General features: G+C 47.7%; 7 protein-coding genes, 1 long non-coding RNA gene and 2 pseudogenes across 18 annotated transcripts in view; 4 read left to right on the forward strand and 6 right to left on the reverse strand.

The window, feature by feature from the left end:
- Positions 1-13721: 13721 nt before the first annotated feature.
- NRGN (neurogranin) lies at positions 13722-20629 on the forward strand. 2 transcript variants are annotated; one of them, XM_033098503.1, is made up of 5 exons: positions 13722-13738; positions 14140-14331; positions 18936-19162; positions 19383-19400; positions 19823-20629. In XM_033098503.1, the coding sequence occupies exons 2-3, from the start codon at positions 14317-14319 to the stop codon at positions 19155-19157; spliced, it is 237 nt and encodes a 78-aa protein (XP_032954394.1). In that variant the 5' UTR covers positions 13722-13738; positions 14140-14316; the 3' UTR covers positions 19158-19162; positions 19383-19400; positions 19823-20629. The 2 variants fall into 2 exon arrangements, with proteins under 2 accessions (XP_032954394.1, XP_032954395.1); XM_033098504.1 differs by lacking the exon at positions 19383-19400.
- Positions 20630-20857: 228 nt separating this feature from the next.
- Positions 20858-26306, reverse strand: VSIG2 (V-set and immunoglobulin domain containing 2). Its single transcript, XM_033098434.1, has 7 exons — positions 25327-26306; positions 24801-24964; positions 24034-24241; positions 23064-23222; positions 21998-22117; positions 21741-21885; positions 20858-21067 (listed from the first exon to the last, which is right to left on the reverse strand). The coding sequence occupies exons 1-7, from the start codon at positions 25385-25387 to the stop codon at positions 20935-20937; spliced, it is 990 nt and encodes a 329-aa protein (XP_032954325.1). The 5' UTR covers positions 25388-26306; the 3' UTR covers positions 20858-20934.
- Positions 26307-26551: 245 nt separating this feature from the next.
- LOC117017847 (endothelial cell-selective adhesion molecule) lies at positions 26552-34910 on the reverse strand. Its single transcript, XM_033098432.1, has 7 exons — positions 34682-34910; positions 30972-31159; positions 29663-29864; positions 29312-29467; positions 27925-28056; positions 27541-27667; positions 26552-27309 (listed from the first exon to the last, which is right to left on the reverse strand). The coding sequence occupies exons 1-7, from the start codon at positions 34749-34751 to the stop codon at positions 26985-26987; spliced, it is 1200 nt and encodes a 399-aa protein (XP_032954323.1). The 5' UTR covers positions 34752-34910; the 3' UTR covers positions 26552-26984.
- A 4292-nt stretch (positions 34911-39202) lies between these two features.
- On the reverse strand, positions 39203-68694 carry MSANTD2 (Myb/SANT DNA binding domain containing 2). Of its 9 annotated transcripts, none has more exons than XM_033098018.1 (4): positions 67949-68694; positions 45912-46011; positions 44291-44351; positions 39203-40734 (listed from the first exon to the last, which is right to left on the reverse strand). In XM_033098018.1, exons 1-4 carry the CDS (start codon positions 68669-68671, stop codon positions 39882-39884), a joined length of 1737 nt encoding a protein of 578 aa, XP_032953909.1. In that variant the 5' UTR covers positions 68672-68694; the 3' UTR covers positions 39203-39881. The 9 variants fall into 9 exon arrangements, with proteins under 9 accessions (XP_032953909.1, XP_032953908.1, XP_032953911.1 ...); XM_033098017.1 differs by having other exon boundaries at positions 45912-46167; XM_033098020.1 differs by lacking the exon at positions 67949-68694 and adding an exon at positions 49988-50077.
- Positions 59972-61729, forward strand: LOC117017608 (endothelial cell-selective adhesion molecule-like). The gene is made up of 2 exons (XM_033098026.1): positions 59972-61261; positions 61459-61729. Exons 1-2 carry the CDS (start codon positions 61120-61122, stop codon positions 61707-61709), a joined length of 393 nt encoding a protein of 130 aa, XP_032953917.1. The 5' UTR covers positions 59972-61119; the 3' UTR covers positions 61710-61729.
- Positions 68695-75100: 6406 nt separating the features above from the next.
- LOC117017344 (40S ribosomal protein SA-like) lies at positions 75101-81222 on the forward strand (annotated as a pseudogene).
- Positions 81223-93846: 12624 nt separating this feature from the next.
- LOC117017345 (adenylate kinase 4, mitochondrial-like) lies at positions 93847-94522 on the reverse strand (annotated as a pseudogene).
- Positions 94523-111532: 17010 nt separating this feature from the next.
- Positions 111533-126794, forward strand: ROBO3 (roundabout guidance receptor 3). Its single transcript, XM_033097225.1, has 28 exons — positions 111533-111880; positions 114771-115097; positions 115311-115468; positions 115930-116050; positions 116150-116288; positions 116569-116696; positions 116974-117098; positions 118301-118472; positions 118790-118995; positions 119214-119295; positions 119586-119751; positions 119963-120129; positions 120655-120776; positions 120973-121198; positions 121411-121532; positions 121767-121938; positions 122058-122243; positions 122963-122986; positions 123066-123108; positions 123324-123463; positions 123775-123960; positions 124079-124217; positions 124382-124594; positions 124812-124963; positions 125097-125207; positions 125407-125568; positions 126066-126250; positions 126553-126794. Exons 1-28 carry the CDS (start codon positions 111721-111723, stop codon positions 126562-126564), a joined length of 4146 nt encoding a protein of 1381 aa, XP_032953116.1. The 5' UTR covers positions 111533-111720; the 3' UTR covers positions 126565-126794.
- On the reverse strand, positions 117757-119247 carry LOC117017245 (uncharacterized). Its single transcript, XR_004422050.1, has 3 exons — positions 119170-119247; positions 118277-118453; positions 117757-117806 (listed from the first exon to the last, which is right to left on the reverse strand). It is a non-coding gene; the product is annotated as an uncharacterized LOC117017245 (long non-coding RNA).
- A 1488-nt stretch (positions 126795-128282) lies between the features above and the next one.
- Positions 128283-139961, reverse strand: part of ROBO4 (roundabout guidance receptor 4) — a 13892-nt gene continuing 2213 nt past the window's right edge. Inside the window, exons 4-18 of one of the 2 annotated variants that reach the window (XM_033097642.1) lie at positions 139827-139947; positions 139411-139538; positions 139076-139304; positions 138719-138831; positions 138137-138305; positions 137791-137976; positions 137621-137663; positions 135356-135492; positions 134974-135237; positions 131494-131601; positions 131163-131298; positions 130770-131015; positions 130278-130636; positions 129089-129295; positions 128283-128969 (exon numbers count right to left, since the gene is read on the reverse strand). In XM_033097642.1, the coding sequence (XP_032953533.1) occupies positions 128947-128969; positions 129089-129295; positions 130278-130636; positions 130770-131015; positions 131163-131298; positions 131494-131601; positions 134974-135237; positions 135356-135492; positions 137621-137663; positions 137791-137976; positions 138137-138305; positions 138719-138831; positions 139076-139304; positions 139411-139538; positions 139827-139947 (2469 nt within the window). In that variant the 3' untranslated portion in view covers positions 128283-128946. The remainder of the gene's footprint in view (positions 128970-129088; positions 129296-130277; positions 130637-130769; positions 131016-131162; positions 131299-131493; positions 131602-134973; positions 135238-135355; positions 135493-137620; positions 137664-137790; positions 137977-138136; positions 138306-138718; positions 138832-139075; positions 139305-139410; positions 139539-139826; positions 139948-139961) is intronic. The other variant, XM_033097643.1, reaches the window with a different exon arrangement.

Genomic DNA, 139961 nt, shown 5'->3' on the forward strand with positions numbered 1-139961 from the left:
CAGAACTGCAAGAAGTTTCCTGAGGCCGGGGTGGGGGTGGGGGGGAGTATGAGGGAGAGAAATCAGCAATGGTTTGTGAAGAGGATTAGAAGTCCACCGTGGGATGGTCCCTCCAATGATATGAAACACCTCGTGCACAGTTACAAAGACCTCAGAAAAATGGATTGAATTGAATTTACCACCAGGTCCTTAACCAGTGGAACCTCACGCTGGCTCAGTTCACCTCTCTTGATACCCACACCGCAGACCCAGCCCCATTTGTATCTTTCCTTTAGAAGTAAAAATGCCTTCCCTCTCCTCAGCTACTGATTCCAGGCTGTGGGGAGCAAAGTGCTGCCAGGAAGAAGGTAATAATAAGTGTAATATAAACAAAGCCATTCCTAGACACACACCACAGAGCCCCCTGTACAGCCACATTCCTCAGTGGAACAGGCGCCCATTTATTTAGCCTCCTTTCAAACAGCCACCCTTGTCAGAGGCGAAGCCTGCCAACCTCGCATGGGTGGACCAGACTCTGAGGACCAGGTGTGACCTCAGGAGTGGCTGCTGGGACTCGGGACAAAGCAGGCACTTGGATGCTCAGCCTTTGTCTTCAGTCAGCTTTGTCTGCGCAGTGAGCAAGGAAACCTAGAGAGATGGTAACTTCTCCCCTCTGGATGAGAGATTCTGGACCTTTAGTGAGACAGAGACTGTGGCAGAAATTCCTAGTTGTCTGCCATTCTCTCCTTTTCTCATGAACAGAAACACTGGTTTTATGTGGAGCTGCAACATGGTCAGTGAAGAGCCCATAATGCCCTCTCTTGCAGGTGGGTGTGGACCAGCTCTGACAGAAATTCACAACTCTCCCCAAACTGCTGTTCAAATGCACACACGCAGTTTTGCAATTTCCAGGGTTTCATGAGCACCCAAACTAATGCATACACCCCGGGTTAAGAAACCTGCTTTAGAATGTATAGTGCCAGGCGGGTGCCCGACTTCTGGGGCAGGGGGCACTTGGTAAGATATGTAAACGTCTAACCCCTGTGCTGTACACCTGAGACTAATATAATATTGAATCTCAACTGTAACTGAAAAATGAAAAAAAAAAAAGAACCTTGCCTTAGAGATGTATGGAGAGGCAGCTCTACCCCAACTTCTTAGATCATTCTGGTTAAGGGGGGGAGAGACTAGGACTGAGTCGTGACCGTCCTCTGTGGCCTGCCAAGCCCTCTTCTTCCCTTTGGAATTCCAGCACCAAGCCCTCCCTTGCCTCATTCCTCAAACGGTTCTGAAGAGGGCTGTCCATCTCCCTTTACCTCCTCTCTCCTTCCCCATCCCCAGCTATTTACCCTGGGCTGCCAATCCCACTCCAAAGTCACTTTATACCAGGAAGAAAATTAACATTTGTGTTGGGACAGAAAGTGACACTGCTCAGCTCTCACTGTCATTCTGCTCTTAATTAATATTTAACTTCAGAGAGACTGTGTAGCAGACGGAAGTGGCTGATGGGAGCACACAGCCTGGGCTGGCTCTCCTTTTCAGCACTGCCTCACTCACTTCCAGATCCTCTCCCTGTACCTTAAGGCTCTGAAGGACTCGGCAGGCCCACGGGAAATGAGGATGAGTGGCAGGGGACACCCCTGAGAACCCTCTATTGTACTTTATGAATTGGATCCCTTGGATCTCTTGTCTAGAGAACCCTTCTGCCACAAAATGAGAGCAGCTGGAGACCAGAACCTGGTTCCCAGTGCCCAGAGCTAGACTCAGGCCCGGCCTGCTAGGAAGGATGAAGAGACAGGCGAGGGGGGAAGAAAAGTAATGCAAATGTGCCCCTCAACAGATTATATTTAATGCACTATTTTTAGTTGCCTTCAATCCCTCGGGGCTGTCAGGGCGGTTGCAGCCCCACTCCCCCGGGAGAGGAAATGACAGGCATTATTACCCAGCCCAGAACACTGGTGCAGCGCGTGGTGGGTGGGGGAGGTGCTGACTTGCCAGCTCCAAAATTTGGAAACAACTTCCAATGGAAAATTGGGAAGATCAGGCTACGTACAGGAGGCCCACAGGACCCCCTCCTCCCTTCCCAGCCAGCCTGCCAGACCGTCCGTCCCCAAATACATGTCCACTGGCTCAGACCAGGAGTGTGGGAGTCTCCTCAGTCCCCAAGCATCTTGAAAAGTAGGTTATACAACACGCCTCATTGCCAAGTTCTTCCTTCTCTCTAATCTTAGCCCTGCCTTCGGTCTAAGCCCATTTCCCCTTGCTTGTCACCATCCTCCAGCAGGAGAGCCCTACTTTGTCTCAAGAAAATGATTCTGCTTCCTCCGGGTCGTCTCTTCTCCAGCCTGAGTCATTTCAGTTATTTTAACCTCTGTACACATGTCATGTTGTTAGCTCGTCTCCTTGTCACTCCTCGAACCCTGCTCTAAATATATCCCCAAGTTCCTCCTTGGAAGCCGAACAGACACTGGACCTTCTCCAGCTGAGCATCAATTTGAATGGAAGAACTTATCACATACTGTCTTGAAGAGGTTTGCTAGTTGTCCTGGTTATCTCGCCTCTCCACAAGACCAAACTCTCCTTACACGTCACGTCCTCTACTTCCGTGACCTCCCTCACGTCCTCTACACCCAGCTAAGTGGAAGACCTACAAAGACATGGCACACACATCTTCATTGTGTTTAAGTTTAAATGAGATGCATATATGAAATTTTTCAGCAAGGCAGTTATCAATTACTTTGTAAATTATACAGTGGTGTCTAAGTGGTAGCTTTCATGGTGGTGCAGGCCAGACCTCTCAACACTCTATGGCTTAGAATGCTCTAAACCATAGCGTTCTATTCTAGTCATTCATTTGGTAACGATTTACTGAGTGCCGACTATATGGCAGGCACTATGCTAGAGGCCGAGATGTCACAATAAAAGACCAAATCCTGGTTCTATAGGTGTTCATAGCCCAGTGAGGAAGAGGGCATGTAAACAATTCCTGGGCAGTATGGTAACTGCTAAAAAGGGGCCAGGAGAATGTGGCCGAGGAGGGGATTGACCACAACTCCTTACTGCCTGTTTCCACTTATTTGGCCTTGATGTGGACACGTGTAGGACTGCCAGCATCCTGTCTTAGGCTTGACCCAGTCCACGTTGTCCTGGAGTATTTGTCAGTAAGTTTTGCACATACCCAAGAAGGGCCATGCAGAACCCTCGGGATATGGATACATATTGAGAGAGAGAGACAGTCACTTTTTCTTTGATAGTTTTGGGCCTGTCTGCAGCCTTCTCACCAGTCTGAGGGTCAATCTACACAGAGAGACTCTGGGGGAAGCACTGCTGAAAGATGGAAAAGGAAACAGACCTGACAGCACCGCTCTAAGCCCTTGTGTCCAACCCAGTTTAGTAGCCCAAGAAATCCTGGTTTTGCTTGTTAGTAACTCTAGTAGAAAACAGAACCTTGAAAAGAGTCCTCAATCCCAAGAATGCCTTTCCTGAAGGGGAACAGCGGCGTAGAAGGTGGTGGCCTAATGTGCAAACTTAGAATAATTTGTCTGAATAGAGCTCCATGACTCTAAGATACATAGATTGAGGACAAATTCTAGGCAGGGAGAGATGGCCAGATCATAGAGTAGCTGTGGAGTGAAATCCCAGCTCTGCTGCCTACCAGCTGTGTGACCTTGTTCAAGTTCCTTAACCTCTCTGTTTCCCCACATGTTCCTTGTCCATAAAGCATGGATAATAGTATTTGCTTCATTGGACTAGTGTGAGCATTATATGACATAAAGTACTGAGATGGGCATACATTAGTTAGTCAGCCCAGTCGGGAACAATCCCCTTTCTTTTGTGGAACCGCTCTTCCCTCACACTAACCAAATGGTTCTGGAGGGCACAGCCAATCACATAATCCAGCTGCCCACATGGTTGTGCCACAGGCTGGGTCAATTATAATCCTTCATCCTCATAGCCACAGGGATTGATTGGCGCGGGGATGGGTATGTGGCCCAGGTCTGGTTTATCAGAGACCTCGCCTGGGAATTTTGAAGTTATTATTAATGAATTTGGGACTGAAGAATGATATTTCCTCTTTGGTCCCAAGGGTATAATGATTTAAGTTCAGAGCTGCCTGCGGCCACATTTCCCATATTATGGAGATGACTGCATTATGCAGAAGGAAGCAGAGACAAGCAATAAAAAGGGGAAGAGAGTCTTGATACGATTTTGTATTACTGGATCTGGTTGTTCCTGAAACCCCACCTCTGCCCTTGCACCTCTACCCTTGCAGTGAATTGTGCTGACACTGATGGAAGTTGGGTTTCTATTCCTTACAACCAAAAGAGTCTTTTTTTTAATTGGGGAATATTGGGAAACAGTGTGTTTCTCCACAGCCCGTCAGCTCCAAGTAGTTGTCCTTCAGTCTAGTTGTGGAGGGCACAGCTCAGCTCCAAGTCCAGTCACTGTTCTCGATCTTTAGTTGCAGGGGGCACAGGCCACCATCCATGTGGGAATTGAACCCGCAACCTCATTAAGAGTTTGCGCTCTAACCAACTGAGCCATCCAGCCACCCCTCCGGAAGCTCAGCGGCAGTTTGTTGTCTTCAATCTAGTTATGGAGGGCGCGTCTCACTGGCCCATGTGGGAATCAAACTGGCAACCCTGTTGTTCAGAGCTCGTGCTCTAACCAACTGAGCCAGCCGGCTGCCCCACAACCAAGAGAGTCTTGGTCAGTATGTCATATAGTGTAAAGCAGATTGGACATAATAAATGTTTGGCACAGAAAGTGCCCCCAGGAAAATGGTTTAGATCTCCCAGATTATGAAATCTCTTCTTTGATTTAAATTCAGAAGTCCTTGTATATATGTACTGGTTTACAATAATGATAATGGATAATAATAAGTGTCCTCCCAGTGTCCCAGAGGTTTCTGTATATGGGTACAAGCCATTCCTAAGTTGTGGTTAAAAGCAATGCCCATTAGAAAGGAGACAAGCCTATTTTAGCCAAAGAACTGGCAGCGAATTTTTGTCCTGAGGATATCCAACCCTTCAGAATATCAGCACTACTAGATGGGTAACTCACGTGCTGCCTGAGGAGCCATGTGCTGAAAGAGCGCTAAAGACTCTACAAACAAGAGATTCTGGATGGAGATCCGCTCTGCCTTGAATCTCTCTCCTTCCAATGCTCACTTAGGAGGGTTTTATTTTGATTGAAAGAGGTGGGAAGATTCTTCATTGGGTGGTCTGATGTGGTTAATCCCAGTTCCCTTAAATAAGTTCAGGTGTTAATGATTTCTGCCTATAGAGCTAAACCAGTGGTCTGTTGGGTGGACGAAGACCAGCCTGTCACTGCCATTTAAAAGGAATTGAGGTTCCACCACTTACAATTTTTTAAAAACCAGTAGAGATCAGCCATCTGGCTAGAGATAAAATGCCCAAATCCACCCAGTCCTCATCTATCTCTGAGTTCTCATCTCTGTCATAAGGAATTTTCCTTAATCGTCAGTAAGTCTAATTATAGCAAGCCCACACACCAGACATGGGACAAGTGGGAGAGGGTGATGTGACTGAAATGCTGAGAGAGACCAGGGGACAAAGGATTTGAGCGTGACTGCAGGAACTATAAATGGTCACTTAAAATCCTCCAATGGTTCCTTCAATTAAGCAGAGCCAGTCTAGAACAACCAATTGGGAAGGCAAGCTTCACAAGATCGCATAAACTCGTGTCCGAATTATCAACTCTTCCAACTTAAAATTCTCAGGGTCTGTCAACAAAGAATCCAGGAAAATCACCTGCACATGCAGTCCCCATGTCGTCAAAATGATAGGTACATTCGTCTGACGCACTCGAATACTTCTTGTATCATGATGGCTTGTCAGGAATTCATTCTTGTAGAAAGCCTGAATGATAACGGCTTACATATGCAAGTTGTTTCCCTCATGCTTTTAGCATTTGACTTCTTGCTTCATGTCAAAAGATAGCTGATGCAGCTCTAGACTTCAGGTCTGTATTCAAGTCAGAAAGAAGGTACACTGGTGGTGCCATCCACGTCTGCTTCCTCCTATCCGGAAAGCAAAAGCTTGCCCAGGAGATTTCTCAACAGAAATCTACTTATATCTCATTGACCACACCTGGGTCTCGTGACCAGCCCTAACTGTCATAAAAGCTAAGAAAGGGGACACAGGCTTAGACTGATTATAAAGCATTGTCAGGTACAAACTCATGACGGCCCCAACAAAATTACCATTCTGTTAGCAAGCAACAAGGGGTGGAGGCATGGATATTGGCTGGGTAACTAACAGTGTCTGCCATGATGGTTCTACATATCCTCACATAGTATCCCAAATGTAGGACTTTCCTGTTGTTTGAACTGACATACGTTCAGCAAATCATAAAGTAGCGCAGCTCAACCATGCTGGTCTCAGTAGAATAGAAAGCACTCTCTCTTCTTTAAGGACAAAGCTTTATATTCTTTCACTTCTGAAGAACATGTACTCCACAGAATTGTATCTACTGTACAGATCTTTGACTCTGTCTCCCAGGTATATGTGAACATAGATCACCTGTCAAAAGACTATTTAAATACCTTAAGGCTTCGGGGTTAAAAGGACAGACTGGTTTTACCTAGCATGCCTTCTCTCTAAGCAGCAGGAACATTTCCATTTACAGTCCAATCCAAAAACAGCTCATGTTCCAGCACTCCCAGCCCTCACGGCACTCCAACACACAATCCCACGGCAGGCAAAGCAGAAATAACAAGTATATCAACCTAAATAACTATCAGTACTTACCTAGTAGACTTAAATGCTCCACCCAAAAGACAGAATAACAAAAGCTTGTAGTTATTAACTCTTGACTTTCCAGTGCTTCAGTCTGACTAAAAGGGAAAAAAAAAAAAAAAAAAATAAGCATTACTCCCAAGATCAGAGTCAGAGTGAATCTGTGTAGAACTACTCAAAGACCTTTGACCAAATGACCAAATTCTGCGTCATGATCTAGACCCAAGGTTGTGTTACATGTCTTCCATGTTGAGTGGTGCCCTTAAGGAAGCTTCCTCTTGCAGGTGGCCTGTCACTCAGGCCCTACAATGGCTGAGTTCTAATATCTGTTCACCTATATCTTGGCCATATTGGATGATAGACTGCTGGAACAATTCTGTCAATATTTCCTTCCTTTGGCAGTCCAAAGGTAAGAGACCTTTCCATACCAATACTCACTGTCCTCACAGAAGCTCATATGAAAATTCCGTAGAAGACAATGGTTGGTAACACCATCTCCGGCCACGTGGCCAATCTTTATTGGTTTAAAGAAAGTGACAGATGTTAGGCTCTTGATTCCTTATAAATGGCAGTGGCAGGCTGGTCTTCATCCACCCAACAGGCTACTGGTTTGACCTGGTCGGCAGAAGTCATTAACACATAAACCTCAAGAGCATTGGGGTCAAATATGTCAGACCACCCCAATGAAAGAAACTTACCACTTTTTAAAATAAAAATAAAACCCTTCAAGATTATCAATGGAAAGAAATACACCAAGAGGGATGGAGCACCAACACCACAACCTTGACTTGGTCCCTGAAAGCCAGCTTCCTGTGGAGATACCTCACTTAGGGATGCTGCCACCAAGTTGGCTGTTCCACGTTGGGCTCTCTGGTCTAAGACTGAGTACAAAACCCTTCCTTAAATGTCCCCTTGCATAGCTGAGACAAAGTTGAAATGCTTAACTAAGATGAAGGAAATAATAAAACGGAAATAGAAACATTAAACTAGATAAAATCGTTTACAGGCATGGCTCCTTGCCAGGCTATCAGATCCTGTCATGTTCCCTCGTGCTGCTCTCACGAAGCAGGGCCACTTCGTGTGTCTATAAACATGTAAGTACTTGACTATACATCTCAGCTTTTCAGAGTTAAAGCACTGAGACCAGATACACACATTGCTTGCCTCCCTCAGGCCTACTTACTGAATTCTTGTGGGGCTTCTGGCAGAATCATAGCCCACTGCAAACTGGACCAAACCTGACCACAGAAATATGAACTTTTCTTTACCCCTTGCTCCCTGATGAGAATATTATTTATTCACCCCCTTATTCAGTCATCATTCAAAAAATATTTGTTGAGTATCTGCTATGTCCCAGACATTGTGGTGAGGCTACGGTGGTTAAAAAAAAATCTTTTATTTGCTCTAATCTCTTTCCTTTTGGAGCTGTCAGTCTAATGAACATATGCTTTAAAAATAAGTATTAAAGAGTCCTTATATTTCAGAGACACATTCTTAAATATGAATGAAATGATAATGGGGAGAATCATTAGGAATATAGATTAAATAAATTTGGTGATGAACTGAGAATTATTGAATGTGGATACAGTGGAGTTCAATATACTACTTTACTTAGTTTTGCATGTGTTTAAATTTTTCTAAAATAAAACAAAAGGTTGAAAAAGTATGAATACATGGCAATAATTGCTAGGTGCCAAATGAATGTCAGCCATGGCCAATGGTCCAGATCCAAACCACCTCCTCACGCTCTCAGATTCGTGTCAACCTGGAGGAGTGTGGCGGTAAGCTACTGACCACATACACACACTCCCAGAGACGCTCATCCTGGATGATTTCAAGATGGTCTCCATCTCCTGGGTAAGAGATTACCCCCTTCTGCCCTGAGGTACACGATGGCGGGGAGAATGGCCTGAACTTCATTGGACACACATTGCTGGTGGAACCAGAAATTTCTTTTATCTGACTATCTAGTTCAACCACAAAAGGAGAAAGGATCTACAGAATAAGATAAGAATTATACCTAGTGTAAGTCTTTTTATTACAACAAGCATTTGTCCGGACCAAAATTGAGGTCGTTATTAGGTTTGTGCTAGAATTTATTATGAAAATATTAACAAAATGGTTGTTACCCTGTTATAAAAATGATTGTGTCGGTCCAGTGTTCACAGGTGGGATGTGCAGGCACAGTACCTACACACATTACTTGGCCATCACTAGCTTTTATTCAGAGACAACGGTGGGGAAGCAAACTGACGAAAAGGAAGTGAAGTGGTATAGAACAAGTAGGTGTTTGGGGCAACATAAGAACAACTGTCAAACCACCTCCATGACTTTGGACTACACTGAGACACAGAGCAAAAGGGGGTGGAGGTGGACACCGGACACCTAGCATACCAGTAGGAGCGAGGGGTAGGGGTATATGTTAGAGCTCCAAGGAACAGCAGGGCTGTGGAGCAAGCGTGAGCACCCATTTAGTGTATACGTGAAGGTCCTGGCAGTCTGCAAAGTCACCATAGATAAAGTCAGGGCGCTGAGTTTTAGACTTAAAACACCTTGTGAGGGGAAGGATATTGGGATTGCTGTCCTCAGAGCCTTTCGGAACTGGGGTAGCATAAGCTCACAGTGACACTACATGCCGTGCCTGGCTCACCACTTGTGCCCTTGTTTCAAACACCCTTCTGCCCATCCCCAACCCCGTTCCACTTCTCCAAGTCCTATTCTTCCTCCAAACCATCTTCAACCAGGAAGCCTCCCTTGATCAACCAAATTCTAGTCATTTCTCCCACACCTCACCTCCCATAACGTTTACTGTCTGCGTCATTCATTTGGATCTATCATTTATTACTGTAGGAGATATAAATATATTTCATACATATATACATAGATATATATTTATACAGATATATGTATATATGCACGCATATACATATATACATCTATCATCAGATTATAAGATCGAAGAGGGAAGAGACTATGTCTGATTTGTAACCGCTGTAACCCAGTCCATCTAGCCCAGCACAAGTGCTGAGAGTAGTACACAGCCATTTAGAGGTGAAAACACACAAAATTCAAAGTCAGAACTCTGGCATTTTAGCCCTAGTCTTCACTAGAAGTCTAATACTGGACAAATCACAAGTCCCTTAACTTCTCTAGGCTTCTTTCCTCCTCAGGAAAGAGGTTAAAAATAGTACTAACCCTATGTTAAGTGAAATAAGTCAGATAGAAAAAGACAAACATCATACGATTTTTAAAGAACAAGATAAAGGAACAAACAAAACAGAAACAGACTCATAAATACAGAGAGCACACTGATGGTTGCCAGATGGGAGGAGGGGGTTGGGGGCTGGGTGAAAAAGGTGAAGGCATTAAGAAGTATAGATTGATAGTTGCAAAACAGTCACGGGGATGTAAAGTACAGCATAGGGAAAATAGTCAATGATATCGTAATAATTGTGTATGGTGCCAGGTGGGTACTGGACTTATTGGGAAGATCACTTTGCAAATTATATAAATGTCTATCTATTACGCTGTACACCTGAAACTAATATAAAATAATATTCAATATCAACTGTAATTGAAAACTAACAAAATAAAAATACTAATACCCCCCTCACACACTTCTCAAGAGCACCAAATTAAATCATGGATGTGGAAGCACTTTGTAAAGCCCTAGGTATTCAGATTCAGGATAATGTCATTATTCTGCTCTCAGTTTTAATCTGGACCTTTCCATTTAATGGCTGTGTAGCCTTGGGCAAGTTACTAACACCTAGAAGCTCGCGCTTTCTCACCTGTAAAATAGGCGACATGATGTCAGCTCACTGTGTTGTTGTGAGTTAGACGAAATCACTTGCACAGCACAGGGCGCCCCGTACTCACTCAGAAGTGTTGGTTCCTTCCCCTGTCTTACCAAACACATTGTATTAAGCCTTCATATTGTATCCCTAGCAGCACCCTGCACACACAGAAGTTCAGAAATATTTACTCTTCGGGATAATACCGCTAATGATAACGGTGCTGATGATGATTAATAAGGGCTATTATTGAAGATGAATTATTAGTTGCCTAATGTCCAGCAAACCTGATTTTACATTTGAATGCATCCATTGAGCTGTGTGATTCTCCCCCTCTCCTTATGACATGAGGGTGAGAGTAGGAGGCCTCCAGTCTGGCAGAGGCCCCTTTAAAAATGTGCCCAGGCTCCTCCTCTGCCAACCAAGTTGCTAAAAATACTACTACAGCAAAAGCTGAAATATTTGCACAGAAAAATGAATTTCCTGATCCCCCCCACCCCTTCCACGCAGATGGGTAAAATCCTGACCTAAAAAGCCCCCAGATCAGCTCCACCAAAGGCACAGGACTTTTCTGATCATGGAGTCCCTCTGTGGGCTCGAGCTGGGATACTGTTTTCAGAACATGCCCATTCCGAGGAGGGCAAGCACAAACATCGGCAAATAGTTTGCCGTGTGCTATGCCTTTTCTCTCTGCTTACTAGGACCAACTCTCTCCAAATCCCTTCCATCTGTCCCAAGAAGGGTCTGCATGGGACCCCAGAAGCTTTTCACTAATCCATTTTTTTATCCTCTCTTTTGCCTAACCACCAGCTCCTCTCTGGGCAGGGGTTTCTAGTCAGTGCCCCTCCTGCTCTGTGCTCCCTACTGGATGGCCCGTCCAGCCACATGCCCGCTCTCTCTCTCTGACCTGGCCCTTCCGCAGCTTATCTGCCTTCCAGGCCTGTAGTCTTTTCCTTTAGTAGCTATGGGGGCCAAGAGTTTTTGAGATTCCAAGAGTCAAGGAGGACAATGACAGGCCCAAGCCCAGCTGGTTAACAGGTAATATTCCAAAAGCTGACTTTGGTACCCAGGCCCTAGGCCAAACAGTCCTCTGTGGGGAATGACATCTGGCATTGCTCTGTCAAGGTCCAGAGCCTCATAGAGTGAAGCAGCCTGCTCCTCAAAGCAGCCAGAAGCAGGCATTCTGTGCAGCCCACTGTCCCTTTTCCTAGCTCATCCATTCCAGAATCCAAGGCTCAGAGTTCCACCCAGCCCATCCTGCTGACACTCCCTGGCCACCTGGTCCAGAAGAGGAACCCCTTACCCGGGGCACATATGTGCCCTTGATGTGTGGCGGAGGAGCGGACCACTTCTGCAGACATCTTTGGATGTCCTTGTGCGGCAATGCGCCCACTGTATTGTCTCTGTGGATGTGTGTGTTTCTGTGCCTCTGGGTCTATGCGTGTGTGTCATTTAAATGAGATCGTACGTGTTGTTGCTCCTACCTCCTAATATTTGAGTTTACGAGTGTCTGTCTTCTCATTCTGGTCTCTGCCTTCCTCTCTATACACCTTTTCCTCACCTCGGAGTCTGCCCATCCCCCAGGGCAAGCTCTGTGGCCAGTTCTGCGTAGGCGCCTCAAGTGGGCTGTTGCTGAAATGTCTGTTTTGCGGATAGAACTGACAGTTGCCCTACCTGTTCTCCCAGAGGCCCGCCAGTGTTTAGACACCCTCGCCCCACACAAAGGTGTCTTTTAGGAAGAGGGAAGGGCTGTGCTGCCTGTGTGGGAGTTTGTGGGGAAGCGCGTAGTAAGATATTCCCCCACCCACCCACCCTTCAGCTCTGACCAGCAGGAAGAGGGCCCAGAGACAGCGCAGGCTGTAGAGGGATGTTGCCTAGCAACTTGGGAGACTTTACTGCAAACTCACTAAATCCCGAATTCCTCGGCTCTAATTTGGGAAGAGAAAAGCTCAGAGTCCAGGCCTGATATCCACTCTGCCCCCAATGTCCTCCCTTTTTTCCCTCTCCTCTGGATTCTGGGGTTGAAGTCCAATGGGAACTGGCAGAACTTAAGGGCCCAGATGTGCACATCATTTAGGCAAGGGCCTGAGTTCCCCGGATATCCTGCCAGTTGGTGGAGGTGGGGAATGGAGGATGTGCCAGAGGCAGATGGGGGAACAGATTTTCAGTTACAAGGTGGGTGGGTCCCAAACATGCTGGGAGAGACACCCCTACACCCCAAGCCCTGGAATCCCAGCCAGCATCCAGCTCAGTTTGGGGGCCCAAGCTGGCTAATCCTGTCCCCATCATGAGTGAATTTACCACCACTGGAATTTACCTCCCACTCGTTGTCCCTTTGGCAAGCAAAGACCATGGTGCAAATGGTCAGGTAGAAAGGAAGCTGTGGGTTCACTGCAGTGCTGTTTCAGGATCCCTGTCCCAACCAGAGCCCCAGGGTATGTTCCCCTCCTTGCTCTGCCTCAGTCAACAGACCTGAGTAGCAGCCATCCTTTCTTCCTTCCCTCCTGTGAGACCTGAGCTGGGAAAGTCTCTCTAGTTTTCTCAGAAATGGCCCATCCCATCCACTTACTATGCAACACTACCAGCTCTGGAACCTTGACAGGTTGGGGGAGGCTGGAGACCACAAAAGTGACAGCTGCTCCTCTTAGACGCTCCTCCCATGTCTCCCCTTCCCAGCCTGTCACCAAGCCCACATCCTTCCTTCACCATGGACCCAAAGAACAATGAGTTCAGATGCTTTCCTATACTGAGGTTTAGAGTATTCTTCTCCCCAGGAGCAGGGTTGCCGGTGGCTAGTTTTTGTCTTATTCTGAAGCAGTGGATCAAGAGCTTAGGGAGGGTCAAGTATGGGGAGTGGGAGGGAAGGGTGTTTTTACCAAGTCACTGTCCACATAGAAACACATGCAAAATGGGCGTTGTGCACACATGACTTTGTCTGTTTGGAGCAGGTCATACAGATAGATAATAGATATGTAATGTGACATTTCTGGTAGGTTGATTGCTCTCGTGAGCGCACGCGTTTGTCTGCATTTATCTGCACAGAGTGTAGGTCTGTGTAGTTATTTTTGCAGGTTGTGTCTGTAGTGTCTGCATGTTGAAGTGGACTTTTCAGTGAGCCTGGGAAATTATATACGGGAGCTTTTGTGTTTGTGTGCCCAGCACCGGGTTATGTACCAACAGCATCTTCCATTCCACAGCAGAGTGGTAACGGGCCTTTTTAACCGCATGTTTTGGGGGCGTTTCTTTGAGGTCTCGGGGTTGGGGGGGAGAGGGGGAGCTAAAGGAGCCCTATTCAGGACTTTGGCCAGGTTATGGAGTATGGGGAGGTGGTGAGGGTGCGCGGTTTTCTGTATATGGGTGGCAGGGTGTTGTGCCCAGATGTCAGTGTTTGTGCCCGGGATGTCGGGGGTTTCCATCTGCCAGGCAGTCTGCCGCCTCAGCAGCAAGGGGCTGGGTTTGGGAGGACGCGTGTGTAGGAGTGGATGGAAGTGTGCGGGCGGAGGGGTTGGGGCAGGAGCAGGAGCGCGGCGAAGAGGGCGTGGTCATCCTCCAGTCTCCCCGCCCACCCTGCCCGAGGTGGCTCCTGATTGGCTTCGCGACCGCAGGGCTCAGGTTACATTCGCGAGCGGAGCCGAGCGCGGGAGAGCTGACCCCAGAGCGCTGCGGAGGGCTCGGCGCGGGTCCGCGGGCGCCGGTCAGCCGCGGAGTTCCCAACCCGGCACCACAGAGACCCAGCCCCGCCCTGCGCCAGCTCCGCCCAGCCGAGGACCCTCCACACCAGCATGGACTGCTGCACCGTAAGTTAGAGTGCCTGGGGGACGGGCAACCAGCTTGGTCTGGGGCAAGGGCTCCTGAGAACCCCCTGGAGGGTGAGGGAGGGAAGTGGGTGCAGAGACCTAGGAGCTGAGACGTGGTGGTAGGTCGTGAAAGGGGCCCGCCTGACTTGGAAGCTCTGGGAAAATGCATCCTAACTCGCGGGGGCGTCTGGGCGCCCATCCGCCAGGCAGTCTGGGTTGGACTGGGAGCTCCGCAGGGCTCTGCAACACGGAATGGTTAGAGGAAAAGAGGAACTTCCCCTAGAGAGACGCTGGAAACCGGCTCCTTTCTCCTGGCTTTCGGCCCCCACCCCATTTCTCATTCCTCTGCCGCCGCCGTCGCTGGGCAGACTGCTCGCTCCTCCGGACCCTCGTGCCCTGTATGGCTCAGGTGGGATAGTCAGTTCATATTGGTTAGCTTCGTAGTGATGATGGGCAGCAAAGAGCCTAGTCAGTGTGGTTCTGGGGAGGAGCTGGCTCGGCCCCCAACGCCTTCTAGCCCTGGATGGGGCTGGGTGACCGACCGCGAGAGAGCCCTGCTGGCGAGGGAAGGAAGTGTCTGCAATTTGCCAGCGCCCACGGAGACCGGGATGCGCAAGTGCCTAACGCCAAAGTAGGTTGCTGTTAAGGCGCCTGGCTCACCAAAGGAGTACAGTGATCATACATATACAAAATTTATTTTTTTAATTATTGATTTTTAGCCCCTACATATGGAGGAAGGCTACTACAAAGTCCGTGCATTATCAGCCATTCAGTCAACCCAGCTAATGGTAGAAGAGCTTATGACTTTGCCTGGTCCCCACCCTCCACCCAATGGCTTACAAAAGAAAACAAAAAGTGAGATTTGGGAGGAAAGGATAGCCCAGATTATAAGAGATGAGACTTCCTTATGTCTGAGTACCAAGAGGCAGAAAGAACTTACGGGCAAATCGTTGTGGTTATTATTATGATTTTAACTCATTAATATCAGTAATAGTCAATTTGTGAATGCTAACCAGGTACCTAACACTTTATATTTAATTATCACAATGGTCCTGTGAGGTAGATATTATTTTCTCCATTTTACAGATGTGCAAACTGAGGTTTAGAAAGATGAAATGATTTGTCCAAGGAGGCACAGCTTCTAAGTGTGGAGGCAAAATTCGAACATAGCCTTATCTGATTCAAACACTTTACCGCTAAATATTTACTATTTTTCCTTATTATAAAGGTAATATGCTCATAATAAAAAATGTAAAAACTAAAGATAAGTATAAACAAGACACATGTTAATCACCTACAATCCTACCCCCTGGAGAAAATCCTGATAAGATATATTTCCAGTCTTTTCCTGTTTGTTATTCTCCAGGAAGCCATTTTTTATTGTGATAGGAGCAATGGGCTTTTCATGGAGGTTCTTGGGCTTCACCGAAGAAGGGCTCCATTATTTTATAAAGTAGAGAAAATAAGTGGATAGAAGGTTCTGCATATGTATGGGGGGGTCATATTGCTGGGATGGTAAGAATGATGGGGAAAGGAAGGCAGAAGGAATGGTCAGTGGAAAGAGGTGAGAGCGCTAAGATTCCAGGAGGCCAGGAAAGGAATGGAATTTGTCTCCGATGGTTACCTGCAGGAGTTAATTAGGGTAGAATGTTGGGTCCCTGCCTGTAGGCCCTGGTCCGCCCTGACCATGCCTTGAGTGCCTAGGAAGCCAAACTGAGTGATTGGTGGGCATGGTTGGAATGAGTGTCTCCTAAAAAAAGGAGAATCTTTCCGTTTTTTACAAAAAATACAGAAGAGGCAAATACACAATTATCCCAGTGGCCCAGAGCCCTGGGAGACTTCCTCCAGTGTATTCTGTACATAGGAGCCTTACCCTTTTAAGCCCTGTCCTAGGTCGTCAGGGCTAAAGGGCTGAACAAGAGACAGCACCATTGTCAGACTGCACAGGGGGGCAAGAAGAGATAGAAAGGGTAATGGGGCAGAAGGTTGGGGTGAAGCTGGAACTGAGCATGTTTCTACCCCACCCCCTTCTGTGGAGGGCTGCGCTCAGTGCTGGAAGGGAGCTGGAACTTGTGGGGAAAACAGTGCATCTGGGAGACCAGAGGCAGGTCCCTTTTCATCGTTAATTCTGGGCTCTCCTTTCTGACCATCTGACCTGTTGTTTGGGAAACACCTAGTTCTGCCTTATTTCCTTTTTTCACCTTGGTAAGGAGGCTCCAACAGAAATGAGAAGAAGAAAACAGATCAGCTTTTTTTTAAAGAGACAGCTGTTGATGCAAATGTACCAGTTGCTGATTTACATAGCCATATATATATATATGACTTTTCTGCATCCACTTAATATGAAAGGCAAAGAAACATTGGCGGGGGTGGATCCCACTCCTTTCTTTTGCTTAGTCTAGTTGACTTGGTCCAGCTGAACTCATAGAAGTAATTATCTGCCCTGAGGCAGTGGTTAACAGCACAGGCTTCTGAATCCCACCACTATTTGTCAGTTCTGTGACCTTGGGTAAGTTACAAAATGACTGAGGCTGTTTCTTGACCTCTAAAATGGGGATTAAATGGGGTAATGTGTACAAAGTGCTTAGCACAGGGCCCAGCATATAACAAGCAGTAGGCAAGGATAATTCTTAAAGCTTTTAGGATTGGGGAGCTAAAGGAGACTATTCATCTAGGTCAAGTTCTAGTTGCAGCTGAAGAAACTGAGACCCTCAGAGGTGAAGTGATGTGCCCATTTGGGACCAGAAGCCATGGCTCCTGTTTTGCCCACCAGTGCACTTTCCTTTTCCATGCCCACCAGTCCCCCAGAAGCTCTTCAGTTCATTCGGAGCTCTCAGGCACACACCATCCAATCTTGGTTTTGGAAAGCAGTAGCCCAGGCACCATGACCCTTTCTGAATTCCTTTTACTCTTCCTCCAGTTCTGCCTGTGGACAAGCCACCTAGCAGCTCTGCCTGAGAATTCAGCTGGAGGGAGAGGGAGCCAACTCTATGGGAGGAGCAGTGTGTTGGGGGTGGCTTTGCCTGTTGTTCCAGGTTTCCATTCTAGATCCAGCTGGGGTGGGTGGTGACAGCAGAGCTGTCTTCGCGTGGTCGGGAAAGAAACCCCTTCCTCCACTCAACCTGCACAGCTGCGGGCTGAGGAGAGGTGGGTCAGGAATGGTTTCTTTGATCATCATCTTCTTTTGAGGAGAAGCTTCACTGTTCCCTGAGAATGTCCCAAGAAAGGCTTGAGCTCTGAGAATCAAGGAACCAAAAAGCGTTGTTTTGGTTTATAGGTAGGGAATAAGATGTCAGGGAGAGAGCTCTACACCAAGGAAGGACAAAAAGTGTTCTGGGCCCTCCCTAATCACATTGGTCTCTTCGTAGCTCCTTTTACCTGCATTTAACTTAATTGTGGGCATCTTGAGCACATACTGAAGAACTCCGAAACCCAGGAAATGAAGACAGCCTTGGGAAGCACAATGAGGGAAGGCATTTGTAAACTTGTATTTAGGCATCTGGGGTTTACACCTGTGCTCCTGGGGCAGAACCTGGTTGGGGTAGTGATCCTGAAGCCCCACTCATACCCATCCCACTTCTGTGAACTGGATGGGGAGATGAGTAGAACTAAATGACTACGTGAGACCTTGGTCATCTCATGCCCAGGAAGCAAAACACAGTAAAAGCAGTGGAAGTCTTCAGACCAAAAAATGAGAGCAAATTCCTAGAAGCCAGGGGGTCAGACCAAAGGAGAAATGTCCGTCTGACTACATAGTAACCATCCGCATCCCAGCCCACGTTAACGCTGTGAGCAACACCAGCAGCGTTGGGGACGTGGGGGGTGCTGAGGTCCTCTCCAAGCCAGAGCCCTGCCTCTGAAATCAGTACCATCAGTTCCCTGCCCCTTTCTACTCTCAGCTGGGGCAGGCTGTGAGAGACACAGAAACCTGGGGCATGGGGATGGGTCCATTATTACTAGGTTGAAACATGAAATTGTTTTTACATAACCACTTTTGGCCTATGAAACAACTATTTCACATCAAATTATTATTGTTCAAAAGAATTGTAGTAATAGCTACCATTTATTGAACAACTAGATTGTGCCAGAAACTTTATGCATATCATGTTTATTCTTCTCCACAATCCACAGAGGTAGATATTATCCTGATTTCAGAATGGGCCCTTCTGAGCTGCAGGTACCTCTGAGGATGGGGAAGAGGCAGCCACGTCCAGGAGCTCCGCCTGTTCACTTTGCTCCTCCAAACGCCCCTCCCGTCAGCTCTGCTGCTCCGTCAACCCAACTAATGGCGATGGGCCCTTGTCTCACTCAGGGCTGTCTGGCTGCCTTGCATGGCTTTCTTGGATCCCATCCCAGCATGCACTTCTCTTTCCTGAGTTGGGAATGCAACTGTGTCCACTTGAACTTGAACCTTCCTTTTTGCCTGCCCCTCCCCAGGAAGGACACAGACACCAGCACACCCACCATGCCTTAGCCCTTTTCCACGCCCTCTCTGCAATTCCCACTCGCGTCGCCCTCGTCTCAACCCCCAAGGCTCTACTCGAACCCCACTCTCGCGGGGTCTTGGCCCAGCCACCCCACAGGTATCCCTGCCCCACCCCCAGGAGAGCGCCTGCTCCAAGCCGGACGACGACATTCTAGACATTCCGCTAGACGATCCTGGTGCCAACGCTGCCGCTGCCAAAATCCAGGCGAGTTTCCGGGGCCACATGGCGCGGAAGAAGATCAAGAGTGGAGAGCGCGGCCGGAAGGGCCCGGGCCCCGGAGGGCCGGGCGGAGCTGGGGGCGCCAGGGGAGGCGCGGGCGGCGGCCCCAGCGGTGACTAGGCCAGGTGAGCGGGTCCTTTCCCAGTCCCGGGACCCGCTGAGAGCGCCTGCTCCTCCTCGGAAGGAGCAAGGAAGACAGGGCGGGCTCGGTGTGGAGAGGGGTGTGGGGAGCTTAGGTTGGGGTACCGTAAATCCTAGACGGGAGGTGATGGGGGAGCTGAGGGCGATGTAGACCCGAAAGCTCACCTGTTTCTCCACCCTCCCTTCTGCACCTCCGGATCGAAGAATTGAGCATTTTTTAAGGTAATGAATTCGATCCCGAAGCGGCGGGGTGGGAACCCTGAGTGGGAGAAAAGGACCCAGTCCCCACCTCCTTACCTCTGCACGCCATCACCCCTCCCAACCGGGGAAAAAGCACCCTGCGCCTGCGGGGTTTCTGATACACCAAGACGCCAGAGGCGGGCTACGACGGGGACACAAATGGACCAACACAGATACGCAGTCACCCCGTTTGGCTTCACCAGCCTGGCGGCGGGGAGGGTGTTCCAAGAGCACTACGGCACACACACGAACCGGCTGCGGCTCGGTTCAGCTCAGTGGCTCGGGGTGGGAGGGGCTCAGGGTTCCTGGGGACCCCCCCAGCGCTCAGGCCAGGGTATCTCGGTCCAGGAAGGGGGAGAGGAAGTACCGGAGAGGGCAGGTGCTCAGACCTTCTCTGTCCTCAGTTCCGGAGGAGAGATGGATGCCGCGTCCCCTTCGCAGTGACGAGACTTCCCTGCCGTGTTTGTGACCCTCTCCTTCCCACCAACCTGCCAGCTTCAGGAGCCTCCCTGCGTCCCCAGAGACCCTGTACCAAGCAAGCTCCGTCGTGGAGTCTCTAAGTCCGTGCCCTTTCAGTTAGTTTTCCATTCTAGTCCTGGATAGCCCTTCCTCCCCACCCTAGCTCCAAACCTTGCGCTCCCCAATCGTCATTCTTTGCTGCTCGACCCTTTCCCCGCACCAGCATGCAGCTCTGCCACCGCAGCCTTGCGCTCCCCTGCGCGCACCGCGGAGGGCGCCATAGCCTCTGCGTTACCGGAGGACAATCACTTAAAACCACCACCACCAAGTCCTTTCGTTCCAAGCGCAGCTAAAGGGGGCGCCCTTTGTCTTCGTGCTGTTCCCCCTCCCGCCCAGCCCCAGAACTTTGGATCTGGAGCGAGGAGGGGAAAAGGATTTGTATGGTGTCGGATACCCCTGGCTCGGATGGGAAGGAAAGTTTCTACTTCACACACTACCCCAAGCCTGCCTGTAATCCGCCCTGCCCTCTCCCGAGCGTACCGCGCGTGTCACCCTCCCCAGCTCTCTTGTTATGCAAACGCCGAGCGCCCGGGAGGCTCGGTGGGAGGAGTCTGCCGTGGCCCCGCCCCTGCCCTGCCGGCCCCATCCTGCCGGGCTCTTGGGGCTGTGGCCGGAAGGTTTTTTAATCTCCGTTTGTGCATGTGACCGTGCTGGGTTGGAATGTGAACAATAAAGAGGAATGTCCAAGTGTTCCAGTGGTGCCAGAGGGGAGGGTGTTTGGGCGCACAGGGCCAGCGCTGAAACTTGAATAAGTCTCCTTTAACCGAACCAAAATGTAGAAGGGTAGGCGGAGAGGAGGGACCTCGGTTAAAACCCACCCTTTGGGGCCAACCAAGACAGCATCACCTCAGGGACTTGAAACCCATTCCTTCCCTTACTGGTAATACTCCTTGGGCCACCTAGAGGAATTTGCTATACCGGCCGAAAGAAGAGGAAGGCAATATGGTACCCAACGGCTTTAATTGTTGATATTCTCCCTTAGGGATCAGGCGGGAAGTTAGACAACCATAGGCAGCTTGGCCTTGGTGGTCGACACAGTGCTGGCAGAGGGGGGCCTCTCCAGGAGCCCACTGCTGGAATCAGCCCTCACAGGGATTTGCTCAGAAAGTCCAGGAGCCATGGCATCCTCCCTGACAGATACAAGCGCATTCTTAGTGAAGACTGCAGGCATCCTTCAGAGGACCCCCTCACCCAACCCAGGGACCTTTTACACTTTACCATGCCTGAGACTCATTTGAGGAACTTGGGTTGAAATGAAGATCCAAGCCCCGTCATCTCCACACACACACACACACATTCTACTTCAGGATGGGTAGGTAGTGGCCTGAATCTCAATGTTAAGCTCCCTGTGATTTTTGTCCAGATAATCAGCAGAGCACACTTGGAGAAACATTACTCTGGTCCTTATTCTGGAGCCCACAAATAATAGCTAAAGAGAGTGGCAAAGGCAGCTTTTGCCTCTCCTTGCTGCCCCACACAGAAGAACTAAACTCAGCTGAGTGCCCAGGACAAATCCAATTGCTGGCGTCCACGTCCTGTTGCTGTACAAGAAAAGGCCTTAAATACTGAAAAGTGGAAATTCAGTAGGAGGGTGAGGGCAGTTTGTGAGCCAACCGCTCCACCTGTACACTGTTCACACACACAATGGGCTACACTGCCACCCTCACCACCAAATCCCAGGGCTGAGCAGCGCTCCTTACCCCAAACACCCCAAAGATGTCAGAGTTTTGAGGACTGACATCACCTCCCCTTACCCCAAGCCCTTTCCTCCCTCTCCGTACCACCCCCCAGCCTCCTGCTCACCGAAGGTCACTACCCCCGTATGTCTCCGTAGGCCTCTTCCTCCTGTCTTTCTGGAACCTTATTAGGCAGAAGGCAGCGATGGACAGGAACAGCACGCCCAGGAGCGCCCCAATCACAGCCCCGGCCACTCGGCCTTTGGAAGGGTCTAAGGATACACAGGATCCTCAGAACTGCAGATCCTCCTTGGCCCCTCAGACAATTTCATGCAGCCTCCACACCCCAGACCTGCCAGCAGGGCCTCTGCCCAGCATCCCTACCAGTCACAGAGAGAGTCAGCTCACAGGATGCACTGCCCATCTGGTTGGTAGCCACACAGCGGTAGGTGCCCGAAGAGGCCAGGGAGAGATTGCTGAGAATGAGCTGGCCAGACACCTCATCTTAAGGGTAAAGAGGAAGTGTTCCATCACTCATTTGACTCACAGTGAGCACCTACTCTGACGAAAGCATGTTTCATTTCATCCTTACAACCATCCTGTCAGGAAGGGACTAACCTCATTTTATTAGTGGGAAAACTGGCTCAGATAAGAAAAGTAATTGTCTGGAGTGACCCAGAGAGGAAGTGCCAAAGCCACAGCAATTTCTGTGCTCTTTCTACCCTACACAGCTGCCTTTTCAGCGGAGGGGGACACTGCCCGCACCTGTGCACACAGTTCAGAAACTGGCAATGGAATTGGAGTGGGGTGCTTACTGGCTGATGTCAGGTTTCTGGTTGGGGTGAAGGCTTCATTGCTAGAAACTATCCTCTGGGGTGGTTCTAAGCTGACCAAGTGCTTTTCTAGGTTGCTTGCCTTCCCTTTGAAGACAGAGCACACATCAGGAAGTGATCTGTGGGCTCTCTGGCTTGACAATGGGGTGGGCTGGGGTTGGGGCTGGGGGGAGAGACAGGGCACTGGAGCCAGCACAATGGGGCTGAGAAGCCAAGCCAGTTGTACGGTTCCTCCAGAGAAACTGGCAGAAGGATCCAAGATAGTCTGTACTACTCTGCCTCAGTTTCCCCTTCAGGAAATTAGGAAATGATTCATGACCCTTAAGAAATCCCCCCCAAAACAGACAAATGGGAATCATAGAATGCCCCTGCTTTCCACTCTCTTCCAGGATATCAGGAGTACATTTAGCTTGAGAAATGTTCCCAGGACCACGCAGTCACAGACTGTTCAGGAAGACAGACAGGAGGGACCAATGCAGGAACCAAGGAAGGAGGGAGAAGGTACAGCGTCTGTCTCATACCCCCAGTCATGGAGCTGGTACTGTGGAGTGTGGGGTTTAGAGACCAGATTTACCCAGGTCCTCAGTCCCCTTTTCCGTGATGCTCTTAGCCCTTACCTTGCATCATGCTGCCAGCAGAAGGTGTAGGAGAAGATCCAAGGCGGGCCCAGTTGTACACTGGCCTGGGGGCTCCTTCGGAAGAGCTACACCTCAGTGCAGCAGAGCCCCCTACAGAGATTTGACCAGTCTGACTGCACAAGGGGCTACTGGGGGGCACTGCAAAAATCACAGAAAGACCCTTAGCACTGTTCTAACCCCATATCCATTAAGTGCTATAGATTTCCTGCTTCAATACGCCTACCAAATAGTGGTCCACTTCTGTTCACATACCACTGCATCCCCAGGAAATGATTTCCACTACTGGAAATTCTGATTGTTAGAAAAATCTTCCTCATGTTGAGCCACAATCTGTGTTAATATAATATCCACCCATTGGTCCCAATTCCTGCCCTCTGGGTCCACAAAGAAAAATGAAAAACCTCTCCTCCACAAGACAGCCCTTCAGATATTTGAATGCAGCTCTCATACACCAACTCCTAAGTCTTCTCTTTTCCATCTAAACATCCTCAGCCTATTTAATAGTGTTTCTCGGTTTGCTCATCTCTGAGCAGGTTCTAGTGTGGGGTGAGATGAAAGCTCTGAACACAGAGCTGATGCTTAGTTGTAGGAGCTCTTGCTCCTTTAATGGCTCCTCCCCTTCTCTGCCACAGACCTGGGGAGGGACAGAATCTGAGCTACAAATGGGAGGTTCCTCCAAAGGAGGAATATGTTGGGGATATGACTCAGCCCCTGTATATGGGACCTTTGTTACTAGGGACTGAAGGAGGAGCACTCTTTGGGAGGGTGAAGCAGGAGTATGACCATCTGGATTAGAAGACTTTGGGCAGGAGGTACTTTCCCTTGGGGTCCCCAGTGCAGTTGTGTGCTTGGGCCGGAAATCAGGGTGTGGGGGGATTTAGCAGGACCAGTGCAATTGTACAGGGTATGTGCGTGGGTGGGTGGCTGGTGGGTCCCCAGCCTGCCTTACCCAGCACAGTAAGGTTGATTAGCCCCAACCCATTGGTGTAGAAATCTGGTGGGTTGTTAACATGGCAGAGGTAGGTTCCAGTATCCGAGGGGCGGACATCAGTCAGTTTCAGGGTGGCCACCCCTGCTGTGGGGGGATTCTGAAGCAGGCTGGCCCGCTTTGCCATAGAACCAGTTGGATACAGATGTCCACTGGTGAAGTACAGGATCTGGGGAAAAGCAGAAGACACGCATCCACATCTTTTCCTGCCTGGCATCAACTCTACAGTCCTTTCTCAAAAGGGCCCCTTCCTTGCACCAGGCAGGGAAGCTGATCCTCTGTAGCCAGAACCGTGGTCTGTCTCTAAATACCATTCCTTCCCAGGTGCTAAATGAACTAGATTCATTGCTTTCAGCTAAGCGTGGCTCTCAATTTGGAAATAATAATAATCATGGAAGGGGCAGCGTTTTATCCTCCTTTCACTCACAACAGCTGAGCATCAATGGGATTATTAACCAAAGCCGGGAATGCACTAACACAGGGGAGTTGCACATGGGAGAGGAAGGTGGGTATACAGGGCCATACACATGATCTGGGGTGCCGCAGACTGCGGGCCTAAGATCTAGAAAGAGTCCACTTATTTGTTCATCCAAGGATACTGATCCCCCTACGCACTCTCCGGTTCCTGTGCCCTCTTTTTGGGTGGGCCCCCTGTTCCTGCCTCTCCAGGCCAGCCTGGCCACAGGCTGGAGGCGGGGCCCCCTCCCCCGCCCCCACTCTCAGCTCACAGGATGGGACTCAGAGATGGGCTTCCCAGGCTGCACAAAGCTCCACTCCAGGACGAAGGTGTCTGTCACCGACGTGCTGTAGCTGCAGGTCAGCTCCGCAGTCTTGCCCACTGGCGTACTCAGGGGCTCGGCAGGCACGTGCACCTCCACGGCTGGTCCCGGGTCTGGGGTTGCACAGGCAAGGGCGCTCAGAGGGCCGGCCAGGACCCGAGCCCCAAATTCCCTCCGTCTGGCGCCTGGCCCATCTGGTTCCCACAAGGAGACTGGGGGCACCCTCCCCCCAACGCCACCCTTCTCGAAACCTGAGGTTCCGGGAGGGAGGAGCCCACGTCGTGGTCAGGTTTTGTGGGTGAAAGGACCAGACTGGGCAGGTATGAGGGTGTGTTTGTTGGGGAGAGGAAAACAATGGTCCTGCGGTGGTTCCACTCTCCGACCGGCTTGCGCGCCCTGTCCTCGCCCTACCGGCCCTGGACGCCCCGTCCCCGGCCTCGAGCAGTCCCCACTGCGGCCCGAGCCCCCTCCTCACCAGTCATGCAGATCAATCCCAGCAGCGCCCCGCACAGCAAAGGCCGCAGGAGTCGGGCCATGGCCGCGGCCTGCCGTCTGTGGTCTGGTATCCCGGTCAGGAAAGAGAAGGTGGCGCCCACAGGGCTGCCTCCTCGTGCTGGGCAGGAGCGAGACTGGCTATCGCAGAGCAAACAAGGAGAGAGGCCGGCTCCCACGGGGTAAGGAAACGCCTCTCCCTCCTCCAAGCCCCGTTCTGGAACCACTCTAGCCCTACTCCCTTTTTCCGTCCTCCTCCCCTCAATTTCTGAAGCTGTCAGGCCCTGGGCAAAGGGCTGGGCTGGACTGGAGCACCTGAAGGGAAGGGGTCAGAGCTGCAGCTCCGTACAGGAAGTTCCTGGAGGAAGAGGTGGAAGAGGTAGGCGTTTGGACAACTTGAGAGCTGGCAGACGACATCACCACTTTGAGGCTGAAGACCCTTTCTGACCCCTTCAGAGATTCTTGTTCCTTCCACGCCCCTCCTCTTCTCTCTCAAATCCCTTTTCTGGCACTTTTATCACCACTGGCTGAGGTAGGAGTCTCCATGGAAACTACAGCTTCCTCCCCACTCCCAGCTCCACTCCCCTTTATGGGCAGAGAAACTGAGACTTGGAGGAACCCCCCCACCCCTTGGTAGGAAAGGGCAGGGCAGCGTTGGGGCAGAGACCTACACCAGATCCTACACTGAGCTCTCCTGCAGTACAGGGGGATCGCTGCTGGCTGGGCAAAATGTGTTTGTTAAGCCTTCGGTGGTCTGGGAGAGCCCCAGTCAGGTTCCTTTCCCCAGCCCTTGAAGAGGAAGCAGATTTAGCACGCCCACAGCAAACTGCAAGCATTCAGGCTCCAGCAGAAAGGGCACCAATTTCATCCTCTTGGGGCTTGGAGTGGGTTAGAGTATCCCCAGCTTCCAGCTCTCTGTGCCTCTCCCAGGCCATCTGACAGCAAATAACCCTTTTAAAGTTCTAGAAGAGCTCTCCTGAGCCAGTAAGGTGAGACTGTGTGAAGAAGCTGTCCTGGGTATACAGCCCAGGTAGGGGTCCTCTTTTGCATCATCTTTAACTCCTCTGGGGAATTCCGAGTTTGAAAAGATGATTTGATTATTACTTTCCATACAAACACAACGTATCTTTATTAAAATTTGTAAAATAAAAACAAAACAAAACACAACATTTCAAGTTAGTTTAACAAGTGTCTTCCCTATCCCCTGCCCCAACAAAACCCAACCAAGCCAGCAGGACAGGTTATATTAATGCAGGGAGCTGGAGAGGGAGGGAAAGATGGCTTTAGACAGGGATAGGGTACAGGTCAGGGGGCCTGGAGGATTCATTGACTGGCAGACCCCATGGGAGGGAGTGGGGCTAGCCAATCTCAGCAGCATTCCTCTGCAGTTTTAGGGAAGCCCCTGGAGGGGATGGAGACTCTTTCTAATTCCGGGTCCATTTCCTCTTCTTCTACTTCCTGGAACTTTGGGTCTTAACTGAGACTCAGTTTACCCATAGTAAAGAAGGGTGGGGGCAGAGGACTGGAGATCTGGAAGGTAGCCACCCTCCCAGACTCAGGCCTCAGTGCTAGGGTGACCCCTGTAGTGATCCCTATAGGAAGGAGAGAAACCAGGTGGCTCTGCCAAAAATGTCTGGACCATCACACCAGAGACCCAGCATGATTCTGGGTGGGCACCATTACAGGGATAGCACCCATACGGCTCAGAGCAGAGGAAGAGATTCCACCAGGGCTGGGGGATATTGGCTGAGAGGGGGGTCCATCTGTCCAGGGAAGCCTTGGTGAGGATCCAGCCCGACTGGTGAGGCTGGGTGTGGGGGTCGATGCATACGTATTACCAGGCTTAGGAGGGCCTTGGGGTGGCCTGAGGGCTCGTGCGGAGGTCACAGAGGAAAGGGTCCCATTCTTGGAGAGTGTGTCTGAGCCCTTGGGCCAGAGCAGGGTCCGGGGAGCGGTGGCATCCTCCCTAGTCACCAAATAAGTAATGAAGTCAGAAACTGTAAAGGGGAAAGTTTCTACATGCCTTGTCTTACTCTCCCTTCCCCCCACTTCAACTCTCCTCTCCCTTAAAATCTGCCCATAGGAAAGATGTTTCAGCCACTGCCCACTCTTCCATGCGATGGGAGCTGCCTAAATTCCCAGCTTTTGTAAGGAGAGCTAGGAGAGCTGAGTCTGGGCAGAGACCAGGGACACTTACTTGATATTGTTGGCAGGCTCCTCTACGGCCTTGCCGCGGTGTTGGTACAAAAGGACCAGTCCAGCCAACAGCCCCAATCCAATCAGGGTGCCCATAACAGCTCCTGCAACCACCGAAGCCCCAGGCCCTAGAAAAACCTTGGTGTCAGAAAACACCCAGCTGTTCCTCACCCCTCTTCAATCCCACTAGCCCACCGCCACCATACATGCTTTCTCTTTTTCCCTATTAAGAAGAGGTGGCTGTCAAGCAGAAAATGGTCACTGACCAAACATTTGTACAAACATTAGAGCAGGACAAGCTCCTTGCCCTGTTACAATGAGAGGCCTCGTCCTCTCTTGCAACCCCACCCCCACCACTGACCAACCTTCTCCTAACCACACTTACCAATTGACCTTGCGCTCACTTCCAGGGTCAGATTGCACTGGGCACTGCCCACCTCATTGTGGGCCTTGCAGATATAGACTCCAGACATGGAAGTGGAAAGGTTTTTGAGGCTTAAAGACCCACGGATGGCATCTGTGGACACAATTTAGCCATCAGGCCAGGGATCCTCTTTCCCATTAAAAAAAAAAAAAAATCCTGCCCCTCCTCTAGAATATCCTCTTTGACTCTCTGGGAGACTCAGCCTGATGAAGGAAAAGTGTGACAGACAGCACACTGGGTTCTTCTCCCAGTTGCAGAACTGCTAGCCCAAGACTGCTCACTATTTCCACTGCTTAGCGTCCCCAACTGATTGGGAAGAGAGGCTGAAGAAGCGATGCCCAGAAAAACCAAAACATGATTTTTACTTTTACTTCTGAAAGGCAGAGTAATGTGAGAGAAAGAACAGTAGGAATGAGAAAACCTGGGTTCTAGAATAGGCCGTGTGACTAAGCAAGTTACTTGCTATCCCTGGGTCCCAATTTCTTCATCTGTGAAATGGAGTAATAGGTATGACCTGCTAGATAGTGTTGAAAGGATTATATGAAATAATCATTATAACAGTTAAAGTTAATTGGCTACTTAGTATACACCAAAGACTATGTTCTTTACATGTACTAATTTAGGAAAGTTTCACAACAAATCTATGAGGTAAGGACTATGTAAAAAAAACCCAAAAAACTTTTATTATAAAAGTGGTCAAATGAAAAGTAGAAAGAGGGACCAAATGAAAATCCATATATCCACCACCTCGACTTAACAATTGCTCACATCTAGCTACACTTATTTCATTTCCCTTTCTCTTTTTTTCTGGGATATTTTAAAATAAATGCTTAACCATGAATCTGCAAAAAAATGAGGACACTGCCCCACATAACCACAATACCATTGCCATACCTGATAAACTAATAATTCTCTAAAAGCATCTAATACTCCAAACTAAAAATGTCCATCAATTCTCTCATTAAAATTGAAAAAGAAATGTTCCAATTGCCCCCAAATGACTTTTATAGCTGGTGTGTTCAAATCAGTGTTCCTGATATCCCGGTTTTACAAATGAGGAGATGGAGGCACCAAGTCACACAGCTAGTGAGCAGTGAGCTGGAATTTGAATGCAGATTGCCCAGCTCCAGAGCCCCCTTTAGCAATATAGTTATACAGCACCGTGAAAGCACCCAACATGTGGGTGCAGCTGGCAGGCTCTTTCTCCACGTCCCCACACCCTCCCCCACCCCCTCCTTTTCCTCCCTGGTACCTTTCAGCATTGCCTTCCCTTTTCACCCCAGTCCCTGGTACCTCTCATCGTCCCAGACCCCAGCTACAGTCTCAGCTGTCTCCGGAAGTCCCTCACCTAAAACTGGTGCAAAGAAAACCTGGGCAGATGGGGGTGGCCGCTCCCACTGGTACTGAGCAGCGGGCTTACTCCTCGGGGACTGGCAGCTCAGGGTCACGTTGGTCCCCACATGGGGCGCTCCCAGTAGGTGGCAGGATGGAGGAGCTGGTGGCACTGGGGGAGGGGACACTGGTTAAAAACTCACACCCAAGAGACCAACAGACACACACACACCCCCAACTCCCACACATATACCCTGTCACTGCATTTGCCCCTCCTCCAACCTTCACACTCAGCCATTTGGGGGAGAGACCTGCCCGACCTCCCCTGGGGGTGGGAGGTGTTGGAAAGTGTGTGCTTCTCACTTACCCAGTACATTGAGTTCTAAAGTTTTGCTGCTATAGCCCCTGCTCAAGCCTTGACTGTCTTGCACATTCACAGAACAGCTGTAGGACCCGGAGTCTTTCTCCTGGAGGCCCTGCAGCCGCAGGGACACATTCCGGGAGGGCATGGAGTAGACCAGGGATACTCTGGGTTGGCTTGACACTGTTCCACCGATGTACGACAACACCTGGTGTGGGCATAACGCCTCCCCATTATTACATGCATGCACTGTGCCCGCAGGCTCAGCCAGTCCCTATGCCTTCTAACCTGTACCAGCTCCCAATTCAACCCTATCTCCTTAGCCACCCTCTTACCACACCCCGGGTCTTCTTCACCAGAACAGTTCTTGATCCCCTATACATTGTCTCTTCATCTTCCCCTTGTGGTGTTTAGAAAGGGGGTATAATAGGTGAGGGTAATGTAAATAGGGGTTATGCATGAAAAGAAACTTAGATTGCAGGGGTAGATCCAAGATTTAAAAAAGATCTTTTATCTTCTTTTTCTTGAAGATGCTCCCTCCCTGCCCCAAATGAGTAAGTCCAGGCTCTATGAAACCTGGATTTACCCCTGCTGTCTTAAGTCTATTTGGTAACTAGGGGGTATGTCTGAAATAAAGTCTACTTAGACTTTATTTCAGACATACCCCCTAGTTACCAAATGACCTCTTGAACACTTTCTAGGGCTTCGAAGGAGCCATGCAAGTAAGGGGCTCTGCAAATGAAGTGTCCTTGACCTCTGGGTGTCTCTGGCTTTACGTGTAATGTGAAGAAGGATTACGTGTAATGTGAAGAAGGAGGCTAGATGGGAGATGTGGGAGGAATCTGCCCCTTGCCTCTCAAGGTGGGTACAAGGGGCAGTGGGACAGATAATCATTTGGGAAGGGGCCTGTGGCAGTGTCCAAAGCAGAGAATGAAAACTTGAAGATACTCAACTTTTAAAACTTGTGCGATACACTAATCCTTCCCACCTCAACCTCCAATCATGGATTACCCACCAACCCCTACAGCAAAATAAAATGCCTCTTCACTTTTTAGTGTTTTGTGTGCGGGATTTATAGGGGGAAATTGGGGAAAAGAATTCTTTTGGGACGCCTTCAAGATCGGAACAAAACTGAACTGGTGAGGAGGGCTCTGCTTTTCCCTGAAAACTCCTTCCTGCCCCGCATTCCCGAGCCGACCCCCCACCCTTCTCCCTTTCCTTTCCTCCCCCCCCACCCCACGTTGCCAGCTGTCAAATGTTCCCTCCGCCCCCACCTGGCGCTGATACTCTGGGCTAAGACGCTTTCCTCCCTCACCTGGTTCAGTTCCTTCCTTTCCTGTTTCAAGAACCACTGCACGGTGAGCACCTCCCATGGCTGGGCCGAAGACACCTCCCCTCGAAGGGTGTACCACGCCGGGAGTACCACTTCCGCTCCCTCCACCGCCTGCAGCCTGGTGAGGCCCGCGGGCACATGCAGCTCAGGCTGCGCGCGCGCAGCGGTCGCTGGGGACGAGAGCGAAGCGGCGTGAGCGCGGACCTGCCCACCCCGCGGAGGACAGGGTCAGGAAGTCCCGCCGACGGAAAGGACGACCGCGCGGGTCCGGCCCACGGAGGCTCGAAGACCGACCCGCAACCCTAATTTAAGTGCGCGCTTTCTTGTCAGCGCTTATTCTCCCCTTTACAGACCCTCAGGCCATGGGTTTGTAAAGGGGAGAGGGACACATTTCTGTGTATTTATTTGTATCCAGAGCCGCAGATTTCGGAGCACCAAGAAGAAGGGGCAGATTTCCAGCAAGAAGGAGAAGACAACCAAGACCAAGGGCAGGCTTAATCCTTTTGATGTAAATTCTGCGTAGTCCACTTGCTCCCCTAATTTACCCGGGCGGGAGCCAAGGATGCAGGGAGTGGCGACGCTGGTCAAGATTTGTGTTCCTCGCCCCTCTGTTCTCCATCAGAGGGAGGGGCGGGCGGGGTTGAGAGGCCGCCGGTTACCCTGTAACCCGCCGCCGCTGCTTCAGAACCGCCCAGAGCCGAGAGACTGGAGCCGCCCAGCGACCGCTGTGCTCTGGACTCCCGCTTACCCCCGACGCGTGTGCTCCCTAGCAAAGATGAGAGTTGGGACCCAGCAAGCTCCGACGGGCCCTTTTGAGGTGCAGGCGATCTGGGAGGGTCCTCTGAGGTCGCAGGGAATCATGGCAGAGCTGGGATACGAATGAAGGTCCCCAACAATCAAGTACAAAGATGTGTCTGCGCGTGTCCTTTGTCCAGGAGGTGGACTGGGTTGTTGGTTTCAAGGAGGGGACTATCCACCACTGTTTGCACCGTGATATCTAGGCACACTCACTTTTAGCCCTTCGGGGAGGCAATGGAGTACCTGAGTCCTAAGCCATATGGGGTAATAACCTCGGGCTTGTATCCGGCCGGGCCTGAGGACACTGGCCGCCCTAGGCCTCGGCCTCGCTCTTGGGCCTTGGCACTCTGCAGCGTCACCTCCGCCTGGTGACCAGGCGGCCAATGCACTGGCAGAATCCGCAGACAGACAAGGCTCTCTGCCCTCCTGGAGCCCGGCTGAAGGCCTCTGAGGCCAGGATCCGACCAGTCAGGATGACAGCCACCCCCATCCTTTCCCGCTGCGTGTCTTTATAGAACCCTTACCCCTATTCCTAGCCTTAGGAGCAACCCCCTTCCTATTTCCTGGCGGATCCCTGAGGGTCAGGCAGGAAACTTGTGCCCAGCGATAAGCTACAAGACAATGACGGGGGAAGGGGGGCACAGGGCCGGAGGCCCGACGGGCGGAAATAACCTAAGCCTCAAGGAGTCCGACGCCTCCGGGGACCCCACCCCCACCCCACTTGGAAAGGCCGAGGCCCGGAGGCCCGCGCGCGAACGATTCTCCCGGCCTTTCGGCCGTGCTCTCGGAGGCCAGGCAGTTGCTAAACGAAACCCGCAGTAGGTGCCCTCAGCGACCTACTCCAGGTCCCCATGTATAATTTCACTGTGCAAAAGGTAGGAGGGTGGTTAAGATAGTAGTAATGGATACACTTCAGGGCAAATGCTCCCTGTCCTACCCCCCAGTCAGAAACCAGGAGCTGAAGTGGCTGGAGGCTTCCGCCCTCGGTCCTGGGTGTCCGCTGGAGCAGAAGCCGCCAACTCTTGGTTTCTTTCGCTCCCAGGGTCCACAGTGGGTGCCATCGGGAGAGAAGGGGGTAGTTGGGTCTAGGCAAAGGAGACAAGAGCAGTCCAAGAAAGGGACCCTCTGGCCCACTCCACAGAGTGAGGAAGCAGGCAAGGGCAGAAAGAGAACGAACACGGGCTTGCTCCCCAGGGCTACTATTTTTAGTCTCCCTCTTTCTCTGAGAAACTCCCCCCGCAGGCTTCTCACGCCCCAGGGGCAGCAGCGCTGAGCCACTGAGGATCGCGGAACGTAAGGGCCTCTCCGACAGCCCTGGCGGGCAGAGCCCGTGCCTGCCCCAGTGCCGTGGTCCCGAGCGTCATTTAACCCTCGTGTGGCCAGGAGAGCTCGACGTTGAGCCTGGGCGGTCAGTATTAAAACTGAAGCTGAGTTAGGAAAAAGGAGGGGTTACAGGAGAGCTGCAGACGATGCCTAGGCGGCCAACTCGCATTTTTCTCCCTTGCTTGGGAGACCCCCAACAGGAAGGAGGACGGGAGAATCAGGGGACAGAATACAGAAGGGAAAGAGATGCTGAGGTTGACGTTGGAGGGGGGAGGGGTATTGAGAAGTTGAGGATCCTGGAGCAGGTTCACCAAGCCTACAGGGGCAGGGAACTGTCCAGGCTTTGGTGCAGCTAGTGAGCTGTTCTTGAACCCCACTATGTCGGGGGACTCTAATACTTTATGCCCCAATACCCTTGCAGCACAGACCGGGCCAAAGGGGACACGTTGAGAGTAAGGCGCTCCCATCTCTGTCCTCATCACTATGGCTTAATTTCATTCTACATTTTTCTAAACCTTACTTACCCTGGCGACTTCCAATCTAGAGCAATGAGTTCAAGTTGACCTCATCTAAGCCACCCTTCACCCCACTTGGGATCCTTGAAGAGGGATGGTAAGAAAGCCTGGGAGGTGGCAGTAGAACCGGCTTAGTTCCTGCTGGGTTCTTTTCTCCCCAGATCTCGAATTGGGCCACCCCCTGGGAGCTCTTGGGTGCTCCTGGGAGCTCCTGGGTGCACCCAGTTCCTGGGTCCTCCTGGAAGGCTGCAACACTCCTCAAGCACTTGCTCCAAGGAGGTGCCCTTCCTGACTTTCTGAGGCCCTCATCTCTATTTCCTTTGTCCCTTTGGCTCTGGGAACCAAGGAGGGTGGTGGACCTCTGGGGGGGGTCACAATCTGCTCCTCTAGGCATTCAAAGGCCCCTCCCCCCATTTCCTGTGTCCTAAATGATCTCAAGGTCGTGCTTTTGGGGCCCCTCCCTTGATTCCCAGGGCAGGAAGCAGGAGGAGGGGGCAAGAGGGAGGATGCCGGCTGGGGAATTGACGTGAAGTGCGGGTGTTAAGCGCGGGGACCAGGGAATTCCCCTGGGGGCTCTTGTGCATCAACTTGTGTGTGGGGTGGGGGCGGGGGAGGAGCAGGAGTTAAGTCCTTAAGCTCTTTAGCCAGTGTCTCATCTAGAAGCTCAGCTCATCCAGCTCTGCTGGGTGGAGGTGGGGAGGGGGGCTGAGGAATGGTTCCAGTAACACCCCAGAGTTCTACCGGTTGATGCCCTAACCCTCTCCTCCACCACACACACCACACCCTAAGTGGGAGCTGTCCCCAAACATTGGGGATAGAGTCAACACCAGCAATCATGCCCTGGGTGGGGAGGGGAGGAGAGAGAGAGAGAGAGAGAGAGAGAGAGAGAGAGAGAGAGAGATTGTTGGGGGGGGGCAAGAGTCAGAGGCGGGAGCCCCGTACCACCCAGTCCTCATCAGGCCCCAAACCGCCACCTCCCTCAGGGTCGGAGTCACCCCATCTCCCATCTCACTTCTCTCTCTGAAGTTCCCTCCTGAAGTGCCAGGTTTCACTCACCGAGGGTACTCAGCCCCAGGAACAAAACCCGCAGCAGATTGGACGCAGAGGATCCGGGCAGGGACATCATGGCCTTCCCTGGCCCGGACGGAGTCAGGGGCGCCGGCTTCGGGTCACACCGACCGGCAGGTGCTGAGGCCGCGCAACAGCCAGAGTACACGCAGGAGTTGGGCCACTAATACCGAGAGAGGCTCTAGCCAGAGTCCGTGTGTGTGTGTCCGCCGGTGGCAGGGTGGGGACCGAAGGGGACAGGGGGCGGGGCATTCGAGGGGGCGGAGAGGTCGCCGTCTTTCCGGGCGGGGCGCACGAGTGACCCTCCTCGCGCTCGGACGTCGGGACCTCGCAGCCTTTATGGTCAGCACACAGGGTGGGGTCGGCTAAGCCCGGCGCGCTCATAACCTTTCCCTGAGGCAGGGAAAGAGAAGGATCCTTATGGTCACAGACAGTGCGGCTAAAACCTCTACCTCCGCTGGGTGGGTGGGAGGAGAACGCAAGGGAGGGAGGTTTGGGGATTCCCCGATGTCCAGGGGCCACCCGAACCCCTACAACCCTAAACAGCCGGGCTCTGGCCTGCCTAACGGGCTCCATACCTAACCCGGGAGGCCTTCCTGAAGGAGGAAGAGCGGAACCGAGTTTTCCCGTCGCCACTGGCTCTCCGCAGTGTCGGGGGGCTGGCAGGGAAGGGGCCAGAGGGCCTGGCGAGCGGACCCTGTTTTTCGGCCCGAAACGACCGCTTTCCTAGGGCCGGGGTGAGGGCTGGGCCGCGAGAGCCGCGCAGAGGAGCGGGTAAAGGAGTGTGTGGGGGGGTGGTTATAGCCATGCCCGGCCCGGCCGCTGTCGCTCCCGAAGCCTAGGGCTGCCCCGGGACGCAAAGGAGGCGCCGGCGTGGGGACCAAGGGACCGTGTTCATCTCTGGGCGGCGAGGGAAGGGTTCGCAGCAGGTTCTCGGGGACGCCCTAAACCCAGGCTCGAGGGTCACTCGGTCTTGTGCCTCGTCCCCTGAGCTAGGACAAGATTGGCGTGAAGACTCCTCGGGAGTTGAGCGGGAAACTGAGGCAACGAGAGCCGAGTTCCCAGCTGCTTACCTCTGCAAACACCAGCCCATGGCCTATGCTGCGGGGAGACTGGACGGAGCCCCTCCGAGGCTTTATTTCCCGTCTTCACAGTTCCCCACCTCTCCTCAGGCCCGCTCTGATCCTAATTCCCAGGACTAGATCTTGTTCGCGCGAAATTAATATAACCGCCCCTGTCCCGCCATCTGCGCCCCCTGGCGGCCACGGCCCCTGACGGAAGCACACGCACCTGTTCCTGCTTCTCTGTCCAACAGCCCCAACAAAGATGCTTCAAACATCCGGGCACAGTTCAACCTCCGCGCAAAGGCCACGGAGGGCAGAAAGCATAACCACTAATTCCTGGCGCTGCCTGTTCCGAGTGGCAGTTGACTGGGAAGAAAAGCAGCCAGGCCTCCTGAATTCGTTTATTCCAAACAGTTCTGTTCTAACATGGAGTGTGTACCTTGTGCTCGTACTGCACTCAGACCCTCCGAGCTGCTTCTTCCTAGTGTGACTTGCCTGGCTGCTCTTCAAATACCTGCCAGGCAGCTGGGCTTTGAAAAATGCTTATGCAAACACTATACTGCCAGTGCAAATCATGGAATCTAATACTTGGCAGCTCAGTGGCAGCAAAGGCAACATAAATAGATAACTGCCAGTCTCATATCTTTATGCAGCGACCTACAAACTTGGAATTGTGAAATAGACTGTGTGTGTGCTGATTTGGTTTTTCTATTCTATCACACTCATATTTTTCTTGACTTTAGCCTACATTGCAAACCACCTCTTGTAAACATTTCTCCTTTGTTTCCAGACCAGGGTTAAGTCAGCCCAAATAAGTAATTCCTTCCCAGAAATGCAGTACAAAGTCTCTTGGTTGTGTAGCCCAGGAATACCAAAGCACCTACACAGGCTGTGCTCATCCTTATTAAGTGCTACTCCTAAGGCAGAGCCTCAACACTCACTCTCTGTAGCTAACTTTTCCTTTAGAATTCGGATCCCAAATAATCTGCAGCATCGAAAGTAAAGCTGCAACCCAAGATCTGTAGGTGGTCAATGTTTCCAGGTGACACAAGGCCAGTCTGTTCAGGACTCTCACTGCCCTCACCCCAAAGAGTTTCCACTGTCTCCTATTCCATCCACGTCTCCTGACCCCAAGGCAGTCAGGTGGTAGAAGTTAGCAAAGCAGCTCCATCACTTCAAGTTTTGCCAAGATGTGTGTTAGGGTGAACATTGCTCTCTAGTCTTGTGTAAAACAAGAACATTGGCACAGATGACCTGTGAGTGACCTGGGAACTGACTGCATAACCATGTAGTGTGCAAGAGCTAAGTTCATAGTTCCACATTGTAGGAGACTTGCAGGTCACTAGCGTTTCTTCCAGTCATACCTCATCTTACCTCTCTTAAGTGTTTTCTAATGCTGATTCTTACCTGTGAATATAGTGTCTCTATCCCCCTTGCATCAGTTATAAAGCTTCATGAAGATCTACAGAGTCCACGTTTTATTTTTAGCAATGCTCATGTAGTTGTCTGACACCCTGTTGTTCTCTTTTTTAGAATGTTCTGACCAAAGAGACTGTATATTCAGTATCAGCAAGCTACCTTCTTTCCAAGTCTCCATTTCCCAATGCTTAGCTTTGTCCTCTTGCCCCTACCTCTCACCCATCCCAAGTCCAATGTGAAATTATGGACTAGATCAGTCTTTGCCGTCTTCCCCATGCTTTCACAGTGGCCTGGCAGTACCCCCTTCTCGGTAATGTGAGGTGGATCTAAAACATCTCACTCAATGTCCACAAAACACTCTGCCACAGCTAAGTACCCAACAGCAATGGAAAGTGGGATCAAGAAAAAAAAATGCACAAAGCATAATGTTAGTTTTGGGGTTGATCAGTGGCAGAGTTTTAGGGATGCTATGCAGTATTCCTGGTAATAATGCTTTTTCCTGCAGTACTCAGCACGGAATACTGTGAAATTATTGCTACAAGATGGTCAATGGAGCCTCAGCCTATAGGACTGTAATCCTAAATTCCACAGAAGAGCAAATACATGACAATTTCCTAGGGCCCATAGCCGTAGACTGTGCCCAAGGAAAAGGGGCGCTACACCCAAACATTCCAGAATATTTATAACCGTCCTTAAGTAACACGTTTTTAGCAGTTCACTTCATTAAACAGCCAACTCCATAAACCTAGACTCAAATGACATTAATAAAAATCATCTCAATGATTATAGGCTCTCTAGCCATTAGATAAATAAGCATCAACCAACCAAGAGGTATCAGAATGACAAAAATCACTGATTTGAGACCATTCAGGTAGGGAGGAAAGAATGTTTTTTTATTACACGCAATTTTATCTTCTATAGTATAGAAAAATGGAGAGAATTGTAGCTCGTACCTAGATTTGCAGTCCATTTACAGTAGAGCACCTGAGAGATGTGAGGGAATCACTGAAGATACATAATCAATCTAACAAGTCCCCACCACGACACCAAGGTGATCCCTGACTACCCTACTAGTAAGCTGGCTCTTAACCAAGAGTGCTAACCTCTAAGTAGAGTACTAGATGACCCACAGAAATCTCTGAAAGATCTAAACATGGTAGGTACCTGCCTAATGAACTGATAGCTCACAATTTCCTCTCCTATGGATCACTTAAAAACTTCTTTAGATGTTTCTATTGGATCTTCTCTCCTTTTTATATGCAGTATGATGACACTGATTCTCCACTTTACTCCTTGAGAGTTGCCCCTGATTACTTAGAGTGAAAATGAGGAATGAAAGTCTCATACAGGAGCGGACGGGTGGCTCAGTTGGACGGGTGGCTCAGTTGGTTAGAACGCCATCTCTGGGCAACGGGGCTGCCAGTTCAATTCCCACATGGGCCAGCAAGCTGCGCCCTCCGCAACTAGAATGAAGTCAATGAGCTGCCGCTCAGCTCCCGGGTGGCCAGATGGCTCAGTTGGTTGGAGCACGGGCTCTCAACCACAAACTCAACCACAGGGTTGCCAGTTGGACTCCCGCAAGGGATGGTGGGCGGCGCCCCCTGCTACTAACAACAACAACTGGACCTGGAGCTGAGCTGCACCCTCCACAACTAAGATTGAAAGGACAACAACTTGACTTGGAAAAGTCCCGGAAGTACACACTGTTCCCCAATAAAGCCTTGTTCTCCTTCCCCAATAAAGTCTTTAAAAAAAAAAAAGTCTCTTATACATTAATGTACTTAGGATCAGAAGTAATATCCTAGTCATTTTTTAAAAAAAAATACAAAATGGAATGTCCAAAATGTCCAATGACCTTTGGTACATTCTAACAAGAAATAATGACATTGGTCAGTCAGGTGCAGAGAATAGAAGAAAGTGAAGGTATCCTGCTGTGTTTTTTCTGTTCATTCTTAGCAGTAAGTCAGAGCACAGTCCCCACTGCCGGTGCAGCCATACTCTGTTACAAAAAGATCAACTAGTATGCCAAGAGGCCAGGAATGACTTTAATTTTTTTTTTTTAAAAAAAGCTTAAACGTTAACACAAACGTAAAGTTGGTACATCACAGAAACAAAGGTCTTTGCAGGCAACACTGATTGGGAATAGCAAAACACTTGGTTGGTGAAAAAAATGAAACTCTAAATTATATACAATAGTAGCTAAAGGTGATATTGAAAAACAGTCTTATTTACTGTGACTCAAGATTTAACTTGCCATTATCTATTGCTTATTTATTCAGGGTTGTAAATAATACTTATATAGAGACATAGAGATGTGTAAAAATGAAACATTGTGAAAAAAATACAATTCTTCAATTTCATATGAAACTCAAAGTATAAGTTTTGTCCAATATGGAATGTACCTACATTTGTTTATATTAGGGCTCTAATATCCATTTAAAAATTATTTTTTGTTTTAAAAAAGAAACAGCTGACCCACTATGCAAGTTCGCTGTATATCTTGCTTGCTCAAAATGAGCATTTTCAGGTGAGGTCTGTTGTGTTTGCTCAAAGTCTACTGTGATTCCTTAGAAGTTGTACTGGCCCAATCGTGGAAAGAGTTTCCATGATGAGTCTGATGGCAGCATCTGGATGAGGGACAGTCTGGGCAATGAGAAGTGAGAGAAGAGGGAGTTAAGAGCCCCAATCCTTATGAAGGATGACATTCAGTTGTTAAATTTTAAGGGGTACCCGATGGCTTTTTCCAGGCACTCAACTAAAGAGCCAGCGGAAAGAAAATCTCTCTCTACTTCCACAAACTTGATGTAGATGGATTTGGGGGAGACTCCGGGATCCACAATACAGTTCTGAGACAAAAACCCATTAATACCAACCCAATCTTTGCTGAAGGTTTTGGTGTTTGCTTGGAAATGTAAAAATAAGCATTGCTGCAGAGTCCTGACCTCAGCAATCCCGAGGTAGCAATAGATAATTCGGGTGGGTTCTATTTCCACCTGTAAGGAGGCTTGTGCTGAGAGGGTTTCCAAGTCAACCCGGCCCTCCTTTCCTGGGTCCAGGGAACTTGACTCCATGTGGGGTGAGGAGGGCCTCTCAATACATTCTTCATAGCCGATGGCATAAAGGCCTGGGCTTTTGGGAATACCTCCAGGCAATAAATACTGCACCACGTTGCCCCCGGTTGGTTTGGAGTGGGCAATGGGTATCCAGTGAGTTTCCATGTGCAGCTCCAGGCACCTAGCTTCACTAATAGTGATCTCTAGGAATTTGTAGTAAACATTTTTCCAGTTCATTTTCTGCACACGGGTCATAATGATCCGTCCCTCAGGCTTCTCAGAGTTGAAGTACTCCCGGAGTCGCTTGCCCAGGGGCACCTGGGAGCTGATCTCAGCATAATGGTAGCGGATATCCTCTTTCCAACGGGTGTTATAACCAATTCCAAAAATGGCCAGTTTATTAGAAAGATGAAGCCTTGAAAAGTCTGTCCAGCTCTGAAACACTTCCCATTTCAACTGTACTGATTCCAAAATCTGAACAATATTCTGCATGATGTCTCTCTTCCTAGAAAGAGAAGCGAAAGTCAAATTCCTCAGGTGTCCTGATCAGCACTGTTCAACAAAATTTTCTGTAATGATGGAAATACTCCATGTCTGTGTTGTCCAATATGGTAGCCATTAGCACTTAAAATGAGGCAAGTGTGAGTGAGATACTAAATTTTTAATTATAATTTGAAATTACGTTTAAATAAACACATGTGACTAGTGGCTACCATATTGGACAGTACAAGTCTAGATAATCATAGTATTAAAATCTGAGAAACACCACTTCCCCCACAGGAAGCTTCTAGAAATTGATAAACTGCTTTCCATTACTTATACAGTCTGGCTGTATCAATCTTAGTAACTATTGATACATAAGACCCGAGGACTTCAGAAACCCAAGGATCACGAATTTTTTAAAGTGGCTGTTATAATGTGTGCATGATGGACTTCAAACCTAAGTACCAAAAGCAGGCGAAGGATGCTATACTCAGAAAGGTATCCAGTCTCACTTAAAATAATGAACAGCTTAATTTCTAACCGGGAAATTCTGAAAGTTTAATAATTTTGGCCCATACATGCTTGCTGCAGGAAAACAGATGACTGATTATCAGTAATAACCTGATAAAAAACAAAATGACATTTTTTCTATTTGTCTGAAATTCATTACTACTATCAAATTTAAAAGAACTGTTTAACACAGAATTAAGACCCAAGAATTCAGGTGGAAAAGGTCCATATTAGGCTTAGCTTTTAAGAGAAAAATTCAAGCTAATGAGATTTTGAGACTATTCTAAAAAATACTTTATAAAGGGAAGCAAAAGTAAAGAAATCTCGATTTTGATTTAGACAGTTAACAGAGTAAGAACAGAAAATGCAGGAAATTCTTGTTACACATGCTGCTTAACTCATATAATTGAAACTGATACCTCACGGAGATAGATAGATAGATAGATAGATAGATAGATAGATAGATAGATAGATAGATAGATGATTACAAGTTTGCTTTTCAGGTATGCCAAAACTGATACTGGAAGACTGAAGTTTGTTAAATATTAACTTAGCAACAAACTATTACCCTCTACATCAATCATAGACTTAAGCTACAAAAATACTCAACTACCACTCACATACAATCAACTGTATGCAAGGAAGAGGGTAGATGCGTTGGTTTACTAACAGCTTCTTGGAAGATTAGAGAGACCCTGGAAACTTCCTATTCGATGCTCAAAGGTTCCAGGGGGAAGCTTTGGGAACAAACTGGGGGATCTTCCACAGTCATTCGCAGTTTGTCCTTTTACTCTCCTTGACTTTCTTTGTCAGATGACAAAGAGCTCACATTTTGTTATCAGCTGCTTCTTGGAGCCAAAAACTGTCCTGGATTTATCCTCTACCCTTTAGTTTATCTTGAAAGTTTCTCAAATTTCAGGATGGCCATCTACATGGAATCACTGCGTTCCTGGTGGCGTGTCCCTCTTCGCGGAGGACACAAAGGCACTTGATTGCTCTTCTAATATTTATACTGTGGTGCTTGTGAGGCTAAGTAAGATACAGGATCATGTTTCTGCATGGGTCAATGCTTTAAAGAGAAATAGCCCCCATCCTTCCGTGTCCTCTTTTGAAGTATTTCACTGATCTCCAGGAGGACTAAGCTAAGGAGTTGGGATGGAGGGCAGAGATATTTGATTGTTTTGCTCAATGGTGTACCACAATGCCTGCCACACAGCAGGTACTTGATATGTAAGTGTTGAATAAATGACTAGAATAGGTGACTCTTCTTTATGGATGAAGGATGGTGTTTTACTATAGGTTATGTCAGCTCGTTCAGGTTGGTCCCCCTGTAACACACCTACAGAGAAAGAATACCAAATGCCCAAATGCATTATTTTATTCAGCACTATCACAGCCCCAAATCATCAGTAAAGAATAGCGCTGAGGAAACTGTTGCACTGCAAAATCAACTGCCTATTAGGAACTTCTATAACATTTCTCACCTTGCGATCTAAAACCTGGAGAAGGAGCAGCACAGGCTGAGTATTTCTGCAGAGCCTGTCAGTTTCCCGCCTTGCTGATCTGACCTCAGCCTGAAGCTCCCTGGGCTTAAGATTCATTGTCAGCTTTTCAAAGCCATGGGGCACAATGAGAACTGGACCCAGTTATTGAAACGGTCCTTGAAAACTGTCATATTTCCTGATTGCTGACGTTCCAACCAGAGGAAAAGTTTGCATAGTTTGAGGTTGGTGACACCAATTCTGTGAAGTTTGAGTTCATCCCCAGTTACATTAACAGGGTCCCGAGTGGTTAAAGGGAGAAATGGGACATTTTAGTGAAAGATACGATGGCCTCTTTGGAGAATAGGGGTCCGAAGGTATAGGCTTGTAATAACTCATTTTTTAAAATACTCATCAAAGTTTCCCTTCCTTTGGGATATTTTGATGTCACAATTTAAAAAGAGACCTACCTCCCAACAAGAGATGGCCTCAAACTTACTGATCAGAGTCACAAACTTCTTTTTTGAGGAGTAGGAAATGGTTACAATTTGGGGGAACAATTCTTGATCCCTAAACTTTCACCCTCGCCCCAGACATGGAATCAGCTGACATTGGGAATTCTTTGGTTCCAGAGATACTCTGAAAAAGGAACAAGCATTTGAAAGGGGTGTTGGTGGTGGAGGAGGTTTGCTGAATGAAAACAACTAACAGTATTTCTTCACTACGTGGCTTATTATCTATCACAGTCCTCTCCACCTGACTCTTCCTTTTTAGTTTTCCTCCACCATCTCTCCAACAGCAGGATCACCTGTGTTGCGGGAGGTATACCAGAATAAGTGGGTGCTGTTACTGCTCCAAGCTTACCAGGTGAAAAAAATGGTGGGCCTCACATTTCTCCATGTTTATCTTTTAATGTATTCTCCTCAATAATTACATTTAATCAGAGATTTACTTAAAGTTATTTAAAAGCACTGAAAACATAATATATCTGGAAACTCAAAGAGAACTGTGATGTTCTTATAAAAGAGATACTGCTAACCTCTCAGGGAGAAGACAGGTGACACGAGCCCGTGGAAGGATCCTGGTCCTCGACCTTTTCAGTCTTTCCTCCAGTAACTGCTTCCTTTCCCACGTGTATAAATAGGTCATCGAAGAGCTTGCTTTCCCCACATGTGTGGGGAATTTCCTCACATTCCCCAAATGTGATATTATTTAAGAAATTTAAGTATCCCTCTAGCCCTTCTATCATTTCACTTAACCCCAGATAAACTCTGGGTCCTGTGACTCGTCTTTCTATCTTATTTAAACATCCACGTGTCTCTATGTGGTGTACTGTGTGTGGTGTACTGTGTGTGGTGTACACACACAGTACACCACAAACACGCTTGTTTTCACGTAACGTACATATTTCTTCTTCTTGTCTACAAAATTCTCAACGTTTTAGGTTAACCACTGGGAAACTTATGCTAAGAAGATGAGGACGCATGACCAGACATGCTTCCTCAGTGAAATGGCTGAGGAAGCACCTTCCCAACGGTCGTTAAACTTAGACAAATACATTTTGTAAAAGGTGAGGCATCTACTTACTGTGCTTCTTCAGAAGATTCTTGTTTTATTTTTAATGTTCTCTTTGTGACAGGTATTTCATCTGAAAAACAGTTTTTGAAACAAATTATATTTTCCTAAGTGGTGGAATACATTTATGTAGATACATAGCTATAAGTTTACTGTTCATTCCATACTTTCCAATTTGAGGACTTAATTCTAGCTTCAATGCCAGATTTATAAATATAACTCTTACATAATGAGATGCATACATTTATATGCAAGATCAGAAACCAGCTCTGTAAGTATAAAATTCTTCAAGGTCACCGTTAAATTTCTAGCTAGCAGCTTAAAGCTTAATTTCACTGCAAATGTGACTTTTAAAGAAACAAGAATGAAAATAATTCTGTGCTATTTAGATTTTCTAGGTAGGTTTTTACATAGCAATTATTCCCCCAATATCAGGATCAACAGACTCTGCATGTTATTTTTCCCAAAAGGTTTGGGTGACTTAACCTTTTACAGCAAAACCAGAGTTATGGGATGCCAAAGTAATGCAGACCTTATTACTGTTTTGAAATTAAGAGGTAGTGATCACTTAGCATCTGCTTTTTTTTCCTTCCAATCTTTAAGTCTCTCTCTTACATCGCGGTAGTCTTAACAGTTTTATAGCCTCTTTCTTCTCTCCCTCTCTTCCAATATTTGAGAGGTTATTTTAAAAAACAGCATTTATAAGAAATATTAACATTTAATCTTAATCCTGTTTCTTTTGAATTAGCATTTCTCTGTCAGCAGGAATTCTGTAAAACAATGTCCCTGGACGTTTATCTTGAGCTGGGGAAGCACACTGATAGTGCCAGTTCTCCTATACTTCCTGGGGGTTGCCTGAGAACCTCACTGGGAGTAACAACATTTACTTATAAGTGAACACTCATCACACAAATTACTATTAATGTGCAGTGGCTAGAGCAGAAACTTGATTAGTACTCCTAATTCATGAACATCAAAATTGGAGCATTTGGTACAAAAAGCAACTACATACACTCTTTTATTAGGCCACACAAGTTGAGATTTGATGGCCAGGAGTTTTATTTTCCATTTTTAAGGCTAAGACTGGATAAATCACTGTAGCTATTGTTAGGATGGGATCCTTTACAAAGTTTGAAGGAGTATGATCGCTGATAAAGCTCAACTATGAGCTCTTTTCAAGATAAACCAAGGCTTCCCTTCATTTTTTTGTTCAGATTGCAGTCTGGGAGAGGACCTTTTCCAAATCACAAACAGAAAAGAAAAAGGATTTGGGATGAAGGAAGAAAAAGATATAGTTACATCTATAGCAATTGAGCCAAGAGTCAGTGCTCGTGGCAGTCATCTTAGAACTAGGAGGTACAGGATATTTAAAATTGCATAGGATTTGGTCACCGAGCTTCCTGGGTAGCTCAGAATGAGGAATTCTGTGTCTTTAGGTTTGCTGGTACCCATATCACCAAACGACCAACACCGAGCACTCGTGGGCAGTTGAAGGTGAAGCCAAGGATGCCCGGAGTGCCCCACAGACGGGCTGTGCCTTGTGCGGACCCCGGCATCGGTACCAGTCCCAGTGCACACAGAAAGGAATATGTACACACACACACGAGTAGCATACATATGTCAGCTTTCTTACCCAATTCCTGATCTGTTGGGTAGCCATGGAGATCCTGACTGTGGTTTCCCCAGTCCTCCTGTGAATACTCCTCCATAGTGCTGCCATCTGACTCCAGCTCCTGGTACAAGCCACTACTGTTAATAAGTACAGGCTGGCAGGGCTGAGCATCCCATCCTCCCTGACCAAACACCTGTTCCAACTGTTCAAATGTGTAACTGCTCTTTCTTTTCCCAACACCATGTTCTTTCACCCGACTGTAACACCTGCGAAGGGTCTAAGACACAAAGTCTTTTGTTATTCCTTTAAAGCTGTACTTCCTCTTCCAGGTACGGACCACAGATATTAATTACTATTAGACAGACATAGACAGACAAACATAGACACATTGTTACAGGAATGCTAGATTTCAAATTCATTATTATATTAGAAAAAATACTAATTTAGCATTTACTCAAACATGTTATAATTCAAACAATTATTTTGCAATTAATTATCCATTAAACAAGAAACATTACAACATTATTGCATATACCCCATACACGTTTATGCCCCCTCCCCCACTTCAAAAGAATATGGGGGGAAAAAAAAAAAAAAAAAAAAAACAAGAAAACAAGAAATACCAGCCAGCCAATAGGATGCACACCTGCCACAGAAGAGAAAGAGCTGCTGTTGTGCCAGAATTTAGAGAAAGGGAGGAAGGGAAGACAGAAAGAAGAATTCCCAAAGCAAAGAATATCACCTTCCTTACTCTCGATTAAGAAGGAATACGGGATAAAATCAATTGCCTAAACGAATCAGCTAGTAAAACATACTACTTACATAGTCCATATTCCTTACTAACTCATTCTGTCTTTGGGAAAGTTACTAAAGGAGGGCAAATCAATAACGCTACAGATTCCCAATCTCAAACATCCGTTATCAAGAAACAATACAATAGGGGCAGCCAGTTAGCTCAGTTGGTTAGAGCCCGGTGCTCATAACAAGGTTGCCGGTTCAATCCCCACACGGGCCACTGTGAGCTGCACCCTCCACAACCAGATTGAAACAACTACTTGACTTGGATCTGATGGGTCCTGGAAAAACACACTTAAAATAAATAAAAGTTAAAAAAAAAAAAAACAGAAACAACACACTAATACCTATGTCTAAAAATGAGCCAATAAAACTAGTCTATTTTCCAGCTCAAACTGCCAACTAAACCAATTTCACTTCTCTTTCTGCCTCATGGCACACAGCAAATAAATATCATTATGCAAGTTCAAAGATAAAACCTGATAATTTTATTATCTTGCACAATCCTTCAATTTTCTTCATGATCTTGTAAGGCATATTTCTGATTACTAGCCCAGTTCCCTTAGTTTAATGGTACATCTTATTCTATCTTACATGATATTTCAAAAGATAAATGAAGGACTTAGTCCCAGCTTCCAAATTTAGTTTAGTTACACTGAGTCTCTATTCCATCTCTGCCTTCTGTTGTTCCTTCTACTCTAGTGGGTTCCACTTGGAATTTTCTGGAGACAAGACCCTTTTTCTCAGGTGGCTCCCAAATGCTTTCTAACCTAACTGTGCAAAACCAGTTCACCTAAGATGTAATGTGTATGCATTATCCAGATTATGAATTTCTCCTGAGATTATTTTCCATAAGATATCACCTGTTCTCACCAAATGAAAATAACACAAAAATCTTTATAGCGCCTCCGTGAAAGCTCAGTATCTTTAAATCACAGTTGACAAACCACAAGAAGACAGTTTCTTAAATATTTTGTGGATCTGTCCCTTGATGCCAGAAAGCCAGATGGGCAAAGGAATAATAAATGTATGACACATATGATCTTCCTCAGACATAAAGAGAGCAGTGAATAGCATCACCTGTCCGTCCTAAAACCGGCCAGCCTACCCCCTGCATAAGCACCTTCCTCATTCTCCCTCTCGAAATCTCTTCTGGTGCCTTAATTGACACCTTAAAGGATGAAGGTTTCTGATATTACACTCTTTAAAAGTACTCCTTCCTTCTCTTTGTAAAGGATAGTCACAAGTACCTAACACTAAACTTTCTAGAACAAATCAGAAATGAATTTGGGATATGTGCTGTCAGCAGCCTTTCCAATGGAAGGAGACAAATGCTGGCAGCAGACCTCACTGGACTTTCTACAAACCCGCCTTTCCCAGTGCCCTCTGCCCTCCTGGCAGGGATTGGAACTGGAATTGCAAACATCTCCTGCCAATTTATTTTTATCTCACAATGTCTAGCTGCTGCCTCCAAGAACACCCCAACCCCTTTTCGACTCCTCCAAGGACCGTAAATGGAGAGTCCCAGCCGTGTCCCTTTCACCCTTGCAAGGCCATAAATAGAGCTGGAAAGCAAGCCACTGCTCACAGCGACTGGCTGCCTTAGAGAAGAGCCGTCAGCACACAATGGAGCCCAGTCAGCTCTGTCACTGAGGGTCTTCTCAGAAATCAAGGAATACAACTAAATTCCTTTGAAGAAAGGTGCCACACTGTTCAAGATGGAGGCCTAAGCAAAGCCACCACACTCTGACAATACACACGGTGGGAAACCACAGAAAAGATTTACTTTCTTTGAAACCACCAAATTGAGCTTACGATTCCACTTGGCTTATGTCACCGTGAATGAGAAAACTAGTAACGTCCAATGGTTTTAGATATGGAAGAACAGTCAGATGACATATTTTATATTTCTTTGTAGTGTACATGTGTAATACACTTTAATAGTTAACATGCTGATTATGTAAAATATCTATTGGGGGTCTGAAGGAAAAATACGTGGTAATCTTACATCCATATGATAAAATCTGATGTAATGAAATAATGTTAAAAAGATTTCCAAATTGATTTTTACTCTCTGAAAACATCAATACACGATGTACCTTCTGGGTTCAGTAAAGACCACAGATTCAAGGAGAGGCTGTTTACATAGGACACATTAACTAAGATAGAAAAAAGAAAGAACTCAAACACCAGCTTGACTGCTACTGTAAGAAAACACTGGATTTAAACTAGAGGCACTTTAGAAATGGATAAAAAGGACATACGGACACCTTTCAATTCTCATCACCCATAATAAATCAGACAGGTTACACTTTCCACACTCTGCATGATTCACCAAAGCTTATAATTAGATAATTGTGTGTCCAACAGTCCTAAATAAGCCAACTCTAAATCTGAAATTAAGATAATGCTCCAGATTCTAGGAGAAACGAAGTCTCACTTCCCATTTTGGACAGCTGCTCCGAACCCAACAAGAACTTCAGTTGAGCTTTTCTTGGAGAACCATTTCCTATTTCCTGCTCAGCACAAAAACCTTGCTTCCTTTCCTTCTTCCTTTAGCTCACTCATCTTAGAAATTAATCGTAACTTAAACTCTAGCATTTTTTAAACCATTAAGATCTCAGGGGGAAAGAATTGGCTTAAAATTATTAAAGACTGTTCATTCACAATTAAGAACACTTTCCTTATTGTGAGAAATTTCCACGGTAAATCGAGGATACTGTCTCCTCCGTGGGGGAAGAGCTGTGAGATACGCTGCATCTCGAATGAGGTCCCAGGGGCAGAGATCAGAAGAAGTCCAGAAAATCCGGATAGAAGAACTAAAGTGTAGGTAACAAATTGATTACGTGGTCAAATCAGAGTTCATAGGTATTTGATTTGGAAGAAATGCCGGGTGAACGCTTACTAAAGCCACCGTGCCAAGTGCTTAATGACTACAAAAGGCGAACCACAGAAAAGACTCGAAAGATGCCCCATTACCAAAGCAGGGAGAAAAACGATGGCTGACAACTGATAATTTATAGACAGAGGGCAAGTTTTGCCCCAGTTTTTAAGATTAGAGTGAAAAGAAATGAGAGAATAAAGATGACATTCATTGTGGATGAATGTAAGGGGAGTCTACGGGGGGGGGGGCAGGTAAACAAAGGCAGGAGTTTTAGATGGGCAGGATTGGGGGTTCAACGGCAGCGATGCAGAGAAAGACCCAGGGTTACAGTACACGTAACATTAAATACAGGGCACAACGCAGCTATCTTGCCAAAGTAAGTAAATCCAGTATTGGGTTGTATAAGCAGAGGAATCACATGTAAGCTATGAAGGTGGCTCTTCCTCTCTATTCAGCACCGGTGAGGCCACAGCTGGAGCACAGCATTCAGTTCTGGGCATCGAACCAGCTACAAGAGAGGGAAATTGTAGAGTTCAGAAAAGGGCAAATAATATAATGAAAGGCTTGGAAAATAAGATCTGTAAGTACGCCAGTGGTTTCATCAAAGCCCTTTCTGACATTATATAAGCTACTTTGGGGGTAAAAAAAAAAAGTTTCCTTTGCGTCAGTGTCCTCCAATCCCTCCTTTGACTGTCAGAAAGTGGGAAGAACTGAATTCTTCCGTGGTATGTATGACAAGGTAGGAAGCAAACTCAGCAAATCGTATGGGCACGTGCCAACCAATTCTGCTCCTGGCTCAATCATTTTCTCAAAATTTGCCCCATTTCATACAATCGTAAAATAAGCACCATGACAAAACCACTGTTCTAACGAGTGGGACAGGGTGGTAACAGGAGGAATAGAAATAAGGCATATATAAACGTGTTGTGTAGAAAACACTGGCATGATCAGTCTAAGATGTCAGATGAAACAATAAAGTCCAACTGCAGGGAGGAGAGCTTGGTTATAACAGCAGGAAACAATGTTATAAGAAAAAAACAAGCAGTGAAACAGATTTTCAAATGTAGTTGTCAAACTGGCCATACTAGAAATGGATTGCATAGTTTATCTTAACCATCTGCCAACTAAATATGATAAATTTGAGATTCTTTGAACCCAAACGATTAAATAAAGAATACACTCATTTGCAAACGAAGTCTTAAAAATCACATATTATATTCCATAAGAGAGAGAGGAGAAATTACATTGGGAGCAAGTCTCCAGGGACTGATGGTTTACAAAAGTGCTGAAAACAATACCTCAGCTTAAGCAGATGTGTATTTTGAAACAAAACAAAACAAAACAAAAGTCTTTGTTAAATTATCTTCTTCCTTTAAGCTAAATTACTGCTTGATTTTAACTGTTACAACTCGTTGCTCTTAGTTAATTGAGGCAATAAAACAACACAGGGTTTATTTCAGTATCTTTAAGGAAGACTCAAAATTTCTTTAGTTTTGTTTTCTTACTGTGAGCACAAAGGTAGGAAGAAAAAACCACCTGAAATAAACACATTTCTGTAAGCAGTAAGAGGATATTAAGAATATACATAGTATAAATTGCTGGATATATATACACACACACAGAGATGTACCTAGTGATTAGGAAGTCATCTAAGGCAAAAATCCATCTGGGGGCCAGCAGAACTTTTACTACCTATTTTCTTAGGTTTCCTGTAACTAAAATCTGGCAAACTGACTTGCCAATCACCTAAACCCTTTAAAACCAAACAAACAAAACCACAATAAAACAAAAATACAGCACTTGTTTTACACTCCCCCAGTTCTTAAAGCTACATAGGAAGTTTTCGCAAATGGAAGATCTATTCTTAAGTTTTCCTGTTCTTTTTCCTCTCCAGAGCAGAGGTTCTCAACTTTTGTGGGTCATAGATCCCCTCCCCAGAAAAATGCACATACAAAACTCTTCCCTACAGTTTCAAGGGGAACATGAACTCTCTGAAGAGCCTATATGTTAATAAGAACTTCAGATTAAAAAAAAAAACTCTGCTCTATACCGTGTGGTTATTTTTTCCATAAAAGAATATAACAAGTATTAGTCAGAAACCCTAAAACAAGGTAGACTTAATGCAAGCCTTAGGTTTTGCAAGAAATTCTAATGATTGGGACACCCAGTTTAAGTACAATTTGTTCAGTTTACTCAATATTCTGCCCATTCAGATAAAGCAGCATTAAATATTTCCTTTAAGAGGTAAATTAGCCAAGTTCCCGTTTTTTGAAAGAATCATACAAGGATGTCAACTCACTCTTTACAAAAATATACCATTTTCTATTTCTTGGGGAAGAAACCTTTTTCTGAAGTGCAATTAAGCAATATTAAATGATTCATAAGTTACACTGATTATCTGTTTCAATTGTATCACATAGTACTTGATCATTATCTGATTAACTTAGTGATATAGAATCTAGATAAATTTCCTAAGGCAACAACTTGAAACAGGGAAATTCATACATCTGGAAGCAAGTACGTTAATGTAAGTAAGTCTTGACCACTTTCCTTTGTAGTTGCAATGCCAAATATCTTTCATAAAACTTTCTGTAATATACTGATTGACGGCGGGGGGTGGGGGCAGGAGCTGCCCAAGGCTCTAATGGCAAACCAGGTTCCAACTTCCAAAACATTACGGAAGTTTTGAGTGGAAAAGAACCTTCAAGATCATCTAGTCCAACTTCCTCCCTTTACAAATGTGGAGTCAAGACCCCAAGACAAGTATGTCTTCAGAAGGGATTTGGCATATAAAAATTACCAAATGCCACCCACAAAACGTTGTTCCCAAAGAGAGCTATTCTGCTAGCCTGTGAGCTCCACGAGAGGGGCTACCTCTGCCTTGTTCACTGCTTCCCTGAGTCCTGCCTACTGCCCATCACATAAGTACTGTTCAACATATTAAGTAAATGAATTAAGGTAATTTAAAAGTAGTAAATCACTAGCAAGAAGATCAAATTTTTCTTAGCAAAGAAAATCAATAGTTCCAAGGTGGGAAGGCATCCTAAAATATTGAATAAAAGCAGGAACAGAAAAGGGCCTAAAACATAATAGATACAGCTATAATTAGCAAAGGAAATTAGTATCTCTGTAACAGAAGAGGGCTAATGGCAGACGACAAAGCTGCTTTAAAAGTATCTGCCAGTGGGATTGCAGATTGGTGCAGCCACTATGGAAAACAGTGTGGAGGGATCTCAAAAATCTGAAAATGGAACTACCTTATGATCCAGCAATTCCACTCCTAGGTATCTATCCGGAGAAATCCAAAACTCTAATTCAAAAAACTTTATGCACTCCTATGTTTATTGCAGCACTATACACAATAGCCAAGACATGGAAACAACCGAAATGCCCATCGGTAGACGACTGGATTAAGAAACTGGTACATTTATACAATGGAGTATTACGCAGCCATAAAGAAGAAAGAAATCTTACCATTTGCAACAATATGGATGGACCTAGAGAACATTATGTTAAGTGAAATAAGTCAGAGAAAGACAAATACCATATGATCTCACTTATATGTGGAATCTAAAGAAAAGAGTAAGTGTATGAACTAATCAGAAACAGTTTTGGAGACAGAGGAAAAACTGAGGGTCGCTAGATGGGAGGGGGGTGGGGACAAGGGGGAAGGTGAGGGGATTAGAAAACAGTCAGTAACCACAAGATGGCCATGGGGCTTTGAAAATTAATTTGGGGAATGTAATCAATAATGTAAAAATTTTGTAGTGTATCCGATGGACACATGTCCCATTTGGGAGACCACCTCAGGGATGATGTAGATGCCTGATCACTGCACTGTACACCTGAAGCTGAACAATAATGAATGCCAAGTATAATTTTATATATATGTATATGTATGTATGTATATACTTACAAGAAGCAGAGTATAGCATTAGGAATAGAGACAGTGGAAATGCAATGGCTGTGTGCGATGTCAGAGGGATAGTGGATGGGGGAGGGGAGTTCACACAGTGTGAGGAATATAAATGATAAACGTCTAAGTATTACTTTGTCTTGTGCACCTGAAACTAAAAAAAAAAAAAAAAAAGTATCTGCCATTCTTGTTATATTTTTCTTTGAGGGGAGGTGTCACCTGCCAAATGGAGCTCTGCAGCTCTGTCCAAACTTTATTATTTCTTATGCCTTACCACCTAAATAAATATTAAAAATATACAGTAGTTCTGTCAAAGGTAAAAAAGGAAAAAGACTGGAATTGTTTCCTGGATTTTTGTAAGGTCAAACGGAAGGACCACCAGAAACCGAGATCTTACCTCTCTGGAGCTCCGGGCTCCCTGGGCTGAATTCTACCAGCTTGTACTTCTTCCGAATCTGGCTATCAACGCTTCACTTTTGTGATTATAACTGGTCAGTACTGTCTTCATGAAGGAGAGATTCTTGCATAGAACTTATAAATAATGCAGGAAATTTTGATGCTCAATGCGTATTAAGTCCTCACTTGTCTGGGTCCCTCCGTGCTAGCAGCTGAGGGTCTTGCCTCAAGGTGGACAATACTAATTGTGAAAAACAAACATCTTCCATTGCTCAAGGAACTATATTCGTGTGGCGATAAAGCTGTTAACATCACACCGGTGGGTAAATCACAGGTACTCAGACAACAGCTCCTGCTGGCAGCGGCACAATGAAAGCCACACCCAGCATGCGTGGTCATGTTTCAGGGCTTCTCTGGGATACAAGAATCCTTCTAGACATGGAATCCTCAAGTGCTTTTCTATTTAAAAGAAGACAGGTCAAAAAATCAGGTATCCTGAACTACTTAACTACTTCAGACATAAGCAGCAACAGGTGGTGGATGCAGTCATCAGACTGTCAGGTAACAACACTGTTTGTCTCGAACTTCCTCCCCATAAAAGGGGGAAAAACTCAGTTGTTTGGGGAAGAACTGCCTTGGGTTGAAGGTGATTTTATCTGACCTCCATCACCTCTGAAGTTGCTACACTAGCATCTCTGTTGAATCTTTTTCTCAGTACTTCATACCCTGGAGCACCACCTCAAGCTGGTATTCGGATGATGTTAAAAATGTTAACTTTTATTCGTATGTCGTAACTGAAAAAACACATTCAAGAGAATTATCTAAAATGTCTAGGACAGCAGGGGAGAACCACTCATCTTTTAACTCCTCCCCTACAAACACCCCGCCTTACGTACTAACTGTTCCACAATCAACCACGTCTAAAAATGAAGAATTACACATGCACATGTGTACACACACACAAATTACAAAAAAAGTCACACAGTTTTATCGTTACAATTCTCTGTTGCTTCCCAAACACAAAGGTACTTTCTTCTATTCATGATACTAATGTCTAAAAAGGAAATTGTGCAAAGAAGTTCCTGCCCCTCCCCAAACAGTAGGCTGCTTTATTCCCTTCATATGATGACCATGTGATTCTCTCAGTTTTGTAGTTATTTTCTTACTAAAAACTACCATCTATAATGCAAAGATAACCTATAATAACAGATTTCTCCATTAAGTAAATTTCATGTATCTGGTTGTGGGTTAAAAAAAGAAATAATCTTGACACGGATAAAATCATCTAAAAAGTAAGGTTATTAGAAATCCTCCTTCAAGATATCTGGATACAAGCATTAAGTCAAGATTCAGCCAACTGTTTTTAAAAAAGGGTAAATACTGAATTACTTCAAAACTTTTTTTTTTTTGCATTTACATGGTGTAAACTACAAATCGTAAGTGCATGAAAGAATACATCTTCATATTTTGTCACATACCCTTCCTATGAAAAACCTGAAAATAATCATGTTTTAAGTTTATGCATCTATTCTTGGGCAACCTGAACTTTAGAAAGCTGTTAGAAATTCAGGCAATCAACACTTTTTGTAGCTCATTTGGCAGTATTTTTATATTTTATTCTTACCTTTATAAAGATTGCTAAAAGCAATGGTCATATGAAAAAATGTCTGTATCTTCTACAGAAATCAAACATTTTCCCCATGTGGCTCAATGTCCCGTATAACGAAGGTAAACTATAACTACCATTTTCTCAGTGCCTACTGGGTGCTGAGATTTGGTCTAAACAGTCTACAATTATTATTCCTGATGTTTACAATAATGCTAAGAGAGGGTCCCACAAAACAGCCTGAGGAGACTGCATGCAGGTTTACTAGTGCGACTGAGAGGGACAGGATGGGCAGAGGCGTCAGCCTATCCCAGAGCGAGGGACGGAACTTGGATGATCCTTCAGAGTTGTCCTGAATTGAAGCAAGAAGGCTGTACCTTTGCACTTCAGCACTGGATCCACTCAGTGGATCCAGGTTGCCACCTGAGAGGGAGCCTAACCTTGGGGGAGACAGCTTCCTTGGGCACAGAGAAGTGCCTGGGAAGAATCCAACCGGAAGCCATCATCAACCAGCGCTCCAGGCAGCTGGAGGGACGGGACTGACCCCTGACCCGTGTCTCATTCCTGGAGGTGGGGTCTAGGCAGTGTATCACACGTGTGACGCATCCTTATTTAACAGAAGAGAACTACGAGCAAGGTAACAACTTGTCCAAGGTCAATATCAGAGTGTGTCTAATGTGAGTTAAGTTTTAGGTTTCAAAACTAGGACCTGGTATGCTTCTCTTTAGCAGCTGACATTGAAAAGTATGGAAAAATCACCGGATTTACCTTTTGCCAGTTGCTGGGAGTCATTTTAATATACAGCTGAAGTAACCATATTTTCCTGGATTACTCCTATTCTCCCTGCATTGATTTATTTTCTGATTCTATTTTTAGCTTTCTTCACAGGCTATTTTTAGCTTTCCTTTTGGGTATATTTATTTCATATTTTACCCCCCAAAAATTCACATTTTAGGTACATGTATTTTGTCTCATCCCCATCATCTCTCAGGAGAAGAGTACCCAAACCATTTACATTAGGTTACAATGGCAGGCGTAGGGTAAGGGACATTCCCTGGCATCCTTTGTCAGCCACACCCTTACCTGCTTTTACTGTCAAAAAGTAACTCTATTCCTTCTGTAATTCAAACTTACTTCCTTTAAGAGGAGTTGGTAGTGCAATAAATACCATCATTTATAAAAGACTTGAATGAATGACTGAATAAGTCTTCTATAATAAAAATTTTATTTATGTTTTAAATTCTTCCATGGGACTTCAAAAATCAATGTTTCTCATTGTGTTTATAATCTTAGGACACCATGAATTAATCTGGAAGAATTTTTTAAAATTGTGTTTTCATTTCTGTAAGAACCATGTATAAGCATAATGATGTCCCTCTGGGTGGGTGCTGCTATGTGATTTTGGTATTGCATTTATGACTGTTTATGATCACACGGTTGCCAAAATACTATTTCAGTTGTCAAAATTTAATCAAGGTAGGCTGATGATTCATAAGGGAGCATTATAATCAGGTGGTTAGGAACAGGGAGTCAGACTGCTTAGTCTAGCTTCCCCACTTGCTAGCTTTGTGACATTAGACAAATTAATCTCTTTGTGCTTCAACTTCTCCATCTGTAAGGCAGGGCTAATAATACTACCTCATTCATAGATTTGTGTTACATGAAAAATATAAGTAGTGCATTTAAAAGTGTCTGCCTAATAACTTGCTCTCAGTAAATGTTAGCCATTATTATTACAAAATGACAGTCACACTATATGGAGATCAAGGTGCCTTATAAACAAAGGTTAGTTCAAGTAGAGAAAAATAGTAGCAAAGTTTTATTACAAAGTACATGGCAAGACTAACAAACTCAAAGAACCTTACTGTAGCACTCAGTATCAGAATCTTGTTTTAAAAAGCAATTAAGTTTCAGCTAAGCTGTCCTCCGATATTAAAGGAATACTAGCTTGATTTTCTTTTCTTAGGACTTAATGTGTTTTATAAAGTTGTTTTCGTATGCTAACATGTGAGCTCTATAAAAGGCGTCTATATGTAGGTTTAGGTTTGTTACATAATAAGTAACATTGTTATATACACATTTTTGCCTACACATTACTCAAGTTTCAGAAACACCTGGCTGTATCATCACAGTTTCTTCAACTTTTTGATCATACTTCTTTTATAGAAAAAAAGCCAAAACTCTTTAATAATTTTCAAAGGTTTATATGGCAGGAATAAGGTGCCTAAAATACTGACATATAAACAAAGGGAGAAAAACAGGAACCCAGAGTGAGGGTTCAGCCTTGCTCACTGGGCAACTATTCACAAGAAGCAGGAGGCAGGCAAAACTCAGCAGGAATCAAACAAGAAGTTCCAGTGACCCATATATTTTCTTAGAGTTCGATATTACAAAAAGCATGCAGACTTCTCATCCAGTTTTTGGTATATGGAAATTTGGTGCATGGAGTTAAAACAGAGTCACCATCACTTTAAAAAAAATAATGTTTCATAGATATGTGGTGATGCTAAAGTTAAAATTTTTCTCTTTATTTTTCCTCTTAATTTTGTAATATGGTTTATAATACTTATATAAAGAAAAACAATTTACACTGCTCTAAAATTAGCACAACTCTGATCTCTCAAGTCCACCTATGAACCTAATTTGCACAAGTCAAGGAACATTACCTGCTTTTGCTGAATCTTTGGGACCCGGCACAGGCTGCTCATTGTCTAATGAGTGAACGAATACTAATGTGGCACTTTGCTGCGTGGCGGGCCAACTGGACACATCACAATACAAAGGCATAATATGAAATGTAAATCATTCTCAATAAAGCAAAGGCAAATGAATTTCTATTTCTTGTGCATAATGAAAAGAAGAGAGCTCAAACTTTCTAAGGTCAATAAGGCTGATATCAAGGAATGACATATCCGAGAAGTTTTCTAATTGTGTTTATTGTTTTAAATTACTACATTTTAAATACCATATTGTTTTCTATCAGAATGTCAGCTCTTTGAAGGCAGGGTTGTTTTGTTTGTTTGTTTTTCCCCAGTTTTGTTCACTGATGTATTCCCAGCACCTAAATCAATGCTTGGCACGCAGAAGTGGCTTAATAAATTTTTGCTAAATGAATGAATGAATGAATGAAATGAAATGAATAAGAATTCCTTAAGATTTCATATGGTAGTTGAGAGATCAAATATAAGGTTGAGGTACTTTTTGACCAATTACACTCTTCTTTCTAAATCATATACCAGCTCTTTCGACTTAGAGAAAAGTATTTACAAATTTAAAATAATAATAATAATAAAAGCAGTTTTTGGTAGATATAAACTTTATTCTGGTTTTATTAATATCAATTACAAACATAATTGAGTTATTCGGATAAATGAAGTAATATGAATGTAGATAGTGAGAAACAATATTGTGAGTTTCAAAAATTCAGGCTATTACAACAAAGTCGTCTTACATAGGCTGAGAAAATGCAACTAGAAAACATATCTAAATAAATAACTTCCATTCTACTGTATCAATTTATATTGAATGAAGTATTATTTGGTAGCTCAAAATATGTAATTTATGAATACAGCCAAGAACACATACGTAAAAATAAAATGATGGCTGTTATTCCTAAAATGTCTGAGAATAAACACAGGTTTGTATTTTCCTAAGGAATAACAACACATCCCACTAAGTGACAAGATAACACTCACTTGATTAGTGCCAAGAAAAAAAAATTTTTCCCATTGGCTCTCAACGACTCTCTCAACTAAAAATAGGTAAGAATTATTATACAGATTTAAATACATGCCTTATTCCAATATGTAGACATTTCTCAATTATTCAGAACAATGCAGGGGGAGGAATACTCGGCATAGATTACAAACTCCAGGTAATTTGTAACATATGCATACAAGGCACAGATTCATTAAGCCTTCATTTTGAACACTGAATGAAGTTTTTGCAATGGCAAGTAGCAGGCAGAACACATTGCATGAACCCCACAACAGAAATGAAATTAAAGAGTACCTAATAATCACAGCAATTCTAACAGCTGTTTAAAATCTAAAGCTCTTTATGATACTGGTCTTTGCATTTGAAACTTGAGAAGTTTTCTTTCCCATTTTTCAAAAACATTACACAGATATAACTTTCCAAAGGGGGAAACCCTCAACCTGGTGATATGACCATATACTTTTGAGTGCCCTGTGACAATTAACATTTTAAATTTTAGATCTGAACGTTAGTTCTTACCCTCTGGTAATGTTACAAAAGGAAAAACAGAAGGTAGGATAACCCCTTCTGAAGACTGGGGAGCAAATCAGAATGCGAAAGAGTCTGTCTGTATAGAGCAGGGGTGTCCAAACTGCGGCCCGCGGGCCAACTGCGGCCCGCAATCCATTGTTAATTGGCCCACAGCAAATTCCAAAAATATATTTAGTTTTCTTAAATAAACCAGGTGAGGCAATACGTACTTCACCTCGAGTGAGTGGCCCGGCTGTTTGTGTGTTTTACCACATATGGCCCTTGGTGAAAAACGTTGAAAAAAGTCTGGACACCCCTGGTATAGAGTATACATAAGAGGTAACAGAGGCAGGACTGTCCTAAAGTGGTGTTTTATTGGATCTCACTGGGTCCTAGAACCAACTCTAAAAACCTAAGCTATGAAGTAGTGTGATGATCCTTGAGGATACAACAAAGAATCCTCTGTAAGTTGGAAGAGCACTAAACAGTTGAGTTGTGTGACAGGTTAAGATCTAACAAATCCTATAAATTAGAATTTTCAGATTCTCCAAACAGCTCCACTGATATTGATATATCTGAAATCGATTCTCTTCTATTCATTTTTATTGCCACTGTTTTATCTCACCGTTTGTCTAGCTTACTGCAAGAAGCCTCTAAATGATCTCTGTGCTTCTAGTCTTACCCTTTCCAATTTATTTTCCACATTACAGCCAGTTTTAGAACCTCTTTAAGATTAACCATGTCACTCCCCAGCTTAAAATTCTTTGAAGTCCAAACTCCTTAGCACATCATCTGACCTCTAGTTTATGTCTCCAGTCTCATTTCTTACCACTTCCCATGTCCTTTCACTCTCTTCCTTCAAACCCTATGCTCCAGCTGCCCAGAACTACATAATATATAAGACATTTCACTAGAATAATACGGGACAGGATGGGTTCCAAATTGATGGTATTTCTGGAGTTTTGATACCTTAAGTCTAAAAGAGCCCAATGACTGAAGAAACTTGATCTTCCTCATTATCTTCTAATTCTCTTTTATCCAACTGCAGGTTATGACCCATTAGTGGGTTGGGAAATCAATTTTAGTGGGCTGTGACCGCCTGTAAACACGGCAAGGGGAAGATGAAGAGACAATGTATAGGGAATCAAGAACCGTTCTGGTGAAGAAGACCCGGGGGTGGTGAGAGGGTGGCGAGGGGGTTGGAGTTGAAAGGGGAGTACAGGTTAGAGGGGTTGGGTGCAGATAAGGGGTATCTGAGGATTGCCAGTTTGGGGGAGGGGGACTGGCTGAGCCTGCGGGCACAGTGCATGCATGTAATAATGGGGAGGCGTTATGCCCACACCAGGTGTTGTCGTACATCGGTGGAACAGTGTCAAGCCAACCCAGAGTATCCCTGGTCTACTCCATGCCCTCCCGGAATGTGTCCCTGCGGCTGCAGGGCCTCCAGGAGAAAGACTCCCGGTCCTACAGCTGTTCTGTGAATGTGCAAGACAGTCAAGGCTTGAGCAGGGGCTACAGCAGCAAAACTTTAGAACTCAATGTACTGGGTAAGTGAGAAGCACACACTTTCCAACACCTCCCACCCCCAGGGGAGGTCAGGCAGGTCTCTCCCCCAAATGGCTGAGTGTGAAGGTTGGAGGAGGGGCAAATGCAGTGACAGAGGGTATATGTGTGGGAGTTGGGGGTGTGTGTGTGTCTGTTGGTCTCTTGGGTGTGAGTTTTTAACCAGTGTCCCCTCCCCCAGTGCCACCAGCTCCTCCATCCTGCCACCTACTGGGAGCGCCCCATGTGGGGACCAACGTGACCCTGAGCTGCCAGTCCCCGAGGAGTAAGCCTGCTGCTCAGTACCAGTGGGAGCGGCCACCCCCATCTGCCCAGGTTTTCTTTGCACCAGTTTTAGGTGAGGGACTTCCGGAGACAGCTGAGACTGTAGCTGGGGTCTGGGACGATGAGAGGTACCAGCGGGACTGGGGTGAAAAGGGAAGGCAATGCTGAAAGGTACCAGGGAGGAAAAGGAGGGGGTGGGGGAGGGTGTGGGGACGTGGAGAAAGAGCCTGCCAGCTGCACCCACATGTTGGGTGCTGTCGCTTGCTGTGTAACTATACTGCTAAAGAGTACATATGGCCTAGTGATCCAGGAGCTAGATTACCTGTGTTCAAATAGAATAGAACATACCAGAGTGTACTGCATATAGTTAAGTACAGTGTCATTATGTTGATTAAGTAAGTTAATATTTGTAAAATATTTAGAACAGTGCATAGCACACAGTAAACGCTACATAAGTGTGAGCTATAATCATGATTATTTGTGGTATTTGTTTCAGTTGCACATATACACTATGTGAGTACTAGGCCACAGGGTAAAATACATTTCTTCGTGTATGTTCAAAAAGATGCATTGCTTTGGTTTTTCCTTCTAGCATATAAATTTAAGAGGAAGATATATAATGGATATTTGCACAATTGCAATTCAACAGTATAAAAGCTATTTATCAAACATGTAAATTATCTAGAATTGGTATGTCCACTATACTGTTAGCCCAAAATTGTCTGCTCCAGCCTTTTGCATGCTTCTCTACGACACCACCACCCGTTCATCTGTAGCTTCTAAATCAGACCTTCACCATGGTCCTTTTCCTTTGATTGAAAGGCATGACTTTTTAAACAGCTGATCACTTACAAATTTTCTAGAACAACTGCATTACTTGGATTTTTCCTGCTTTGGATTCTTGGACAAAATATATTTTACTGTCTTTACAGTTCGCATCATTTTAAGTTATGCTGCCTGCCCCTGGGCTTTTTTACCCCAACTGCCCATCTGTCTCTACTCCCTTCAGCCCCACTTCACCTTCAGGACCACCTCCTAACAACCTACTGCACACCCTTGCCGTGGGCGACTGTAACACCGTGAGCGTAATGGCAACACAATGCACAGGGCTTGCTCTCAATACTGTAACTGGTGCTTTAGTAGCCTGACTCCTCCACTGGAAGGTGGACACCTTGATGGGAAGTGGTCCACAGCTGTATATGTAGGGCCTACTGCAGGAGGCACTCAAACTATTTGCTGGTACATGATAAAAAATATATAGTTGTTATATCAGACCTTACTATTTATAGAAACCCTGAGACGAATCTGTCAATTGCGTGTGATTAAAGAGAACGGGCAAGATCTCCATATCCTCCCCCAGACACTGGGACTGTAGTCAAGAGTGAAGCTCCACACCTTTCCTGTTTCCTAAGGGCCGAGGAATTCAAGGGCCGCTCTAATCCAGTCAAGAAGATATTGAAAAGATGCTCAGAGTTCTAAAGCAGTGGTCTTCAAATGGGGTGCCCATATGCCTCCTTTAATAACTGATCAAGGAACCTTAAAACAGTAGGGATTCCTGTCATTAATTTAGAATAACCAAAGCAACATAAGTTACAAATATTGTTTCTTTTAAATGTAAGTGGAATATTGTCTGATCATCAACATTTTCAAGATATATTTGATAAAACCTACAGATAAGAACATTGGGTGGATTTTTCAGATTCAGAGTACATTATTCAATACATTTTACAGGCAAGCTTCATCTCATTCACCTCACACTAGATTTAGTATTTCCTACATCCTGTTAACATCCTGTAAACTTTCAAACATACGATGAAACCATTTTAATGTCAGCTTAAAAATGTTCTAGAGAGTACATGGATTTCAAAACTCTTTTGGGAGTACATAAGCAAAAAAGTTTGAAGACCATTATTTCCAAGCTGTTCTGGCCAATACAATAGCCACTAGCCATATGGCTACTTAAATTTAATTAAAATTACATAAAATTTAAAAAATCACTATCATGGTCACACTAGCCACATTTCAAGTGCTCAACAGCCACCCGTGGCTAGTGGTTACTGCACAATGTCTGTTGGACAGGGCAGATACAGAAAACTCATATCATCACAGAAAGTTCCATTGGACAGCACTGTCCTAGAGAACCAAGAATATGGGTTTGCCCCAGCCAGCTGAGGTGATAATACTTGATTCCTTGCAATAAAAGCGCTTCCTCCCACAACAGTGGACCATTTTTCTTGACTTCTGTCAAGGTTCCTCCTACTCAGGAGTAAAGTGACAGGGACGGCAAGAAAAGGGAACCTTGAGCCCCACAGAGTTTGAGTGGGTAGCCAAGAGAATCCTTTCATATATACAGAGTTCTTCAACACTCTGAATGACAACTTTTTGCCTACACTGCTCAATGCAGTAGCCACTAACAACATGTGGCTATTTAAACTAAATTAATTAAAAAGAAACTCAGAAGACTATTCAGTCACCATTTCAACATGTGCTTGTTAGACCCCAAACCTCCCAAACTGAAAGCCTAAATACCGTGCTACCTCGGTTTTCGAACGTAATCCGTTCCAGAAGTCCGGTCGAGTTCTGAAACGTTTGAAAACAGCCGACAGCTCGGCCTCAGGATCTTGCACTCAGCGGAAGCCACGTGACAGGTTCGACTTCCGAGGCGTGTTCGAAAACCAAAGCATTTACTTCTGGGTTTACGGCGTTTGTAAACCGAAATGTTCGTCAATGGAAACGTTCAAAAACTGAGGTACCACTATATAAGGGCATGGTTGGTAGCCTAAGTCTACAGTCATGCACAGCTCAATGCTGGGGTACGGTCAGAGAAAGGCGTTGCTAGGCAACCTCCTCATTGTGCAAACGTGGGAGTGAGTGCACTTCCGCAAGCCCGGTGCAGCCTACTACACACTACAGCCTACGACAGCCTAGTACTCCTAATCATATACATAGGCCATATAGTGTCCTACGTGGTCCACTGTGGACCAAAACATTGTCATGTGGTGCATGACTGTATACTTGCAAGATACACAGCAAGCCTGTCAGATTCACAAGCAGACAAGCGAACTGGAACACACAAGCTTTTGGGTCACAGTGGCATGGGAACAACAGAAACTGACTATGTAACAACCGGAAGAAGGGGCGGCAGGTTAGCTCAGTTGGTTAGAGCGAGGTGCTCTTGACAACAGTGTTGCTGGTTCGATCCCCATATGCGCCACTGTGAGCTGCACCCTCCACAACTAGATTGAAACAACTACTTGACTTGGAGCTGATGGGTCCTGGAAAAACATACTTAAATAAACAAGAGTATTTTTTTTTTTTTAAGATACTAAACTCTATAAATCTTTAAAAAAAAAAAAAGGAAGGAACCAAATCTGAATCTTTCTTACGAACTATCTGAGCAGTATCCCATATTTCTTGGCAATCTTTCAACGATAACGCAAAGGGAAAGTCTTGTCTACAAATACCAGAGAAAAATCTTCAGAGGTGGGCAGACTCCATTACAATGATTATACAGGGACAATGGTATCTTTTGGCTCCAAGTTATCTTTGCCCTATTGTTTCTCACAAATAATGACAAGGCTTAACAGCAAAAATAAAAGACCAAATATACTATACTGTGATTTGTCTGCTAACGTACGAAATTTACTTCAAACATTATGACAATTACTGATGAATAAATCTAAGCAATGTCCCTAAAAAATTAATCATTACGTTTGCTGGGCAGAAAACTCCCTACTACTTTTGAGTCCATATGATGAGCACCAGCATTGAGCCAGCAAAGACAAGTGTTTTGGGTCATGCAATCACCTTGCATTTCACCTTCAGGCAGAACCAGAAGGATACATCTGTTTCAAAGACATAAAGCCCACACTCAAGAGGCAAATTTTTAGAGAAAACCCAAAAATATGGGACTTGAGAATGAATTTTGCAGTGTATCAGATTAACTGACGGAAGTGTGAATATATATAGCATGTGAATGCTTTCAGAAGTGAATGCTTTCATGATTTCTAAGTCTAGAGAGATCTTTCAACTACTACAGTGTGGACTGTAATGAGATCTCTCCCTCTTTTGAAGTCATCACACTTATTGTCTGCTTTAGTAATGACAGTAAGTCATTTTAGTATATGACACTTAATCAACTATACTATCCCGTGGGTTGTCTTGTATAGCTTTTTAACTCTGATGTGTGTATATAGACTTTGACTGCCCTGAAGCTCTCAGATGGTATATTACAATTTCTATTCATCCTAACATCTAGCAGACAGCTCTGTACACAGTAAGTGCTCAAGTATTTGGTGAATGGAAATATAAAGAAAAGGCTTATACAAAAGGAGCAAAATCATGTAATGACTAGACAGAAAACCACCTATTTGTTTACCTGGCTCCAAAATTAGGTTGGAATTGTTAGCAGACAAATTTTCTTCTGGCAAACAAAAAGCAACAAAGCATCAGAACCAAACAATAATCTGTGCAGAACAGTCTCAAACACATCCATTTTATCCAAATGACTGAACAAATATCAATAACAGGACATGTCAGACTTCAAAACGAAACTCTGCAGCAATAAACAAATGTTTATATCTGATTTTAAGTTAAAATCCTGTGCACTTAGAAAGATACATGTTCACTGGATAGTAAAAATTGTACTTTGGTAGCAAACCCAAGAGCTATTAATTCAATTTCAATATTTACAATTTTAATACTTCCATTGTACAGATAAGAGGAATGAGGCACAGTCCAGACAACCCAGACAACGGAAGTGATGTGCTTGGAGGTTATTCAGGAAGGTGGTCAGGGTCTTAAGAGGCTGGAATAAGACTCAAGCTTTCTGATGCCTTGGGATGATGAGATGAAAGCTGTTACATCAACATGTTGAAACTGTAACTAACAGAAAGTTTCATGAAAAAGCTGAAGTTACCTATGTATCTCTTCCCTCCTTTCAAACTTAGAAGAAATTATTTACTGAGTTTTCATAATTTAATTTTGGTTGGTATTTCATGTACATTAGACCACAAATGGTGTTTCTTCCCTGTGAACCTCCGTTTCTATTTTGAAAAATCTAAAAGCAAAAAGGATTACTGAATTTCTTTTTGCAAGTCTCATCAAAACAATAAAGTGAAAGAAATTTCTGAGTTATTTGTTCTAAATCGGCATTTTTGAAACTGGAATCTAAAGATTTGCTTTCAGGGGTGTGGGATTCTCAGAATTTTTTAAGGTTGTATTTGTATGTTCATTAATATAATCTGGATTTCTTGGATATCCATCTCATAATTGTTTAAGGTTATGATTTCAGTGATCACATTTGCTTCTATGCTTACGATTCCCAACGAGTTTGGGCAAAAAATGCCATCCCTACCAGTAAAGAAATACACAGATATTATGACTATGAACAACAAGTAGTTCTGTGAAAATGGCTGAAAGAATACTACCAGGATCTTTTAGCAGACACTATGGTAAAGGAACTCTCTTACTTAAAAAACACTTCCACAAATCAGTGTTCCAGAAACACTTTCATCTTACAATACAAATCTGAACGCCTAGATTAAAAATCAGTAGAAACAGCAAATCTGGCTGGTGGTAAAATTTCTAACCCAAATTAAGCCTCTGTATTTAAACATTCAGGTACACAGGATAGCCAGATGCACACTGAAAGCTTTACTTGTCACCACATCCGGCACAATAACTAAAGCAGGGAAAAGCTGGCTTTCATGAAGGAGCTTAGTCAGAAACATACTTCAAGCCAATCAAACTCTGGAGGCATCGACACTCCAAATTCCAAACCAACTCTCAGCCAAGCTAACTCCATGATAACAATGCACTATCTGGCTGCAATCAAGCCTTTCCAATTCTCCAAAGCATCTCCAGTCTTACTTGTCCTTCACAGCTCAAGTTAGAAGCAAGACGATTGACACAAAAGCCAGTCGTCCGAAGGCGCTTTTTGCATGGCTCAACCACTGCACTCATTTGAAAATTCCTAAACTGGGGGCCCACTGCCCCCCTCTGCTACCCTTCCTCAACCCCGCCCCGGACCGTAAGCCTCTGCCTGGGCGCCCCTCTGCCTGGAACAAAGCGAGGCCGCGGCGGTGGGGCGAGAGGCGCCCGGGCTCGGGGACGCCCACGGCGCACACAAGGAGAAACCACCAACTTCAGAGCGCAGGAACGTCTTCCATTGGCAAGAAAGAGGGGCGGCGGCAGGCACGCCCAACTTCAAACTCAGGAAACCTACGGGCTGGCGGCCATCTGGAAAAAAACCTCCTTCCCAGGGAAAGAAGAAAAAAGCGGAGAGATGCGAGTCGCCCTCCGGGCCCGGGAGGGAGCCCCGAACTCGGACCGGCCCCGCCCCCGAGGCCCGCTCCCCGCCTCCTCTCTGCCTCGGGTTCGCAGCCCCGGGCCGGGCGGCCGGTTACCTTGATGCGTTCCCGGCACTGGGACGGGGTCCGCTCGTAGCCCAGCTCGGCCAGGGCCCGGGACACGCGCTCGTACATGGCCGGCCCGGGGGCCTTGCTGCCGAACACCGTGCCAGCTCCCTCCAGCTGCTGGTACCGCGCCTCCACCAGCCGCTCGTTGCCCCACACTGCGATGAGCGCGTTGGTCTCGGCCGGCGTCCACGACATGCCGCGGCAGGCGGCGGCGGGGGCCCCCCAGGACGAGGCGGCGCTGCGGCCCCCCAGCCCCAGCCCGAGACCCCCGGACGCCGCTGCCCCCGAGCCCGCCGCACTGCCTGGCCCGAGCGGGGAGGCGCCCCGAGGCGTGGAAGGATCGGACAGCGAAGGGTTCCCGTCGCTAAGGCCACCAGGAGAGGCCGGGGAGAGCACCTCCATCTTCGGGATTTTGAGCGGCGAGTTGGCGGGCCGCTCCGAGCCACAGGGCGCAGCCATCTTCCTAGCGGCGGCCACTGCACCGCCCGGAAGTGACGCGTCTGCGCTTCCGGCCGCCGCGGTCTCCGGGGTCGCCCTGGGGCCCGGCTGGCCGGTGGGCGCGCGTCTTGGGGTACCTGCTGCGGGGCGCAAGCCAACCGCTCCCGGCGGCTTCTCTCCGCGTGCCCGCCCGCGCCGCCCGCTCCTCTCCCGGGGTGAGGGCCGCGGAGGGGGCGCGCCGGAGCCCGGTGCCGAGGAGAAGGGCGGGGGCATGAGGGTGCTGCTGCGCGGACGGAGCGGAGCCTCCCCACTTCCTCTTCAGTCTCAGCCCCCGCGAGGGAGGGCGCCGCGTGGGGCCGCGGTTAAGGGGGACTGGACCATTGCGCTCCTCTCTGCTTCGGCTCCACCGCCCCTTCCTTCAACCCGGCCCCGAGCGCAGGGCCGACGTGCAGGTGGAGGCCGGGGAGCCTCCGAAGGTGTATCCAGGGAGATGCCAGGGCTGGAGGGCGAGCATCTCGAGGGGAGGCTTTAAAAAGCAGGTGACCTGTAGGTTTTCAAGAAACCCAAACGCATTAAATAACAGCAACTCTGCTTCCAATTATGATAGATTTTGCAGTCAGTCTGAGTGGGTGTGACCGTTTGTAAAAGAATTAGATGTCTTACTGCGTTTGTGCAGTTCGTTTATAGCTTTCATATGTTCGAACTCCGGAGCCCAGCAGAAAAGTTAACTTTCCAATACCATTCTCCCTTCTCCTTGATTTGGAAGTTGAATTGTTTTCCCACTGTTTTTCATACTCTTCAGTGTAAAGAGATTAAAAAGAAGACTTCGATTATGACAGCTCTTGTGACCAATGATAATTAGTGTATTAGTCAGTGTAGAACACTCCTTACTTCTTTCCTTAAAGTGCTGCAATTTAATGAACCAAATCCATTACGCAGCTGTAAGGTATTTCAATACTCTTGAAAGCCAAAAATCTAATTGTTTATCTTGGACCTTTAACTTAAAAACCTCAGCAGATTTTTTTTTTCAAATTTGCATAAGCTATGCAACACTTTTTAAAGTAGCAAACATAGGTTAAAAAAAAATAGAACTGAGGTCAGCTACATTTTTAACTTAAGAGGGACCGAGAATGTCGTTGGAAAACTAAAGGAATAAGCAATAAAGATGAAGTAGAGATAATTATCTTCGTATGCCATATTAAAATGCATCCATAGTTTCTAAGCTACCAGTATGAAGAAACATAAAAAGAAGTTCCAGAATTTATACTATCTCTTCCCCTTTTTCTAAGAAAAAGATACAGTCTAGCACCTTGGTTAAGAATATGGGATTCTAGAGTCAGAATGCTGGGCTTCAAATTCCAGTTCTGTAATCTCAGCCAACTTAACCAAACTCTCAGTGCCATCATCTGTAAGATGAGGATGACCTCACAGCGTTCTTGTGAGAATTAAGTGAGGTAATAACAGGGAACTCCTTAGAATGGTGCCTAGTTGACAGTTAATGTTGTGTGAGCACTAGCTATTATCTCACTTTGCCTATACTCGATTTAATAGAATCTTCCTTTTGTCACTTTCCACCACTGGTGTTCAATGTTCTCGTTTTCAGTTGTCTTAAGGGCTGTAGTGGAATCTCAGATATCTATCAAAGTAAATTCACTCTCATTCAGCCCAACAGTAAGTTTTTTAATGTCACGTTTTGTGTGTATGAAAGGGAGAATCATGCCAAAATCACATACTAAATCAGACTTCAAAGAGTTTTCTTTTTTAATTTATTTTCAATTACAGTTGACATTCAATGTTATATTAGTTTCAGGTGTACAGCATAGTGGTTATACATTTAATTCATGAAGTGGTCCAAAGAGTTTTAAAATCACTGCTTATCCCACTCTCCTTTTCTCACAAGCCTAAAAAAAAATCCTCCCTCCTTTTATTGTTAATTCTGATGATTCTCAAATTAACTCTGACTGATCAGGAAGCCTTCCTAGACATGTAAAGTGGGTTGACAGAGAAGTCTCCCCACAAACTTCTCTTTCTAGACATTATTACTTGTATACCCCCCCCTTTAGTCCCACACTCATCATTTTTCCTAATGAGTAAAAGTTGTTTCAAAAATAAAATTTCCAGTAACACCCTAAAGTTAAAACGAAGCCAATGATGCAGAAGTTATTGCTGTGTAGTGCGTACATAGTATAGAGGCATTGTGATACAGGCAGCCAGGATCGTATGTATGTGTCACGTCAGCTCACGGCTGATCCTGGGTTCCAGGCTTGTGTGATGTGCTTGTTCAAACTTCATAGGTCAATCAGAATTTATGAACTAGCAACTGTGTTTGAAATGACGTGCTACACCTTTTATTGGGATCCGAGTGATAGTTGTAAGTTGATAAAAATCTATTCGAGAAATAACATATGAAATATCTCAAAAAGAAAATAATGTGCAATAGGGTACAGAACCATACACACTAATCTTTTACCTATAAACTATCAGCTACTCCCCTTAATTGTATCATCCACTCATCCTTTTCCTCCACAGTCTGTATCAAGTCTTTGGTTTCCCAGCTTTTTTATGAAGCCTCCCCTAACCAGTTGGACAGAAGTCTTCCATCTAACACCCATTCACACAACCTAGTACTTCATATTAATGTTTTCTGTTTTAAAAGCTTAGTTAACTCTCTTGCATATTTTCTGTGTTTTAGGATGATCAGCATGTTTGTTGCTTCATCTTTTTATTCCTTTTATGTTTCCACGTCAAGTCCTATTACCTTCTAAAATATTTCCCAAATCTCACCACTTCTCAGCCGTAGCAGTCCAAACCTCCATCATGTAAACTTTACTGGACAAGTGGACTTTGTGCTTGTACTGCCTTCACAGTAGCCAAAGTGAACTTAGTTTTTTAAAAACATTTCCTTGTGAAATATAACATGCATATAGAGGAATACATAAAACATACATGTACAACTACTACATGAATTATTATAAAGCAGATATTACATAATTACCATCCAGATCAAGAAATACCGATAGTGCCCAAAAAAGAGAAATGTATACACATTTTAAGAAAGGAAAAAACTATTAAAATTGTGATACTCGATATATATCAATAACAAAAGATGACTACAGTCACGTTTGACTTCTGCAATTACAAGAGGTGTTCAAAGTGGTTACCATCAGCATCCAGACACTTCTGATTACAGCGAACTACTGCTTGAGCAACGTTGACCAAAGTTGCCACTTGTATACATTTTTTTGGCACCCCGGTAAGGTATAGACAGCACTCTAGCCTCTTCACAACCTCTTCCCATTGTTAACCCTTATCTCCTTTATACAGATAACCACTATGCTGACTTACCTCTCTTTATAGTTTATCACTTTTTTCAAAGTTTTCTCTGGTTTTGAATGTTACGTAAATGAAATCATGTACTCTGTGTCTGGCTTATTTCATTCAATATTATGTTTTTAATTGATTCATCTATATGAGGCTTTAGTTTATTTTGTTGCTGTAAAATTCTCTGTTTTATGAATGTGTCACATTTATCCACCCTAGTGTTGAATTTTTGGATTGTCTCTAACTTAAGACATTATGAGGAATGCCGCTACAAACATTCTTGTACATGTCTCCTAGTGCATATGTGCAAGCATTTCTGCAGAGTGTATACCTTCCTCCTTCCCTCCATCCTTCTCTTTTCTTCTTCCTTATTTCCATGTGGATATCCAATTATCCCAACTCCATTTACTGAAGAGACCATTTTCCTTCCCTCTTTGGTAATGCCATTTTTGGCATAAATCAATATCCATATGTGTATGGGTCTGTTTCTGGGCTCTTTTATTAAATTGGTCTATTTGTCTATCCATTTTTCTATTTGTGTTCCTTGTGGCAATATCATATTGCCCTAATAATGTATCACACTGGCTTTATGATAAGTCTCATGTCAAGTGCAGAAAGCCCCTCCTCTTCCTCTTCCTCTTTCTTCAAGAGTGGCTTGGTATTCTTAATCCTTCACATTTCCATATAAACATTTTAGAATTGTCAAGTTCTACAGAAAAAGCTGTGGATATTTTGACTGGTATTGTATTGAATCTATGGACCAATTTGAGAAAACCTGACATCTTTATAATTATCGGTTTTCTGATCCTTGACAATAATATATCCATTTATTTAGTTTTTTGTTTCTCTCAATAAAGTTTTATCATTTTCTGCGTGAAATTCTTATACATTTTTTGTTGGATTTATTCCTAGGTAGTTGGTATTTTTTTTAACACTCTTGTAAGTGGTATCATTTGTACAGTTTTATTTTCTAATTGTTTTTACTGGTACAGCCATCAGTGTTTTCACTTTCTGTGGTTTCAGTTACCTGTGGTCAACTGCAGTCTGAAAATATAAAATGGAAAATTCCAGAGATAAACAATTCATAAGTTTTAAATTATGTGACGTTCTGAGTAGCATAATGAAATCTCATGGCATCCCATTGTGTCCCGCCCAGGACATGACTCATCCCTTTCCAGCGTCTCCACGCCGTAGACGCTCCCCAATAGTTAGTGACGTAGGAGCCCTCTGTGTTATCAGATCAAACGTCATGGTATTGAAGTGCTTGTGTTCAGGTCACCCTTATTTTACTTAGTTATGGCCCCAAAGCTCAAGAATAGTGATGCTGACAATTCGAATATGCCAAAGAGAGGCTGTAAAGTGCTTCCTTTATGTGAAAAAGTGAAAGTTCTTGACGTAATAAGGAAAGAAAAAAATGTATGCTTAGGTTGCTAAGATTTATAGTAAGAATGAATCTTCTATCCATGAGATTGTGAAGAAGGAAAAAGAAATTCATGCTACTTTGGCTATAGCACCTCAAACTGCAAACACTATGACCATAGTGCATGATACATACTTAGTTAGATGGAAAAGCCATTAAATTTGTGGGTGGAAGACAGGAACAGAAAATGTGTTCTGATTGATGGCAATGTGTTTCCCCAGAAAGCATTGAGCCTATAGGAAGACTTCAGCAAGGGATCCCCGAGAAAGACACCAAGCCATTTACTGCAAGTAAAGGATAAAGTTTACAATAAGACATTTTGAGAGACACAGACAGACCCCCCACATTCACTAACTTATTATAGTTTATTGTTATAATTGTTCTATTTTATTAGTTATTGTTGTTAATCTCCTAACTGTGCCTAATTAATAAACATTATGTAGGTATGTATGTATAGGGAAAAAACAGCATATACAGGGTTAGGTACCATGCATGGTTTCAGGTGTGTCCTAGCAGTCTTGGCACGTATGGAACATATTGGCATGTGCACACATTATTTGACATTCTTCCAACAAGAAATCGAGTCTGTGTTCCCTCCCCCTTGCACCTGGGTGAATCTTTGTGACTACCTTAATGAACCAAATGTGGACAAAGTGACACTGACTTTTAAGGCTAGGTTTGGAAATACCCTGAAGCTTCTGTCAGTTTCTGTTGAGGTACTTTGAAAACCTCCAGATTTCGGGTAAGAAGTTGGGCTACCTTAAGTCTCCGTGGAGAGCCCACAGAGCGAGAAAGAGAGAAAGATAGCTAAGTAGTCAGGTATGTTCCCGCCTCCAGTGGTTTGTCTCCCTAGCCCAGATTCTAGACATGTGATTGAAGATGCTTTGAGATGACCCCGGCCCCAGCCACCACCTGTCTATAACGACACGAGAGACGTAGCGAGAGCTCCTAGCTAACCCCAGGCACCTGTGGATTCATAAGCAAAATGAATGATTGTTGTTCTGTGCCACTTTTAGGGTGTTTTGTTATGCAGTGAGGAGTAACTGGAACAATGACCTACATACAATCCTTTTCTACCTACCACACCTCGACTCCCACCTTAAATACCCTCCAGCCACACTGGCTTTGTCTGTGTCCTGTCAAACAAGCCAAACTTATTTCTGTTTGGGGGTCTTTGGACTTGCGTCTCCTTCCCTGAGAACACTCTCATCCTAGCTCCTCAAAGCGACAGCCTCCTCTCATAATTCATCTCCTGACATGTCACCTCCCTTTAGACAAGCCTTTACTGCCTATTACATTGCCATTTTATTTGGTCGACACACATTTTCTGAAATAATTCATGCATACTACTTTTTCTTTCATGTGTTTATTATATTCCATCCCTCTCCAGAATGTAAGCTGTTTGAAGCCAGGGATTTTCTCCATTTTGTTCACTTCTAATAGGTCCAGCACTTAAAATAGTGCCAAGCAGCCTTTCATCATTGATCAAGATGGGATAACGGGGACTGAATATACCCACACATCTTAAATAACTAGAAAACCAGACAAAATATATGGAACAGTGGTTTTCAACACATAGGCCATCAGACAATGAAGGACAGTGAACTCTGAGAGATGAAACATGAAGTGATTGTGATAATGGTTTCACAGGTTTGGGCAGATGTTACAGATTATTAAGTTGTGCACTTTAAATATGTACAGTTCATTGCATGTTAAGTATACCTCGATAAAGCTGTTATAACAAAATAGTTCCAGGCAAATAATAAGCTTCAATAAACATTTGTGGACTGGCCATTGACTTTCCTGGACTGTGATTTCTTAGTGGTCAGGGATTGGTTTTTCTATACATGTTTATGTAATACCCAGCAAAGCACCATGTCAGGCTTTTTCCACGCTACCCAGAGAGGGACCCATACCGCGCTGTTCTCGGTTCCCACGTAACTTAAAGGAAATCTTTCACAATGTCCAGAGCCCTTGATGTCCTATAAATGAAGAAAGAGGATGTCCTCAAATTCCTTGCAGCGGGAATCCTCTTAGGTGGCACCAACCTTGACTTCCAAATGGAACAGTAGTACATGTACAAACGGAAAAGTGATGGCATCTACATCATACGCTGTGGGGACAGAGTCCCAGAGAGCAGTTTCCAAGCTCTCGGCCTCATGTGGAAAGGTGCTGGCTCAGGTAATAGATGGCCATCAGCTGTGACTAGTTGGCCATCAGCTATAACCAGTTAGCCATTGGCCACTGATATAACTGCCGTGGCTGTGCTAGGGGGTTGGTTGTTGGTTGGTTGGCAGAGAAGTGTACGGCAGATTGCAGATCGCGTGGCTCCTGCTGCCTGTGTCTCCAACCCAGCCGCTAGCGAGAATATAGTGGTATGACTCCCCTATCTACGGCTCCGCTGGTGTTCCTTTTTGGCCTCACCATGTCCTGTGTTCTTATGCAAGGAGCAGGAGCTGAGACCCTGCATGACACCCTGCATGACATATGCATAAATCTGAAGAGAACCTGGGAGAAGCTTCTGTTGGCAGCTGGTGCCACTGCTGACACTGAAAACCCGGCTGATGTCAGTGTCATATTGTCCAAGAATACTGGCCAGCGAGCTGTGCTGAAGTTTGCTGCCGCCACCGGAGCCACTCCTATTGCTGGCCGCCTCACTCCTGGGACCTTCACTAACCAGATCCTGGCAGCCTCCTGGGAGCCGAGACTCCCGGTGGTTACCCATCCCCGGGCTGACCACCGGCCTCTCACAGAGACGTCTTATGTCAACCTGCCGACCACTGCTCTGTGTAACACTCTCCTCTGCGCTATGTGGACATGGCCATCCCTCGCAGCAACAAGGGCGCTCACTCCGTGGGTCTCATGTGGTCGACGCTGGCCCGGGATGTTCTGCGCAAGCGTGGCACCATCTCCTGCGAGCACCTATGGGAGGTCAAGCCTGATTTCTACTTCTCCAGAGACCCTTAGGAGATTGAAAAGGAAGAGCAGGCTCCTGCTGAAGAGGCTGTGACCAAGGAGGAATTTCAGGGTGAATGGAATGCACCAGCTCCCAAGTTCACTGCTGCTCAACCTGCGGACGCAGACTGGTCTGAAGGCGAGCAGTGCTCTCTGTGCCTACTCAGCAGTTTCCTACCGAAGGCTGGAGTGTCAGCTGCCACTGAGGACTGGTCTGCAGCCCCTACTGCTCAGGCCGCTGAACGGGTAGGAACAACCCCTGAGCGTCCTAAGCTGTTCTTCCACAAACTCTTGAGCAAAATAGAAATGAGGCTGACAGAAAACAAACAGTTTCTAAAAGTTAAAAAAAAAAAAAAGTATCATGTCAGAACACGTATTCAAAAGCTATTTTATAAATATTTTAACAAAACATTATTACATATCAATTTGATTAGTCATTTAAGTGGGACTAAAGATAATATATTTTTCCTGACAAAATGTTTAACTTCATTAGCAATTGAAAAAAATACAAATTAAAATAATGAAAATCTATTTTTAAACTTTCAATTTGCAAGTAGTTTTAAATGACAGCATAAGCATGAGTATTTTGATATTCAGAAGGAAAAAGAAAGCTATTTCCATTTCTAAAGCATTTTATAAAACCTACTTGACAAGAGATTGGGGAAATCGGTACTCTCTCCTACAATGCTAATAAGATGTAAACTGGGAGAAATTTTCTGTAGAACAATTTTAATAAATATCCAAAGCTTCAGAAACATAACCCTTTGATCCAGCTATCCCACTTCTAGAAATGTATATTAAGAAAATAAGATTGCACACAAAGATTTACTTACAAGATTGTTCACCTTTACATTGTATGCAATACCAACAATAAGAATGGACCTGTAAACCCAGCAGTAAGAGACTGTTTAAATGAACACTGCTACCTTCGTTCCAAGAAATATTATTCTGACAGGAAAAATGATGTAGTGATTGAATTAACTTACAGAGATGTTCACAATATTTTTTGTTAATCAAGAATAATAGACTTGTTAAGACAATGAAATGACAAGTCACAGATTGGGAGAAAAAAATTGCAGAACACATATCTGTAAAGGACTTGTATCTACAATATACAATGAACACTTGAAACAACAATAAAAAACAAACAACCCAATGAAAAAGGGAGCAAAAGATCTAAACAGACATATCAGCAAAGAAAATATACAGATGGAAAATACGCCTATGAAAAGATGCTCAATGTCATATGTCATTGGGGAATTGCAAATTGACATAACGAATACCATTGCACACCTATTAGATCGGCTGACAGCCAACACACGGACAATACCAAATGCTGGTGAGGTTGTAGAGCAACAGGAACTCTGATTCATTGCTGGTGGAAATGCAAAACGATACAGCCACTTATGAACCTAAACATAGTCTTACCATACTATCCAGCAATCGTGCTTATGTCCACACAAGACCTGTACATGAAGGCTTATAACAGCTTTATTCATAATTGCCCAAAACAGGAAGTAACCAAGAAGTCCTTCAACAGGTAAATGGAAAATCATTTACACAATGGAATGTTACTCAATAAATAAAGGAAATTAGCTATCAAGCCATGAAAAGACACAGGGGAATGCACATTGCTAAGTGGGAGAAGGCAGTCAGGAAAGGCTACATACTGTATCATTCCAACTATAAAATGTTTTGGAAAAGGCAAAACTATGGAGACCAAAAAGATTAGTGGCTGCCAGAGTTTCCTCAGGAAGGGAGGAAAGGATGAATAGGTAGGTGGAGCACGGGGTTTTTTAGGTCAGTGAAACTATTCTGTATGACACTGACACTCACATGGATACATGACATTATGTATTTGTCAAAACCCATACAACTCTACAACACAAAGAGTTAACACAAATGTAAACTATGGGCTTTAGTTAATAACAATGTATCCGTATTACTTCACCAACTGCAATAAAGATACCACAGGAAAGCAAAATGTTAAGGGGAAACTGTGGGGGGGCAGGGGGCATGAAACACTGTACTTTCTGCTCAGTTTTTTTGGAAAACTGCTCTGCGAAACAAAGTTTATTAACAATTTGTTTACAAATGGGCTTACATACATTTATTAATTTTTAAAAGGGTTGAAATAATATGCAACAGGTTTAAATACTGGTTACATGTGATGGTGGTGTTAATTTTTGTTGTTTATCTTAGTTTTCTTACAAAGAAAGAAATGATGGTTGTGTGATATTTAAGAGAAAACAGTTATTTTAAAAAGAAGAGTTAGAAGAAATGATGCAATAATCTTTCCTCTCTCCCACTGCTGCAGCACCTGTGGGACACTGTAGCCCTAAAGGTAGACTGTGTCAATTTGTTCCCCAACTGGGACATAAAGCATGCCTCAGAGGAAAGCATGAAGCATAAATAAGACAATGAGGAAGTGCAATTTGCATGGAGCCTGGTATATCCCAAACACTTAATAAAAGGAGAGCTGTTGCTATTTCCTCTCATCTGTATGCTGCTAAGGAAGGCCTCCCACCCCCAAACCCCAACCCAAGCCAATGTTGACAGCCTTGCCACTGCTCTCTGACTTGGGACCATCAGGACTAATCTCATCATGACCTTTACCTATTTAAGTCACTCACTGCAAGAAGCCCAGGACATTCTAAATACCTAGGGATTTAACGCCCGCGGGCCTCTGTAAATTCTCTTCTCTGATTCTATTACTCAGCCCTCCAGACTCGTGTCCTCTGGTGTTTGTGATCGATGATCAGAAAATCTCCCTATGTCCTCAATCTCTTCTCTGACCATTCTTCATACTTTCTCGCTCTTACTCAGCCTTGACTGTCCCCAGGTCCCCCTTCAGTCCTTGTAAACGAGGGCTATTTTCTCTGGACTCACTTCTTCCTTTCTCTGTAGGACTCCTTGGCAGAATCACAATCCTGTTTAAATCCAACTGTATGCCCACTGCACACCCACACCATACAGTTGCTGGTGGTTGGAGAAAAACACAAAACCAGGCTGACTGGTCTGCCTTGCAATGAAATTGTGATCGCTGACCTCAAGTGGGCCCTTGGTGTGGGTCAGCAATCATTTCATTTCTCTCATTCATTCTCTCACTCTCCTGAATGACTGACTGTCTTATGCCTTTATTGGTCTCATATTAAATTGTGACAAAGGGGTCCAATTTTTATTTTTGCACCTGGCTATCCAATTGTCCCCACACTGTTTGTAGGAAAGTCTATCGTTTGCCAATTGAATTGTCGTGGCCTCCTTGTTAAATACCAATGAACTACGTATTAGGTTGGTGCAAAAGTAATTGCGTTTTTTGCAATTGTTTTTAACCTTTTAAACCACAATTACTTTTGCACCACCCTAATATAAACGTGAGGGCTTATTTCTCGAGTCTCAGTTCTAGTCCTGGGATCTACATGTTTCTCACTATGCCATCAGCACACTGTCTTCATTATTGTAGTGCGAGAGTAAGCTTGGAAATGGCGAAGAGCAAGTTTTCCAACTTTATTCTTATTCAAGATTGTTTTGGCTATTCTGGGTCCCTTGTATTTTCAAATGCATGTATTGAACTTTCCAAACAATGAACATAGAATATCTTTCCATTTATTGAGGTCTTTCTAAATTTCTTTCAACTATTTTTGTGGTTTTCAGAGTATAAGCTTTACACTTCGTTTGTTAAATATATTCCTAGATATTTTATTCTTTTTGATGTTGTTCTGAATGGAATTGTGTGTTTTTTTTTCCTTGGCTTAATTCAGAGTTTAAATCTTTTTTTAAATTAAATTTATTGAGGTGACATTGGTTAGTAAAATTATGTGGGTTTCAAGTGTAAATTTCTATAATCCATCATATATAGGTTGCATTGTGTATTCACCATCCAGAGTCAGTTCTCTGGAATTGTTTTGTTAATTTCATTTTCAGATTGTTCATTGCTAGTATCTAGAAATACTACTGATATATATAACTGATCTTATAGCACGCGAACTTGTTGAACTTGTTTATTAGTCCTGATAATTTTTCAGTGAATTCCTTATGATTTTTGGTATACGAGAGCATGTCATTTAAAATAGAGATATTTTTACTTCTTCCTTTCCAGTCTGGATAACTTTCACTTCACTTTCTTCCCTAAGGACCCTGGCTAGAGCCTCCAGTACAGTGTGGAATAGAAGCGGCAAGAAAGTATATCCTTGTCGTATTTCGGATCTTAGGGGCAAAGCATTCAGTCTTTCACCATGAAGGATGATGTTAGCTGTGAATGTTTTGTAGATGTCCTTCATCAGGTTGAGGAAATCCTCTACAATTCCTAGTTTGTTGAGTATTTTTATTGTGAAGGCATATTGGAGTGCTGGATTTTGTCAAATGCTTTTTCAGCGTCTATTGAAATGATCGTGTGATTGTTGTCCTTCTATTGATACAGAGTTAGACTAATTGACTTTCAGATTTATTTAAACAACTTTGCATAGTTGGGATAAATCCCACATTGTTATGATGTATAATCCCTTCTAACTGTTGCTGAATTCAGTTTGTTAGTTTTTGGGTTTTTTTTTTTTTAATTTTTACATCTATATTCACACTCAACTTAGCCTCCACTAATTGCTAGCTGATTGCTCTATTGTTTTCTACAATGACATGGGGCACAAATTATTCCACAGTCTGAACCAGTTAAATCTGGTCCTCCGTGTAGGGTAATTTTTGAGGTCAATCTATAAGGATGGTCCTGCCCCTAGTAGGGCTGTTCTTAGCTGTCTCTTTCCCTGGTTCTCTCTGGTAAACTTGGTGGCTGTATAATTCAGCTTACTATCCTCGTGGAGCTACCAGCCTCCTTTTCATTGCTCACCACAAAAATCTCCAGTGTTTTCAAGAGTGCCTTTAGGCTCGAACTTCCCCACATTCTGTTTCAAATAAAGCCAGTTCCCTTGGGGAAAGCCTTGACATTCTCTGTTCTTCTGGCCTACCTCTCCCCCTGGATAAAATCTCTGCACTATTGCTTCAGAGCTGGTGGCAGGGACAGTGGTTCCGGTGTCTCAGACTGACCTGCCTCTGCAGGACCCTGCGTGGGGGTGGCAAGTCTCTGGTCCTTGAGGCTTGCCTCTTGTCACGTGGGGAACCTCTGCCCTATGAGTGAACTGGGCTGAGGGCGATTGGGCCCCAGTAGTCTAGACTGTCCTGCCTGGATAGAGCCTCCGACCTATGAACCGGGGCTTGGTGAAGAAAAGAGAGCTCCCTACCTCTGGGCAGCACTTCTCTGGAATTTGGCCTTTGCCACAGAGTTTAGACGCATGAGAAATGCTGGTGGCCTGCCCTGCACAGGGAGATAACATAGTCCTAGACTGGGCACTGGGGAAGGAAGTGCTGGCTTCATGACCAGTGCTGCCTAGTACAAAGTTTCTGTCATGCTGAGCTAGGGGAGTGGGCCAGAGCTTTGGTAGATTCCTGAATAAATATTTCTTCATTTGCTGTATGCCCTTAGGACAATTTACAGGGACTTAAAAGTTGTCTTTTTAAAAAAAATACTTTTCACCAGTAAGGCTTTTTCCACTGGAGAGAGTTCCTCACACTGCCGTCCTAGAAGCAACCCTCTTTCCCTTCCCTCTTGAGCAAAACTTCTCAAAAGTGTTGTCAGCACTTCATGTTGAATTCCTGTCTTCTTCCTCCTACTCCCTGCCGAAATCTTTCTTGAGCCACCTCCGATTAGGCTTTGATCCCACAAACCCAATGAAACTACTCTTGTCTAAGTGCCTTCCATGTTGCCACATTCGAGAGGCAACGTCTCATTTTCCTCTTACCTGACCTGGCCGCTGTATTTGATACAACTGAGCTCACTTTCCTCCTTCAAATGCTTTCAACACTTAGATTCCAGGACGCTACACCCTCTTGGTCCCTAATTTTCTTCTGACCACATTTATTTCTCCTCCTCAGTCTCCTTTGCTGGTGCCTCAGAACCGGTCCTTAGATCTCATACCCTTTTTATCTACCCTTACGTCCTTGGTGATCTCATCCAGTCTCATCAGTCATCATCCACATGCTGATGGCTTTCAGATTTGGACCTCCAGGTGAGGCCTCTCTTCCAAACTGCTCACTCATTCAATACACTGCCTACGTGACCTCGGCACACTGTTTCCTAACAGGCTTCTCACACTGTATGTACAAAGCAGCTCTTGATCCTCCCGTCCAAGCTTGTTTCTTCCAGTCTTCGGCATCATTCCAGTTGCTCAGCCCAAACGCCACTGTATTTCCTCACTCTGTGCCCAAGCTGTCAGCCACTCCTATTGGGTCTACCTTCAAAATGTATTCAAAGTCTGACATCTGACAGCTTCCACTGCTGTAAGAAGTCATCATGATTTCTTGCCTAGATTATTCCAAGAACTGCTTCTTCAGAGGTCTTCCTGCTTCCATCCAGCTACCTTTGTGACCTCATCTCCTGTTGCTGCCCCCCCAGCTCTTGTCACACTGACCTTCTTGCTCTTTCTTGAATATACACAGTTCATGGATGAGCTTCTTAGGTTGGCAATACCTTGAGTATTACCATACATCGATGCCAGGACGGAACTACATTCTTGAGGACACAAACGTTTGCATTTGGTACCCTCTCAGTTCTAGAATCTGCCATAGGTGTCTTTTCCTTTAGCTGCTTCCAATTTGTATCCTTTCATGATAATAAAACTATAATCAGATGTTCCGAGTTCTGTGAGTCATTTTAGCAAATTATTGAACGTGAAGGTGGTCATGGGAGCCCCCTAATTTGTAGCCAGCTGGTCTGAAATGAGGGTGGCCTGAGGGATCCCTGACTTGCAGCCGGTGCCTGAAGTCTTGTGCACACGTGGCAGGCTGTGCCCTTGACCTCGTGTTTGAGAACTCATGGTAGCATTACAAGGGGTTAGGCAGGAACATCTGGTATCTCAGGTTGAGAGAAATAGTGGTATCCTGCGGGCAATGATGTTTTAGAACCACTGAGTTTGCACAACCTGCATTAGATCCTGGATGGTATCCAGTACCTTTAGGTGAACATCAGAGCACAAAATATTTATACAATGTAGCTTTGCAAATTGCTTTCACATTTGAGCTTCAAAACAGGTGATATCACCCTCCTTTTACAGAGGAATAAACTGAAGTGAAGAGGAGGACACTTGTCCAAGGTCACCAAACTTCAATGCAGAGCTCCTAACACCAGGGCCCACAAATGGCAGATATCAATTACAACACATATGCAGGGGGTTCTTCATGGTCAGCTCTCTTTTAGCCTGTTTTAGGAAACTGGAGCAATTCCAGACTTAGGACTCGAGATTCTCCACTGCCCTATGTGATTTTTCTCCTTTTGGAGCAGTGAGATGTGCAGGGAAATCTGTAGAAACACAGGTCTTCTCAAAATGGAGAACCACATATTCTCTTGGAGTTCATCATAGTCTCCTCATACCAATGGCCCTTCCCAAGGGAGAAGAGAACTTGTTACCCTCAGCAAAACCAAAATTGGGTAAGCAAGGAAATTTTTAATTCAAAGACTCAAGAGAACCTGCCCCAAAATTGGTATCCAAGTCTCCCATTACTTATACCTATAAGTTCTGGAGTGCACTGAAAGATGATGAGCCAAGCCTACAAACCAAATGGAAAAATAGCAAACATATAAATAGCCAGTTTCAAGAAAAGAAAATACAATTGGCTCTTAAGTAAATAAAATATGCCCCATTCCACTTATAATATGCACAATACAAATTAAAACTATGAAAAGATGTCATTTTTACCTGTCAGATTAGCAGAGAAAAAAATCGGATAACACATTGCGTTGTGAGATCTGGGGAAAGCTCATCTGGCACCCTCATATGTTGCTGGTGAGATTCAAAATTGCTACAACCTGTCTTAAGGTGACTTGGCAACATTTCACAAGTACATGTTTGCATTTGACTCAGCAAGTTCACTTTTAGGAATTTATTGTAAAGATGGATCCACATGTTAGTGTAAAGATATCTGCTGTAGATTGAAAAACATTGTCACCATATTTTACAACTCTTTCCATGAAGAGGTAAGTCTGTTTCCCACACCGTGAGTCTGGACTGACCCTGTGGCTTTGCTCTGACTGATAAAATGTAGCAGAAGTGATGCTATTCCTGCCACCGGACCAGCTGGTGGTTTGAAGCTGAAAGAAAAAAACCTATGAGACTGTTAGCAAAGACTGGAGGGATGGTGAACAAACAGTTGTCGGAGGCTGGGAATGCAGAGAGAGAATGGTTATTAGAAGCTGGAGAAAGGACGACTGGTGTTAGATAGTGATGGACTAATTGGCAAATGTTGCCTGTGGAAACTTGAAAGATAGAAAATGTACCTAATAAACATTTTAAAAATATGATAAGGTCAACATCAGACAGGATGTTGAGTATGGTTGGGCTTCTTCTAACTGAATGTCCAGGAAGAGAGACATGAGCAGAAGGAACTGTTCAATTTACAGGCAGAATCTAGAGAAGATGTGGAAGCTCAAGGATTTTCCGGTTTGGCGAATATAACTATCCCTTATCCCCAGATTTTCCAGCTGGTAAAAATTTCTCAAAGTGAAAGGAGTCTGAGGCCAAAGTCAAATCAAGGGTATGGCTGTAAGAACCCTTGTTAAGACCCCTGAATGACTTAAGGTAATGCCCAAAGGACTTTCTCTAGGGCTTCTGGGAATCTTAAGGATGTTTTCCCACAGCAGCCTCAAAGTATTACCCAAAAGATATTGATGCTCTTGGTACATATAACACGGAACACCACGAGATTCCCCTATTTTGATGGCATTATGTTAATTGGCTCACTTGAATACAGAGTGGAGGAAATAAACCCTAAAATGATTCCGGGGCCTGCCATATCAGTGAAGTATTTAGGGGCCAGTTGTCCGGGGCAGGCCAAGACATCCACTCTGAGTTCGAGGACAATTGTTATGCTTTGCTCCTCCTACCACTCAGAGGCGTTGTATTAGCCCCTTCAGATGTTGGAGACAGCATATCTGACCTTTGGGAATATTGCTCTAACTGATATATTGGGTGACTTTGAATATACAAGTTTGTTTTGGGGTGTGGGGTGGCAGAGCAAGAACAGACTGCAGCAGGTTCTGGATGCAGTTTCAGTAGCCATATAACCAGTAGATTCCATGGTGCTAGTGATTGATGTTTGTTGTAGATGTGTATGCCACGTAGAGTCTCTGCTGTGTGGCCATGCCTGCAATAGTTAATGTTCCCAGAAGCAGAGCTTAACCAATGATGGAGGGAGAGTTGGTAGATAAATATCCTAACTTCCTTGCTCCTCACATGGGATAACTCTGAGGTATGTCTGACACCAGCTCCCAGGATTCCCTGATGAGATTAAATCCCAGTTATTCACAATTCACCCTTTATTGGCTTTCTTCCTTTTGCTCCCACGCTTTTATTTTCCTACTGGTGATACTTTCCCCCAAATAAACTCCTTGTACTCTAATCCTTGTCTCAGTGTCTATATCTGGAAGGACCCAAACTAACCAAACAATGTTTAGAAGGGAAAGAGACTTCTATGCAAAACTGAGCTTTTCCCCAGAATGGAAAGTTCCTATGGTGTAGTGCCCTGGTTTACTACAGCTCAATGAGCTTTCTGCAATATTGCAAGTGCATGAAACTCTGTCGATCACAGTAAAGGTCTGCCAGAAGCTGCCCGAAGCATGAGAGGTGAAGTAGGCTTCTATTCTCACGGGACTTTGGGTCTGGTGGATACCAAGAACTTCCACTCACTGATGCTTTCTAGTAGTCACCATACTGAGCATTTTACATGCATTATCTTATTCAAGTATCACTTCACAAGCGGTTAGCCTTAGCTCAGAGAAGTTGTTACGTTCTCCAAATCATATCACTGGTAAATGATGGATCTGAACTTTGTTTCTGGGACTGTCTGACCCCAGCTTACTCTCTAAACCTAATACCACTTTCCTATGTCAGTCACTACAGTTCTACCATTTAATAGAAAGTATATCCTTTTAAGAGTAAGACCTTCTGCTCAACTCTAGTCTTTCTCCTCTTGCCCTAAGAAGGTAGGAAATACAGCAAAGAATTTTGAATTGGACAGTGATTGCAGAGAAGATTCGGGACTAGAAGCATGAAACAGGGATAGAAATAGTGGAGATCCTACTATAACTGGAAACCATTAACAAGACTCAACAACTCCCTCAAACTGTGTCTCTCTGCTAGATAACGGGCTTTTCAAGATTTGGGAGGAAAGTTCTATTTCATGCCTTATTTGGTAATGAAAATTCCTTGTTAAACAAATAATTGAAAGAAAACAGAACCAACTGTGTATATATACACATACTAATAAAGGTTGTTAAGTTAGCAGTGGAAAAAAACAATAAACAAACATGAAATCTCATGTTTGTAAGTGAATTTCAAAGACCAATTGTTGGTTTGAATGATTCTGGCTATTTTCCTTGATCAAAAGTATCTCAATAAAAAGTGGTGTTTTTTGTTTTGTTTTGTTTTGGCTAGTTTCTTGGTATGAGAGTCAGGAGGATAAACCTTACAGATGTGAACACAATTTTATTTATTGATGGTCATTAATGGCCTATAACCAGGGCACAACCTTCTAGGTAAACATTTAACTTTGGAGCATTAGTAAAAGATGACTCACGAACTGATTTTTTTCTTCCCTTATGTGAACACTATCCCATTAGGTTTGTAGCTTTTAAGTTCATATACTCAGACACAGGTACAAATAAATTCACATACATATATTATTTGCAGCGTGTGATGGTTTACATAAGGGCTTCATAGTACAAAAGGTGCTGTTAGTTTTGCATCTCAAATTAGTCCCTGCTAACCCAGCAATTAAAGCAAATTCCTTTGTGAAAAAAAAGTTTCCAAGCATGACCTGGTAATTGCTTTAATGGATTTTCAATGAAGGGTGAAGTACCATGCGATGTGCCCTGCAGGCATCACATAAATACATTCTGACTGACTCTGTTAACAGCTCACATAGAAAAAAACCAAATATGTACTATTTCAATTGTCTTATTTTTTCCCTCATAGTCTCTGTCTTTAGTGCAAATATCTGTAAACACTTAGTGAACAAGAAGTATGCTGCAGTAGAAGACAATGGCCCAACGAAGCACTCGGGGCTGAGAAGTTTTCCCTAGTCTAAAATGATCAGCGTGTACCTGAGATCTGCCCACCCCCAAATGAGGGAGGAGGCCTCGTGCTGATCGACCGAGAGAAGCAATGACCCAGCAGGGTAATGTCCCACCTATGTTAGAGAACCTGCCATTGGTACAGACAACCGGCTCTGACCTTGGCCTTGTGGTGGATACTGTTATATTGACAGTATCTGTTGTATACACACCTAAGAAAGGTGTGTAAAACACACATCTTCACCTGTTCTTTTCCCAAAACAGTCATTGAGTCTTCTTATAAGAAATACACACATATAGATATAGATATACTGCTGTACGTGTGTAACTCTTGCGATAGGTATTGTTTGTGTGATTTAGGTTTTGTTATGTGTTGAATATTATCTGAGGGTCGCAGTCATTTGGGGCATAAGAAAGACCATCCAGTGCCATTAGATCACAAACTGGAATTTAGGAAGATGGCCCCTGAGTGGATTCTAGAGCTAGAATAAAGCTTTTGTTTTTTACTTTGAGGAAACTTCCATATGGGCAACAGAACAAAGAACTCTTGGGTAGTTGGAAACAAGAGGGTGCCTGCAGCCACGTCCTAGAGAAACAAGCCAGGTGACGTGTGCATACAATGGCTCAGGGCTGCCACGTGTTCACATGGAACCAGACACCTCCGTTTTGAAGTTAACGTTCTTTGCATTCTTCTAGGTAAGTAACCCATTTTCTTAAGCAGAAAACCCACATTATGTCTATCAAATTAAAAAGCATGAATAATCATCAAGCAAGATAATCAAAATAATCATTAACAGGAGAGCATTTGCAGATTAGGTTTAGATATTTTGAATTAAGCACATACACCCAACTGAAGAAGGCTGACAACTTTCACACTGAGGAAAAACACTGACGCACTGTAAACACACGACTTCTGGGAAAGTGGAGCTGACATTTCACAGGACAGTAAACCAAACAGACAAGTTGTCATTAGGTTAGAAAACCGATTTGCGCTTTGAGAGGGGTCACAGTGAAATGCCATTATAACTCAACAATTTCTCCAGAGATCTGTTCATCCTAAAAACCAAGAATACATAAAAATCAGTAGTACAAATTCTCATAAAACTAGCAAAGCCCTCTCAGTCCTGACACCATGAAGAAAAGTTTAATGAAATGGAGTTAAACACACACTAACCCCGGGGAGAATCTTCTAGGTGCATTGCTCCTTTGAAAAGTTTTAAACAGGAAATCTTCTGTTTCAAGAATGACACTATGGGCGGCCAAATGGCTCAGTTGGTTAGAGCATGAGCTCTGAACAACAGGGTTGCTGGTTCGATTCCTGCATGGGATGGTGGGCTGCACCCCCTGCAACTAAAGATTGAAAACAGCAACTGGACTTGGAGCTAAGCTACTCCCTCCACAACTAGACTGAAGGACAACGACTTGGAGCTGATGGGCCCTGGAGAAACACACTGTTTCCCAATATTCCCCAATAAAATTTTTTTAAAAAAAGAATGACACTACACTTCCTGGAATAGCTCGATTATCACCAAGGAAATAAAGAATATCCATGCCGTACAAGAACTTTCTCCCTTTTGGAAATGTTTCACTATCTTTATCTCTTTCTCTCTTTCTTATACACATACACGCTAATCAAATTAGGGGATTCCCTGAAGCATACAGATAATGACATTCATTTTGGCAAGAATTGTGCAATTTGTTAAAAGAAAGACATGCTTTGGCATTTATAAACAATTGTAATTATAATATGTCTCAACAGATACAGGAAGCAGATTTTTCTTCATAGTTGAAATATGGCTTCATGGTTTCCCGACATCTGGGTCTTGCAAACTTCACATCGGCAAACAAGACTGGGTCAATTATATATGGAAAGGGATGGTAACTTATGACCAGACCACATTTCCATGTTAAAAAAAGTCTCCATTACTGGGTTCTCCTTTTGAGACACCAAATGGACAAGGGAGTTACTAAAAATGGAGGGGAATAGAGAGAAGGCAATTCATACTGTGAACACGACTCTGCCTTGTGAATTGTGTCTCTGGCAAAATTAATTGCAGCAAGAAAACATTCTGTCTGTTAAATGAAAAATAATAAATGAAATTCATCAGGTAGAGACAGCTGCGTCCCAAGATCCTGTAACTCAGCATAGTACGGAGGAGACATATGCCCTCTGTCTATACAGTGTGCAACTACCACCAGGACCCAATGAGTGCCCATTTCCTGTTTCAGCATCAAAGCGCCAAAAGCAAAGATTCCAGGTGGGAGCAAACACATCGTTTTACCTATTGATGAGAATGGAGAGCTCAAACTAAAGAAAGGTACCAAAAATGCCCTTTTGAATTTCTTGATCAATCCCTATGGGTACACGAAAACACAAGTTCACATGAACAGGATTATTTCAGTTTTTAAATACAAGGAGGCAAGATAATTGAAGTAATATTTACCTAAAATAACTGTTGAGGATTGAATTAGACAATGCATATAATGCACCTAGCATGAAGGACCAATAAACAGTAACTACTAAGAATGCCTTTACTGTAGCACACTTGGAAATTGGTGGTCTATGATTTGAGCAAAGACGCCCCCTACCCCCGCCAGCAGGCTGGTAAATTGTTTAAACAAACAGCTAAAGTCAAATATTGAAAACATTCTGTCTGTTAAATGAAAAATAATAAATGAAATTCATCAGGTAGATACAGCTGCGTCCCAAGAACTACATGTTATAAAAGCCCTATTTACAGGTTTGTACAGGCATCTTTCTATCTAACATTATCAAGTTTCAACAACATTTTAAGTGGCAGGAAAAGCCATGGAATCACCTCTCTCACCCATGGCTATTCTTATCTTTTCCCTTCCCTACCAAAGAGGAGGGCATACCCTGGGTGAAGCTGGAGCTCCTCTGAGCTTCGCTGCTGGAGGGTGACGGGGAGTGACCCTGGGGAAGAGGGATAAAACAAGAAAACCAGTCTCCCCCGGTTCTGCCAGAGTTGTGCATGACAAGCAGAGCCACCACATCAGATGGCAGGCAACGGTGTGAATTTGGTATTCAGAATCACATTAATGTGCAACGTAATACAGGGAGATGGTATAAAGTCAAGAGTTACCCTGTGTTAGGTGCTCACTCGCATTGAGAATTCATGTGCTAGAACCTTAGGAAGAATCAGTTTATTATCAGGGTCTTGTTTGGGGGTGGGAGCAAGGGAGTGATTTGTTCTGATCACAGGAAAGAAAAGTGAGTGGTTATCTGGCGAGCTCCCAGGAGCCCAGGCCTATGCGTGAGCACCACAGCTGAGGGTAGCTCAAGGGTAAAGGTCCCTCTAAGGGCACAAAAACATGGACCCCAAAGGGTAGGTGAGGAACATGAGGAACAAAGGGTAGGTGAGAAACATAACCTCCGCAGATTAGCCTGGAGCCAAGCCAACCTACTTTGACAGCCTTTCATTTTATTTATAAACAAGTAGTTACAGAGGAGGATCAAGGACTCAGACTTTCCTTTAGCAGCTTCCTTTGCTTAAGCAAAGGGGGAAAAAAGAACAGTCTCATACAAAGCTGAATGTCACCATAAGGAAGGAACTCTGCTGTTTTTTAACGCGAGGCCATTCATAAATACAAGCTAAACCAAGCAGGCTCACACCCTGGTTTGCCTGGGACAGGACACAAATGGTTAACCTCCAGGAGCGAACTCAGGCTGCAGAGCCAGGAAAGGCTGGGTGTGAGTCTTGGCTGCACTGTTCCTTGGCAGCAGGAGCCTGAGCACAGATGCTTCACATCTCTGATCTTGTCTTCTCTCTTTATACATGTGGGATCATACCTGTCTCATGGGATGCTGGAAAGATGCAATGAGATGTTTGTAAAGGTCATAAACTGCACATATCACTCAGTAGGCCTTCAATAAATGGTACCTATTTTATGTTTGCCTTAGCGTTAAAAGGTATGAAAGAAACACAGCAACGTTTTCAAGTTCTAAGTTAAGTGGGAAGCCTGTCAGGAGAATGAAAAGCAAAATGAATTCAGAGCTGGTTAGATCACAGATTGTGAGGACAGGTAGGGGTCTTAGAGACCATCCAAACTACTCTTTCTGTATAAGACGGAAGGAACCGCACGTGTGCGGCAGTAAAAGGAAAACCAAGTAAAAGCTGTCCCTTGAATTTTACTTATGTCAAAATATTTCCAAGAACATTTTATTTTGCTTTTTACAAAATTGTAGAAGGAAATAGAGTTTGTTAAAGAAAATCAGAAATAGTTTTTTTTGTTTTGTTTTTTTTTTAGGCCACTGGACATGAAACAATCATCGTCTCTCAAAGACCACAGTAAAAGTCCTTATTGGTGTCACCTAGGAAAGGCCCCTCAGTTGCTGGGCAATCTCAGAAACAGCAAACATGGTTGAGACATACTGAGTGACCCCGACGCTGGCTGTAACTGTCTATTTTGCTGGAAGAGAGAAAGGAGGGAAGAATGGAGGAGGAGAGTACGGAATCAGGCATCAGGCCATTTCCCACTTCCTATACCTCTCCCCAAATCTCCAAAAGGTGGTGATTACACTGCAGTCACACACAGGAATAGTAAAGGACCCTCTCTGGGGAACATGCATGAAGAGGGATATTTATTTTTAAGGCAACAGGAATAAATTTCATTGTCCTTCCCACTGGAGAGCAAGAATTAAACAAGGTGGCCACCAAGTCTGGAAACTAAGAAAGTCCTTAATCAATGGTTCATTGATATTACATTACAATGAATGACAAAATAGTATAATCCATATTTCTAGACAATGGTGTATCGATAAGTATTATCGATTGCTGTGCATAGACTTATTTTCAAGGCCCGATACGCAAGACACACCACCACAAGCAGGGATGAAGGGGTTAAAGAGTTTTATTACAAAGTGAAAGTAAGTAAGACAAGACAGAGATTAGGAGAATATATCATCATACCACTAACAAGCAAGGAGGCAATTCATCATACCACCAGGGCCCAGTCAATTAGACTCGCAGAAACAGCAACAGCCTTTTATCAGCGTAGGCAAAATCCCAGTCAAGTAAAGTTATCAGCACGGGCAGGATATCTTGCAGCAGCAGAGGCAGCCGGGGAACACCTACTGCTACGCCCTCCTCGGCTTTCTGGGGTTTTGAGGACTTCACTAACAACAGTGGCAAGGAGCCAACAAGCATACGTGTTAACAACACAAGGCACTGGTCTCAGATCTGGCTAGGAGCCGGGGCCAGTCCTTGGTACGAGATTAGGTGTGTCGGAGCTCGGCCCACCTGCGCCAAGGCGAAGGCCAGGCTCCACATCCTCTAAATATTTTCTTGGTCCTTGGGAGGGTAGCCAGTCCTTCCAAGGCCAAGCACGCACCCCAGCCACTGTGAGAGTTTACATCCCCAAATGTTCCAATGCAGACCTTTATATACTCTATTCCTTACAAATGGCCACCCTATAGAAAGACTGTTTGGAATAGAAAAAAAATTAGATTTTATGTTCTCATAATTGTAAAGCTGTTGTCCTTAGTCAAGGCACAGCTAGTGCAACATGTTCCCTCAACCTCCCAAGCTCCATTGCCTTCACCAACAATTTATAATATGCTTGGGTCACTCACAGGAGAAAAACACTGTCAGCATTAACATTTAGCAGCATTTTCAAAATACATTTTTTTTGGTCTTGAATAAAAAGCTAAACTATTCTTTTAGTCCAGTAATTCCATATGGTCTTATTAGAGCTATACATAAGATATTATCTTTTAACATTTATGTAGGTGAATATTTCTTATTTTTTAAAGGATTTCTGAAAGACTCTGAGGATTTTATTTTTCCACAATAAAAGAAAGGAGTGGTGTCCACTCATGGGAGTCTGACTAGCAGTTTACATAGACCCTCCACCTAGCTCAGTTCCTGGTGCATGAAGTGAGTCAACATCGTCCCCTACCTCTCAGCTCTTAGAAAGGCATTTCAGAGGGATAAAAGCAATAACTATCTGTATTCCTTACTAGCAGGAAGGGAGAAGACAGATGGAAAAAAATAGTCTAATAAAAATAGCAGATGCCGAATTCATTCATTCCAGGATGTCTGAAAAGGAGAGATTCTATAGAGCATGGATGCAGAAAAGGTGTCAACTCCTAACAGAAAAAATGAATTGTGGACACAGTCACTCAACATCAGAAAGTGACCAGTGACAGCAATTGGCTTCAATCCCACTGTCACCAAGGAGACACATCCCAGAGAACCTGGGACCAAGCCTGGGCTACAGCCCTTGGCATTCTCAAGCCTATTGGTGCTGTGGTTCAATAGCCTTCAGGGGATGGAGAGAACCAGAGACCACCACCATCACGTGTAAGAAGGCTACTATGGCAGCATCACGACTGTCAAAAGTCAGCTAGAGCTGGGGTTACGCACTGTTTGAAATCCAGCCTGTGCTTGCTTTCTTTTGAAGGGCTTGAGACAGGTGCAGAGACATCTTAAACATGTGTAGGTAACCCTTCTTTTGAAAGGCAGACAAGAGTCTCTTCATTAACTCTTTCTACTCATCAGTTTTCATATCGCTTCACCATTTAAACTAGCAAAGATGCTGCAAGCTATCTATCTCAGCTCGCTTCTAATTGGGACACGGCACCAACACTAGATATACAATTCAAACAATGAGCACATCTTACCGCTTCTTCCACTGAATAGGTGTGATCTTGTTCAAGAAAAGCGTGTAAACATAGGGCCAGATTTTGTTAGCCTCCGTTCCAGAAAGCTGGTGGAGCAGTCCTCAGCTCTTGTGTAGTTCAATGACTGGCTTTGCCACATGCTTGTACTGTATCACCCTGGCAGCAACTGCTTCAGGACTATCATCCTCCCGCTGGACTGATGGTTCACCAGGGGTGTCATCAATCTCATATGTATGTCATGTACTTACATGAGGTGGGTTGGAGTCCAGGTTATACACCCTCCCGCTAGGAGGGTGGATCCAGAGTCAGCGAAGACGATCTTTGGGCGTTTCAAATGAAATGTTCAAAGTGATCACGAGAAGCAGGTCACAGTTTCTGTCCAGAGCTTCAGCCTGAACGAATGTCCTAAGAAAACTATCTAGTACCCAGTGCTGATCCCACCTATTCTCCAGCTCCGACATCATTAATCATGTGATGATCACACCATCTGGAACCAAAAGACCTTTCTCTATGTACTGCTTTGCCACATCACCAACTTCCGCGTTGGCTTTGATGTTCCCCCGCAAGAAGTGGATGCTGGAGGCCAAAGTTCTAGGCAATCCTCTGCCACACGGTGCCCTCGCCGGAGCTGGGCAGCCCAAGAAGGATTGCACGCAGGAGTCTGGAAGCCATTGCCTTCGCAAGGAGTGGGGCGGCCAAATGGGCAACGAGGACAAGTGGGCAAGCAGCCTCAGAGAAGCCCCAGGCACTTTGTTTCTTCTGCCCTTGCCTCTGACACCCTCTGCTTGCGCGGGGACTGCCCAAGTAACCCATTTTACATCTACAAGAGGGTATATCTCTTTTTCATAATGAAAAACTAGAAGGTTTCAGTGAGCTCTTTGTCACTAAGGAGGAAGGTCAAGGGAAATCGCATAAGTACATCAAAGGATGCTACAAAGGTATTTTCAAGCAACTGCTCTCCTGCCTCCACCTCCGAGTCACCTAAACAGAGAATCAGCCCTATTGGTTATGGCTCAGATTTGAAAAAAGCAGAGTTTAGGCCAGGCTTCAAGTGTAGGGTTAATTCTCATTAACGAGGCAAGGTCTGCCACCTGGTGGTAAGAAATAAAATGCCACTTGCTTTTCTCATCTAAACCGGCCCCTCCCCCCTCCCCACCCCCACCCTCCGACTTTTTGCAAACCCGTCCTCAGGCTCTGATTTGGGGCTTGCTTGCTTGCCACCAGCCAAAGGCTTCTTCCTGATGATAATGGAACTGACACCTTGAAGAGAATTTTCCAGCAAATATCTGGAACTCAAGCATCTCAAATCACCTTTGAAATATTTTAGAACAGCTGGGAGAAGGAAAGATGAGGAGGAGGGACTGGTAGGTAAGGGTTCTCCCAAAGAAGAAATAAAGCATTCATTCATTCGTACACAGTCATTCATTGAGTCACTACTGAGTACCAGAATCTGTGCTAATCAAGTTGCAAACAGAAAAGTGTAAGACAACCCCCCTTCTCCTTTAGTGAAGAGCTGAGCAGATGACCAAATTAGGTTGGGAAGATAAATCAGGTACTTGTTTCCATTTGAAAGGCCGAGGAGAGCACAGAATCTTTAGAGTCCATTAGGGGGAGTGCTCGTCTCCAGAAAGAAAACACACTGGGCTAATTCCGGAATACGCCCACAATTCTTTAGGGATTTAGCCTATCATCCGTCACAGAGGGTGAAGATACCCCAGTACCTGGGACTTCCAATGACCTCCTCCAGTACTGCACGGACTTCCGTTCCTTTTCTTTCACCAACCCTTACTTTTCCTTTCCATCTAGACTCTTAAGTGTGGTATCAATGCTAAGTGTGGTATCATTGACAGCATCAATGCTATCATCACCTGGGAAACTTTTAGAAATGCAAATTCTCAGGCCCTGCCCCAGACCCAAGGAACCGGAAACTCTGGGAATGTTTTAACAAGCCCTCCAGGTGATTTTGATACATGCTAACATTGGAGCACCACTAGCCTACAAACCACGTGGGTATAAATGAGGGAGACGGTGGGAGTGGCAGGTAAGGAAAGGAGCAAGGGACCCTACAAGCCAATCTCGTTAACCTCCCAGAGCGTGAGAGGAAACAAAGGAACCGCTACAAAAAAAGACCACAGGCATCGCAGAGGCTTTTGCCAACTCAGCTTCGCTCTGGTGTCTGGACGTTAACCCCAAAGTCACCCTCATTCAGATTGGTTATGGAATCGAGATCTTCAGATTGGACACAGGGACTCCGCCTTCGATTCAAACTACTCTAAAGAGGGAGCCCTGCAGCCTCCGGGGCTGTGATCACCCCCCTCGTGCTCAGCTCCAATGCTCTCCACTTTCCACCAGATCCGTGGCAGTCCCGCCTCTCCTCCCTGGCAGGGTGCGTAGCGCCGTCCAGTGGTGGAGCTACCTGGAACGAACGCTAATCAACCCTCTGCTCCCTCCTCTGCTGATGGAGCGACTACCACTTACTACAGGGAAATGCTCCTTAAACGCACAGTGTTGCAGCACACATACTACCACAAAGCAGACGTTATTCCTTAATATTTTTCTGCCTTCCTTTCTTACCCTCCCTGCATCCTGTCTGTCTGTGCCTCCCTCCCTGGTATTTCTAGCACAAAATGGGTGCTTAACAAACAACGTGGAATGAATAACTGAAGCATGTTTCTGCTATCTTTCATATTTTTATCTAACTGCTGCCCAAAAAGGCCAGTTCAGAGCCAGGGGAGCAGACCTGTCAGTCTCTACTGAAGAAACCCCTCTTTTTAAGGGGAAAGCACTAAGCTAACTCAGGCGGCAGCCCGCCCTCCATCCTCCCTCCCCACATGTGGCCACACAAAGAGCGGAAGCGGGGGTGGGACCCAGGCTTTGTATTTCCAAAGTCCGAGTCACCTCGGGCCTGGAGTCCATCTAACTCAGCTGCAGACTAGAGGACGGGCCTGGGCGGGGAGCAGAGCCCTCCCCCCACCTCCCCCGGCCGGGTGACTGTCAGGCCGCATCTGCTCCAAATTTATAGCTCCTCCTCCGGCCGCCGCCGGCCTCTCCACGGCCTCTTTACCAAGTGCAGCCCCAGCTGAGACCCCTCCCGCGGGGAGGGAGAGGACACACCGTGCCGGCCCCGGGCTGGGGGCGGGAGCAGGTGTGAAGCGGGGGTCGCAGCCGCGCGCGCGGTCACCCTCCAGAGCGCCGCGGAGACCCGGCTTCACCCCCACGTGCAGACAATGGCGCGGGGGCCAGGCCGGGGCGGCTCATTACCCCGACCTGCCCGGAGCGGATGATGGAGGAGGCGGGAGCGGGGCGGGCCGGCCGCCCGAGCGCCGAGCGCACCAGGGTGAGGGGGCGCGACCGGACCCAGGACACTGGCCCCGTCTGCGGCTACGCACCCACCCCCGCCGGTCCCCTAAGGCCGGCGCGGACCTGGGCTCCCACGGCCGGGGCGGAGGAGGAGCCGGAAACAAAGAGAGGCCCGCGGGGCTGCGGAGGGACGGGGGGCGCCCGGGAGCGCGCTCCCTGCTGCTCCACTGCTGGCCTATTGTCCGACTGCGCCCCGCGCCCCGGCAGACACGTGGAAGGGTCGCTCACCGCGCAGGGAGACCCGGGTGGGGTGGGAGGACAGCACGCGGGCGCACTAAGGGACTGCACAGAAACTGCACTACGCACGCCTGCCTTCTCCACTTCATCCGCTTGCCTGGGGATAAGGCGACTTCCACTCGCTCTCCTCCCCCGCCCCAAATGCTCTGTCTCGCCAGATTGACTAGCCTCTTCTCTAACCCGAACTTTCTGGGGGGACATTCCCACCTTTATTCCATCCCCCTGCAGCGCCGGGCAGTGGATGCCTTTGTTTGAGCTCTGGGGTACTGAGGCAGAAGGTGGGAGGGAGGTCTGGACAGAAGTGCGTACCGCTGGCGTTGAGGTAAAAGAATGGGAGGGAAGAGGGGCGCAGCCAGGTTGTGACTGCTCCTAACCCCTGCGCCACGCACCCCAGTCCTGTGGTGTCTTCTGTCCTAGGATCCGTGCTGGTGATCATGGTTCCGTTTAATGTTCCTCTCAGCCTCACTGTCAGGTTCCCTGGGAGATGAGCACCTCCGGGAAAGGACCTGAAAAGGGATCAAAAAAGGTTTGGGAAAGTGAGGTCTACTAAGAAAGGGTCCCACCACTGATGGTTTGGATTCCTGGGCGATTTAGAGTTGAATGCAAGCTGACGTGTCATCAGAGCCAGAGGCCACAATCTGGCAGCCCTGTGGACCAACTCTAGGTGACAAACACATTTTGGGCCATGAAGTATTTTTTTAAAACATTCTGTTATGGATAATAATAGCATATTACGGATAGTAAACACTTGTAAAATTAGAGAATAATAGAACGAACCCCTATGTACCCATCTCCCAGCTTCAGCACTTATCCATTCAAAGGCAACCTTCATCTATTCCCCCACACTCCCCTCATGGTTTTGAAACAAATCTCAAAAATCATATTTCTTCTGTAAATATTTCAGTGTAGTCCTAAAAGGTAAGGACTTATTAACATAACAATACCACTATCACACCTAAAACGTATAATCGATGTTCAAACTTCTCCGATTGTCTCCATTATTTTTCTTTATTGTTATTGTTGTTCAAATTAGTCTCCAAATGAGTCTATAGAGTGGAATGACTCTTTTAACCCGATGGTCCCCCCTTAATCTCTTTTTTCCTTGCAATTTATTTGTTGAAGAAACTGGGTCATTTATTCTGTAGAATTTTCCACAGTCTGGATTTTGTTGAATGTATCCCCATGGTATCATTTCACATGTTCTTCTGCCCCTATATTTCCTGTAAATTGGTTGTTAGGTATAGAGGCTTGATCAATTAATGCTTGATATTTCTTTTGGCAAGAATACTTCCCAGGCAGTATTGTTTAATTGTCCCAGGAGTGGTGTCTGCTTGTCTGTTTTGTTGTTGTTGTATTAGCACCCAACAATGATTACTGCCCAGATCCATTGGTTCGTTAGAAATTGCCAAATTGTGACATTCTATTTCTGTGATTCCATCTTCATGTACTAGTTGGAATACTTCTCTAAAGAAAACTGGTTGTCAGCTGTTTATCCTGAGGTGCATTTTGAATAGCAAAGGTAGGGTAAATGCTTGATCCTTTTTCTTTCCTCATTATTTTGCAAAATAACGAGTTGGTTTCTTACCATCTTCTAAAGGTGAACAAAGATTTACAAAAAAACATCATTATGAACTCATGGATTTAAATATGTTTGATGTGTTTCACATCAAATGTGTTTTGGTTGCATGGATATTTTAAGATTAGGAGATACTGTACTAACAATCCTGAGAGCTCTGGCTTCCGCAGATGAACTGGCAATCTTGATCCCCTTCCAGCATGGCTGGAGAAGGTTGTGGTTGAAGAGGACTGGTCTCTTCAGTGAGCATTTATTCTTGCCCTGGTCTGCTCTGATCTTTCCTAGCTCCCTGAACCCTGCAGGTGTGAATTTGTAAACCAAAATCAATCTGCATTTCATCTCACAGATGAAACAACTGGTGAAGTAACTTAACCAACATGGGACTAGAAGACAATTCTCCTCATTGCCTCCCCAGGGGAGAGAACCAGTTGGACTCTGCCTCACCTTCAATTTGGGCTGAGTCAGAGACCTTGGAACACCTCAAGATTACCTTCCTCCTAGTTCCCAAAACACCCTTTGCAGAGAAAACTTGGGAATATTCCAAACTCCTCTCTCTCTCTCTCTCTCTCTCTCTCTCTCTCTCTCTCTCTCTCTCTCTCTTTCTCTCTCTCTCTCTCTCTCTCCTCCCACATCCAGTCAGTCACCCAGGCTGCTAATTAGCCTCTCTGCCTCAATTCCTGTCTCCCTCTAATTCATCCTCCTCACTTGCAAAGAGGTTTTCCAAAACAGAAGTCTAATCGTGTCACTCTCTGGCTTTAAAATCCGTCAGTAACTCCTCATTGCACTTAGGTTAGATCTAAGTCGACCTTTTTTGCCTGGCATTACAAGGCCCCCCACGACCTGGGTCTTTATCACATCTGCCTCCTTACTGCATGCTGTCCCCTTGTCAAGACCCCATCCTCCAGCCAGACTGAAGCACCCTCGGGCTCTGCACACACAGTGCTGTCTATATTTTGTCCTCTGTATTTGCTCTTTGCTTCTTTAAGCACCCACTCCTTCACCAGCTAACTCTCACTTGTAGTTGAAGTCCCACTTCAAGCTTGGATCTTCTTAGGAAAACCTTTGTTGGCATGTCCTGGCTGCATCCAATGTCCTGCTCTGCACTCCTCTAGCATCCTGTGATTTCTTTAAGAACAGCACCTTGCATGGTGGGTTTTTGTTTTTGTGTTTGCTTTTTCACGTCTGGTTCATTTTTTCACTTATCTTCCTCTTGGAAGAGGTGGGAGTTTCCTGAGGCCTGACAGGCGCTGTGTCTCTATCTCCAGCACCTAGAACCACAGCACACAGTAGGTGGTCTGTGAGGGTTTGGTTAGTAAGTGAAATTCGACCAAAGAGCTGAAGGTCAAAGAGCTGAAGGACTTTATGGACAGGAGGTAGTTTCCCCTCCCCTTGTAGGGAGGAGACTTGATGCAAGTGACAATGCCGTCCATAGTAAGCTCATTTGACAGATGCCAAATAGACGTTAGGGCTGCGTGGGGCCGATGTAGCTGCCTGGAAACTGAGTCCAGCGTCTGCTGCCCTGGCTGGGTCATGACTCAGGCCCTGCTTCCACTGGGCCATTCAAGGACTGGGGTGTGTGTGAGTGTATGTGAGTGTCTGTGTGTATGTGTCTGTGTGTGTGTGTGTATGCGTGTGTGTGTGGGGGGGGCACCCTCCTCCTCCCGCTGGGAGGATAATTAAAGCGCCAAGCTGCAGAGCTGGCCGGCAGTGTTCCCCGGGGCGTGTTTCATGGGGCTGATTAATGAGGCCGGGGAGTTAATGAAGAGAAAGCTAAACGGAGGGAGCGGGGAGCCGAGCAGCAGAGCCTCTCACGGCCCCTGGGGGGGCCTCCGAAGGCATCTCCGCCCTCTCTTTTCAGAAAGGCTGAGGGCGGCCACATGGTGCGCTAGCTCTGCATGGCCCTGGCCCAGCAGAGAAGGGCCGCTGCCTCACACTGGTCACAGTGGGAACTCGCCTCTTTTTCCTCTGTGAGCATCTAACCCGGCTAAACAGAGAACGAACATGCTCTCATCTCCTCTAAGACACAACAAAGGACCTCAGGAGACTGTCTTCTTTTCGCCTGGAGGAACGTTGGGTAGGGGACCCAGGCCACCTGCAGATTTCATTCACCACCTGAATTAAGAATCAGCTCTGTTGTTACCCTGTAACCTTAGACAAGTTACTTAGTCCTTTGAGCCTCAGTTTCTGCACCTGTCAAATGGGAACATACTCCTTATCCCACTTCAAAATGATTAACATTAACTTAGTGTGTACCAGACACTACTCAGTGTTTGGCATGTCTAATCTCATTTATTGTTCCCAACAAGTCTAGGAGGTAGGCTCTATTATTATCATCTTTATTCCACAGATAAGGGTATTGAGGCAGGGAACGTGACATAACCAGCTCTGTACCTGGGGTGACCCAGTTTCTAAGCAGTGGAGCTGGGAAGTGACCCCAGAACCTGTGTCCTTAAGCAGTAAGTCATGGTGCTAGTTTGCAAGGAGAGTGTGAGAATCTAATCATATAACACATGAAAAGGACTTTGTAAACTGTAAAATGCTAAGTAAATGTGAGAAGCCATTATTATTATTATTATTATTATTATTATTATTATTATTATATTTTTCATTTCCAGTTTTGAACCCAGGGTAGAGACAAGGCAGTGAGGGATGGAGCCCCCAAACAGAGAGAGAGAACAGGTAGTGTGAAGGCCTCTCCGACAGTCTGTGGCCTGTGTCCTAAGCTTAGTAGTGGAGCAGAGCAGGAAAGAACCTCTGCCTGAGCCACCCATACCCACCCCTCAATGCACACACCTCTGTGGCCAGTTTACAGACACACCAAATGGTCTCCATGTCCCCATGGGAATAACAGCTTCAATTTTAAAGTCTAGAGCAGGGTGCCAAGGGATGAGGCTGAGTTTGATCCCAGAACCATGTTCCAACAGGAATCTGCCATCGACCAGCTCTGTGGACCTGGTGAGTGTCCTGATGACTCTGAGCCTCATTTGGCAGTTGGGAATAACTGCCATCCCTACTTCACAGGACTGCTGTAAAAGGATAAGCATGAGCTCTGCATGTGAAAAGCATGCTGTAACTTCATGTTGTGCTTTGTATCTAGAAATAGTTGGAAGGACAGTCCTGGTCGCTTCCCTGGGGTGTGCAATGGGTTTCCAGCAATGGGCAAGAAGGCAAGGTGCCCGAGCTCCCCCAGTGAACACCTGGCCTCCCCCAGGACTCTGACTTTGGGATCTGCAACTCCTTTTTATTGATCTCCAGTCAAGAGCAATTTGAGGCCAGAAGCCAATCAGCTCAACAAAGTCTTGATGAGTTTGAAACGAGTCAGTTTCCTCTGGCTGAGCTTCTCCGGCTGAATCAGGGAAATTGAGGCTTCGTGGGCCAACTCACCAGTCTGCCCTGTATCAGCACCACCTTCCCCACCACCCAGACTCTTAAGCCCCCAGCCCTCACCAGTGTGCTTGCTGTGGAAGCCAGTCAGCACTGGCAAAAGAGGGAGCATCCATAATTTTCTCCAAAGGAGCTCATGTCTAGAGAAACCAATATTTAACATCCCCATTTACATCGAAAGCGTGATTCTGATTATGAGATGGTAATGAGGGGATTAGCCAAAGGAGAGAGCCCCCTGCCTGGCACCCCCTCCCCTTCTCCCCTCCATCACCCTGCATGTGGGCTTATTCCTAGAGGAGGTGGTATGGGGGAGGGTGCGGGCGCTCCCACTGGGAGAGCATCAGAGATGCCAGAGGAGGGCAGGGGTCCTCCGAGACACCATCAGAGAGCCCCTTATTCATATCTGGAATCAATTAGCCCCAGAAGGGGTGATGAGTGAGATCCGAGACCCGACTCGGAGAGTCCTCCCATTGTTTTCCCCTAGGCTGGGCTGAGGCCTCTGCTCTCCTAGTCTCCCCAGATAGGTCAGTTTCATATGACTTCTTTGCCTCTGAAGGAGAGGACTGAGGTTAAAAAAAAAAAAAGAAAAAAAAAAAGTCTGTTGGAAGGACCTGTTCTTGGCTGCCGGCTCCTCTGACTTTACCTCCAACCCCGTCCCCTCACCTAAATCCCCTGCCTCTCTGGAATGGCATCCCGGTCCTCCTTACCCCAGACCTGGCCTCTTAACCAGGCAGCAGATTATCTCTGGCTCTTTCTGCGGGACCAGGGATGGAGAATGGAGAGAACCCAAGGGGGTCACCCATCCTGAGGCCCATTTGTTGGTGGACAATTGAGCTCAGACGGGATAATTCGGTGTGTGATTGTGGTCACACCCCCCTTTTGTGCCCCTTTCAGAGCCAATCTCCCAGGCCCAGATGGGTTAATCCATAATGCAGACGAGCAAGTAATTGGCTGTCAGCCCAGCCCCCGGCACCCCCTCCTCTATTAGTGCCACTGCCCTAATGAAGCCCAGCTTGGAGATCCCCCTTCTCAATGAGGCGCCAGTCCCAACCCAGCCAGGCACACATGTGTCTCGGCTGCTCTGCCTGAAGCCTGGCTCCCTTTAGGGACCCCCAGCCCAGCCTCCCCGGGGTGACCCAGCTGCCAGGGCTGCAGCGGCCCTGGGGGGGGGGGGCTGTGATGGATGGGAGGGAGTCAGTTAATAGAGCCCAAAACACATGGGCCCTGTCCCCACACCGACCCTCCCCCACCCCCCACACACTTTTGCAGCTTCCTCTGACAGCAGCCCTGGCCTTTTGAAATAGCGCCATAGAATACTCCCCACTCCTACCTCCAACCTAAGCTGTACCAAAATAGGACCTAAATGGGGGCTGTGAAGCTGCTTCTTTGGACAATGGCCCAAGTCATTGCTGGCTACCCCACCCCCAACCTCTGCCAATCTAAGTGCCCTTGAAGGTTTTGGGCAGAGATGGTTCGAGGCAGTGTTAAAAGATGAGCTTGGCCCTCAGTCTCCAATGTCTCAACTAAGATTGGAACCTTACCAAGAGATTTCCTTTTCCTTAATTCTTGGACCCCATCTGTTTCTTTATCCTACTTCTCTTCCTACCCACTTCCCAACCAACTCTTAGAAGCAGAACTAGAACGAAGCCCAAAAGATGAGACATGTATCTATGGACAGGAGCCATTCTCCTTGTGGGAGCTGCCTTGTCTGGTACCAGGCTTCTCCACCAGGTTTTGAGCTCCCTGGCTCTGGAAGGATTCAGAACTCCCTGGCTCTGGAAGGAGCCAAGCCTGGATAAGATCTATTTAAAATATCATATAAGAGAGGTTTGGGGAGGATGTTTGCAAAGGGACCTACCATTCTTTGATTCCCTGCACTTACTTTCTACTCCCACTCTCTGTTCTCTCCTTCCCTCAATACAAAGAGCTTTACTGACCCTTCTTCGGAAGGAGCAAAGGAGGGATTGGTTGAAGGAGGAAAGGAAGGACTGGCCACTGCCTGGCCTTAAGCTACTCAGCCTGCTCTGGGGTGCCCATTGCGGCAGGAGCTCTGTGTCCTGAGGAGATCCCTGGAGCCATAAGCTGCCTGCCCTCCTTCCTCTGCTTAACCCTTTCAAAGCAATACTTTTATATTTTTCCAGTGTTAATTAACAATATATTTTTAAATGGGGGAAAGATGGAAAAATTGTGTATATATATATATATATATATATATATATATATATATATATCTTCACACCTAATTCAACCATTGATTATATTTTGGTTTGGTTTTTTCCCCCCCCATTTTTTATATGCCTGTAGGAAATCGTTCATCACAACCAAAGTATTTACTGACTGCCTTCTGTGTGCCAGGTACAGTGCTTATAACTTTTTTTTACCTGGATCATAACTCCAGATCCATTCCTAGCTTTCCTTCTCTTCTAATGCCAGAGCTAGTGCCCTGGAATAAGTAAACCCTGTCTTTGAGTCACTGGCATATTTGGAATTCTCACATTTAGAGATAGGGGTCTCCTGGCCTATCAAGGTTGGAATCCATCAGAGGCTCCAAAGTCACAGTGGGAGTCCCTTCATGATTAAGACCCCATGCTGGTAAGTGCAGGCTCAGGGGGTGGAGGTAAATGACCCTGAGAAAAGTCTAGCCCCATTTCTGATTAGACAGGGGAACAACACTGAGTGGTGAAATATCATTCAGAGGTTGCTTTTAGGAAATGTTGAATATTTATGAGCGATGCAATCAGGACCTCAGAGGTAAGATTTGAAACATAAACAGGCAGCAGGATGGCGGTAGGGAAGATGGAAAGAGAGAGAAACAGGAAAGGAAAGCCATGGGAAAAGGAGAGGGACACAGGAAAGGAAGGAAGGAAAGGAACCATATGTTCCCGTGACTTGTCAGAGTAGCGATTTCTCTGCATGATCCTAAAGTCTCATGGTGTCCTACTCCTTGTGTAAATGGGAGTGAGGTCACCATGAGCCTTTTCCAGGTCAGACTGCGCTTCTCTGGGGGAAACCCAGAGACATCCTGGAGTCATCTTCACTCCAAGGAATTGAGCTCCAGCCGATGTCAGTGAAATGGAGCCCCTCCTGATGTAGAAAACCAAAGATCACTGTGAGGGGGAGGGATGGACTCCAGGACAGAGGAATCCCTGTAGATACCAGAGATAAGTCGGTCTAGTGTTCTAGGTGAGTACAGATAAATCTACGAACACACACACAATCAAGCTGAGAAACACAGAGAATAAAGACTTGGTGGTGTAAGGTGAAAAACATTTCACATATGTATTTAACCCCAAAGCACTTCCTTCTGAATATATGAGTAAATCATTAGAGGCAAGGGAATATTCTCTTTAATTGAAAAATGGGACAAATTTTGTTGGATGCAGGGGATTTGAAGATCTTCCCCGGACTCTTCCTTTGTGAATTTGGTGCTCACCTACAGAGAGAGGGAGGAAGGAGGGGTGGATATCTGCTGGATGTTGAGACAGAGAAGAAGTTAGGACAGAGCGTGATAAAGAACAGAGTCCATCTCTGACTTCCCCGAAACAGAAAAAGTATAGTGCTGTAAGTCTAACGCTGTTAGGTACCAGGGACTAAGGGATTTAGGAACTAAAAACAGAATGGTAGAAAAAGTTCTGGAGGTCTTAGTGGATTACACTCAGCGATGTGATTGTAGAAGTCATTCTGTTACTAGAATTATACATAAAAGTAGAATGTTGGGGAGGACGGGACCAGGGTGAGTCTTCCTTCTGCTATCGTCAGATGCAGGTCTTTCACAGAGACATGGTACACCAAGCGTACAGGTCAGCCTCAGTTTAAATCCCCGACCCTCCATTTTCTAGCCAAGTAACTTTGGAGAAATTACTTAACCACTCCTGCGCCTAAGTCTCCTTACCTATAAAATGAGGGTAATAAGAATAGCTATTCAAAATTATTAGGAGAATTAAATGAGTAAAGCACTTAGAACAGCGCTGGCAATAGTAAGTTCACAGTGAATGGTATCTACTGTAATTTATATCTTCATTAACACTAAATGAGTACCAACTATATGCTACACATTACGTTAGGCACCAGGGGTACGAAGATGAAAAAGATATAGTTCCTGCTCTCTAAGGGGAACTTACAGCTTATGAGGAAGATCGACATGTAAGCAAATAATTAAAACATCGCATGTTAAGTTGTACAGTAGGGGAATAAACCAAGTGATCTGGGAGGACCCTACAGTCTGGGAGAGTCAGTGAAGATTCATTAATCAGGTGACTGAATTGGATTGCCAGGATGTAAGTAAGGAATCCAGCAGGTGGAGAATAGAGGGAAGAGGGCATTTCAGGAAGAGGGACTGGCCAGAGCAAAAGCATAGAAGTAGAGAGAGCACCAGACATTAATGGGGAAAAAAGCAGCATGGTGGTGGGATACAGACGGCCAGAGGATACGGAGTGAAGAGGGCAGGTAACGGAGAAGATCTTGGAAAGGCAGACGGCATCCAGACTGTGGTAAGTCTCGCGTGCCACATATGTGAGGTTTATCTTGTAGGAGTTGAGGAGCCATTATATTTTTAGGTAGGCAAGTGACATGGTCAGGTTTGAACATTAGAGACAAGCATGTAGCTCAGTGTCTGGCACTTAGCAGGTGCTTACTAAATGGGGGTTGAACAACTCCCCGAAGCAGCAGAGGATGGATCTCAGGGGGAGACTGAATGCAGGGAGATAGTTTGCAATAGTCAAAGTGAAAGGCGAGAATCTAGACTAAAGCAGTGGCAATGGAGGTGGGCAGGAGGTACAGAGCTGATGGAAAATCTCTCAGAAACTGACTGGAGTGGCATGGAGAGAGAGAGAGAGAGAGAGAGAGAGAGAGAGAGAGAGAGAGAGAGAGAGAGAGAAGTGTAGAGAGTCAGGAAAGGTTACTGGGCTGTGAGGGGGCAGTTAATCAGATGCGTTCACTAAACCAGTATTTATGGAGGGCTTGCTCTGTACCAAGTTTTCCATAAGGAACCAAGAACACTCTTGCTCCCCTAGCTGTTGTTCCATTTGTACCAAGATGTGGACACTTTGCCTAGTTGCCTCCAGATTTCCAGACTTGGGGGAGTGGAGTACAAAGTGTCTCCCTACAGGCTCCTCTACTGGAACCCTGTGGGGAAAGAGGTTCTCTTGGGCAGGCGGCCCTGGCTTATTATCTCAGCAGCTCCCGGGGTTGAGCCAACAAACCCTGGCTCCTGCCGGGGCAGGCCCCTGCTGTCTGCTTTCCATCGGGTGCCTGCTCTTTGCTCTCTGATTCCCCCTCCCGTTTGGCCCTCTGGCCCCTGCTGGCTGGGTCACTGCCCCCTGGCATCAGCCCTCTGAAGCCAGCAACCCTGCTGGGCCATTCACAGGCACAGCCTAGTGGGGGTGGGGGACAGATGTTAGTTCCTTGTCTCCCTCCCCTCCCCAAAACACACACAGATGCACAATGTGTATCAGTGCCCTGGGAAGGGGTCCAGGCAGAGAGAGTGATGGGAGGCTGCAGGCTCCAGGGGGATGTAAATGGACTGGGCAGGGTATGCGTGCGCGTGTGTGTTGGGGAGAGGTAGTGACAGTAATCAGTATGAGATTGGGTGGGAGGTTGTCCTCCGACTGCCCTCCTGGGCAATGACATGCCAGCAGCTTCGTCCACTACCAGCTGGCATGCAGGCTTTGGACCACCGAGGAGCCTCCCATACAGCCCCACTTGCTTACTGAAAATTCCCAACTACATTCTCCGGCCAATGTGCTGGCACCAGGCCAAGGAAGCCCGCCTGGCAAGGTAGCTCTTCTCTCCCTCAACACACACACACACACACACACACACACACTCAAAACCAGTGTTGGGGGAGGGGTGAAGAGTTCCTTCAGAGGCTCCTGGTTCCTAACACCACTTTCGTGCAGGGCCTTTGTGTTATGCATTCTCATTTCCCTTTCCCATTTTCCAGGCAAACTAAGCCACCGAAGAAAATGCCACTCTGAGAAAGAAAGATTCCTGTTCCACATCTACCTCATCCACCCCTGGCCCTCGGTTATTTTCTCTGGCTCCACATGACTTGTTCCCTAAACACACACACACACACACACACACACACACACACACACACACACACAACTTCCCACCACTTGCCATAACCCCGTCAGAAAGAACTTACCCTCTACTTCCGCAGACTCAACTCTCCCCAGCCTCCCTGCCTCCTGCTACGCTCTTCTTTCTGGCAATTGCCCTTCAAAACTTCCTTTTCTCTTTTCTACCCTTTCGAAAGTGCAGACTGTTATTGATAAAACCCTCGAAAAGAAGCCATCTCCTGAGGCAGCAGAAGGGAGGGGCCCTGAACTCAACTCTGATTCTTTCTTCAGCCTAAGGAGGAAACTTCTAAATCGATTGAATGAACCCCCAGACAAGGGCCCTCCTGTTACAGTGCACGTATTCAGAGCATTTTAGATGCTGTACAAGCACCTATAGTCTACAGGGTAGGAATGGAGACAGATGCAGTGAGTTACCTATCCTCTCTCAGCAAGAGGCAGGTAATTTGGGGTGGGGGGCAGGCCGTGAGGACATGGAGGCAAACTCCTTCCAGAACTGCCTGTGGGTACAGCCCAGAGAGAAGCTAGACTTGGAAAGGTGCAGGGACAGAAGGCAGGAGAGGGTTGCCGCTGACCTGTGGGGTGGGTGTGACCCCTACTGGGCCCTCTGCCCACTTTGCCCCACCCCCTACTGGGCCCAGAGTTCTAGGAACTAAGCTAGGATGGGAGGTATTTATTCTCCAGTACACCCCAGTTGAGTACTCCACCCTCGTTTGGCATTATGTCTGAGTTAGTTTAAAGGGAGAGCATTTTTGAGATACACGGCAGTACAAAGAAGGAAAGAGCAGAGGGAAACAAGAAGAAAAGTAGGAAGAGGAAAAAGTATGGAGAAGGGCGGAGCTGTAGAAGAGAAACAGGAGATTTGGGCCTGGAATAGAGAGTGGCCCCACTATTTGTGCAGCCTCCAAACCCAGATGATGGAGATCAGGGAACAGCCTTGCTCAGGGGCTGACTCGCAGCCTCCGCTTAGGGAACTCTGAGCAAATAAGCCCTGATCCCTACATAAAGGGCCAATTAACTGTGCCGTCTCTGGGAACAAATCCGCTAACAGGGTGACAAGCCCCTAGACACTGGCAGGCCCAGTGTTTGCTGAGAGGCTGACTGGGAGCAAATCAGGGGATTAGGATGGGGCAGGAGCCACATGGCAGGGTAGTTTCCTGTGTGCTGCAGCACTCCCCGCCCTGCGGGTCCCCAGATTTCTGTCCTCGTTCAGCCTCTGGTGTGATGGAACCCAGGTGACCCAGGTCAGCAGGAGGCAGAGCAGAGGGCTTCGGAACTGAGAATCTGAAGCCAGTGAGTAGAGCAAGGAGTCCAGTTTTTCCTTAACAGTTGGGGAAACTGAGGTCCAGAATGATGATGTCTTCTAGTTGGCAAATATAGGATTGGAACACACTTCTGGGTTGTTCATTCCAAATCTATCCCTTACCATCTTTCTTACCTGGCCCTGGAGCAAGGGACAGATGTCAAATTCCATCTCAGTATCCTGGTGCTTTAGAAAGAAGAGGGATACCACTAGCCACCTCTCCCACCTACCCCAACTTTCAGCCTCAAGGTGTGCTGGGATTGGAGTCCTCTGTGAAGAGCCAGACTCCTAGTCCAGCACCAGCGGAGGAGGTGCTGAAAGAACCACTCCCAGCATGCTGCCTCCCTCGGGTGGGGCCATCCTGTGCCCACTGTCCTCCACTCCAGCACTTTGTGTTTCAAGCTCTGCCAAGCAGAGCTGAGGCGATGGAGCAGGAAGACACCTGAACATCGGGTAATTTTAAGCCCTAAGAGTGGGCGTGTGGATTGAGGGAGGAATTTTGGGACAAGGCCCCCACCTACACCTTCCCCAGCCCTTGACAAAGTATCGGCTTCTCTTGAGTGCTGTCTGCCTGAGCTACTCCAACCTTTGACTCCACTTACTCTGGGGTTTACGACTGTGTACCATCCCCTTCTCTGGATCTGGACCTGTTCACCTGTCCCGTTCCTAGTCAGAAGCAGCTACCCCATAAAGGTGGTCTCGTCACACAGAGCCTGCCGCTGAGCCACAACCCTTCATTCACCTGTCAACAGGACCCCAGAGAGGAAGGTCGGCCTCTCTCTCCCCGACACCCCAGTGCTATCTCCATCCTATGAAAGTGTGTGCGCGTGGGTAGGGTGTCGGACTGGGAGATCTTTAGGTACAAAGAACTCCAGAAAAGTCAGAAGCAGGTGGGGAGTAGGGGAGGGGTCACGTCCCCCCCCATGACGTTATCATGTTTGAACAGATTTGCGCGAGTTTTGCCTCAAGCCCATCTCTTCTCTTGCATTTACAGAAACAGCATTGCCCTCTTTGTCTTTGTCCCACACTCCATGGTTCCCCTTCAGTCTCCTCCAAAAGGTGAAACAACTTAATAAAACACGTAATAAAAATTACTCAGAGTAATGGAAAAGTATGCAAATCGATGCGATTTGTCTGGGTTTCCCTGGGTTTTCTCCTTGCAGTTTTATCCCTGTCCTTGCAGGAACTACCAGATTAGGGTTACGACGGGGCACCTCATCCCCGAGGCTCTCCGCTGCAAGCCAAGGGGCTGCGGGCAAAGGGGTAGACGCGCTGTGCGATTGTTCTCCACCCATCCCCAGCTCCCGCCCCAAACCGTTCAGCCTCCCGCACTTCCGCAGATAAATCCCGGGACCTGGGTAGAAATGGAAATCAGGGTTCTGTGAGCTAGAGGAGCGCTCTTGCGCTTTGCCTCAGTTTCCCCAATGGCCGAGAAAAGGGACGAAGAATTCCTGTTCTAAAGTCAGGCTAGACAGCATCGGAAAGAGCCTCCTCCCTCATCTTGAGCACTTTAAGAAAGGAGGGAAACTCTCCCGCGGTGTCCAGAACTCGACGCGGGACGCGGGGCGGGGTCTCCAACTTGCGCTAAGCGACTGTAGTCCCCGGCCCTGCTAGTGGCCGTCAGGGCGGGGGTGGGAGGGTAGAGGGAGGCGGATTAATCCCTTAATTACGCCGTGATCGGCGTGGCACCTGCTTTCCGCCGCCCAGCTCCCGGGGGACCGCGGCACTGGGGGGGTGGAGAGAAGGGCGAGCGAAGGAGGAGGGCACGCGGAGGCACGCGCTGCACCCTGGCGCCGGCCGGCCGGACAGCGGCACCGTGGCTGTGGCAGCGCGCAGAGGCTGTGGAGGGGCTTGCGGCTCCCGGCCCGCGGGTCTCAGACCCAGGGGCTGGGTCCGGAGCCCCCCGCCCTGGTCCCGGTCGGGTTGCGCCATGCTGCGCTACCTGCTCAAAACGCTGCTACAGATGAACTTGTTCGCGGACTCCTTGGCGGGGGACATGTCCAACTCCAGCGACCTGCTCTTAGGCTTCAACTCCTCGGTGGCGGCGCTCAACCAGAGCCTGCTGCCCCCCGGCGAGCCCTCTTTCAACGGTAAGCCCCTGCCCCGTGGGGACGTCGGATCCCGGGTGGGGTGAGGTGGGAGGGCGGCGTGGTGGGGTGGACCAAGCGCTCCTGCCCCAGGTTCCGATGGAGAGGGACCTCCCAGTGCCTCCCTGGACAGTGGGCACCAAGGGATAATTTGGGGCTTTGAGCACCTGAGGGGGGTGGGTATCGGCGGAGGTCGAGGGGTTGAGAGGAGATGGCAGCTGAGTCCCTTACTCCCCACCACCCCAGCCGACCCTCAGCCAACCCGGGAGAGGAGAATCGTGGCGGGGGTGGGCAAGTACGAGCTAGGAGGGGCCGTGACCCTCTGCCGGGAAGGTAGCGGAGGGGCGCGGTCGCCGGCTGTCCTTGGCCGAGCTGGGGTACTCAGTGACCCACGCCGGTGACAGGTTTTCCTCCAGGGCCCTAAGTTTTCCAAGAACTTACTTAGGACGAGGGCGAGGAAACCAAAATTTTGGACGTATTTGCTACACAGCGCGACAGAGGCGGCAACCATTTCGGGGAAACTTAGGCGTTTGTCCCTCAGTAGTGGACTCGCAGCCGGCCCACCCTGAAGTGCTGCGGCGGGCGGGCAGCGCCCGCGGCTAGGTCGTCACCGCTAATTAAGGTGATTAACAAATGGCTGAGACCGCGCGCTCCTCCCGAGCTGCGGGAGCCAGGGAGGGGCCGGAGCTCGCCCCCTACCGGCCGCGTCGCGGACTCCGACGTTCCCCCGCGCCCTGGCGGGGGGTCCCTACGGTTCTTCCCCAGCGCCGATCCTTGGCCTCCGCCCCCTCGAATCTAGGGCGACCACGGTGCTGGAGACCAGAAGGCGGCGCGAAAGGGGACCTGGGCGACGTGTGTGTGCGTGCGTGCGTGTGTGTCTGTATGTGTGTGTACTCCAGGTGCTGGGGTGGAGCCCCAGAGCCCCATTAGCACGGCCGTTAGCTATTCATTAGCTGCTGTCGAAGCCTCTCCCGAGACCTGGAATGACAGGGAGGAAATTCCTGGGAAAGGAAGCCTGCATCTGTGTCTACAGGAATTAAGGAGAAAGTGCCGACCGGCAGGGTGTGGTATACGCGGAGGGAGAGGGGAGGAAGATGGGAATGAGCTGGGATTCTCCAATCTCCTGTCTTCCGAGATTCCCGGGAGCGTAAGCACAGACCCCTTCTCACAGACCCCTTTGCTCACTTAGCGTTCTTACAGAGTGTTTTCACCATACGGTGTCTCATCTAAGTTTGAAAATTCCATGAGGTTTCTAGGGAAGGAGCTGAAGATGACATTTGCGGCTGAGGAAACAAATTCAGAGAGGACAGAGAGTACCCCAATGGTCACAAAAGCAGCACAGAGCTTGGCAATAACAGTCCTGTCTATGTCCATTACACCTGATGGTTACTATGTGAAGGGGGACAGAGGGAATATTGGGGCCTAGTGGAATCTGATACCGGTGAAGACTTTAGGAGCCAAGGTAAGGTCAGGTGGGTGGGGAGAACCCTCAGGGAATCTTAGAATAGCCACATTTATGGAACCTTCCCCTAAGAGCTTTCTATACATTATGGTCTTATGACAACCCGATCACCACTCCCACATTACAGATAAAGAAGCTGAGATTCAGTGAAGTTCAGTAATTTGCCTAAGTTCTTACAGTAGAAAGTGTCAAACTCTGAGATGCCAGCCCTACTCCTCCCCTTCACCCCCAACCCCCACAGCTCTTAACCACTCCAGTGCTGCTCACCATGGGTTTGTCCAAACTGGGCTTGGGGTGGGATGGAAGAGAAGAGTCGGGTGAGAATCAGGAGTTTTCACATGGAAGGGAGGAAATCCAGAAAAATTTCTCTCTTCCCTAAGTGGGAGGGAAACTTCTTGTCCCTAACCCGTTAAATATACGCTCCCCAGGATAGTACCACCAGGGGCAAGCCGTTCAGCTTTGTTTCCATCGGAACTTCTAAGAGTAGGGGCGAGAAGTGCAAGTCAAACGCATACCGGGGGCTGGAAGCCGCGGATTCTGGAACAGGGTGGGAGGGGCGCGGGGGGGAGGGGCTAGACCCTGGTTAGTGGACACAGATTCCGCGGGGCCGCAGCGGCGCCTATTGGCCGCCGGGGGTCTCAAAGCCACTTTCGATGATGCTGGGGTATCTGATCATAACCAGCTCCAGACTCCTGGATCCCAAACCACCGCAGAAGAGGCGGCGAGCAGAAGTCTGTAGGCCGAGTGAGGGGCAGGAGTAGAACATGCCGTGAACCGATCCGAGAAAACCAGGAAAGGAGAGGAATTCCTTTCTCAATGGTTCTTAGCCTTTCTTGGCTACAACAACCTGGAGAATAGTGTGCCCTCTCAGAAGAGAGCGTTCCATTTCCACCACCGTTTGCGTTCGTTCAATTCCTTTGACTTCACAGGACCCCAAAACGTGATTGTCTGGGGTGTCAGTAGAAGAGCTCTGTGCCTGTTCATGGGCTCCCAGGCCCCGCTCATCACTTACGCCTTTCCTGTCCTGAGGGACCCCAGGCTGGGTCACGTTCTCCATGTCGCTGCCCGGGACCGCGCTGAGGCGAGGAACCCATTGTTGGCCCTGATGCCCCGCTTATGGTTGTTCATGGAACAAGGACATCTGTGAACCAGTGCGGGCGGGAGCTGAACCGGCTAGAGGCGCGGGTGGGGGTGGCCCTTTACAACCCACTTAGACCTGGCAGGAAAGGAGGAGGGTGCCCTGGTTCCTTGTTTTATCTGCCCGTCTGTAGGCACCTCCTTTGGGGCCCAAGAACGTGGACGTCTTCTGAGGAGATACCGGACCCTATAGAGAGGAGAGTGGTGTGGGCAAGGCTGGCAGGCAGGGTCCTTTTTCTCTCTGGAGCCTCCATCTCTCCCCAGTTTCCAAGTTTGAATGCTCTGCGCCCCCAGGGTCAAGGGTCGGGCCGGAGGACGCGATGCCGCGCATCGTGGAGCAGCCGCCAGATTTGCTGGTGTCTCGAGGCGAATCGGCCACGCTGCCCTGCCGTGCGGAGGGGCGGCCCCGGCCCAACATCGAGTGGTACAAGAATGGGGCGCGCGTGGCTACCGCGCGCGAGGACCCGCGCGCACACCGCCTGCTGCTGCCCAGCGGCGCCCTCTTCTTCCCGCGCATCGTGCACGGGCGCCGTGCACGGCCAGACGAAGGTGTCTACACTTGTGTGGCGCGCAACTACCTGGGGACCGCGGCCAGCAGGAACGCCTCACTGGAAGTGGCGGGTGAGAGAGAGCTAGCTGCTTCCAGAGCCGGGGTGGTGGTGCTAGTGGTGGGTGGTGGGAGAGGCGGGGCAATCTTATCCGGAACCAGCCCCAATCGCCGCCCGTTCAGCATCTTCCTTTGGGACTAAGCGTTTGGTCTCTAATGTCCATGCCTGTTAGGCCATCTCACATCCTTTGGTCTTATTCACATTCTCTCTCTCTGTCTCCCTTCAGTCCTTCGCGATGATTTCCGGCAGTCTCCCGGGAACGTGGTGGTGGCAGTAGGGGAGCCAGCGGTAATGGAATGCATTCCCCCTAGAGGCCACCCGGAGCCTTTGGTGTCCTGGAAGAAGGGCAGTGCACGAGTCAAGGAGGAGGAGGGAAGGATCACGGTGAGGGCCGGCCAAGCCTGGGGATCCAATACCCTGGCTAGGCCGCCCCCATTCCCAAGTCATCAGGGGTGTGGCCATATGTTAGGGGTCTGGAACATGCTTCAAAGGAGGAAGGCCTGAATCTAAGGGTCTTGGAGGGCAGGGAATAATGTCTTGGGGGGATAAGGCGGCAGATTGGAGATCAGGGAATTAGTTGACTAGAGGCTGCGGCCAGCTGTTGAGTGAGGGGTAAATGAGGATAGGTAGGATGAACTTGGAATAAGGTAGAGGGGAGCGTGATGCCCCAGGGAACCGTAGGAGAAAAGACAGACCTGAACTCCATCTTGGGCAAATCACTTAAAGATTCCTTATCTCAGTGGATCAACTTAACTGGTCTTCTTCGTGGGCTTGTTATGAGGATGAAGTAAATAAATATGCTTCGCTGGCTATGAAGGACCAACGTTACTGTGATTACTCGGCAGATCCGTGGAGGGAAGCTGATGATGTCACATACACACAAGAGTGATGCAGGGACCTATGTGTGTGTGGCCTCCAACATGGCAGGAGAACGGGAGAGTGGGGCGGCCGAACTTGTGGTACTGGGTAGGCACACGGTGGAGTCTTGGCATTATGGGAGCGTGGGGCCTTGGGAGTCCACAGCTGTGCAGACCTCCTGACTGTTCACTCACTCCCACTCCACAGAGCGTCCCTCATTCCTGCGGAGACCAGTGAGTCAGGTGGTCCTGGCTGATGCCCCTGTGGATTTCGCGTGTGAGGTGCAGGGGGATCCCCCACCTCATCTATACTGGCGCAAGGAGGATGGGGAACTGCCCACAGGCAGGTGAGGGGCCCCTTCTTCCCGCCTTTGAGCAGACCTAACCAGCTCAAGAGCATACCCTGCCCCAGAAAAATGGAAGGCAGACGCCCTTTCACTGAAGGCACAGAGAAGTCTGTTTTTCCCAGAGCCCATGGCCTTGCCCTATCCCCACCTCCATTCATAGAGCTTCTGTCTCTGTTGAGGCCTGCCTTGTCCACGTGCCCTGCCCTGGTGTCTGTCCTGGGGGAGACAGAAGGGGTCTATAGCTATGGCCAACCCAGCCTGGGGGTGGGGAGTGGAGCAGGTATGAGATCCGGAGTGACCACAGCCTTTGGATTGGGCGTGTGAGTGCTGAAGACGAGGGGACATACACCTGTGTGGCGGAGAACAGCGTGGGCCGAGCAGAAGCGTCTGGCTCCCTCAGTGTTCACGGTAAGGTCCCATCTGGGACTGCCTGCAGCAGGGGTGAGATGAGGGAAAATGGAGGGTGGGTTGAAGTGGAGAATGAGGGAGAAAGGAAGAGTGGAAGATGTGGGGTCACCTGAGACTTGTAGGAGAGAGAGAAGGAAAAAGCTCAACAGGCTTCAGCAAGAGATGGATGGATATCTGTTTCTACTTAAGCCAAGCTTGGGCATCTCTTTCCTGTTCCCTCAAGCTCTCTTCTTAGTACCCCTGACTCCCAGTTCCTTCTCTCACTTCCCTTTCCCAGTCCCACCCCAGCTGGTGACTCAGCCCCAGGACCAGATGGCGGCTCCTGGAGAGAGTGTGACTTTCCAATGCGAGACCAAAGGAAACCCCCCACCTGCCATCTTTTGGCAGAAGGAGGGAAGTCAAGTAGGTGCCAGCTCCTAGAGCCTTCCCCTCCGCTTCTCCTCTGGGTCTTAGCCTCCGTCCTTCTACGTTCTGCAAACTTCTCTCGGGTTCTGCTTTACCTTTGGTCCTCCCAGAAACCCTTGCAGGTTATTTGGGAGGATTAAATAAGATAATGAATGTAAAAGGCCAGGAACATATCGAACACTTTAAAAATAAATGATAATATGTTTAGGTGATAGGGAACAGTCTGTATAGTAATTCTTTGGAGAATCTTCCTCTTTGGAGCAAGGCTGTCCTGAGGATGTACCAATCCAATTAGATCCCTCTTTTCCCCAGACCCCGGGGGCCTGGGCCTTAACACACCGGTGGAAAGCAAGTAGCATGCACTGTGTCAAAGCTGCTTTCCGGTAGAACGTGACTTTCTCTTGTATTTACAAGAGGCTTCCACCAGGGGGCCCTCACAGTCACCCTTCTTCAACCTTAGCAAACAAATCCCAGAATATACAACTGGAATGAACATTATTAACTGAAGTTGCAACGTAAGTAACTCCCTCTAAGGGAAGGGTGAGAATTTTGCCAGTGGGAAACGGGATCAGGATAGTAAAATAAGTCTGATGAACCCCGCCCCACTAGGAAACCAGGCCATCCACTACCTCATTCCAAATCCACCAGCCACAATTTTCCCAGGATCTTCTCTAGCATCAGAGACAGCTGCATTTTCATTAGATTCTGAAATGAATAAGAATGCCGGTGGTAGCAAAGGGTGGCACTAGGTGTCAGTCAGGTGCTCAACAGGGTGCCATTTACCCTGAGACCTAAACCTGCTTCGCTACCTTCCGTGTGTACATCAAATGTAAAATGCTAGAGCTGGAAAGAAGGGGGAAGCATTTAACATTTATCATGCAATATATCAAAAGAGTGTCATATGATTACATCGTTTAATCTTCATAACTATCCTCTAAGAGTCAAATTTGGGGGAACCGGGGCTCAGTAAGTTTAAATTGCTTGCACAGAGCTGGGAAGTACACCAACAAATCATTTAATACAATTGCTCATTTTTGTAAATAGGTTTAACTGATTTGCCCAAGGTCACATAACTGGCCGAGACCGAGAATGAACTAGAAGCTTAGGAATGTTCTGGATTCTGGCAGTGATGGGAATGCGGAGCTCTCTCTGCCAGCTGCCTCCTCATCCCCTACCTTGGTGCCTTGCTCTGTCCCCAGGTCCTGCTCTTCCCCAGTCAGTCCCTTCAGCCTACAGGGCGCTTCTTAGTTTCTCCCAAAGGCCAGCTCAACATCACTGAAGTGCAGAGCGGGGATGCTGGCCACTACGTGTGTCAAGCTGTCAGTGTGGCTGGCAGCATCCTGGCCAAGGCCCTGTTGGAGGTGAAAGAAGGTATGTGCTCATGGAGAGAAGACTGGATCCCTAGCACGGGAGGAAATAATGGCTTAAAGACATTTGTTTTTCATGGAGTCTATACAATATGTCTGCAAGGGGAGGGACATGTTCCTGAGACATGTCACGAAGTTTGGAAATCAGCCTCAAAAGCCATTAATAGCTGGTTGGTGCCAGGCAGAGACTACAGCTTCTCATGGAAGCCCCTCCAGTATCTGGGGCAGGGTGCTATGTGAAGGAGCAGAGAACGCGGACAAAGGGTTGGTTGCCTGAACGCAGGATCCTCCCCTGAGGTGCCCACATTCTTCCTCTCTCAGCCTCCATGGATGGGTTGCCTCCCATCATCCTCCAGGGACCAGCCAATCAGACGCTGGCACTTGGCTCCGCTGTGTGGCTGCCATGCAGAGTGACCGGGAACCCCCAACCTAGTGTCCAATGGAAGAAGGATGGGCAGTGGCTGCAGGGGGACGATCTCCAGCTCAGCTTGATGGCCAATGGTACCCTGTACATTGCCAATGTGCAGGTGAGTCTCTCCCTGAGGCCCAAGTAACTGAGAATGTCCATGTGCTCAACCCCCAGTAAGTACCCGCTGGGACTCTGGCTCCACGCTACCCACCCCTCTGCTCCCCCAGACCACCTAGCGTGTACAACCTCCTCCCCATCCTTCTGAATACCCAGTCCCACCCTGTCACCCTACCTTGCTCCACTCCCAGTTCACCAGTCCTCTGTCCTCTCTTACAGGAGACAGACATGGGCTTCTACAGCTGTGTGGCCAAGAGTTCCACAGGGGAGGCCGCATGGAGTGGCTGGCTTAGGAGGCAGGGTGAGTTTTTCCTTTGTTCCGTTCTCTGCCAGCGCCTTTCTCCAAACCTTCTTTAAAGATGGTCAAAACTTCACCAAACCCCAGGACTGATTTTGTGTTCGCACAACACCACGGCCATGGTGGTGGCAGGAGGAAGGAACGGTGCCCTTGGGAGGTAGATGTGACTAGGGTTAGTGCCCGGTGTCTCCCTCACCACCATCACTACTGTCACAGTTCCACAGCTCCCTGGGAAGGAGGCAGGTTACATCCTTTTCCTATCCTTCTACTTAAAGATTATCTCCTCACTGCAGAAGATTGGGGAGAATTACCAGACCCCTCTAAAGAGCCCAGTACCCCTCCGGGGCCTCCCTCTCAGCCAGTGGTCACTGAGATCACCAAGAACAGCATTACCCTGACCTGGAAGCCCAACCCAATGGCTGGGGCCACAGTCACCTCTTATGTGATAGAGGCCTTCAGGTATGGAGAATGTTTTGAATGCAAACCTGGAAAGTTAAAAGGAGGGGATCCTGTGTCCTTAGGGTCTTTGCTGTTGTGGGGAAAGGTTTGCCAGTTCCCTTGCCCAGGATGAGGAGGCAGTAGGGGGCAATAGAGAACGGATGAGATAGGATAGGCAGTTGGGGGGGGGGGCCCTGGCTCAGACAACTCTGTCACCTCATTCCTGTTGCAGCCAAGCAGCTGGCAACACGTGGCGGACAGTCGCAGATGGCGTGCAGCTGGAGACACATACCGTCAGCGGGCTGCAGCCCAACACCATCTACTTGTTCCTGGTACGAGCTGTGGGAGTCTGGGGCCTCAGTGAGCCCAGCCCTGTCTCTGAGCCTGTTCGCACCCAGGGTGAGTAAGGTCAGGGTCCCTGGCTCACGGGTATGACATGTGACACTGCAGAGCACTCGTCCCCCCGAAACCATGGCACCATGGCAGCTCTTTCCTGCTGTGCCAGGTCTACTCTGGCGGCCAGCCTGGAACAGGAGGTCACGCTTCCCTCTCACTGAGGGAACAAGAGAAGAGGAGAGAGACGGAGGGAGACTGATTCAGTCACCTTGGTAGCTCCTCACTTCTGAGTCCCTAACGCACAGCGTATGTAGAGTATCAGGACTAGAAGGGACCTTGGAGGGGTCATCTTCATGTGAGAGATGAAGCAAGAGCCTTTAAAGGGTGCATGTATAGTTATGCAGAAAGACACCCATGGTAACTGGACACCTGGCCCACCTCTGGACATTATCCTCCTGACCCTGGGGTGTACTCTGGAGCACAAAGTGGTACAGTCTGTGTAGCACAGCAGAGGCAGGACATAGCACACTGTCACTTCTGACGCCCTGTCCCGGCTGGCCTCTGCTAAGTGGGCTCTTTGGTCAATAGACAGCAACCCATCCAGGCCAGTGGAGGACCCATGGAAAGGCCAGCGGGGACTGGCTGAAGTGGCTGTGCGTATCCAGGAGCCTGTAGTCCTTGGGCCCCGGACCCTGCAGTTGTCTTGGACTGTGAGTGCAGCAAAGGGATGAGGTGAAGGGCAGAGATGATGATGGGGGACTTGGGGGCCTCCAAGAATGGGTACAGGAGAGTGGGAGGTGGGAGGTGAGTGGCTGGAGAAGATGGGTGAGTGGAGGGGGGGCTGGGTCTGGGGGATTTATGTGGCCTTAGCCTCTCCCTCTGGTATGCTTCCGCCTGCCTCTACAGGTAGACGGCCCAGTCCAGCTGGTGCAAGGTTTCCGGGTGTCTTGGAGGGTAGCAGGTCCTGATGGAGGAAGGTGGACGGTACTGGACCTACCTTCCCCAAGCCAGCAAAGTACTGTGTTAAGAGGACTCCCCCCAGGGACCCAAATTCAGATCAAGGTGCAAGCCCAAGGCCAAGAGGGACTAGGGGCTGACAGCCCCCTGGTGACCAGGAGCATTCCTGAGGAGGGTAAGGGGGCAGGGCACAGAGCTACTGGACGGACAAGAGGCGAGTGGGAGTGGGGGGGGTGAAAGTTTGCAGGGGGAGAGCAAGGTGAGCAGGTAGGAAGGTGGGTGCCTCTCAGTTGCCTGATATTAGAGTTCGGAGGAGGGAATTTGGGTCATGAGGGGCAGCTTGCAATGACCGTCTGTGTCCTTCTCATCATGCTCCACCCTGGCCAGCCCCCAGTGGTCCCCCCCAGGGAGTGGCAGTGGCCTTGGGGGGTGAAGGCAACAGCAGTATCACTGTGTCCTGGGAACCTCCACTCCCCTCCCAGCAAAATGGGGTCATCAAGGAATACCAGGTACAGGGTGTGAGAAGGGACTGGGTGGGAGGGAGAGGACCTAGGGCAAGGATTAGGGAGGCAACTGGCTTTGTGGCTGGGGGTGAGGTTGGGGCAGAGGAGAGAGGTTTCAGAGTGTTCTCTTCAGGCTGAATTATGCCTGGCTAAGGCCCCTCTGCTCTTCAGAGTGTCAAGTTTCCACGTGAGGCTCAGAATCCCATTTCTGACTCTAAACATGGCTCTTGGCCCCCCCAGATCTGGTGCTTGGGCAATGAGAGCCGCTTCCACCTCAATCGGTCTGCGGCAGGTTGGGCGCGCTCCTTGGTGCTCCGGGGACTGCTGCCAGGTGTCCCCTACCGGACCCAGGTCGCGGCGGGCACCAGCGCTGGCATGGGCATTGCCAGTGCCCCGGTGTTGGTGCAGCTGCGTGAGTCCCGAGATGGGGGTAGGGGTGGGAGAGGGAGGGCGGCGCTGGGAAGTTAAGGGGGTCTCGGAATGGCTCCTTGGTTTCCAGGCCCCTACCGCTCACCTCTCTGACCCCCACAGCGTCCCTGTCGGAACTGGAGCCAGCGCTTGAGATGGGCCCGGGGCTGGCGGAGCGGCTGGCCAGGGTGCTGCGGGAGCCGGCCTTCCTGGCGGGCGGCGGCGCGGCGTGCGGGGCGCTGCTGCTCGGGCTCGGCGGCGCCCTCTGCCGGCGCCGCAGACAGCGCAAGGAACTGAGTCACTACGCGGGTGAGAGCCCACCGGGGGCAGCGGGCCAGGGGCGTCGGCGGGTGCGGGAGGACACAATGGAGGCCTTGGGAGCGGACGGAGCCTAGAGCAACCCTCTAGGAGCGAGGCGGGCCGGCTGCAGAGAGGGTGGGGCGGGCTCCACCGCTGAAGGGTAGGGTCGGGATCGGGGTGCGGTGGAGCTGGAGCTCAGTTCCTTGGGGAGAGGCCCGATGGGCACCGCAGATCTTGGAGCCCGCCCCGACTAGGGGAAAGGGGGGCCCGGCCCGCAGGGGGCGGGGCTTGAGTCTGGGTAGGGGTAAGACTTGCCCCCGGACACCTCTGGAAGACAGCAGGCTCTGCGGTCAGTGTTAGTAAAAGGGGGCTATTCTGGAGGGGAAAAAGAACTTGTGGGGGCGGGGCTGGTAGGAGGGGTGCGGCCAGGAGCCCAGGCAATAAATTGTGAGGCTGGGTCGGCTGGCGCCTGGTCAGGGGCGCATCTGGAGAGATTAGAAGGCACCTGGATCAGTGGTTCCCAACCTTGGCCACACATGGGAATCACTGAGGAGGTTTGGAAAAATACTGACGGCTGAGTCCCACCCCCAGAAATTCTGATGAAACTGGTCCAGAGTGCAGGCTGAGCGGTGGAATTGGGATGGGGCCAAGGAATGGAAAAGACTATGGATATTTCTGACCCTTCTCCCATTTCCCCTCTGCTTTCTCCCACGGGTTCTTTTCGGAAGCTTCCTTTGCCTACACACCTGCAGGTAAGCCATCTCTGCCCTGTGGGGTTCAGACCCCCACTACTGGCTCTTCTCTCATTGGGTCTCCCCTCATCTTCCCCAGTGTCCTTCCCGCACTCAGAGGGCCTCTCTGGAGACAGTTCCAGGTAATTCTCTCAACTGTCTCCCAAGGATAATCCTCTCCACTGAGAGACCACGCCCCTTCCTCCCCAGGCCTCACTGCCTGCCCGTGCTTCCTGGCTCCCACCTCCTACCCCAAGCACTACCTTTACTGTCCTACAGCCCCTGATTGCCTCTGTCTCCTTTACCTCCCCTGGCCTCTTCGGGCTCTCTTCCCTAACGTTCACATGCTCTGCCTCAGGCCACCCGTAGGCCTTGGCCCCGCTCCTTACCCATGGCTGGCAGACTCATGGCCCCACCCATCTCGAAGCCCCTCAGCCCAGGAGCCCAGGGGAAGCTGCTGCCCCAGCAATCCCGACCCAGATGACAGATACTACAATGGTGAGGAGTTCTAATTCCCTCAGGGGCACACCTGGCCCCAGCATCCTTCTTTCCTTTCAACCTACTGGGGCACACTGAAAGGAGCTGAGGAGCCCCAGTCTTCCTGAGGTTGGTCAGGGCTTGGGAAGATGTGAGTTGGGGGTGCTTCCCGCGTGCCTCGCCTGTACTCCAGTTTGGGAAGTAAGGTTTGGGGTGGGGAGGAGTGATCTATCTGGTGGGATCTCCTTTTGCCCTCCATTCTCCTGTTGTCCTCTGTTTTTCTGTGTCTGCCCCTGCCTCCTCCCCTGGGCCTCCCTCTTTCTCCTCCTCAGAAGCAGGAATCTCCCTTTACCTGGCTCAGACGGCCTGGGGCACTGCTGAGGGGCCTGTCTACAGCACCATTGACCCAGCCGGGGAGGAGCTGCAGACCTTCCATGGGGGCTTCCCCCCAAACACCTCAGGGGATGCGGGCACCTGGAGCCCCTACGCCCCTCCAGAATGGAGCCAGGGAGACAGTGGTACAACTCCAGTTCCTCACACCCCACTCTTCTCCTCTGGGACCTAGCCTATCACTTCCTTCTGACTTGTCTCATTTCTGCCTCTGTCTTGCCTGTGACTTGGTCCTACTTTCCTCAGGAGCCAGGGGAGGCAAAGTGAAGCTGCTGGGGAAACCTGTGCAGATGCCCTCCCTCAACTGGCCAGAAGCCCTGCCACCACCTCCCCCTTCCTGTGAACTGAGCTGTCTGGAGGGGCCTGAGGAGGAGCTGGAGGGCAGGTAAGTATGCACCCTGCTGCAGATGCCATACACATGGCACCAGCCCAGGCCTCCTGCGGGGGAGGGCGGAGAGCTGGGTGAGGAAGGGAAGGGGTAACAGGAAGGCCAAGGGGAAGGGATGGAGGCTACTCAGTCATCCTCACCCTCCTGCCTTTTTCCCCCAGCTCAGAGCCAGGAGACTGGTGCCCACCAGTGCCTGAGAGGAGCCACCTAGCAGAGTCCAGATCCAGTGGAGGGTGCTTGGTCCCTGCGTCCCGAGGGGACACCCCCTCTCCCACACCTTCCTATGGACAGCAGTCCACAGCCACTCTCACCCCCTCACCTCCTGACCCTCCCCAGCCCCCCACTGACATTCCCCATCTCCATCAGATGCCCAGGTAGGGAGGTGTATAGTACCTTGCACATTATAGGCCCTCAGTACATATCTATTCAGTGGATGGATGGATGGATGGATGGATGGAGGGGATACAGAGGTCTCATGGCTGTATCAGGGTGAAAGTGCTGAGTATTAGGATGTTTAGTACAGTGCCTTACACATAGTAAGCACGCAGAGTTTGTTGAGTGAACAAATGCCAAGGCTTCATATCATTGCAGGAGGGTACCCCCTGGGCCAAATTCCCCTCTCAGTGTGTCCCAGCCCACTCTGAGTAGCCATGAAGGGAGGCCTGCTGGCCTGGGTGTTGGCCCCACAGCCTCGCATCCCCTCAGTGCCAGCCCTGTCCCCAGCACAGCCAGCAGTGCCCCAGGTGAGTCTATGGAATCCTCAACTCTTCACCACCTCCCCATGCCCCACCCCCAAGCTTGTTTCCTCTTCCCCCTCAAGCCCCTCCCCAGACCTTCTCTCTTACCTGCTCCTCTCCCCACCTCCTACTGCTCTAGGGAGGACCCGGCAGGTGCCTGGGGCCATGACTCCTCCACTTCAAGGACCCCGTGCTCGAATCCGGAAGAAACCCAAGGCTGTTCCCTACAGGCGGGAGCACAGTCCTGGGGGTGAGGAGGCCTGGAGGACGGTGACAGTCAGTAGGGGGGACGGGCAGGAAACCAAGGGTGAGCTCTGGGCTGGAGGGAAGAGCAGGCAAACCCAAATCTTGGACTGTTCATTCACAGCCTCCTGGTGCCAGGAATGGGAGGGGGAGAGGGCCAGGTATCAGAGAAGCAGGAGACTCCGCTGAAACAGGTCTCTCCCCAGACTTGCCCCCACCACCCTTGCCACCACCGGAGGAAGAGGCAAGCTGGGCCTTCGGGCTGAGAGCAGCAGGCAGCATGTCCTCCTTGGAACGGGAGCACAATGGGGAAAGAAGGATGGTGCAGGCGGGGCCCCTGGGGATCCAGCGGGGCCCTTGCCCAGATGGTAAGGAGGGCCAGGGCAGGCTGGAGGGCCACTGCCATATACGAAGGTGGGCTTTAGGACTGCAGGCTGATCGTACAGTACAGGTAGTGCCATCGATGGACTAATTTCAACCCAGCTCACCCCTCACCTTCAGCTGGATTCATGTATTGGATCAACATTAAAGACACTTATCTCGCTAGCTCTCTCTGAATAAAATACCCTGAAGTTCCCAAGATTTTTCCTTTCCCAGGACTGAAAACCCGATGACAGAAGAGCAGGGTCTCGGTATTCTGCCCCTCCTTTCCCAAGGCTCTCTCTACTTGGGAGTTCCCAGTGGGTCTCTGAGCATGTGTTATGTCAAGGCCATATGCTGGGCACTCGGCTTCTCCTCAACCGCCAGGATGGCGTAAGCCGTGTGCCTGACCCTAACTCTTTTTTCAGAGCTGGGATTGTCGTCGGGGTGGCATGGTCTTCTGCCCGCTGCCTGGGCCCAGCTACCCTTCTTTCTTGTGCTGCAGAAGATGCCTGGCTCCCTTACAGCCGACCAAGCTTCCTGTCCCGGGGCCAGGGCACCAGCACCTGTTCCACTGCTGGCAGCAATTCTTCTAGAGGCTCCAGCAGCTCTCGGGGCTCCCGGGGTCCTGGACGGAGCCGGAGCCGGAGCAGGAGCCAGAGCCAAAGGCCAGGACGGAAACGCCGAGAGGTGGGGACTAGGGGTAGCAAAACTGAGAACAGAGGGCTGGGGAGGCTGAGCCAAGGGATGACTGGAAACGGGAAGACAGAGAACTGTTTTTAGGGCCCAGTGAGTGAGGGGACAGGGAGAATCCTGGGGAACAAGTGACAAAGGATGAAGACAGGATGACACATCACAGAGGAGGCTGGGCTCCCATAGGAGAACTGGATCTGGACAGAGGCTGATGAGGAGAGAGACACACCCTCTCCTGTGGCCTGTTTGCCCTTGGCCGGGCCTTGCAAACCAGCTTCTCTCCCTTTCTGTCTCTCTAGGAACCAAGATGACCCTTGGACAGGAGTTCCATGGGGAAGGGCTCATCCCTGGGCCAGGAGCCTGGATGGGAGCCCCTCTCCTGGTAAATGATGGGTCGCAGAGAGGAGTAGGGACGGAGTCGCTTTCGTCCCGGCAATAATCACAGAGCTCCCTGAGGAACTGGCTTAGAAACCAGAGAGCCAGCTCTTCCCTTTCCATCTCTTTCTACCTAAGGCCCATTTGTAAAAATGACAATAAAGTCTCTGATCAGAGCCCTGGGCCATTTGTCTGGTTTTGTGTACATCGCTGGGAAGAAGGAGGCTGCGAGGGGGTGTATATCAGTGCAGTTCCTTTTGAACTTTTCTTGCAAAAGCTTTAGGTGAGGACAGGGACTAAAAGACCCAGTGTGTTCTGCTTCCCACAAGAGCTGAAGCCAGGGTTCCCTCCCCCACCCCAGCCCCCCAGTTATAGCCAGGGGGCCTTTCCAAATAACCAACCATGAGACACGTGGCCTGCCCTTGCAGAATCAAGCCAGGCCCTCCCTTCATGTCTCCTCTGGGTGTATCTTCTCTCTTGCAAAGAAATAAGCCCTTGCAATAATAATTTGTAAAACTCAAAGAAAGGAGGAGCTGATGGGAAACCTTAGGCTTTTTCCCAGAGGGATGTGCAAACAGGCACCTCCTGGCCACTTTAGGCCCGGCTGTCATCGATCTAGTTGGTACAGAATTTTTAAAAATTTTAACCATGAATGCTATTCTCCTGATGACTCCCTCACCCATGGCCTGTGACACTCGCTGATTAGCTGAGGTCTGTTCCTTCTTGCTTGTTCCACCCCCACCCCTGGGCCTTCAGGAGGTGGCTGCTGCCTGCCACGTCCTGGCTCTGACCGTTACTACCACTAAGTGTGTATTTTGACCTAAGTGTGTATAAATCCTGTTTTCTCCTTTGGTCTAGCAAACAGAGTTGGAATGTTTTCAAAAGAAATTTTACCAGGAAGCGGAAAGAAAAACAAAATCCAGAAAAGGAAAAGCAGTTAGAGAGGAAGAAGGATGTGTATCCACCGTACTGGTTCCCCCTCCCGGGTCACGCCGCTCCAGCCCGGACTGGCCAGGTTAGGGTAGCCCAGGCAGTACAGGGCCCCCAGTCCCTGCCTTGCTTAGCCTCCCAAAGCAGGGTGGCCTCCAGTGGAGCTTCTAGCATTTGGAGGATTATCAATCACCCCTTTTCGGGGCCCTTTCCAATTGGCCCTCCCTGAAAGTGTCTTGCTGAGGTGCTGCTCATGTATTTAGTACATCCCCTCAACTGTGGATTCTGTCCCTGACCCTTCCCGCCAAGTGAGAAAGATGCCGTCACTTACTCTCAGTAGCTTTCTGTCTCTTGGGCCCTGGATGTCCAACTCCACCATTTGTTTCCCTGTTCTGCTGTTTTAGCTGAAGGGTATTCATTAGTCAAGTACGGCAGGTGGGTCTACCTTTTGTGGAATTAGTTACTTTGTCTATTTTAAGAAACCATTTGGGATTGGTCTTTGGGCAGGGGGCTGGGACCACTGAAAGCAGGAGTTGTCTTCTCAGGAAAAGTTGCTAAGACCAGCAGACCCCCAAAATCCCCCAGCCCTTCCTTTCCTAGATTCTGCTTTAAAATTTGATGGCGGCACATAATTATCTCGTCAGTTACAGAACAGAGATGGTGACACTCCCGAGTGTCAATGAATACTTGCTCCCTTTCTAGCTCAGGTAATTCTTCCCACATCTCCAGGTGCCCTCCCCAGCACGGTGCTCTGGGGAAAGATCTGACAACTCAACTCATTGCCATTTTATAGTATCAATTCTTAAGCTCACAGTGACAGCAGTGTGAGAAGGGTGTTTTTGTCCCATGTTCCGTGCCTCCCTCCCTTCTGCTCCCTCCCTGGGTCCATCTGGAACCTTTGCCTTGGTGCTGGGGTGGGCCTCGTGGCCTGACGGGCCACTGCTCTGTATCTCCTGTACATGCTGTGGCGGGAGTTGAGTGGTCTCTTTGGAACAGTCCTGTGAGGCTGAGGGGAGGCTTGAGGAGCTCCTTCCTCCATGGCCCTCCCCCACAAGCTGCCGTTGTCTCCCATAAAAACCCCTGGCTCCCCCACTTCCCATGCTCTGCGTGGGTGGGAGATCAGGAGATGGGCTACTCCTTAAGCCAAACAGCCTGGTTGTGGGATTGGGTGGAGCACGGGAAAAGCAAGGGTGTCGGGTGGAGATGACTCTGCTCCCGGGGCTCCAGGTCTGCTTTGCTCTGATTTTGTATTCCATTTGTTTTCACAATCCCAGAGGGAGAACTCTGGAGGCCTGGCAAGGTGGAACCAACTGCGAGACTCACAGGCCAAGTCCAGGGTTGGGGCCGGTGGCTGACAGGAGAAGGGATTCTGAGTCTTTTCTTGGGGATCAGGGACATGCCTCAGAGGAGTCTGTAGGAGAATTGGGGGAGAGTGGAGTTATCCCCCTGGTCCTCATCTTTCCTGCCAGACCCCAGGCTCCCTCATGGCTCCTCCCCAGAACCACACCAGCCAGGCAGATGGACACTTACTGCCAGCCTTGGATGCAGGACAGCTGAGCTGACTTCCCTGGGAAGAGATCTGAGAGTCGGGGGGCCAGGGAGGCAGCCCCCTTCCCAGCTGCTGGGTGCGGTGGTTCTCCAAGTCCTCTAGCCAGTCTGACCTCCACTCCCACAGGGGCAGGGGGAGGGTGGGGGGCAGGAAGAGGTCCTCCCGGGGTGAGGGAGGTGATGAGGCATCTGTGGGGAAGGGTAGAGATATCTGTGGAGGGTTGGCCTTCACCCCTGGGAACGAGTTTAGGGCAGAAAGCTTGGGGCCAACTTACGGCATACACCCAACCCTAGCACCAATTTAGCCTGTCAATCTTGGCGACCCCAGCCCCACAGATATGAGGACAGTCTGTTGGTTTCTTGAGCGAGGAGAGCTCAAACTGGGCTTCTGCCCATACTCTTCCTCACTCTTCCATTCCCTGGCATCCTCCGTTTCCCTCCATTATGGGCACTTCTGCCCTGGATATTCCTTGCTCTCCCGTTCACCACAAGCCTGGTTATTTTTCTTGGGGGCAAAGGGTAGAGTTAGGGTTCATCAGATGGGTTTAGGGGGTCTGATAGAGTGGATGAGGAAGGGAACAGCAAAGGAGCCCGGGGAGCCTGACTGTCTCTGCTGACGTGGAGCTAACTCTGCTAGACCCGTGAAGGGGGAGGCAGTTGCTCCTCCCTCAGCCAAGACAGGGCAAGCGGAAGGGCTTGGAAGCACAGCAGAGGTAAGAGAGAAAACAGAACTTGCCACAGTGAGGAGAAATCTGGGTTGGAGTAAATAGAAGAGGCTGGGGAGCCACCTTTCCTGGAGACGCGTGGGGGTAAAGGGGGCCCCCTGGAAGGAGGGGAATAGACCATGCAATTGACTGTCTCCAGGCTTCAGACTTGAACAAGTTGTTCTTGTTCTCAGAGGTGACCTTGGGCAAGTTAAGAAACGTGTTTGACTTATAGTTTCCCCATTTAAAAAGAAATACAGAGAATGTTCCTCAGAGAGGCGCTGTTATTGAATGTATGTTAAAGTGCTTATCGTCGAGCCTGGGATGTGATAATCATTTAATAAAAACCAGCTGTTTTAAGGACAATGCCAACAAAGCCCACGATTAGGAATTTTGCCTCTTGGTTGGGGAGAAGGCGTCTCATAGAAGCTGTGTCCGTTCCAAGGGGTGGGGGCAATCTAACGTACCTGTAAAGACACCGTCTGCCTCCCTGGGCTCCAGACCAAAGCCAAGGCTGTCCACAGCCATTGCCAGGGCCCGGGCGAAGTGGGCATCTGCGAGGAAGGAGCCGTCGGAGGAGCTGACGAGGCTGGCCCTGGCACTGGGGGCATTGTCCTCAGAGGCTGAGCCCCAGCCATTGGCTAAGGAGCCCTCGCTGGGGGTGGGGGTGAGGCAGGGCCGAGGTGGGCACAACAAGCCCCTCATCTCGGAGCCCACCCCTCCTCCAGTCCTGCCCATGTCTGCTAGCTCTGAGGCTGTCGGGACGCTGATGTACCCATAGGTGATGGGGGGTGAAGGAGCCCTTGGCATAGGAGAAACACTGTTCCTGGGAAGAGCGAGAGTGGGAGACAGTAGGATAACTGACGTGAGATAGGGCAGAAACATTCCAGTTGAGAAAGGGCGGAACGGGGTACTGACAGGCCCACTCTAGTTCTTCCATTTTCCCTCGGGCTACTCACCTGGGTGTCTCCTCACCGTCACTGAGCTCCAGGCACAGGGCCACCTCTTCAGGAGTCAGGACACTGTCCTGATCCTCCCCCAGAGATGACAGTGAAGAGCTGGACAGGTGACTGGAGGCTGGGCTGGGACCAGAGAGGGAGGAGGCCTGGCGGCCGAAGAGGCTGGGGGGACTGGAGGGGATGAGGACGGGGAGGGGGGCTGCTGGCAGTGGGAGGGAGGAGGGAACTGGCAGCTCCCCCGAGTGCCTGATCAGGGTAAGACAGAGATGGCAGGACGATTAGTTCAATTCTTCGAGTCGCTGTCCACTTCTCTCCAGCTCCATCCAAGCTCAACTAACACCCCTACCCTCTCCACCCCTCCAACCCTGCTTCTTGAATCCCTTGCCCTCTTACTGGGTCTGTTGATTCTGACCGGGAGGTCCATGAGGAGAGAGGGGTGCTGGAGGTAGAGGGTGAGTCAGCTCATTGGAGGAGCTGAGCAGCTGCGGTCCCAGGGCCCGCCAGGCAACCAGAGCTCGGGGCACAGGTCCTGGGGAACAATAGCTGGAGTGTGAGAATGGCAGAGCCCCTATCAGCCCCAGACCCCCAACTGCATTCCAACCTACTGTAGCCCTCAGTGTCCTGTCCCCATACCCCACCCACCCAGCCTCCTCAAGGACAGGAGAAGCCAGTGGTAGGCGCTGGTGGGCCCCTCTACCCTGCCTCACACCTCACTTCTTCTCACCTGGGCTTTGGGGAAGGTTCTTGGAGCCTTTATTCCCCGACTCCCAGGCCCAGAGCTCCACAGGGTGGCTGGTCCGGAGCAGTGGGGAGCTATTGGCCTGGTGTAGCTCTGCAAAGAAAGAGTTAGTGGTTGGGGGACAAGCCAGCGGGGGCCTTTCAGGCTCCGATCACAGCACAGGCTCCATCTTCAGCCTGGTCGTTCAGTTACGCTTTAGGGCCCCTGAACCCAGAGAACAGAGAAAAGAACCTCTCTCCATCCTCCCCACCTCCCCCCTCCATCCAGGCAGCTTGGAGTCAAAAGACGGGCATTCATAGCCTGGCTCAGCCATGTAGTAGCTATGTGACCTTTCTGAGCCTCCATTTCATTTGTAAACACCCACTTCAAATGATGGTTTTGCCAATCAAATCAAAACAGACTGGAAAGTTCCTGGCACCTAATAGCTTTCTTTTCTTTTCCTTTATGTTCCACTCTTCCTGATCGCTATACCCCCACATCGCTACTCTTCTCATGAATTTTGGCTCTGTGAAGACATATATTCCTTTTCTTGGAGAGAATCTATTAATTTTCATCTCTCACATTGCAAATATCTCACACGGTTCAAGCTAGCCCTGTCCTGAGAAACCTGAGTGTCTCTCACCTTGGGAGATGGGTTGGGCTGCCAAATAGAGCTGAATAGGTAAGGGACAAACAAGTAACCCCAGACAAGGCCAGGTGTGACAGGAAGAGGAACTTTAGAGTAGGAAGATGTGTTGGTCTCATCCAAGGAGACAATGGCCTGCCCATAGATAGATAGTCAATATTTGTTGGCTAAATGAGGGAATGACGGATGCTCTCAGAGATGTAGGTGAAAACACGGGGTGAAAAGAATCACATACAAGATGGCAGCTATCACCTGGCCTACAGGGCCACTTAAGAGACAGCGCTGAATGAACTCTCACAATAAAGACACTGAGATAACAGACCCAGCTGTGTCCAATGACCCGTGAGCATGCTTCCTGGTCAGGCCAAAACCCAAATGGATCTAAGTTTAAACCAGAGAGGAACTGGGTAACAGAAATAGAAAATACTAGACTTTCCCAAGACCAGGAACCAGGAGAACATCAAACAAAGGAGGAAGGAAACAGCCTTCAGATTAGTAGAACATGATCAGAAGCCCAGACCAAAGACCAGGCAGGACCCTCGAGGCAGAGCTTCAGACTGTCTAAAGAGCTGTCTAGTCAGTCTTATCTCAAAAACGTAGGGGCCACTGTGGGCAGGTCAGAGCAGGGACAAGACCAAGACTGCATCTGGGCCCTGGGACTCCATGGACAGTGGCCAGAACATCTCAGTCACTGGGCTGAAAACCCACACAGTGGCTACATTTCTTCCATCAAAGTTTGGTTTTGTACTTTGGCTGTCTGGTTTTTGTGTTTTTCCTTTAGTTGTTGGATTACCTAGGGAGTCCTAGAGGCCAACTTCAGGTGCTCCAACTCTGCTATCATCAGCTTTGTCTTGTTTAGTGCCTGGCTTCTTAACTAAGCTCAGAAATGGAGACAGATGTTGGTTGGTTGGGTTGTGTGGAAAAAGAAGGGAAAAGGCTCTATCTTTCTCAACCCTTTTCATTTCCTGTAAAGGGTTCTGGTATCAAAAATCCTCTTCCCACCTTGCTTGGAATGACTTGGATTTTAGTTTCAACACTATCTGAATAAACTATACAATAAAAATGTTAGTAAGGTTAGGCCAAATCTCATCGGCCATACCTGAATCTCAATAAATATTTGTTTGAAAGAATGAATTAATGAGGATATTCCGTGTAAGTGTCTGGCGAAGTAAGCAAAACTAAGAGCCTGATATAATAGGTGATACATGGGAGAATGCAGTTATGAGAATATTGGTCACGGAGAAAAACCCCGACTAAGGTCATGTAATAAGCAAAAGGAATAAGCTGGTCAAGGGGAGCAGGGGCACTGAGAGAGCCTGCCAGTTTTAAAAGATGAAGAAACATCTCGCTTGGGCTAGGTGACAGCAGGAGAGCCAATGCCATGGCTCTGGCAAGCTCAGAGCATGACCTTGCTATAGCTGCTGAGGTCCCAGGAGCCAGAGGTGGGCCGAGTGTCCACCAGCCCACAGACGTCACTGTGGTTGACCCATCGGGAGGCAGTGGTAGGGTGAGACTGGGGTGAGGAGAAACACGGGTGAATGAGGACCTGACCCCCTGAGGGAGGTTAGGAAGCCTCATCTGAGGACTGGAACCTTTGTTAAGAACCGACTGCAGAAAACTACTCACCCTGTCCAGTAGTATTAATGGTCTAAGATGGGCCATACGTTATATTCAAGACCAGGTAGTTCTCCATAGGAAAGCTGGTTTTTAAATGAGACTTATGCAATCTCTGTTTAGCTGGTATTTTATCACCACGGAGGATGTCTAATGCAATACCTCTGAGGCGAAGCTGGAAAGAATGCCAGCTTTGCTAATACTTAGAGGCATAAAATTCTGCATATTGGACAATCTTCGAATTATTCTGAATCCATCTTTGTTGTAATAAAAGTTAGATTATAAACTTTTAAAAACTCGGCTATCAAACATTTGTAAATCTTACTAATCAGTAGAGAAGGCTCATGAAGTCAGCACAGAGTGCAGACCAGTATTCAGAGATGGGAGCAAAGAATCAGCGGGAGGATAGGCTTTCCCAAGGGCGTTCCCAGAGTCAGAGAAGCCTTTGGGAGCGGACTACTCTGGCTTCAGATCTGAGTTCTGCAGCTTACTGATGAGGGGTGTTGAACAAGTTACCAGCTCTGATCCTCTTTCCCTATCTGTAAAATTAGAGAACTAACACCTCATTAACATGTTGTGAGGACTAAATCAAATAACAAATATAAGTAAAGCACCTAACATAGAGTGGTTGCTAAAGAAACAGAGAGTATAATTATTTCGCTCTGGAAAGTCAAAGCAGGTTGCTAGAAGTCAGGAGAGAAATCTGGGCAGAAGGTACACACTCCTTCTCTGGGAAGCGAGCTGGGAGTCGTGCCTGGGAAGACCCGTATGTAGAGCACAAAGACGGGAGTTCCTGGGAGCTGGAGGCTTCACACCAGCACTGGTCACATTCTGTCAGGTTCTAGAATGACTTGGGTGCCAGTCAGGCACTTTCATGAGACTTTGAGCTCTTAGAGGACAAGGGCTGTATCTGGTATCTCTTGAATCACCACGTCTGGCATACGACGGTGCTTATTAAATGTTTGTAGAGTTGAGCTGTCTGCAGAAACAGAGCTCACTATCGGTGTGGCCAAACCGAGACACAGCACAATGTAAAGAGCAACTGAGGCCAGCATACTCCTAGCTGAGTGCTGTGGTGATGGGTGCCCACAAGGACAGGAGAATTGACGCTGTGGGTGGGGTGTCACCTATACCTGGCTTCACGGCTCCAGACCACGTTCCCACCACATTCCCACTCCTGGCCCCTCCTACCTGCTCCAGGCTGGGTCTGCCCTCCCTGTCCTTACCCTGCTTCTTCTTGACCTTCCAAGCCTCTGCGGGGGCCACAGACAAGCGAGGGGAAGAGAGACCCCTGCGGCTGCAGAGGCTGTCTGCACTGGGCCAGGGGCTGGAGAGCCGGGCCAGCTGGGGTGGGAGACGCCTGACACCTGGGGTCTGCGGGCTTGGCCGGGCTGGAGGGCTGGAAGGCAGCTCAGCGATCAGGGAGCCATAGAAAGTGCTGGTGTCAGGAAGCAGGGGCACGCCGGGGCTGCGGGGATCCCAGGAGATTACTGCGACAAAAAACGACAGGAGGAATTATGGTGACCACATCCTGCTCTACGCCCCCCTGCTCCAGTCCTAGGATCCCTGATCCATGGCTAGGTCCTGGCCCCCACGGAGCATGCTCACAGGAGCGACGACAGTCTAGTGGGTCCCGGGGGTCCATTCCCAGCCGGCTGCTAAGGCTGCTGCTGCTGCTCAGGTCCCGAGAGCCAGAGGTGGACCGCCAAGTGTCTGCCAGCCAGGGGGAGTCACTGTGATCCATCCTGGGCCAATGGGACATGGTGAAGTGAGACATGGTGAAGCGAGAACTTAATTGGCCAAGACCTCCAGCTCAGAGGGTAGCTGAAGGGGGAGAGAAGACAGTGACCAGTTTTATTCTGCCTGCTTTTCAGCCCTTCAGACTCCTTAAAATCTCTGACCTGGTGCCTCAAACTCAGTGCCCTTTCTTATCCTGGGATCAGGGGAAGTCCAAGTTGCCCAGAGCTAGGCGGTATTAAAGAGAGATAGCTGTGTGCTAAGATGAAAAGAACACAGATCTGGAGCCAGATAGACCCAGTTTGAAAATCTCCATCTGCCACAGCTCAGCTGTGCAACCCTAGGAATGAGTCTGTCAGCCTCTCTAAGCCCCGGTTTCTTCATCTGCAAAGTGGCAACAACAGGCCCTCGGTATAAGGGCGATGCTGTGAGCTGAAACGAGGAACCGTGAGATCGTGCAAGAGGCAGAGCAGGAGCTTGCTGCGTCGGGCTTGCCTCTCTACTTCTAGTCTGGTTCCCTTTGAACTGGGGGCCATGCTGGCTGCCTGAGTGATATTTTGGTAATAGGGATCAGACCAAAGCACTTCTCTGCTTAAAACCTTCAACGGCTCCCCATTTACCAAGAGAGAGCCCAGCTGCCTAGCATGGCTAACAGGTCCTGGCTGGTCTGGTCCCTAACCTTTTCCTTTGCTCTGACCCATCTCACACCCTGTGCCCTGGCCAGACCAAACGGCTTGTCTTGCCCTGTGAACATAGCAGGCTATTTCTTGCTGCACCCTTTGCCCTTCTTCTCTTACTGTCAAGGTAAATGTGAAATCTTCCTCTCATATTTCCCCACCCTAATCCCGTCCATGTTATCCGGTACATGTTTCTGCACTTCTAACTCAGGATTGCATTCATAAGCTAGCATGGCTGCCTCCATCTAGACTGACCTCCTGGCAAACGGAGGCTGTTCTAAAGGAATGAATGGATCTCCCTCAAGGGCAGGGATAAAGTCCCGGCAGGGCAGAGAAAGTTCAGGGCAGAGAAGACAAAGCCCAGGAGATAAGTAAAGGGAAAGTCCAGTGAGCACAGAACGACGCAGGAACATGGCACCAGCTTGGAACCTTGCTTTGGGCTGAGAAACTGACAGCAAAATGGTCTAGCTGGATGTGTCTGGCACATAGTAAGTGCTCAAAAAACTTCTGTTGAAAGATGCAGACCTGGGATGTGAAGCCTCCCAGAGGACATCTAATAAAATACAGAGCAGGGAAAAGTGGGCAGAGATGAAATGGTTATTTAGTGTAAAGCTTAGCCAGTAGGAGAAAAAAGGATGTTTTCTTGCTTAGTATCTTATCTCATCACTGCAGACTTGCTGTGGCAGCCAAACACTTGGAGCAGAGGTACCTGCAACCAACCGCCCTGTTACCCGTACTAAGGAGTACAAATCTATGGTGTGGGGGCAGAGCGCCCTCTGCTGGAACTGTAGGTGGATTATTGTGAAGGAAAGATGGTGCAATAGGTGAGTGATTTACCGAATGCAAAGGCGCTGCTAGGTGAACACTGAGTGTACAGAGAAAATGAGAAATTAGGCTGGTCTTCCCATGCTAGTTATTCCCCACCAATGCAGGATGAGTCAGCAGGAAAATGTAGTTGGTATTAGTGAGAGGTCAGCGACAAGAGCCCTGGATTAGGAGTTCAGAAGGCCAGCTGTGTTGCCTTGGGCAAAGTCACCTGCTTAGGATTCTTGCTTTACTCACCTGTAAAGGGGTGTGATAGTAACATTATTGAAAGAGAAATTAATTCTCACTTGGAGTTGAGGAGAGATTCAGGTACTAGGATCCCAAACTGCCTGGAGTAGGGGTAACTCCATCTAATTCTGTCCCAGCTCCACTGTCCCTTGGCCCTGCTGCTCCCTTTGCCCTTCCCCTTCTTACTGTCAAGGTAAATGTGAAAACTTCCTCGCACATTTCCCCACCCCAATCCCGTCCATGTTATCTGGTACATGTTTCTGCACTTCTAACTCAGGATTGCATTCATATGCCTCCATCTAGACTGACTTCCTGGCAGATGGAGCCTGTTCTAAAGAAATGAATGGATCTCCCTCAAGGACCCTTCCCCTCCCTCCCCTGAGGCCCCTCCCCTTCCATCTCTCACCTGTGTTTTAGGATGGCGTCCTCACTGGTATATCTGTATAGACCTGAGGGAGGGCAGGAAAAAGGCTAAATCTAGAGTCACCAGCACTGGATTAGAGATCTAACCTCCCTGTAGCATTCTGACTGGACCCAGGGAGGCTTGACCACCTGGAGTCCACCTCATTCTCTCACCTGGGCCCAGGTGCATCCCGGTTCGGCGCCGGCGGTGGACACACACGGCTGTGCCCAGCAGCAGTAGCCAGAGCACAATACCCCCGCTGGCAATGACCTCTGGACGCCTCAGGATGGATCTTAGCTGCTCCAGGGTCCATGGGCCCTGGTCATTGGGTTCACGGGCGGCTCGCTCCATGGCCTGCTCTGTATGGGATTTGGAGCTCAGGGGTTGGGGGCAGGTGAGGCAAATGAGGGTTGGACAGAGAAGGGGGAGAAGCTGAAAGTGTGAGGCGGGAGCAGGGAGAGAGGAAGGTGGGAATTGGGGCTGAGGGTTATGGGTGGGACCCGTGGGTACTGCCCTCACCTAAAATGAGGCAGACGGGGCTACTGGGCTCCCCAGCCCCAGCGCCAGTGACTGCAGCCACTTGTACACAGTAGGAACCTGGCGTTTGGGTGGCAATCTCCAGCTGTGTCTGCTCCCCCAGCACAGTCCAGTTGGTTAGTGGCAATGAGGTGTTTCCCAGGCTCCACACCTGAGGACAAGCAGGGGTGAGCAGCGCCCCCAGGAACCGTCCCAGCAGCTGAGCCCTTCATTTACAGATTAGACTCTGGGCCTGTGGTCATCTTGCCCTGCCATTTGCCTGGGGACACTCCCTCTGCACCTGCACCCACAATTCTTATTCCTGTCTTGTGTCCTACATCTGTGACCTTCGCCTCACTCTCCATGTCTGTAAATTGGAGATAAGAACCCAGGGTGGGCGGTGAGATGACATGACATCGTGTAGGTAAGTGCTCGCCAGGGTCTGGCAGACCCTCACTCAACAACAGTAAGTGTCCCTTGCTTCTCTGCACAGGTACATTTCAGGATGCCGGGACAGGCAGGATGCCGGGGAAGAGGGAGGTCCTGGTTCCACTAGGAAGGGGTATGTCAGCTTTCGGGCGGTACCTGGTAGCCACGGATGATGCCATTCTGGTTTTCAGCAGGTGGTGGGACCCAGTTCACAAGGACACTGCCATTGCCAGGTTTCAGGGTCACCTCCTGGGGAGGGGCACTGGGCACTGGGGGGAGGGAGAGAGGCTTTAAGGAACGCTGAGGGAGGGGACTTTAGGGAAAGAACTGGGATCAGGACACAGGGTCGGAGGCCACATTGCTGAGAATAGGACCTCTGCTTGCCTGAGCAGGGCAGGAGTCCAGGAGTAGGCTCCACGATCCCCCCAGAATGGAGTGGGACAGTCCAGGGACCTCCAGACAAGAAGGGACCAGAGGGTCTGTGGTTGGGTTCTGAGGATATCTGTCCCTGACCTTGTTCAGGCAACCTCAGGAGCAGCACGTTGCTGTCAGGGCCTCGAGCCCGTCCAGTGGATGGTCTCACTTTGAACTCGTAGTCTTGTCCCCAGTGGAGGCCCCCAAGCTCTGCATTCTGCCTGCCAGCCAGCAGGGCCTCTGCCCATGGAGCTCCCTGGCCTCCTGGGGCTGTCTGGGCCCTGAACAGCACTGTGTAGGACTGGGCAGGTGCAGCAGGGCCACTCACCTGGGAAAGAGACAAGAGAAAGGCCGAAGGGTCAGGAAGCTCATGACGAGCCCTTTCGTGAGCAGTGCCCCTGGGGTGGCTCCCACCCCTGGGTACTGGGCTTCACCTTCCAGCTGAGCCACACAGCAGGCCCAAGCTTGGTGCCCTTTGCTGGGTCTGGGTTCAGCAGGGTCACGTTTTCCAGCTGAATACGCACAGCCAGCAGCTCCAGAGGCTTCTTGTAGTCCTGGGGCTCTGTGGGAGCATAGGTCTGGGATGGGGCCTACAGGCCAGAGTGAAGGACTTGAGGAGCGGAACATCCCTTAGCTGCTGAGAAACCGAAACTCCCAGATTTCTCAGGTCTAGAGCTCTTCTATTTTCACTCTAGGATGGGGAACTGCCCCTTAAATGGGGTCCCCATCACTCTGACCCTGACCCCAGGTTGAGCCCCACATACCCTAACTCCAGCCAAAACCAGACCACACCACCCTAATGGGAGGCCCGCACAGGGGCCCTGACTTTAGCTGACTACCCTCTCCTTACCCTGGACAGACACCCTGGCTGCCCGGCTCTCCCGTTGTCCTGCGCTGTTGGTGGCCACACACATATAGGTCCCTGCGTCGCTCTTTTCCGCTCTTACCATCAGCAAGGAGCCCCTGGATACCTGTCAAGGCCAGA

Source organism: Rhinolophus ferrumequinum, chromosome 25, assembly GCF_004115265.2.
Source record: "Rhinolophus ferrumequinum isolate MPI-CBG mRhiFer1 chromosome 25, mRhiFer1_v1.p, whole genome shotgun sequence".
Lineage (NCBI taxonomy): Eukaryota > Metazoa > Chordata > Mammalia > Chiroptera > Rhinolophidae > Rhinolophus > Rhinolophus ferrumequinum.

Coding starts and splice junctions, on each gene's coding strand:
- MSANTD2 (XM_033098017.1), bottom strand. CDS start 68,671: ATGCCCCCGCCCTTCTCCTCGGCACCGGGCTCCGGCGCGCCCCCTCCG. Junction 46,168..67,948: donor AGTGCCGGGAACGCATCAAG/GTAACCGGCCGC, acceptor TTTGTGTCTTAG/ACCCTTCGCAGGTGTTACAG. Junction 40,735..44,290: donor GAATCTTCTGAAGAAGCACA/GTAAGTAGATGC, acceptor TTCTCTTTCTAG/GAAGAGAGACATCATGCAGA.
- VSIG2 (XM_033098434.1), bottom strand. CDS start 25,387: ATGGCCCGACTCCTGCGGCCTTTGCTGTGCGGGGCGCTGCTGGGATTG. Junction 21,886..21,997: donor GCTGACTCTCTCTGTGACTG/GTAGGGATGCTG, acceptor GTGTATCCTTAG/ACCCTTCCAAAGGCCGAGTG. Junction 21,068..21,740: donor TACGGGGGTAGTGACCTTCG/GTGAGCAGGAGG, acceptor TGTATCTGTCAG/GGAGGATGCCATGGCTCCTG.
- LOC117017608 (XM_033098026.1), top strand. CDS start 61,120: ATGCCCTCCCGGAATGTGTCCCTGCGGCTGCAGGGCCTCCAGGAGAAA. Junction 61,262..61,458: donor TTTAGAACTCAATGTACTGG/GTAAGTGAGAAG, acceptor CCCCTCCCCCAG/TGCCACCAGCTCCTCCATCC.
- ROBO3 (XM_033097225.1), top strand. CDS start 111,721: ATGCTGCGCTACCTGCTCAAAACGCTGCTACAGATGAACTTGTTCGCG. Junction 115,469..115,929: donor AGGAGGAGGGAAGGATCACG/GTGAGGGCCGGC, acceptor ATTACTCGGCAG/ATCCGTGGAGGGAAGCTGAT. Junction 124,964..125,096: donor CACAGCCAGCAGTGCCCCAG/GTGAGTCTATGG, acceptor CTACTGCTCTAG/GGAGGACCCGGCAGGTGCCT.
- LOC117017847 (XM_033098432.1), bottom strand. CDS start 34,751: ATGATGTCCCTGCCCGGATCCTCTGCGTCCAATCTGCTGCGGGTTTTG. Junction 29,865..30,971: donor AAAGGAAGGAACTGAACCAG/GTGAGGGAGGAA, acceptor TGCCCACACCAG/GTGTTGTCGTACATCGGTGG. Junction 27,310..27,540: donor GAGCCTGCCAACAATATCAA/GTAAGTGTCCCT, acceptor TTTGGTGACTAG/GGAGGATGCCACCGCTCCCC.